General features: G+C 35.3%; 1 protein-coding gene across 12 annotated transcripts; it reads right to left on the minus strand.

The window, feature by feature from the left end:
- Window positions 1-5,489: 5,489 nt before the first annotated feature.
- LOC129252887 (microtubule-associated protein tau) lies at window positions 5,490-104,079 on the minus strand. Of its 12 annotated transcripts, XR_008583679.1 has the most exons (10): window positions 103,658-103,855; window positions 102,826-103,603; window positions 37,321-37,364; window positions 28,473-28,659; window positions 24,672-24,874; window positions 23,647-23,832; window positions 18,989-19,027; window positions 18,359-18,514; window positions 6,700-6,840; window positions 5,490-5,981 (listed from the first exon to the last, which is right to left on the minus strand). XR_008583679.1 is itself a non-coding variant. In XM_054891027.1 (9 exons), exons 2-9 carry the CDS (start codon window positions 103,139-103,141, stop codon window positions 5,916-5,918), a joined length of 1,197 nt encoding a protein of 398 aa, XP_054747002.1. In that variant the 5' UTR covers window positions 103,142-103,603; window positions 103,998-104,079; the 3' UTR covers window positions 5,490-5,915. The 12 variants fall into 12 exon arrangements, 11 of the variants coding, with proteins under 11 accessions (XP_054747002.1, XP_054747005.1, XP_054747007.1 ...); XM_054891027.1 differs by lacking the exons at window positions 6,700-6,840; window positions 103,658-103,855 and adding an exon at window positions 103,998-104,079; XM_054891030.1 differs by lacking the exons at window positions 6,700-6,840; window positions 103,658-103,855 and adding an exon at window positions 104,016-104,066.
- Window positions 104,080-106,104: the final 2,025 nt, after the last annotated feature.

A 106,104-nucleotide genomic window follows, 5' to 3' on the forward strand; every position in this document is an offset into this window, starting at 1 on the left:
TATTTATGCTAAATATAAAATAAATGGAATCTCTTCAATATTATAAAAACTTACTACCTTAGCGAGTTGCAGCAAATTGTTTACCAATACTTTTCAAGATGGCCGATTATTCATTTGCCTTGGCTTGCAAATACAAAATGTTGCTGGTGTAGTAATGCATAATTTTTTTATTTACTAACGGTGTACATGTATTTGTGGTGGCATACAAATACTTCTACGGTTTGGTACTCCCGATGAAAAGCTGTGTGTAAAATTCTCATTGTGGCTAAAATCGCTACAAAACTAAAAACAAAAGTAATTCGCTTCTAAAAATCAGCGTTTTCATAAAAAAGTACTTAAATACATTATTATAATGTAATAACGTGCAAGTTGCCTAACTGTTTCTTTTTTTAGACAATTCATCTTTATGGGTTGCGATATTAGCTAAAGTTTTTGATATGAGTGTAAATGAAGTGATCTATTCCCTCCGCATTTATTTTTGTTTTTGATTTTCACTAGCATTGTAAATGCATACAAATTTCTAAATTCAGTTATCATACACATTTTTGCAATTTAATGCTTGACTTAAATAATTATTTCACGATAATTGAAATTTTGTTTAAAAAAACAATTAAACGTTTCACAAAGTAAGTAATGGAAATTTGAAAAACTAAAATTAAGTACTGATTAAGATTTCTATAATAATTTTTTGGCCCATTATTATATATATATTTTTTTTTGGTAGTTTATTTTCCTCCAATTTACAATCTTAATTATGATTACCTTAATTTTTCTACACTCTATGTATATTCATTCCCTTTTTGATACCCAATAATTGAGTTAAAGTTCTAAATACAAGAAATGGTGAAGTTACGAATGGAAAACTGTCTGCTTGGCAAAATACAATATTATCGAAGCTTGAGAACTTAAAATGATAATACAAAAGAAAAATAACACATGGGCTGAAAAGTCCCGAACTTAACACATGGACGGCACTTTATTGCACTCACCTCCTGTTTAGTTCTAACCTTAAAAAGACAGCTATTAAAATTTCAATTTCATTCTATTCGTTAGTTCGTGCGTTATTGTGCTAAGAGTGACGCTACTTTTGTAATTTTCAAAACAATGGATCAAAAAGAATTTCGATTTTTTAATTTTACACTGCTCCTTGAAAAAATATCGTTGACCGTCACTGTTGACCGAAAACAAGAGCGTGCTGATGAGTCTGAGCAGTGTTGTGCCTGTATAATTGAACTTCCAATTGCTTCCACATCCACCACATTCGCCAGATTTGGCGCCTACTACTGGCTGTTCGCAGACCGAAAAAAATGCCGGTAAGCAATTTTGCTCGAATGAGGAGGTTATCGCTGAAACTGAGGCCTATTTTGAGGAAAAGGATAAATTCTTCTACAAAAGGAGTATTGAAATATTAGAGCGGCGCTGGAATGATTGCGTTATTCTTGATGGAAATTTCGTTATGAATAAAGCTAATTCTTAACAAAAAATAAAACATGGAATTATGATTATTTGCCAACCTTTTCTGAACAGATATCGATAGTTCTCTTGGAAACACTCGCTACAAATATAGTAAGACATCTTAGGTACCTAATGCTTGAAAGAGAAAAATCTCACCTGTTGCTAGATAATTGAATGAGAATGCATGAAATTTAATTTGCTTGAGAATAAAGGGATGCCTACATGTTGGGCAGAATTAACTGATTTAAGATTAGTTTCCCTCCTAGCCATCTCATACGCTATTCAATTTCCAAGAAAGCCTCATGCGGAATGCGGGTCAACGTTTTCAAATTTCGGTCGTATTTACTAGTGGTGTTCGATAACACAAAAATTTCTAATAGTTGTTCCTGATTCTTGCAGGTAAGCGTCCGTTAACGCTAACAAATTATCCTTTTGATGAGATGAAGATCCTTTTATGCTGGAATTATAACCAGCAAAATTATCCATCATAACCGAAAACATATGATCTACAAGCATCTGATTGAACTTTTTGTAAATAAAGAAATTCATTTTTTGTGAAATCAGGTATTCTGTGCACTTTTGGCCTTGCGCCGGTTTGGAATTTGCGGTTAAATTCAAAATTTATCAACAAAACACGTATCCGCACGTGTATAGTATTCATAGTGTTTTTTTCTTTTTTTGAACAAAACAAAAAAAATTGCTGATATGTCTTCCTCTATTGGTTTTTGCAAATGATGGCAATTTTACCATTCGTGAACTTTTTTGCTTTCCCTTCTCTTTTTGCTTAGGCTGCTAATAATTTGGATTGATGGCTGGTAATCGCTAATTTTGATACCGACACAGATCTAATTTTTTTTATAACGCGTAAAAAGTGTTATTAGTCGATTTCTGTTGGAAATATTACTATCCGTGCTCTATACTCAGTCTCACGAAGATAATTTTTTCCAAACATTTCAAACTCGCACCATCCCTCTCTACAGGCAATTAAATCATATAAATTAATTTTCAGCCTATACAAAAGAATTAAAAAAATTGCCAATTTTAAATTTAAATTTTGGTGCAAGCTTAAAAATGCTAAACAATTTTCTGAACGTTTTATAATTTTTTTTTCTGCATGGTTCTTTATAACAAATGCACGATATTCTTTTTATGTAGACTAAATACAAATTTATCTAAAATTTCTGATTAAAACCCATGGCATTGGGATGAACAATTTGTGAAATTTTTCTAATTGTTGTATATTTTTTGTATATGATTTTTGTTAGACAAACCTTTACAAGAAAATAATGACCATCCAAAAAAAGAAAGAAAAATAGTCATAACTGGTAAAAACATTGATGTGCTTGCGTTTATTCACGGCGGTGTATGTAGCTATGGTAATGTAATACTCTTTTGGTAAAAAGCTCAACACTCTTTCCATAAGTCGCTTTTCAAACTCGCCTCATCTCTAAAACCTTTTGTATAACGATCTGCATCAATATCAGCTGTTTTTAAGCAAATCTACTCGAAGCTTTGGTAAACTTTTTCGATAATTTCGTCACTCGCAGAGTTGGATCATCCTCAGTACTTCCTGCTCTAAACTACATACTTAGTATAAATTCAAAATAGCGAGTTTTGCAGCATGCCCCGAAAAATCACTTGTTAACAAAATTATTGCTACACGCAAGTGAAAAATTCACAAAGCTGGAAAAATATTAATTTTGACAATAATTGAAGCGTTTTTCGCTTATAATATAATTAATTTTATTTTTATAATACAATACATTTTTTTTATAACGGAACTCTAAGTTTGAATTTTGCAGGTCTCGCTTCCATTAGACAAATTGTAAGTCCATCACTATCTTTTTAAAAAGACTTTCGGATTTTCGTTAAAAAAATTTATTCGATAAGGGTGTTGATGACTTCGATAACATTTGAGACGAGGCAAGAGTCTATAAATAAGACATCGAAGCGAACCAATAATGCTAGGAACCACACTTCTCAGATGGACTAAAACACCAGAAAGTCGATCTAAATGAAAGCGTTTTTAACGACTTTCTTTGCACTTAAAATACCTTCTATGAGCTTAAACTGGAAGTAAAGAGTATAATGTGTACTAAAGTATGTGAGCGAGGATCCTCGACCCAAAATACCGGAATCACGCTTTCTTCATCTCCCCAGTATTTTATTGTACGCGCCTAATTGTCTAATCGCCGTTTCACAAGTTTTGTATTCTACTGACTAACCTTCGCGAGACTTTTTCTTGTTCTTATGACTCAAGTTACGACTTCGGCATTTTCAGATTATTGAAAAGATAAAGGGGATTTCGAGGAAAGAGCTGAAAGTGATTTCGAAAGGTAAAAAAGTTTATATCAAAAAGTAATGTAACTGTTGAATGTTGATCATATCTAGATCTTGGAATTCATGCACAGATTGCAGTAGAATATTAGCAATATTATAAAATTATTGAACAACATTTTGAGTTTTGGCAATAGTAACATGAAAACACTTCTTGAAATATAAAAAGATGCCTGAGTCACTGTCCCGCTTAATTTCCGATTGCAACATAGTCGCAGAAAATATTTTCATACCATCAGCATATTGAAGAAAATAGCTTTTAATCAAGCCTGCTATATAGTCCATTGCGTCATAGTGGATACTATTCCACTCCTCGCACTATTTTAGCTTTTTGTTAAATGCAATCTCGTTGCAAATTGTGAATTCCTTCAAAATCACCTCATCACAAAAAATAAAGCTTTTTAAATTCTCCACTGATGTGTAACATAGGCGAAGCCACTCTGTTTCATTAGCTTGCACCTTACCATGGGCAGCCAAACATGCGGTCTTGTGGGCTGTAATTCATAATATATTGCCAAATGCAATCTTCTTGATAACTTATGATTAAAGCAGCCTTACCTAGTAAGTACTTCCACAATCTATATTTGAAATGCATCGAACTTGGATTGTAAAAAATTCTACCTTTTGTACGCATTGCCCCAAGAAAAAAGTCTGATTTGAGCGGCGTGTCAGGATGCATTCCATGTACTACTGGTACTGGACATACCGATATAACCCTTGAGTGACTTGTTGCTCATAAACACGCCATATTGAAAACGAAATGTTTTATCCACAAATTTTACTTTTCCTCAAAATTTCCATAGCCAGCAACCCAGTTTCTTGTTAAGCGAGCCAGTTTGTCAAGAGGGAACGAGAAAGCTGTAGTCATCAACAATAAAGGGAGGCATATAATGGTTGACGGATGCACGGTAAAATTTGTCGAAAGCGTCTGCTGCCTCGAGTAAATGCTTCCCTATCATTGGTAGAATGTTCTGTCTGAACATCATCAGCAAGCTCGCACTGTATAGATTAACGAATGAGGAACCCATCCTCTGGCAAATTAAACGCAGAAGATGATGATGGACAGGGTTATGCACTTAGAAATTCACCAGATAGCATCACGAGAATGGCAATGGCCTGCAACCCGCAAGGATGTAGAGGTCGCGGACGGTCAAAGAACACTTGGAGAAAGTCGATATTGCGCGAGGTAGCAGATGCCGACATCATATGAGACGGCGCAAAGACAGCAGTCCAGAACCGTGAACGACGGAACGAGGTTCTATGCTGCCGAGCGGAGTGAACAAGGAAAATAAAATTCAATAGAATATTTCTTTATAAAAAAAAATTCAATAAAAATTGAAACTCAAAACTTTGCCACGTGTCGCGCTGCTTTTGTTGTACGCAAAGGTGTACATAACAGACAATTCTGAAAAGGAGATGTGTTTTAAGTGAAGACAAGTTGCTAACACGAAGCCGAGAAAATGGATACAAGTGTTTATTTTTGTTATAATATGGAGTCCTCTGTGTTGAGTTAAGTCAGTTTTTTTAACTATACTTATATATGTACATCTAAGTATGTATGTAAATGTATTTACGTTATAGAAAACTAAGCATATTTTGCACAATTCAAACAACCTATCGAAATCAAAAAGAAAAGTAACTTGTGATGTAAGAAGTATTTTTTTTTATAATTTATTTTAGAAGTGAAAAACGTGAAATTTGTGAAAAATGATTTATTATTTGCAAATTGTTTGCTACATTTCAAATGCACACCGAATTAATACGATAAAGTAATTTTACATATTTTGTGGGTTGTGACAATACAGTTTCAACAATTACAGTGTTGTTCATATGTATGTAAATTTATATTTGTATGTATGTATGTTTGCAAATTTTGAATTATTTTGTTCCATAAACTTTTCCTTCAATAAATATTCAATCGTATGAGAGTGATGCTAATAATAATAATAATAATAATGTTTTTATGAAATATTTTGTTTCTTTTTATTTTTGTAATTTTTGTTTTTTCTAATTTTCTTTTGTAAATATGTATGCATGTAATGTTTATTTTATTTTGCTGATTTTGTTTTGTCTTTTGTTTCTGCTTGTTTTTTTTTGTTTTTGGTTTTTCATGCTTAATTTATTTAACTCTGCTGATTTAAATTTTCATCGGCACCAGTTGTTGAAGTCGTCATGGATGGTTGTGGACTCTGCGTTTAAGAAGAAATGATTCAAATAAAAAAAGTATCAAATCATAAGTGATCACCTCAAATTTAGTCATCTAAACTTACTATGAACAAGTTTCTATTCACAAACAAAACAAACAAAAAAAAAAAAAACAACACGATAAGTAATCAAGGAGGAATGTCAAATGTGATGTAAAATATATTATTTGGAAATGAATAGAAGCAGAGGAATATGGAATGCTGTATGAGGACTTATATTACAATAATTTGCCATATCATTATAAATGAAAAACAAAAAAACAAAAAAAAATTAATCACTGGCGTTTAGAGTACCCATTCAAACGATTTATATGTATGCATAGGTATGATACTATGTACAGATGTAAATATGTAAAATGTATGTAAGTATGTATATTTGTATTTATGCATGTCGCATGTACATATAGCAAATGAGGGTCCATGGATCGCAGGTACAAAATGTTTGAATGCAGTTATTTTAGATGGAAATGTATAATATTTATGATTTTTTTTGGGAGTTTCAAGTATTATATGAGTAAAACAGCTTGCAACCGCCTTGCAATGCATCCACAAAGTGGCTCTTCTACGCTACGCGCTAGTAGTACAATACGTCAATTGCGTCAATACAATGTTAGTCAATTGCGGAATAAAGGAAAAATATTGTTTTTTAGTTCGCGAAATATTAAAATAATAGAACCCAATGTAATTTGTTGCTCGAACTTACGGTACACGATGGTTGTTGGTTGAGTGAACGTTTTCTAGCGGATACGTACATACTCGAATATATGTAGGTATGTGGTTTCTCATGACAGTTAGGGACTATCAGTTCAGTATTGCCTACTCAGTAAAACGTATATAAATATTCCTATAAATATAAATAGTTAACTTATCTTTTAGTTATATATATTAATTTTTTGTTAAATAAATTTGTAGTTTAACATCTTAAACTACCTAAGGGCATGAGGACGTAATATTTTAACCATATGCTAGACCAATGATACCAGTTTTAAGCAAACTTAATAAAAACAAAAAAACAAAACAACAAATATTAATAAATAAGTTTTGTATATTGAAATAATCATAAAAATAGAATATTACAAATATTTACATATAAGAAAATACGCTTAGGTCTGCATACAAATTCTATAGAAAGTTCTTCGAACTTATTTATTTATTTATTTATATCAATAGTACAAAGTAAGATAGAATACAGAACAATTCCATGTGAAGTCAGCCAAGTACAACGTGGTGTAAAATTAATCATCCAATATTGTTTTTGAATCACTTTTTTACTAAATAAAAATATGATTTTGAGTGATGGAAACCTTTATTTTCATCTTTACGCGCTCCATTGCTTGTCTGTTTGTATACTGTAGTTGTCTGTCTAGATAAGCGAAAATTATAAATATTCCGATAGGGTGATTAATTTTGTGCCACCTTGTATTTTGTATATTGTGGTAAATTTGTATGAAAATTGGTTCATTTGTAGGCTTGAGCATAATAAGAAGTAAACTAAAGAAATGTTGCAAAAATTTTATCATGTCGAGATTTATTCAATATAGAAAATTTTTCAAAATGAAATATCTTCGTTCTTATCATTTTTGTAATTTCTTTTTTTAATTTTTTAGGATAAGATATACTTTTTTAAAAAAGTGTTTTTGGACCAAATCTAAAATTTTTTGTGAACATTTTTGTGGAAAAAAAATTTTTTTTGGGCATTTTTTAAAACTACTTCCCTCTCAGATTTGTTCCTTATTTTTGTCATTAATAGCTAAGAGTTTCATAGACCGCGTTCACACAGGGCAACATATGTTCAAGCAATTCGAAACTTAAACAAAAAGGGGAGACGAAGGAAGAAAAGCGGTACTGACTCTCTCAAGCTCGAGCAACTCACTTTGTGTTTTCATTCGTCTCAATGTTTTTGTTCGCTATAGACTAAAAATTAAAACAATTATAAGCAATGGAGAAAAAGGAAGCCTAAAGAGCTACAGCTCTCGAATTTGGTAGGTATCCTTACAATTGAGGACTTGGGATTGATTCAAGTTCTTTCAGCAGAAGCTGTATGGAGGACGAGGTGGAATCATCTCAGCTACCCTAGTCTCGTCGGGCAAAGATTTTGACAGTTTTTCGCTACACCTGCGGATATTACGGGTTTAAATATCACACATCTGGTGAAAATGATCAGTAGCTTGAAGCGGCTAAAACGAACGTAAATAATCACTGTTGGTCATCATTCTCTAATTCCAAAGCCTTTTCTTCCTTCTATTCCTTCTCTTGTATGGTGTCACGAATTTTGAATATTTGTCCAAGTGGGCCCCTCGCAAGAGCAGCCATTTATCCTAACCTAACCTAATGGAGTTGCCCTGAAACTGTTGCCATGCCCATTTTGACCAACAGACCCACCATTGGCGTCTTCAGCTTCGATTCACTGTGAGAAGTGCATTGTTTGCACTCATACGTGGTATCTGATCAGTTGTAAAGATTTCATGGACACATGAAGTAATGCAATAATCGTTTGAATTGCAAATGAACGTCTGTCCTTTGTGAGTATGAAGCGGTTGCATATGTTGCCACTAGTAAGCAAACATCCTACTTGCGGATAACTTTTGAATCACCTATTACAAAGGTTTACATTATTTTATGAGACTGGTTTCGAATGTATTATTCTGCGCTAAACTCGTTTCTGGGGATTAAAAGTATCCATAATTCGTTCACAAGGTTTTGAGAAAAATAGGGGTAAAAACACATACAAATAGGAAACCCCGTATTTTTGGACGTTTTTACAACTATTATTTTTTAAACTTGATACACTAGAGACTTCAACCAATACTCAAATTAAAGCTTGAATCTTACGCTATAATAAACAAGTAAACAAGTTCCGAAAAATATAGTAGGGCCCCTGAATTTACGATCAAATTGTAAATTATTATGAGCTAAGCTAATTTTTCAGGGTTTTTGGGGCCATTCATTACAAATCCGATGTCATTTTTTCAAAATTCCAAATGGCGGTAATCAGCGACTACAAATATCTCAGATACTTCAGTTGGATGGCCTTACCTCAACCTTTAGATTTTGAGTAATTTTTGGCTATAGGAAGAAACCGGGCGCCGTAATCAAATGGGTTTGTGCGCGACTACCATTCGGTTGAGCACGGGTTTCAAACCTAATCAAAGTATGAAAAAATATATGATAGGAAAGGTGCGGAGGCGACATAAAACTGTAGATCCCTCCATTTGTGGACAACAATCTCCAGACGCACAACCCAAATGGGAGGAGGAGCTCGGCCAAACAAGAAAGGATCTAGACGCCAATAGCTCCTAAAATAGTAAACATAAAGTTAAAATCTGAGCCTGCACTTAAGGTTAAATAACCGACAGTCAATAAATATCAATGATAGTTGCAGGTTAGTACTTAAAACTTTTCAATACACCATAAAAGCAGAAAAATTTTGTTTCAATATAAATTTTTTTTTTTTAATTTGCTCGCTCGTTTTAAGTATCTCATGAAGAAAACAAAACGGATATATAATTTTATTCGCCTTTGAATGAATCTATTTTCGAAAGCATGAGTCATCAAAAGATATATCCTTTTTTAGTTACACCTTCTTAGTGATGCATGATACAAATAAAAATGGCTGCCATTTCTAGGACTTTCGATCTGGACGCCAACTTTTGAGTATCTTAGGTTATGAAATTGGCTACAGAATGTAAATTTAAATTCGTTCTAGTCGGTAGCAAAACGCCCTGTATATGTACATACATATATACTATAATATATATAATAGCCGTTAGCTCCAAGTGGAGCGTAGGTGTACATATATATAAGAAACCATTTTAACTATAAGTAGCTAGCAATTAAGGCACTAACACACATACATATACTATATTTACATACATGTTTATTAAACTTAATACGATTAAAAACGTTCATGCTAAAATTTTTTAATTAAAGACCAAAACTAAAGAAGTAAAAAATAATAAATAATTAGGTAACGCGTTTAACTGGTCATTGGTCTAAAAATGGCCGTACCTAGAGATTTCTACACAATACCCGGTTTCTTAAACCGTTAATAAAATTGTGTTTAAATTCTCGAGTGCTTAGATTACACTTCTTACTGATCAGAACTCTTAAATATTTAATACCTACAAATTACATTCTACATAACTTATCTATATAATTTAATATTAAGGAGAGTTAATTGCCTTTCATTATGGCACTATTCTCCCACCAGCTTTATTTTTTGTAATTTTTGTAAATTTTTTGCATCTTGTTTTTGTTTTGCTTAATTACGGCGATAATCTTGCCACTGTAACAAGTGTTCGTAGAAACATTTATAAATATTATTAATATATGCATCTGATGAAATTCGCTAGGCTACAAATTAAATCTGTAACTTTGATTATGCACCCTTAAAAAATATGTGTGTATTGGTATACATGAGCACTAGGTGTGTAGAAATAAGTGCATCTCTTCAAATTGTAGGATTGTATATAGCATTTCAAGTGTACGTATGTAAGTACATAGTTTTCTACAGTTCGTAGTCAAACAAACAAATAAAATATTGTCAATGTTATATGTATGAATGTGTACGAGTATGTAATAAATTCTTATTTGGCATAAAATAGCTCTCTTTTTCCTTCTTTGTACAATATCATTTTGCGTTTGTGTTCACCGTTTTCGTTTTGTGTGTTATGTACTAGAAACTATATATGTAAGCTTGCTTAGAAACGACCTAAGTCAAGGCTGTGTGCTTGAGATTTGTGTTCTTATGGTTTATGAGTCGTAATTAACACGTTGAGTGCTGTCATATACATGATGCTTGCATAACCCAGTTGTTATTGTTGTAAGTAGTGGTGAACTTTCAAGTCTAATATGATTTTTGAAGCTAAACAAATTCTCCAAAATCGTACATATCGGGAAAAAGTATTCATTAGTAATAATGTTAAACTTTTTCTTGGAGTGCATATACAAGTTTTCCACTATAAATTTCTAAAATATGTACATAAAAAATTTCTTTTGAATTGAGTTAAACGAGGGTTGGCTTTTGTGATGAGCTGTAATTCCATATTTTTATAGGAAGTTTTGCTATTATTAGCATAAACTCACATATAGCGTTATCACATCCACGCATTATTTGTTTTTTTTTTTTCAGTGTGTTCAAAAATTCATCTATCCCAAAAGATGGAGTTAATACATGAACATTTTCGTTAACGATTTTTAACGTGAATTATGGAGACAGGAGTGCATTGATCAACTTATTTCGATATTTGGCGTTGAAGCACCACTCCTAGTCACTCTGCTGCAAAGAGTTCCAACATGGCCGTCCATCCTTACAGGATGAATTTCGTGAAGGCCGCACACAAACAGTCGTGCCAGAAACAATCAATGCTGTGCGTCAATTGATAACGCAAAATCGTCAAGTGACATACGAGTATAGCGATATAGAGGCATCCTTTGGCCTTAGTGGGACTATTAGAAACAAAACAGCAGACGATATAATGGATCTTCTAAGACGAGCTTAATCCAATAAAAGATGTTCGCCGAAAATCTGGCCATGTCGCATGTATACCACTAGCGAAACTTAAAACAGTAACTTCTGTGTGTCATACAACCATTGGCAAACAGAAGTTTTCAGAGAATTGAGGAAAACCAACCGCCGAAGATGAATCATTCTTCACCAATGCAATGCACGTATCGGCTCACATAAGAGAGTTTTTGACCGCTCAAAATATCGAATGGGTCATCTGGATTTGGCACCTAATAATTTTCTTTTTGTTCCCGAACATCAAAAAAATGCGAGGTCAACGTTTTTCAGCGTCTGAGGAATCTGTTGAAGCATTTAAGCAACTCGGTTTGGAGCAATTTGAAATACAATAAAGCCATTTTCATTATTATTTTACTGTGTTTTTATTATTGGGCGCAATACGTACGTGTGGCATACATGCCAACCCTCAGTGGTATACGCGCCAACTTAATATAAAAGTAGCCTGCATAGCCGACACTCAATGTGTTTATTTGGCTTCAAATGTTTTCTTGATTTAATAGGTGGATAGCTGACACTCAAAGTGTTAATTTTTTTAATAACAGAACAGCCGGCGTGAAATGTGTTAATTTTATTTGAAATGGTTTTTGATGTAATTACAAAGTGTTAATTTTATTTAAAAAAAAGTTTTTCTTGTGACTTAATATATTAACAGGATAGCCAGCACTCAACATGTTAATTGTGTTTCAAAAGTTTTTGATTTAATAATAAGGTTCTATGTATGATTTTTTATAATCCCTAATATTTACTTATTTTTGGTTGTTATTGTTGTAGTTAAGCTACTGAGCTAAGCGTTCTTGTGAATTAGTTTTTTAAGGTACAAAATCGAAATTTGCTGATTGCACAAAATTAAGTGCCGTTTTTAGTTATTCGCTTTTTTCCTTTGGCGTGTTTGATTGCTTAAATTTTGTCAATTTTTTTGTTTGCTTTTAGTATTTTGCTTTTTCGCATTTTTAGTTTTACTTAATTTGTTATGAATATATGTAAATATATGTATATATATTTTTTTTGTTGCTGTTGTTGTTCATTTGGCAAAGCACATTTATAGTAAATTCATTTAAATAGCGATTGAAATATTTCATTACACACACAGTCTGAATTACAAAGGCCAAATTCTAGGTGGATGGTGGCTATAAGGCGCCCCTGCGGGAACTATAAATAAAAGTAAAGAGAGAAAAAAGAATAGAAGAACGGGATGTTGTTGGTTGCTGCTATGTATAGTTAACGAATTGGCATTTCATTGAAATTGAATTAAATTGAATTTAAATGGCCTGAATTAGGCTGAATTTTGAATTTTTGAATATTTATTTGTTGAAACTAAATAAAATAATATATAAATTATAGACACATACAATTGAGGATTGAAAATAATAAATTATATTATGAGAAATGTTATGTAATGTACAAAAGTTATTATTTCGTTCACAGGATATCATAAAAAGTAATTTTTGAAATTAACCAAAAAAAAAAAAAAACAGAAAAGTTGTCATATGTTATATGCTCGCATAAGCAATTCTAAATATTTTGAAACTCTTTAAAAGATTTCTTATTATTTACCAACTTCATAACGAATGAGGCAGAGAAAGAGATGAAGTGTGCAAATCTATTTATTTTATTTTAAAATATAAAAATATATTATTTTCAGTATACTGCGGTTCTTTTCGAATTGGTTAAAAGCAATTGTGGGGCTGAACTTTTCAAGGATCCACACCTAACAGAAGTACGTGTAGGTACATTTAGTTAGTCGTTGAATGCTTGACTTTCCTTTCGATGGGCTATTGTACTGACTAAACAGAATATCTCGGGTTCTCAGAGCAAATACATATAAGCACAGTATTGTGGTTGTCTCCTTTCAACTCTTGAGCAGGTGGTACCGAAGAACTATCAGAGGGGACGTTAAAATTTGAGTAAAGACGATGAGTGCGAGCAATATATGTATGTACTTTAAAACTGTATGCAAATAATTTAATACCAAATTGCAGAGACGTAGTAGAGTTGAAGCTGACCGAAGTCAAGAGTAAAGCTAATTAATGCTAAAAATGCATTAAAGAAAACGAAAGATGGAATACAAGCCTGCGCCTCCCTAATTCGCTGCGATGTCAAATGTTCTAATATATAACAAAATAATAAATAAATTAACAAAAGGAAAAGGAAGAGTAAGCGAAAGCAATGGAAACTGCCAAGCACAAGAACGCAACAAACGCAAAGAAAATGTATTTGCAAGTATTTTTATAATTCGTGATTTCACAATTTAACACTCGGCACTTTAATTTTATTAGTGTGTTTAATTTAAAATCACAAATCTTAAAATCACAATATTACCAAGCCTGAATATTTACACACAGATAACTTTCCTTCCTTTTGTTTGTTTATTTCAAGTAATCACATAATAGATTGTCAAAATCGCAATAAATTAAGTTTTTACCGGTTCCAGTTTTCGGAACTGTTTTTCATCGCTGACTCGCGCTAAATCGGCATTTTTTATTCAGTCACTATTCATAACAAATAATTATTAATTATTTTAAGCGAATTAGTAAATTTTGATATTTTCATAGTGAAATTTTTTCTCGAGCTGCTCTTCGAGATCAAAACTAAATAAATGATTTCACAAAAACTTTTTGTTGAAACCATTTGAAAATCAGTTGGAGGTGAAATTCTTGGATGCTTTCCAAACTATTTCTTCATTAAAAAATATTCAATTCAGAGCTCAATGCAAAATATTCTCCCCTTGGTCAAATCATTTCCTACAAATTACAAGAGAGATTCTCTTCTCTATCTATTGCCACCAGAATGAAGTCCCAGATATAGAATTTCCATCTAAGATTCAGCTGTTTTGTAACGGAAATTGTGTTCGTTTTTTTAAATCAGCCAACCAAAGATGGTAAAATGGTAGATGGTGAGAAAAAACTAACCTAACTGACTAACTAAATAGATTAAGTTTGTAATTAAGAACTTTAAACCTTCTACAAAGTTACCTTAACTACTAATTCATGTTATATTTTGAGGCCAAAAACTCGATATGCGGTCTGAGTAAGTTTCGGTAACTTTGTAATCTGGTGTGAGCCTCTCCAACTTAATAACTGTTTTTCTAAACAAAAAAAAATCCATTGCTTTTTTGCTTGTATACTGCAAGACGTAAGAAACCATTTGCAAAAATTAGAAATCTTCCGAACATCCCCTTATGCAATCAAATTAGACTAGGCTTTGCTACAAAAATACTCAGAATTTCCAGGAGTTAACGTTAAATAATTCTTTTATGGAAATTGACCCAGGTAAGCGGGCCAAAAAAATAGTAAAAGGTCTTAACTGGAAAGATCTGCCCCATACGGCTTATTCAAGACACTTAGCTGCCAAATTAGCTCTTTCCAGCAACTGACTGATTTCATAAAATATTTTCTGCCATTTCGAATAGTAAATAAGTATTTTTTTTATAAAAAAGCTTCCAACTATATACATATGTATATAATTTTTTGGGTGTTTGGCCGAGCTCCTCCTCTTATTTGTGGTGTGCGTCTTGATATTTTTATGAGGGGCTTCTTCATGGCAGAAATACACTCAGAGGCTTGCCATTGCCTGCCGAGGGGCGACCACTATTCTATATTCATTTTGGTCTTTCACCGAGATTCGAACCTGCGTTATCTCTGAATTCCGAATGGTAGTCACGCACCAACCCATTCGTCTACGGTGGGCGGCAAAACTTCCACCTAGAGGATCTTAAATGAAGTCAAAATTTTAGTTAATTCAATCTTATATTTTATTTTGTTTTTAATTTTCATGGAAAAAACAGCCCAAGAAGTAGTTAAGAAAGAGATTCATAATTATTTTTTTTTTTTTGCTTCAGTTAAATTTATATAGCATTTCTTATGATCTATTGCTGAATTATTCTTAGGTAACAGCTTAATTAAATTTTTGATAGAAACTTTCCATTTCAGTTTTGAGCCTTTTGATTTGGGAAAGCATTAAAGTGTGAACAAGAAAATTCTTCTTAGACATCCTGTGAACGAAGACTCAAACTAAAATTTAAGAACACAAGCAGAAATTATAACTTAAAGAGAGGAAAACAGGAAACAATTATATAAAAAATTAACCAATTCAGTATTGAGCAGTTTCGGATAGGTTTTTGGTCTGATATGGGGAACATTGTTTTTTTTTCACATTTCTTTTACAGTGCTATGCTAAGCTGATGTAAACATTAATTAAGTAGATTAGTAGGTTGTTGCTTCAGAAGAGTTATGAAAAAATTTAGTAAATGTATATTTTACGGTTCCAGTAAGTGTACCGATGCAAATTTATCGAGTACTCAGAATGATTAGCGGTGTTTAGCTACTTGAATATTTTTGAGAATAACTGTTTCTTTTTATATTTGTATGTATGTATTTGGATAATCGGAAATTTGTGCATGTACAGTACCGCGTGATTGTGCTTCCCTTAATTAATTTCTTATTTGCCTAATATTTCTAGTGAATCGACTCAACTAACCACCAATCAATAAATTTTGCATAATTTCAATAGAAATGTTCTAAAGTGAATGCATTTACTTATATATGTATATATATGTATGTAGTTTGTGTGTGCTATGTCAGCATGCGATCATAACGATTTAAGATGAGTGTCTTAAGTGTTTGTGCAAACTTATTAATAAATAAATGTTTTACTTTTATTTCTTGAGTATGCTAGACAGATTAGTTCTTAACCAAAGATATTAAGAAATACTTGTAAAACTGTTAGTTATTCCAATTGCTTAAGAGTAGGCAAATTATGCATTATGTTTGATGCGAATTTGATTTTTAAAAATATTCGAACTGATCAATGAAGTCGCAGAAACAGCGAAAGCCAAGCACTAGTGCGATACAGGGTGCACGAATAACGGTTAAACGAATGTGATACTCAAAGCAAAAAATAATGCATACGACTAGGACGCAGACAGACGCAAAAGGATTTAAAGAGCCATTAGATTTAGAAATAATAATGCGTAACTAATTTTTACCACAAGAAAATAGTTTAGTATAATAAAATATATTATAGTACCGTAAAGAGTATAGTAAAAGCTTTCCTTGCGGAAGCTCCTAAAAGATGTCTTCTCTGATAAGCTTGAGAAGGGTGCCGGGAGCGAGGATAGCGAGAGTGCTACCGAATTTTCTGTTTGATAGCTCTTCAGACCTGTTAGCACACACCAGTGTAGTCTATTGAACATTACGGCGCGGGGGACTCTTTTAATGAGTCTTCCACTTATTGGAAGAACTTGTGGGAATGCATGGCAATATACGCTTTCAATTTAAGCAACCCGGGCAAATGAGTGACGAGTACTCGCACACCTATTCGATGCTCATTACTCGAAAACTTTCGAGCATGAGCTCGGGTATATGAAAAATTTTTAAATAACTCGGCCAATACTTTTGATTATTTTGACTTTTTTGCCAACACATTTTTTAAGTTTCATAAATTAGTCATACACAGTGCTAACGTTATGGAAATATTGATTATAAGTGATAAATAAAATTGACTATTTTGACAGTTTATCTACTCAAATTGTTCAAAAGCTCAAAAATTTCGAAGCAGCATGTGTGCAGTTGGGCAATGGACTGGTACGACTACTCGCACTATTCGATACCGGTGTATCTGGAACTCTAGAACATTCACATTTTGAAGTTTAACAATTGATCAATTTATCAGTTCAAAAACGAAGTGTGTCCCCTTTTCATAAAAGTGAGCTGAAACTTGAAGCATGCTTTTCTCATAATAACAGTCTTAAGTCTGTAACTACAATTACTCAAAAGCTTTTGAAATAATTCTTATCGATCTTAAAATATATGATAATCTGGTGATATATAGAAAGATTTTTTCAGCAAAACTTTAATGAAACACCTTTTTTAATGAAAATCAAACTTTCAACTTTGACCGGGGGCCTTTTTGTCAATTTATACATTGCCTTTAATTTTAGTAGAAATTAGTAACAAGATGATCCTTCAATTGAAATAAATCCAATTTATTTTTGCATTTCAAACGAACTAGATTTGCAAATTGTTGGTCACGTCGAAACGTATTTTCCTGAAACAGGTCACTTTGAAGGCTCATAACTTCTACTTGTTTCACATCATGTACTTTTAGTTAGTGTACAACTTATGTACATTTAGTTCTTTATTTTCATAAAAATATTTACTGTTTCATAAAAAAAAATCTTGCAGAAATCCTCTTTATGCGATACAAAAAGTCTTTGCCTACCGGGAAAAAACAAGCATTACCTATCTTCCAACCAGCAAATTTGTATAAGTAATACGAAGTAATTAAAAAACAAGTAATATTGACAAAATAATACAGAAGACATACAATTAAACAAAGTGACTGATTTACACAGTTTAAAATTGTCAGATATCGATATGTGAATAAAATAAAATCTACTTCGCATAGACCAAGGATTAATGTAGTTGGCTTAACAAGGCAAATACGACTTGCCAATTACTGCCCCACCACCTTGCATCAGCCATAACCGTAGGAAATCATTGGAATCATGAGCGACCGCATATGAAAGCTTTTACTGTATTATTTGAAAAAAAAAAAAATTCAAAGAGTTTTCACTTCCTTACAAATTTATTAAAGTTTTGAATGCCTTTTGCGCCCTACCTTTGTCTTAGTTTTTTTCTTTAAACTGTTAAAAAAATCCACAAAACCAAAATTTCTAAAAATCAATTTCTTAATAATTTTTAATCAAATAATATTTAATTAAGAACTAAAATAGGTGAAATTTAAATGCTTCAAAATTGTCTTTACTACATCTTCAATTCCAAGAAAATTCCTAAAACATATTGTACTATTATTACTATGTTAATCACATGGTGTTTACCTGTGTCGGTGGTGTCAGTGCAACTGTATGTTCAACATTTTTCAGATAGTCCTTATCATCAAAAATTTTCCTCTCCCCACCACCGGGCTTGTGCTTAATGTTATCCAAAGAGCCCACTTTGCTTTGTGCCTTAAGTTCTACCTTTTGAGTTTGTATCTGAAAAGTAGTAGCACCCGAATTTTGAAAAGAAAACCACGTCATTTGCAAAGTAATTAAAAACAGCACACACACAAGAATGGGAAGAAAAGAAGACATTTAAAAACGAGTCACGAATTATACAAATTGTTTTGTATTTTTAAAAAACTCCATAAACAGCCAAATTGTGCAAAGAAAGTGCGAGTTTTCAACAATTTTACTAGTTATGTAGCTAAATATTACAAATCTAAGCGAAGAAAGAAATATATGGCAGAGGAGTAGAAAAAATTTAAGAAAGTATAAATTTTTTTCCTTTTCATTTTCTATGCACTACTCGTCTACTGAGTTTGTTCATTTGCTGCGAGTTGTTTGTTTGTGGTGCCTTTAGCCTTATATTCACATATGAAATTTTAGACCAAAAAAAAATGTAAATAAGCTATGGATAGTACACAAACAATACAGTTCTTTTACATAAACAGTTTACAAGCTACTTACATCCTTGGCGGGTGCGTTTTCCTTCAAGATTTGCGATTTCTTACATTAATGTTACATTAATTAATTTTTTTGTTGCGTTTAACGCATTTATATTATAGTAGTTTTTGTTTTGATTTTAGTTTGCCAGTATCAATCAATCAAAGTTTGTTTAGTTTCGGAACATAAAATGCAGAAAAAGAGAAGAAACAAATAAAGTACAATAAATGAAGTACTAAGTAATAAAAAAAACGAACACCAAATACTGCTCCGTTACATAAAAATAAATATGGTAAGTATATACAAGTACGTATGATTAAATACAAGTAAATGCGCGTGACATTTTACTAAACGAGTATAGACAAGGTGGCGCAAAATTATTCATCCAATTTTATTTTTGAATAACTTTTTTACTAAATAAAAAAAATGGGTTTGAGTTATGAAAATCTATATTTTGATCTTTACGCGCTCCATTGCATGTCTGTTTTGCACACTGCAGACCAAACAGTTCACAAGTGTAAAATGTGATTGACCTACGACGATATTTTAAAAATTTATGAATCTTTGGATAGGGTGATTAACTTTGCACCACCTTCTATAAACAACATAAGTAGATATCCTATATGGTATTGCAGAAACTCCTAATGCATTTTTATATAAGTATGTGTACATATGTACCTAAGTCCTAATATTCCAAAGTTTGTAAAATATCTCATTAATGCTAACATTACAAATTTTTGTATCCTATGTTAAACATATAGTGTTATACGTTTTATTTATATACTATACTATATATAAATAGATACATATACTAAATAGAAGATGAGTTCAAAATTCAAAAGTCAATTCATGTTTTACGGACCCGTATCGGAGCTTATGAAATACACTTCTTTTTACGTTTTATTTTGGTGAAATTATATTATATGATTTTCAAAAAATAATACTAATTTTTAGAGTTTACAGTTACTTCAATAATAATAATATCCGGTGAATGCAAATTTTAACCGCGTCTGAGAAAAGGTGTAAAATCCCGCGAAACAAACCATATTTTCATATAAAAACTTTATTTGAAGCAATTTCCTAGACGCATTTACGGCAAAATTTTTACCAATCTTCTACTGATTTAGAACTAATGAACATATGCGCAATTACATACGAGTATAATGGAATCATAACCCCTAATTCGATATACCTACTATAGTTATAAAAAAATAAATACTTAGCACCTCATTTTGTTCGTAGGAGTAGTTTCATGGTAGTGGTAAATAAAAATCAACTTTATTTTGAATTTGATAAAAATTAAGTCAATATAAGTTCACTGCATACTCAGAATCTTTGCAGCGTTAGGCATGGCTGAGAATAGCTCTGCCTTTAGAATAAAAATGTAAAAAAATTATTTTTTTTAGAAGTCAAATTCCACAATTAAATCAGCGTACGAACTTACACCTGCTTTATGTCTTTGCCTAATTTGAATATTTATATAATTATACTTGTATGTATAGGTATGCATTTCTCCAATTAGCTGCGATCCAAGGACACCTCCATTTACTATTAATTCTATATTTTCATAGCATAGTACGAAATCTGTTATAAATATATACGCCTACATAATCCACATTTTCGTGTTTGTTAATTGATATGAGTCTGGTTTCCGATGTATTTTTGCGCGCTGAGAACTGAGTGCCAATCATGGCAGTTTTCAGAATATCCTACTTTTCTGAAAAACCTGTCGTGCAAGAGATTTCCACCTATACTCGAACAATTTCAGATTCAAGTTTTAGTTTGAATATAGATTGAAGTCTCCGCAAATACCCATTTTTGTGGTTTTTGGCCAGCATTTGCTACTAGCATAATAGCAACAGCTTTAAAAAGTATGGTGTTGCCTTACTGCGACAGCCATAATATTCTAAGTACGTTTTTCGTTTAGCTATGCTGTGTCTTCAAATGTTTGCTCGTATGATTATAATGTGGCTTGAGCTGTTGAAGAACGACAACAGAGCACAGCAAAGCTCTAAAAAAATACATGCAATTCTTGAATCTCTACAAATCTATGGTGTTTACTACCTGCTCGATCTAACACTGCTCTTCCAACACAAAAGCAAAGCAATAACGGTTGCGGCAGCAAATGCGAAAGCAATTCGACAGCAATTGCCACAACAACACTCAAACATTTTCTAAACGGCTGTCGCTATGATGCCGTGATTTTTTTGTGGTATTACTTTACTTTTGCTATGGCAGCTTTAATTTTCGCAGCCGAATATACATATATATATACATATGTGCATGTGTAGTTGGCGCTTACACCCTTTATTTGATGAGAGGCCGAGCTCCTCCTGCTTTTTTGGTGCGCGTCTTGATGTTTTTCCACAAATGGAGGGACATACAGTTTTAAAGTCGACTCCGAACGGCAAATGGTTTTTTATTAAGAGCTTTTTAATGGCAGAAATATACTGAAAGAAGTGACTCGCCTGTAAACTTCTAAATGGGAATTATATTCAGCGTACAAAAATACATCTCATATCAGAAAACAAAAACCATGTAGACCTGTGCTATTTGAGTTCCAAGTTGCGCAAGAAAGTCAGATTTGTTACTGCAAAAAAAGTATCTGCGTATTTGAAATACAATTTTTTTGTAAACAGTATCATATAATGTGGAGTCTAGACATTTTATAGGGCTCCGAAGTGATCTCGTAGACTCTCAAAACTTTCATTTCTATGCTATTACTAAGTTCGCAAGGAAGTATTTGTAAGAAAGAACAACACATAACTGGGGAAAGGCTGAATATTATCAAGAGTCGACTATTTAAATTTCTGCGTCACAATATATGATACAATCGAAAATATTTATTTTACAAGCGATAAATAAGGTATTTTCTGAAGATTACAACTAACCGCAAATTTTTTTAGCCAACGAATTTATTATGTACATACTAGGTGTATTCAAAAAATATTGCGAATTTTGTGTTTTTTTCAAAAATTATTTATTTATTCATTAATATCTATTTTGTCCTCTTCAAAGTAATCGCCATGTGATATTATGCACTTGTGCCAACGTTTTTCCCAATCTTCGAAGCACTTCAAAAAAATATTTTTTTTTATCTTGTTCAGCTCCTCCTTCGATGCCGTCTTTATCTCATCAATCGTAGTGTAGCGTCGTCCTTTCATCGGGCTCTTCAGTTTCGGGAACAAGAAGAAGTCACAGGGGGTCAGATCTGGAGAATACGGTGGTTGGGGCATCATTAGTGTGTTGTTTTTGGCCAAAATCTCGCGCACAAGCAACGATGTGTGAGCAGGTGCGTTATCGTGATGCAAGAGCCTATTTTTGTTCTTCCACAAATCCGGGCGTTTCTGGCGGATTGCTTCTCGCAAATTGCGCATAACTTGCAGGTAATATTCCTTATTGACTGTTTTACCCTATGGCAAGAACTCATAATGCACAACGCCCCTGCAATCGGAGAAAACGGTAAGCAAAACTTTTACATTCGACCGAACTTGGAGCGCTTTTTCCGGTCTTGGTTCGTGCGGCAGCTTCCATTGAGATGATTGAACTTTGGTTTCCACGTCATAACCATAAGCAGTTTTGGTACGAATTTCGCGTCGACCCGTCTCATGCTCAAATCATTGAAAACAATCGAATGGCACGAGCCAATCGATATGTCTAGGTCCTCAGCAACTTCTCTAACGGTAATCTGACGATTTGCCAATACCATTTTCTTCACTTCATCAATTTTTTCGACTGTTGTTGAAGTGCTTGGGCGTCCGGCACGCTTTTCGTCATTCACATCTTCTCGACCTTGTGGGAACATTTTGTGGCACCGATAAACGTTGCTTTGGTCCAAAATAGCTTCTCCGTATGGCACAGTCAACATTCGGTATGCATCTGCGCACTTAATTTCGTTTTTCACACAAATTTTGATACAGGTTCTTTGATCCATCTTTTTGAATAGATAAAAATCGGACACGAGCCGAAACACGTGCAAGCAAAGCAGCTGTCAACAATTAACTGAACATTCAAAATCGCCAAACTCGTCGGTATGAGTGAGAGACATGAGTACCAACATATCGCCACAAAAAAATCGAAATTCGAATATACATACGTACCCTGCGAAAATTCAAAATTCGCAATACTTTTTGAACACACCTCATACGCATGCATGCACATCTCATATGTTTGGCTTTGTTTTAGGTCTAAACATTTCTGATATAGTTATACGTGTATATATGCAGTTTAAAGTTCCCTTATAAGTACTTTTCTTCCAATTACACAAACGCAACACTAAGTCAACATATAAGTGTATATATATTTACATTAAACAAATATTTCAAGTTAATAATGCATTCTCAAAATTTGCTAAAAGTACGTACGTATATATGCTAAGAACGCAGCTAAATCTGAATTAATTATAATATTAAAAAATGCATTCAGACTCCAGCGCAAAGCCGATTCATATGGGCATGCAAATTTCAAAGCAATGCTTGAGTAAAGAAACTGCTTGACTAATTGCTTCAATGCAAGTATATATGTAATAGCATTCCATTTCAATAAACAAAGTTTGTTTTTATAATATATATAAAAATGTAACTCGAACATGCTTCCGAATCATTTAACAAATACTGTACTTATGCATTCGACTGACTGAACTGGCATACAAAGTTTTCTGTAACTTTCTGCGGACACCTTACCTTAATATCACCACCGCCCGGAGTGTGTTTGACATTATCCTTTGAACCGACTTTCGGCTTAGCCTTATCTTTAAAGTCCGTTTTAATTGTTTCAATCTTCTTATCACCACCACCCGGCTTATGATTGGCATTCTCCAAGGAGCCAATTTTCGACTTGGCGTTCCATTGTAACTTTGTCGAAATTATCTGTGTTGCCCATAATATTACAAATTTAATTAAATATGATTTTCATATGTAAGTATACTTATATAATACGTAAATATGTAGTAGTATTGAGTATGAATCATATTGACACATCTATTATTTAATACGCACTGATGTTTATGAAACTAAAGAGGGGAAGTTGGAGTATGACAGCTCGTAAATGTGGCAATTGTTAGAATGCCTAACCACATATAACTTCCTTAACATAATTTTGCACCGAAATTTAATTTTTAATAGGTCCAAATTTTCAAATTAATTTTTGTATTCATTTCCGTATTTTTTTTCAAGTTTTTCTTATATGGAGCGGAGCTTAATGTGAAACACAAATCGACCGTTACAGTATTGTCTACGTATGTTTAATGGTGTCTGAAATCATAACATAGTAATCAGAAAACTATTCAACTGTGAAATTGCTCCACCACTACATATAAGTAAGTAGTGTATGCACATAAGATACATGATAAAAAAGAGTGAACTACAATTCGCATGAAGCAACAAACTTCAACATATTAAAAGAAAAATGTCTGCATAAGATGCATACAAACATATGCATATGTATGTATGCTGACACTATGCTCCAAGCTACTTGATTTACATTTGATAAAGCAATACCAACATTATTCAACTACTTTAAATACGCCTAAGTGCTTTATTAAACTCAAACTAAATGCATGTAATACGAATATTCGTTGTCAAGTTTCGTTTAATTCATCCAACTCAATTTCACTTATTTGAATGAGTTCAGCACTCTTTGATGGCATGCTTCAAGTTAAATGTAATTTTTTTTTCTATTTATTTAAATTCAAATCTACTGATCTTACCTTCTTTTCGCCACCACGTGGCGTATACTTGTCATTTTTTGCCTCAATTCTGGGTGCTGCTTTTATTTCGATTTTCTTGCTCTCAATTTTGACATTACCGCCACCCGGCTTGTAACTAGCATTATCCAGCGACCCAATTTTGGAGCGCACGGCCTTAAGATTGGGTGAAGGAGCGTGACCGACTTGAATTTTGTTCATTGGTACTGTGAAAGAGAAAGTTATACAAGTATAGTGTATTTATTTAATTATTTTTACATTTTTGGTATTGAATATGTAAATATTGGTAGATTATTGAAATTGAAAAAAAAAAAAAAATTTAATTGAAAAAAAATTTGTTTTTGTTTTTTATATCAATAGTGTGAGCAGAAACAAATTTTCTTTTCGCTAATTTTCAAACAAAAATTATTAAAACAAACTTTCTGTTTTGTTAAATATCAGATAAATTTGTCAACAAAAAAATAAAAAAAAGGTTTCATTTCTCTAATTGTAATCTTAACTAATAGTTATTTAAAACAGTCCCAGGCATTTTGAACTGCAGAAAAGAAAGTTAACAGGTGCGATCGACTTGAAGAGGGACAATTTGAGTGAAAATGTTGTAGTGTTTAATTTTCAAGGCATCATTTGCGCAATAAAAGCCATTTGAAAGCAAACACAGGTAAGCTTTTGAGAAGCTTCAGCAGTAAGACTTCTCTTTGCGAATGTGCAGCTCTCGCAAAACGAAGACTCGTACACCTACTTGGTACGAATCTAAATCCATTAGCGATATGGAATAAAAAGCCTAGCTTGCAATCTAACACAAAAGACCACATTAGGGGTCGCAGTGCTCTATGGCGAAATAATAATAATGCATCAATGGAGAGAGACCCTAATTCATATCCTGCGTTAAATAACTATAACACAGGGCCTTACTGACAAATATTTACTATTTCATTTTTCCTCATTTCACTGTGATTAATTATACCCTTCAATAAAATAAAATTGTCAAAAGTCAACGCGATCTTTTCGCCACTTGAAACTTGCACTTTACAATACCAAAATTCTGTGGGCTATAAAATTGTATTGTGAAATTTTTTATCGAAAATTTACACATTCAAAATTAGTCCTAGAGCAATGGTTATTTAACGCAGTGTGTATTGCAGGAGAAGAAAAAACTGCATAAAAATTTAAACACAACTGGGATAATTTTAGTCAGTTTTTTTTTCTCATACTAGGTATACTAAGAGCTTTAATCTCAAGATCCCTAAAAAAATCTGGAAAGAAAGTAATTGTCATGGAAAAAATGCATTGCTTTATTCTTGAATAAAGTTGAAAAATATTGCAAACTTACTTCCAAAACAAGTTTTAAGTTGTCCAAACAGTGTGTTTATTGAAAAAAAAAATTCAAATCATATTTTCCACGAAGCTCGTTTTCATATAAGCGTTATGTTCACTAGCAAATCTGTCACATCTAAATATGTATGGTATTTATATAAGTATGTTTACGACGATATAGACATAGCGCTGCGAATATAGATCCAGCTGCTACGATGGCTGAGTCATGTCGTCCGATACAAACGCTCCGGCTCTAAAAGTATTCGATATGGTACCAGCTGGTGGTAGCAGAGGATGAGGAAGGCCTCCTCTATGTTGGAAAGATCAGGTGGAGGAGGACTTGTCTTGACTTGTTGTGTCCAACTGGCGCCGGTTAGCACGAGAAAGAAACGACTGGCGCGCTTTGTAAAACTCAGCCAAAATCGCCCCAATTAGGAAGAGAAGAAGATATAAAGGATGGTTAAATTTCAAGGGCCGATGTAGAATGTGAATCACACCTAAACGTCAAGTTTTTTCTGCATTTAATTTGACATTTTTCAACTTCAGGTTAATTCAATTTGAATCATGGAAAGATACATGATCCAGCAACGCGTTAAAGTTATTCAGGCTTATTATGAAAACGAAATGCATATCGCGTACTTCGTGCTTTTTTCGGTCAATTTAATCGTCCAAATGTGCGTACAATCGGAAAAATTGTGGAAAAAATTGAGCAAACCGGGTCTGTAAGAGATGTGAATACACCAGTGCATGCTCGTACAGCTCGTACTGCAGAAAATATTGCTGCTGTTCGCGATAGTGTGGTTGAAGAGCCGCCTACCTCAACTCGTCGTCGGGCCCAACAATTGCACCTTTCACGCTCGTCGTTAATGAACATTATGCAAAAAAACTTGCTAACCCTCTTAACCATTTCAAGCCTCTTAACCATTTCAAGCGTCGTCAATAGTCAGAATGGTGGCAGGAAATGGCAGCAGTGAATGACCAATTTTCGAAGAAACTCATCTTCAGTGATGAAGCACATTTTCACCTCAGTGGATTCGTCAATAAGCAGAATTGCCGCATTTGGGCGAATGATAATCCAAGAGTGATCGCCGAAACGGTTTATGGGCCGGCGGCATCATTGGGTTGTATTTTTTCCAAAATGAGGGCGGTCAGGCAGTTACTGTGAATAGTGTTCGCTATCGTGAGATGATAACGAACTTTTTATGGGCCGAATTGGAAGATATGGATGTGGACGATATGTGGCTTCAACAGGACGGTGCCACTTGTCACACAACTAACGAAACAATGGCTCTTTTGCGCGAAAAATTTGATGGCCGAATAATCTCACGTCGCGGCGATGTCAATTGGCCGCCAAGATCATGTGATTTGACACCGTTGGACTTCTTTCTTTGGGGTTATTTGAAAGAAAAGGTGTACGTCGATAAGCCAGCAACAATTCAAGAACGTCACTTATGCCTCAGCGTCATACGTAATTGAGTCATACCAATATTATCATAATGAAGAGAAATAACAATAATTTCCTAAAAAAATTCTATTTAACTCAAAATTAACACCGGCCCTTAAAACTTAACCACCCTCTATAAGTAATTAGCTAGGTGTTTAAGGGTTAGCCGAGCTCCTCTTCTTTGTAATGTGACCTACAGTTTTATGCTGCCTGCGAACAGCAGATGGTTTTTAAGAGGAGCTGTTTCATGGCAGAAATACAGTCGGAGGCTTCCCATTACCTACAAACGGGCGACCCCTATAATTTGGTGCTTCATGCTTGGAATTTCAAACTCGGGCATAACCGAATAGTAGACACCATCAACCCATTCGGCTACGGTGACCGCCTTATGCCACATCTGTGGGTCAGAAAACCCTTACATGATCATCGAGAAGCTAATGTAACCTCAAAGAGTGACGGTTCGATGCGGACTTTAGAGCCCATTTCTATCATTAGCCCACTTTAGATTGAAAATGTTGCTGGAAACGCCATTTCGATCAACGTTGAGCACTACAGAAGAATAATTAACTATTTAGTTATGGCCGGAAATTGAAGACATGAGCTTTGGCGATTTTTGGTTCCAGCAGGATATCGCGTCATACCACACAACTCATGCTACAATAGATCTTTTGCGTGCCAAGTTCGACAATCGTGTTATCAGCCGTCCCAGCGACGTCTCAATGTTGCGATTTGACGCCGTTTCGTTTTTCTGCAAACGATGCAGATCTATAAGACGAATATTGAACAAGTCATAAGTGAGATAGAGCCAGAAACCGACTCCAAGGTAAACTGGGTTAACAGCCACATGAATGACATCGCCTTCAATAAATAGTGGGAGTAATTGCTCTTTCGAATAAACCAGTTATAAATGATGATAATTTTTTTAAGTAAACCATTATATAGACCACCCTGTATGTCCTCATTTAGTATTCACCCGTATTTTGTTAGGTAAAACATCAGTTCTTTGATTTTGAAATGTGAGTTGATATTTATATAATTTCTCTCACCTTTTTTTACTGGCTCCGGTTCGGGAGTCTTCAACAGCAAGCGATTTCTGGATGTGGAACGTGATTTGGACGATTTGTTCGATGGTGTTGCACTGGGTGGACGAGATGCGCCTCCTTTGTCTCCCTTCGAAGTAGTTGATGTTGGTGTCTTGGCCGGTGAGCTGGGCGATCCGGGTCCGTTGCGCTCCTGAAATTGAATACACAAATTTGGTTGTTCAGAAATACGTTGGTATTTATCTACATATGTATGTATGCATGTATATATGTATATGCGATACGCCCAGTGCTGCGCGACAAATCCTGTTTACAATTAAAAAATTAGTGTCAGCTGTAATCACCAAATGCATTTTTTCACGCATTTCAAATTTAGCACAATTTTCTATATTATTTTTAAATATTTATTTGACTTTTTTTAATTTAATAAATTATGTGCGCTTCTTGTTCGATTGGTACTCTTTTTCGCCTTATTTCGTTACACTGCTTTTGTACACTTCGATATTTCGACTAATTTGAGCATTATGACTTCAAAGGACGAATGTGATTTTGCAGGAATTCTTTCACATTGTTTTATCGATTCAACTCGACGCAAAGTGTACCACTTTTGGTATTTTTAGTGTAAAGCTAGTTGAATAAAATACCATGCAAAGCAACAAAAAAGAAAAGAAAAAACTACAATACAAGCAAAAACAGAATAAATTCAATGAAATGCGCGAAAACATAAATAATATTCCCACACCCCTGGCACTTCAAGGCTGATTTTCGCGTCTGCGATGGGGCTTTCCAATTGGCATAGATAGTTCGGTCGACGTTAACACTCCTCAGCACATTTACGCCGTTTCGTTTCATTTCGCTCACATCAATAAACATTTGCTCTAAATTATACTTTATGAGTTTAGCTGATTTACTTGATTAGTTCTTTCGTTTTATTCATGCTCATACTTCTTTAATTTATTTTTGTCTCTTTACGAGCCGAAGTAAGTCTTTGCCATTAGTTGTGCTTTTATTTATTTTGACGAAAAGTTTCTTGACTCCGAATTCATGGTGAAGCCACACACTCATATCCTTACCATGTCAGTGGCAAGGTTCAAAAGTTTTGAGCCGCCTACCGTCTTACCATCAAATGTCTATCTACACACCACTTCGTATCACAAAAAGCAGCTGTTGGAATTTACACACCTGTTTAAGCGGCAGCGCTTTATCTATGTGTTGATAAGGCTTGAGTAATATTGTTAGCACAATATTGCACAATAAAATATGTATGTTTATCTTTTTTAGCAAATATGTAAATATGTTTATAAACTACTGCACGGCAGTAATACAATTTTTTAGTATGGCAATTTAGTTCTATCGCTGAGATCGCTCGTTCAGGACTGAGCTGTAAAAACTGGCTTCAGTAGAATTTTCAGCTACTGATTCTCAGACCAAAGCAGCAAGTCAGCTGCGTCAATGAGGGCAGGTCATCAAAGTGTATGCTTTACTTTCTACATACGCACCATATGTAGCCGCACAAACTTTTGCTATGTGTTGTATGTGGGCGGGTTCACTACTGAAGCGTGGCGCCATATCGGAGTTGCGCAACATCTTTCAAGAATCGTTCGAACTCATCACAACTATGCGCACAATGATCTTCAAACAGTTCAATTTCAAAGCGGATATAAGTAAAAACGTATGTATATGCGTGGGTCGTTTGGTTGTTAAGTCGCATATGGTAGTAGTAGATATCAGTCGCTTTTCATCAATTCAAACTTTTGTTTTAATTTTTTTTATTTTTCATTTTCACATTTTCGATGTTATTCCGCTTACCTTTTATGGTATTATTTAAAAAGGCAAAGAAATTAATTGAAAATCGTTAGTGTTTCCTGAGTTACGTTGCCCAGTAAGCACATGAAAGGTAAGAGGCTGTTTTCCACCACTTTATGATTTAGGTTTTAATAGATGACTACCCCGAGTGACTTAAGAATTTACAAGAAACTTTCTGATGGAATGCTGTCGCGGGTTACCCCATGTAGTTTTATTGTAGATTAAATACATCGAATTCAATTTCTTCATGCAGTTGTTGAACACAACTACAACTGTACGATCAAAACCTCCACCCATATACTTTAGTTGAACAATCACCATATTTGACTCTTTTAAGTCCGCACTAAAGACGCACTAATTAGTTCTGCAAATCAAAGATGGATTAGCGTTAACACCTGTCCAAGAGTATTATAAAATTGAGTATACTTCAAATTAGGACCTTAGTAGGGCCTCTAAAAGGACATTGTCTCAAAGGAAACCATGCAAGGAGATTAGGCGTTTACTCGCATGATTTCTGCCGTAGCTGCAGAAATGAGGAAGAGTTGGAAACAATTCAACACCTTTTTTGCACATGCCCACCAGCTCTAGTCAGAAGCAGGAATCGATATTTAAGATCCTACTTCTTAACGAATATAGATAGGTATCAACAACATTTTATGCTTTATAAAAAGCTCAGGATGGTGATATGGAAAGGAAAATGTAGCCCAGCCTCCGCGGCTCCCAACGGACCCATTTCGTGGTTTAAGTGGCATCGTTGTCTCTATGTGCGATGCGGCTGGCAAACCTAACCTAACCTAACTCCGCACCCCTTCTGAGTATTCAATGATGTAAAATCATCTTTTCGGCGACAGAGTTTCGAGCCCATGGAAAAGATGCGACGTTGGCCATGCGAAAATTTAAGATCATTTCAAAAACAGAGTTTAACAATTTTTTCAAGAGTTGGAGAATATTGTGGCAAATTTATTATTGACTGCTAATTAAACACCTTAATTATTGAAACTTATTATGAAAATGGTTGAACTTTAGGGGATTGATTATTTTGGTGGAAATAATCGTTTGAATGAGTCTCGACAATTCAAAGATTGATGAAAAATTGCAAGAAACTGATTCTGTCGAGGATAGAAAATGTAAAGTGAATAAACATAAATAAGTGAACAACGATTCCAAAGCTGAAACACAACATTCGAATCGAGATTGCTCAATCCGAGTCTTTGAAAACTTTAATTATCGTATGGCAGCCTGTAGCCATGCTTAAGGCAGACATTTAAATGATGTAATTTTTCATGAGGTTTGTTCAAAAAATAAGATGAATTTTTAAATTTCGCGGGCTACGTACATTCGACTTTCGATTATTATTGTATTATTTTTTTTATGTTGGTACTCGTCTTGAAGATATGTTCACAGTTTTAGCAATATATCATGTTTAGTTTATTTGTGAGGGACATTCTGCTTTTTAACGCATCTTTTGAAAGACCCTTTATTACCAAGCAGTTTTATTTATTTATATAGAACTGTGGTCAGAGCTGATTGGCTGAAATAGCGAATAACAAAATCGAGTTAAAGAAAATAACCGAAAAGAATCGATTCAGTATAATAATAATAACAATACACCCAAAGATTGCCCTTCTCCTACGCAACCCACACGAAAGGCACAGATCGCATGACACACAGATTATGTTTGTTTAGCGCTAGTCAAAGAAAGCCAGAAATTAAGTTAAGTGTCTAGACGTAAAACTGTTCAGCTACAGAAAAAAATCTTCAGCTGAATAAAATGTAATATTAGAGGCAGGATACAATAATTTTTACAAATTAGTCTTACTTCTCCTTCTATTCCACCATGCTAGCTATCGAACAGAAATCGTGATTCGTATTTTTTGTGGTACCAATTTATATAAAAAAAAAACAACTTTTTGGCGTTGGAAAAAATAAAACAAAGCAAAGCCACATGTATCAGTTGAAAAATTTTAATATGAAACAATAAAAATATTAAATTATATAATATTTTAAATTTTCTTTGTAACAAGGCTTAAAAACAGATCACTCTCTCAATCACCATCGGAAGTAACTCTTATTGTTTTTTAAGGTTCACCAGGGGAGTGACGTTAAACCTGCCTAGAGTCAGTGCATCAGTGCACCACAGCTAGTTAAATAGAAATTTTTTCTACTATAGTAAAACTAACTTAGCCGCGAAAAACTTACCGATATCTGATCAATTAGTGACATATGAGCTATATCTCAGAGACTACCGACCTCGAATATCTTATATAGGGTTTTTCAGTAAGAGCGTTTCAACTTTTGAACTTTTTTGAATAAAACACAAACGGTTTGACTTTTTTAACTATTTTTTTTTTATTATCGAGTTTGAACATATACATTTAAGTATGAAATTCGATTTCTTTTGCATGACCACCGCGTGCACGTTTTACGAAGTCCAATCGTTGAACCCAATTTTCGACCACTCTTTTGCATAAATCGGCCGAAATTCCAGCAATTTCGCGTTCAATATTGGCTCTGAGCTCACAAATCGTCGCCGGCTTGTTACTGTAGACCAATGACTTCACATAACCCCAAAGAAAATAGTATAGAGGCGTCAAATCACAAGAGCGCGGCGGCCGCTCGACCGGTCCATTTCTGGAAATAATGCGCTCATCGAACTTACTCTTCAACAAATCAATTGTAGCGTGTGCTGTGTGGCTTGTGGCCCCGTCCTGTTGAAACCACATGTCGTCTAAGTCCATACCATTCAATTGCGGCTAAAAATAATCGTTTATTATGTCGCGGTATCGATTTCCATTCACAGTAACGTGGCGATCGTTCTCGTCAACGAAAAAATATGGGCCAATTACGCCGCCGGCATGTAAACCGCACCAAACAGTGATTTTTTCGGGATGCAACGGTGCCTCATGAATCACGTGTGGATTGCTTTCTGCCCAGTAACGCATATTTTCCTTGTTGACAAAGCCATTGAGCCAAAAGTGAGCTTCCTCACTGAAGATGATTTTTTGGAAAAAATCTGGATTAAAGTAGCAGCAACAGAACGATTATTTTCATAAAAAATTTGCACGATTTGCAATCGTTGCTCAAGTGTGTAGCGTTCCATGATGAAATGTATACTAATGAAGTTCACAAATGATAAGCGAAAAATAAAAAATATTGAAGCGCACCTATTGAATAACCCTATAGTTTGGTTGTTGGGTATATTAAACTTGTTTGCTTCTTTGCTATACCTATTTGGTTTTTAGTAATAATTTGTAAAATGTTGAATTGTTATAGGAATGCTACAAAACAAGACATACTGCACTCTTAGAAGTATGTTTTAAATGAAAATTAAAAATTATGCGATGGATAAACATAATTTCTCTTATATCATCTTTCTTATATCTCTGGTTAAAAAATGTGAACTTTTGATAAAAATTTCTTGATTTTTTTTAATTTGCACAAAGTTGGAAAATTGGATCTACATATATGCATTCTGCAACAGAATTAACTACATAAAAACTTATTAAAATTAAATAACAAACAAGTAAACTATCAAAACTTGTTCTCTCAAAGACAAGTCGGAAGAAAAAACAATGCTAGAAATCTGAATCTTTAAGGAAAGGTGCTGACTACAATACAACAAATCAAAACCATTTAATTATAATTTAAACTTATACAGAAAGCAGAAAATCCAAATGCAAAAGTGAAAGACTAATAAAAGTTGGAAAAACTTTATGACCGACTCTTGCGAGACTCTGTTGGATACATCGAGATGTATGATGGAATCTATATCAAAACAGACTCCAGAAAATTACCAGGTCTGCTTTACTACATAAATAGAAAGTTGGTACTGTGGATGGGTCTATATTATGCATACATAAAAATAGAAAAAAATTAGGAGAAGATTCTAATTTCCTAATTTCTATTTATTTATTGTTCAAGAATAGTGGTTATATTCCATGCTCTCTGAGATGTTGTTAACCGCTGAAGAGAACAGTGACGAACTAATCAACGTCAGGGTCCCACCCGAATGTGCTCAAAAGGGTGTTCTTTCTCCGCTGTTGTGGTGCTTGGTCGCAGACTCTCTACTAGCAGAGATGCAGGAACTCGGTTTTCATGCCCAAGCATATACGGACGATGTCTGTGCGCTAACATGGGATAAATTCCTAAAAAGGCTGTGCACGAAAGTCTTTCCGATAAAGTCAAATATCTAGGAGTAATCTTGGATAAGAAGCTGACTTGGAAAACACACGTTTCACTGAAGGTGAATCGCGCATTACGGATTTTTCAGCAATGCCGCAGAGCCTTTGGTGAAACCTGGGGTCTGAAACCTGTTGTGGTCCTTTGGATATACATAGCACTTATCAGACCAATCATCACTTACGCCCCTGTGGTCTGGTGGCGACGGACCATGGTTAAGTCCACATTTCGGGAACTATACAGGCTGCAAAGGAGTGTATGTTTATGCATTACGGGTGTCATGAGTACAACCTTCGGCGATGCTCTAAATGCTATGCTTGATTTGCTCCCCTTGGATCTTAAGATACAACAGGAAGCAATAAAAGCAATGTGTACACTCCATAAATATGGTTTCTGAAGACGGAACTTCGGAACACGAAGAAGTCTTTAAGATCCTATCTGAGCAGTTTTTGGTATCTAAAGACGACCTAATACCAGTAGTTTTATTTGGAAGGAAATTTGATGTCAGCAATCCAGAATGCATTCAGGAAGGTTTGGCGGTTATTTTATTTACCGATGGGTCCAAGAATGAAATAGGGTCAGAAGCCGGATGGTATCTACTTAAACGATAGTAATAAGTATCACTTTGCTATGGGTGAAATGGCAACTGTTTTCCAAAGGGAAATTTTTGCCATCCTGAAAGTAGCCGAATGGATAATTGGGAGGAGATGGAACGGGAAACAGATTTGAGTCTTTAGTGACAGTAAGGCTACACTGAACACCCTGGAGAATGATTGTTCATGAATGTAACAAGAAGCTTAATTCTGTCGCAAGACAGAACAGGCTTGTATTTATACATATGGGTTTCAGGACACTCCAGTGTTCAACCGTGGATCAGCGGTTTCCCCATTGGGGCCTAATCCAATAATTGGAATCAGTTCCGCAGGAATCATGAATTAGATTAGCGATTATGTATGCAATTTACATAAAGAGCGATGATCCGATCTATAACGCTGCAGAACTGCAAAGTGTTTTATAACAAGTCCGAACAGAAAACTGTCAAACTTTTTACTTAAACTTGGAAGGAAAGACGTTCGGTTGATGGTCGGTATTATTAAAAGACACAACCCATGGGGTCAGCATATGACCACCATTGGAATTTACATTCAATTTATTTACACGACGGAAACTATGTCGGCCGAAGTTTACAAAAATGAGTACCTTAATTGCCACTACCTTATACCATCCTATAAAAAGCACAATATTTCAGGAATATTTTCGCCTCGATTTGGCTACTGTGCATTACATCCTTTTCATTTTGGCGTTTTTGAAAAAGAAATACGTCAGTTATGTAGCAAAATACGAGAACCCGCCAAACGCTCCAGAATTGAATCCAATATATTAGACCGATATTGGGCTATTGGGAAACAAAATCAAGGGATAGGCAAGATGCTGGTAATCTTAAAGAGTTCAAAAAAGAACAGTCTCAAAGCAAGCGGTACGATCACAAAATGGCGTGTGCAAAACTTTGTGAGAGTGATAAAACGAGATTTTGGCAGAATCCAACTAGGATTTATAAAACTGGGTACTTTATTAGCAAAACAAAGTGTGAAATTTTTCATTGAAAACATAACAGGTTCTTTAGAGTACATTGAAAAATACTGAATTATGACTCAAAGGAATAAGGCCATTTACAATTTCTTTCACATTTTTTCCAGAATGTCTACAAAAAAGAATATGGACCTCTACATGCAACAGTACAGCCCTCGTAATATTAAAACAAGGATTAATAAAAAATATACATATATACATAATACAAAAATTTTAGAAGTAAAATAAAGATTTCCATCACTCAAAATATTTCTTTTTACTTAGTACAATAAAAAATTTATTCAAAAACAAATTTGTGATGCATTAATTTTGCATCACCTTATATAATTCCTTCATATCTTGTCTGTAGGTATTCTGACTCCTAGGCCCATATATTCAATATGGAAGGCCCCTTTTTATGATACCTTTGAACAAACGAGCGCTTCCTGATTCAACAACATTCTGGAATGGAATGGAATTGTGGGTGGCCGGAAAATTTATTCCAAGCACTCGGGCGATATTGCCCTTTGCACCTAAGATCAAGTGATGCATAGGTTATAAAGGATGGGGAGGGATAGGAATTTATTACTCTTCAGCAAACTTTCCAGCTTTATCAGGAATCTTAGCAGTTTGTCAAGGAAAAAGAAAGTCGTCAATTCTCAATACATCTGATACTTTGTTAGGCCCTTTTAGGAAACACTTTGTTGTTTTGCAGATGTTGGTACTACACCAATGGTTCTCATGAAAGCCTTGATATAACCTACTGCTACCGCTATATTTGGCTATATTTGGCTTCGATCCAATTTAACACTCTAAGGAACCACGGAATTTTAGTTGCCTCAAACCTCAAAGTATCTCGGCATCCACATGAGTTTAAGTTCATTCCATCAAAGTTTAGCCTCAACTTACATATCTTCAGTTTTGGAGCCGTCGGTGTGTGAAGTTCTTACCGAATTTAACAAGCGATTATCTAAATCTCTAAAATATTATATTAGCTTGCAAAAAAACTAACGACATATTTTCTTCCAAAGAAATTCTAAGTATCAGTTTATCAACAGCAGTGGGTCTTGCTCTGACAACCTTGAAAACCTAAGAAACTCCAATTTTAAATGTGTTTAAATATCGTCGTTATTGTACTTATTTAATTGCACATTGGGTTAAACTCAAATTAATAATTTTTTAACTAACCAAACATATTTCTTGATAATTACGTTAACAGAATTTGGTCGTACTAGCTGATATTTCTATAAAAATACCAATACGACAACGGAAGCGTGTTTGTGCTCATAAATTCACTCACCTTCTCCTGAGTTGACTCATCAACGCCACTGTCATTGTCACCTTCTGCAATGAAATGGAAGCGTTATTATTTATTGAATTAATAGAGTGAGAAAACGAAATAAAAATTAGTTTCAATACTTGCAAAATTCCATCACAAAGAAAATTTCATATCCAATAAATAATTCTACAATAATATATAAACATAAACGTGCAAAAGAACATAGCCAAATACGGTTATTAAACTATGTCTTATTCTTACTGGGAACACCACTTTTCTGCTTCTTCTCATTCCCTTCGCCACTGCGCAATATTTCATGTATGTCCGACAATGCTTTCACGCCATTCGCATTCACCTCAGCTATAGACGGGAGCGTCTCGCCCATACCAAATGCGTCTTTGAACGAATCCGTTTTATCTACCGTCAGCGCTGGTCCCATAGGATCTTCGTTTACACCCAATGTTTTGCGCGGTGTTATCGCTTGACCCATTACCACATCGTCGTCATCTTCGTTGTAATTCGAACCAGCTGAAGGTGGACGTGGTGGTAACTGTTGTTGTACTTGTTGTGGGGGCGATTGTTGACGTTGTTGCTGATGCGGCTGCTGTTGGTGTTGCAACTGCTGCGGCTGCGGCTGCTGCTGCGGCTGTAGAAGTTGTTGCTGTTGTTGGTAAGGTGGACGTTGCGGTGGTTGTGCGCCCACTTGCGGAGCGCCAGGTGGACGTACAAATGGCGGGCGCGCAGGAGCATTACCAGGATAGGGATTTTGTGGACGATTACCTGGCATTTGTTGACCCGGTGTTGTGGCAGACCATGGATATGCACCAGGTGGACGCGGTTGGCCTTGCCCTGGTGGGCTCATTGGACCACCATTTCCGACAAACGGACGCATTTGCACATTTTGTAATGGTGGCGGCGGAGGACGCTGCCCGCCACCTGGACCACCTGGACCCATCAGTAGATTTCCTCTGCTGTCTGTGTTACGCAAAGGTGGGGGCATTGGTCTTGGCGGAGGACCGCCGGGCACTCCGCCCATATTCATAGGAGCGCGTGGTGGCCCGGCCATCGGACGAGGCGGCGGCATGCCTGCACTGGGAAATGGAGGGCGGGGTCCAGTGACGGTTGGTCGCATCTGCTTAGTCATGATTATAATTGATTTTAGTTGGAGACAAGAAAAATTACATATTAACAAACCTACATATCATTAGCCTACTGTACTTATATTGTATATGTTTATATGAAAAAAGTTACGATTATGTTCCCAACCAACGAAAACCAAATGTGTCTTGCTATGAAATCGTGTAAGACACCTGGTTTATTCCAGCCCAGATAACGCGGTATGTCGCTGTATAGAAATTTTTGGGTTTATTTGTAAATATTTATGCGCAAGTAAAAATATGAAAAAATGTATAGCTTTCTATGTATTTACTCTACTTGCTGAATTTGTTTATATTTTAATGGTATCGTATTTCGTGATTTTGTTCAGTGACATTCCGGAAAAGAGTAGCAGATTTGACCTAAATAATGAAATTCAGTTGTAATCAGAGCTGAACGAAAGGCTACAAATCGCTTATTGATTCAACAAATTCTGACTTTTATATTCCCGCATAGCTACATACATACATATGTATGTAAAAGTAAACGAATATTGTCGTTATTTGTTGAATATGAAATGTATTGCCCAAAATACAAATTAGAATATATTTGCAATACCGCAAGTCCTAGTGTTTGATGACAAAAGTGATTGTAAGTAGCATTTCTCTAAACCCTATGCCAACGCAAATCAACGTCTGCTAAAACAAGATTTTTACTTGTACAATAATAAATGTCTTCAATATTTCTTCAGCTGCTTGTAACATAGTAGGGTACTTTATTGCCTAATTTGAATAACAGATTTCTATATCAATAGCAACTCTCGGTGCAAAGTATCCATTTTGGCTTTCTTATGATTTATGTGCATAAATCTAGTAATTTATGAATTTTAAATGAGATTCATATAAATATATGCATATACAGTCTGTCTAAAAGTACGTTCACATATGCATTAATTACCAATAAATCCACCAAATTAATCTACCCGTTCACATATGGCAGTTTACGTGCAAAATTGACAATCAACTGTCAAGACTGCTTTGAAAGGGTTTCCTTTATAGAAATTGATTTGGTGGAATATTTTGGAGTTTTTGGTTTGTTTTATTATTATTAGCGATATGAAGAAAGGACAAGGAGAAGGAATAGCTAATTTATTTGCGGAATTGGCTGCTAATAATAAACAGTTGGAGGAAATCCGTACACGACGTTTACTTAGGTTTATAATCTCAGATTTTGGGAGAGAAATTTTGTATGGGAAATCTCGCTTTTTAACGGATTAGGCACGAATAGGATAGCACGAAAAAGTAGATCATCTACTTATATGTGAACGTATTATAATATAAGCGTGGCCAGCAAAATTCAAACCTAGACTTTCGTTACAAAAAACATGTAAGTGCTGCTAAATGTAATGCATATTTTTTCGCAAAACACGTTATGCATTTTGCAAAAAACTGAGAAAACGTGCGAAACTCATTTTGAGAACTAAAATTCCGGAGCACATTGAAAAAACCGCTGCTCTCATTAGTCTTCTCTTCTTGATTGGCGGGATAACCGCTTTCGCGATTTTGGCCGAGTTTAACAAAGCGCGCTGACAAGGTAAAGTACCTAGGACTTATCCTTGACAGAGGTCTTACGTGGAAGCCAAACATTGAGGAGAGAATTAGGAAGGCAACAGTCGCCTTGTATGGTTGCAGGGGCGCTATCGGAAAACGATGGGGTCTCTCGCCTAAAGTCACTTTTTGGCTTTATAGCATGATTATAAAACCAATCTTGCTATACGGAGTCCTTGTCTTGTGGAACTCGGTAGAAAGGATGGTATCAGTTAAGAAGCTGGAGAGGGTACAAAGGTCTGCCCTCATTGGAATCAGTGGCGTTGCACGCGCCGTAATCAGACTAAGGTGTTCGGGCCATAAGCTAGACTTAAGTTACGGGCACTCTAGCATTCTTAAAAATATTGAGTTCATCCCCATGATACTGGATCACTGTACACCCATGCTAGGTCCGGGTGGACCGTTTTTTACTCATATCCCCTCAAGGGAGGAGTGGGCGGTGTGCAACATTTGGTGGCTAGGCATGACAAACATGTTCAGGAGAGTTTTCTGTAAGGAGCTTCCCATCAAACTTAGATTCAGGCTACCGGACCACAGTAGTGTTTTCCAAGTGGAGGTATCCGCAATTAAGGAAGCAATGGATTGGTTGCTTACCTCGGTAATTACCGTTAAGGAAGTAAATATTTACTCCGATAGCCAAGCGGCAATTAGGGCCTTGGGCTCGTTGTTTGTGCGTTCGAGATTGGTGGGGAATGTCTGGCTTCTCTCTCGATTGCATCCGAGTACTTCGACATCAGGCTCATTTGGGTTCCCGGTCACAGCGGCATAGAGGGTCGATGAGCTGGCTAGACAGGGAACTTTGGAGACGGTTTCGTCGCGAAATGAGAGGATTGGGGTTCCCTTAAGAACCTGTGGTCTGCTCCTGGAAAGATGGGTCTCGAGTTAACTCAGCGAGCGCTGGGCTAGTGCGCAAACGTGCAAGGCCGAGAGATCCTTCTAAACACAGGTAGATCGGGGACGCTCAAGGGAACTCCTAAGGCTAACAAAGCCCCAGCTCTTAAATTTGGTGGGTATCCTTACCGGGCATTGTCCGTTAGGTGTCCATGCGATTTGTGATTGCCTCAAGTCCGTTCTGCAGAAGCTGTCTTGATTACGAGGTGGAATCATCTCAACACCTTCTTCGCAGCTGTCCTGCTCTCGTCTGGCAAAGATTTAGACACCTGGGCTCTCATTTTCTCGCTACGCCGGCGGATATAGCGTGTCTAAATATCACCAATTTCGTGAAGTTCATCAGTAGCTTGTTGCGGCTAATTACGAACGCAAATCGGAAACCGTCGGCGCCGTCGTAAAATGCATGGCCATCATCGTCGCTAATCCCAAGGCTCCTTTTTCCTTCCCTTCTCCCTTCTCCTCTCCCCTGTATGGTATCACAACGGACGAATTTTAAATATTCGTCCGAGTGTGCCCTAAGCTAGGGCATCCATTTAACCTAACTTAACCGGTCGTTTCTTTCTCGTGCTAACCGGCGCCAGTTGGACACACCAAATGAAGCTAAGTCCTTCTCCAAAATAGGGGAGTACTGCTTCGAATACTCTTGCTCTCATTATAACACATTGAAAAAAGACTTTCATGGGCTAAGACAAATTCAAAACTGAATTGGACAAACGTAATATTCACTGATAAATCTTCCTTTCGGGCGAATAGTTGCATACGTCAGTCCTGGTGTAACACTTATAATCGACAACTTCAACGAACTTTTAATCATGCAGTTAAAGTTTATGTTTGGTTGTTCAGTTGTGATGAAGTAAATCTACCAAAAGGCCGATAGCTGCGAAGACGTTTTAAACAACTAGCCAAGGTCGGATTTTACAAGAAGACAGCAAACCCAAGTATAGAAGCTGAAGGTGTGTAGAGTGGAAACAGCCAAATGCAATTGAAATGTCATGGCAAATTCGGCTGATTTGGAGCCGATTATAGCTAATAATCATGGTTAAACTTTTTTTTTTAATATTTTGCTTTTAATAAATATTATCAATTGAATTCGTCAAATAGTTTCTAAGTTATGGCGGTCACGCTTCTATTATACCGACTGTAATTATTCGATTTCGACAGTTATTGTAGCGAATCATCTCGCCTGCGCTGTTTAGTTACCATTCTATTTGCCTGGCACATATCGGCAACTCTCAAACGACTTATGGAATGGTAAGTTTAAAGCGTGCACTGTGTGCATATAGTATTAACACAATAATAATGTACATGCCCATATTTACTAAAAATATTTTCTACTAAACCTTTCATTAATTTTCCATCTTCAGGGATTTTGATAAATACCATCGACTTAACTATCGACGCCACTTTCCAATACATATTTGTTAGGGGGGATGGATATCAACTCTCAAGAAAGCTCCAGATCAGGTGGCTGAGGTTTTTAAAAAAACTCTTATATGTGTGGGAGCTAGTGAATAGCGAAAAAGATGTGTTCACTTGTACAGCTCGACCCAAAAAGAACGAGACCAAAAATTATTTCCTCTATTAGCTTAACAGTACAAAGCGAAAGAATGAGAAGTTAAAAGCAAATGAAAAGTCACACATGGTTGCATTTATAAAATATTAAGAATGATTAAAAGTATATGAACAAATTAAAGGATAATTATTAAGAATGTAATAAACTTAATCTAGTTGTGGTGTCCCCACATATGTATATCCAAAGTGGATGAATCCTAAGCGAAGAAGTAGTAGCAGGGTTGGTGACTCTATTTAGCGATAGCGAAAAATTGCTTTGACCACACTCCAATACTTAGCCAGGACCCAAAGTAAAAGAGACAGTTCAGAAAGTCCTCTATATAGTCACCTGTAAAATGGTAAAACAGTTTTCTATAATTACAAATCAATAAAAAAATAAATTAAACTCTTGCAAAAAAAAAGAGTGAAGTCCAAGGTGAAGTCCAAAATAAACATGATTGAGCTAAAATAGAAATGACAGGGGCTTTATTCTGACAACTTCGAGTTTATTTATTCAAAATAGTCCCCCCTGGTCTTGATACACTGTTTTGCGCGATCTAAAAGCTTTTCGAAAGAGTGTTTCAGGTCATTGACCGGAATCTGGAATGACCTTCAGGATGTCAGTACAACCCTTTGGGATGGCCTCTACGGACGCAAAACGTTTTCCTTCCATGGCCAAATGCAATTTTCTGAATAGAATTTTCCGGTAGAAGTCACAGGGAGCCATATCAGGCGAATGCGGTGAGTGATTGATGGTTAAAATGCGATTTCTAGTCAAAAAATCAGTCACAAGAGTAGATCGATGAGATCGTGCATTATCATGCAATAAGCGCTAGCTTCCTCCTTCGCGGTATTGAGGGCGAATTCGACGAATGCAATGCAACAAACTCTTCAAAACGCCAATATAGAAAATTACATTGGCGGTTTGGCCCATTGGCACGAACTCCTTGTGGACAATTCCCTTGGAATTGTAAAACCAAATGAGCATCGACTTGATTTTTGACTTCTCCGAACGCGATTTCTTGGGTGGTGGCTCGTCGGGGGGCCTTCCATCGGCTCTTTAACGCTTAGTTTCAGGTTAATGTTGGAAACACCAGGTTTCATCACCAGTTACAATGTTGTAAAGGAAGTTCTCGTTTTTTCTCGCCTTTTTGATGAGGTCTTTCGAATGTTAAATTCTGTGCAATTTTTGCTGCTCAGTTAACTTGTGCAGAATGAAACGTGCTCAGACCTTTCGTAAGCCCAAGTGATCAGTTAAAATGCTATAAATCGATATTTTGGAGATATTCAACCCCGTTTCCATGAATTTTAACGATGGTTTCGGTTCATTTTTGATAAATTTATGAACAATTTCGATTGAGTTTTCGGTGATTACTGATTTTGAGCGGCCTGTATGTTCATTGTCATTTATGTCCTCACAACCATCTCCGAAACGTGTAAAAACTCATGAACTCTGTCACGAGATACTCAATTATTACCATACACTTTTTCATTAATTCAAATGCTTCGGTAAACCCTTTATTGATTTTAAAACAAAATTTGATATTAGCTCCTTGTTCGAAACTCATTTTTGTACCGATGACACAAATATATTGACACTTTAGACGCCATAACTTCGCTTCCACTGAACCGAATGTCACCAAAGCTTTCACTGGAAGTCAGCTAGGGATGTAACTTCCAACGCACTAACTCATTAAAAAGATGGTGGCACCAAAACCATTTGTATGACGCCAGTCCTGTTTATTTGGACTTCACCTTGTATTGCCAATACTGAGGTTTTTTTATTTGTTTATTTGTTTAGTACATGTTTATAACTTCCCTCGGAATTTTTATTCATGATTTTCCTTCTATCTAGAGAAAAGTCTGGGGGATCCGGGGGAATTTCTATTCAGAACCAGGCTGTGTAAATATACCTATTTGACTCCAAATATTAACAGCCAGTCAAAATTAAATTTTACTAAAATGTGCGTTTGTACTATATTAAGAACGGACTGCACGGACTGGCATAAGCCTAATACTGAATTTGATGAAAGAATTGCAGGTGCTACTGCGAAACATCAAGACCACTTTGTTAGGATTTGCGTAATTACCAGGATAGCGGTCCCAAGCACTCCCCAGTCGTTGGAAAGCCTTTTCACAATTACGCAAACTTCTACAACGATTACCTTAATACCTGACCTAAATATAATTAGGCACATTCGTGAGGAGTTAACACGTCGGGTCTAGAAATCAAGCTATAAAAAACTGTCGGTGTTAAGAGTCTTGCAGACTGAATGGAAGAAAATGTTGCTTAAATTTTGCCAACAATTTTTAGAATCAGTGCCAAGGCGGCTCGATTATTTGTTTGGTGTGCAAAACAGTTAAACGAATACAAATTTCGGAGGACTTATACAGTACAAAAAATTGCCAATAAATTGCGTACCAGATGCTTTCCATTTCAATTCAAAAAATTTTTTTTTAAATACTCATAACTTAGTCAAAAATGAACCGATTTTAATAATTTTGGGTTCAAAATGATTGCCATTACTTACACGAGCGATTTCATGTAGAAACAGTTGCAAAAAAGAGGTTGAAAATTTTTTATTTTGCAAAAAACAAAAAGTGCGAAACAGGTTTTTTACTCAAAAATTCATTACTCAAAAACAACTCATTTTAGCTACTAGGCATTCAGCTCAATTAAAGTTTGAAATGTCCTTTTGATTTGGAAAAAGTTATAAAAAAAAATACACTTTTTGAAATATTGAATTTCGAAAAAATTTCAATTTTTTTTCTTTTTTGCTAAATAAAAAATTTTCAACTACTTTTTTGCAATTGTTTCTACATGAAATCGCTCGTGTAAGTAATCACGATCATTTTGAATCCAGAATTATTAAAATCGGTTCATTTTTGACTAAGTTATGGGCATTTAAAAAATTTTGTTTCTTATATAATTAAAAAAAATCGAGTTTGAGCCGAAAAACAAAATTGCCGATAACTTTTGAAAAAAATTTTTTTCAGGCGAAAAAAAATACGTTACATCGAAATCGTAGAACATGACCCGAATAGCCCGGTTGAATTGAAATGGAAAACATCACCACGCATTTTGCGCAATAGCAATTGGAAAATCCCTGTGCTATTTGTCCGATTATCCAATTGAGCCACTGTACGTATCTGCTATGCAATTAAATTCAAATATGGCACTGTTGTTCAAATATAAAAATATTAAAAATTCTGTATAAAATGTATGTTCCAATAAAATTTAAATTCATGCGCTATTGAAGCGTACCCCTGTCATAGTCAGCTAAAAACGCATTTTCTGAGTTTTTACTTTAAACTTTAACTCTTTTTACAGTGAGAACGTGATTTTAATAACTATATATTCTCTTTGCGGTGCCTTGCGTTTCCAATTCTAAATGTAAATTGAAATTAAGAGTCATGTTTCCTTATATTGCCGAGTAAATTTTCTTTTTCATATAGATACTTAGCTATTTTCTCTCTCTCTCTCTCTCGTTTTAGCTATATTAGAAACTAGTTTTAACACATCCATGATTGGCAAATTTTTAAACACTGATTTTAAGTCAGAATTTGGTTTTAACTAAATATATTTTTTCACGTTGGACTGCGACTAAGGCCATTGAGTTTTATATGTGAAAGAACAAATATAAATCAAATGGCAAATATTGCTTACAAACTTACAAGAAATCGAAATTAATCACTATGCTCGAGCGAAAAAATAATAATCGGCAGCTAAGTATTATTCTTGAGTTAAAAAGTAAAAATCGAACAATAATCATTTCTCTTGATCAAGCGCCTTAAAATCGAGATGAAATCTTTATTCATGAGCAGAAATACAATAATAAAAAAATAATCAATGCTTTTAATTAAATTATTTATTAAATATGCTTAAAAACGTGTAAATCAGATAGTAATAATTTAGTGTTGATAAGTACAAGTAGGTTACAGTCTCTGATAAAAACATTCTCAAGTAACCACACAATTGTTTGTATTCAAAAACTCTGAAAATTTATATGCACTTACTTTATATAAATCTATTTGATTGGTTACAGGGCATACTTATCAAAATACCAAAAAAAGGATCGTCAACTGATTCCAATAACGGGAGGGGAATCATGCTACTTAGCTCGACATTGAAAGTCTTCTGCAAAATTTTGCTTAACCGCATACCAGATAAGGTTGAAAAAACACTCCGGAAGGAACAAACTGGTTTTCGTGCCGCGCATTCATGTATTGTTAATATTGTTCCCCTTAGAATCATTATTGAAGAAATGAATGAAATGCAACAACCGTTCTACACGACATTTGTAGATTTTCAAAAAGGCACTCGACTATGTTAAGCACGAAATCATATTCAATCACTAGATCGAAAAGGCATACCCGAGAAACTTTGTAATCTGATAAAGGCACAGTATTCCCACTACAAATGTAAAGTAATGCATGAAGCAATGCTCTCAGAACCAATCGAAGTAGTTAAGGGCGTCAGACAAGGATGCAGTGTTTGATTGTAATTGACGAAGGCTTACACAATGCAATTGACAAAAATCCCCGAAGAGGTATTGTATGGAATCCCCTTAACGTTGAGCATCTAATTTTCTCAAGTAAATAAACTCATCTGCAGTCAAAACTGAATGATTTGCGCAAACACTCTTTAAGATACGGTCTCAAAATAAATACAAAGAAAGCAAAATCGATTAATATAAATGCTACCGAGCCTAATAATATTACCATTGATGGCCAACAGATTGAAGAAGTTGAAGAGTTCACGTACCTTGGTAGCCGAATTACTACTGATGGCGCTTTCACTGATATTACAGCACGATTAAACAAAGCAAAAGCGACCTTTGCAATCCTCAAAAAAGTGTGGTACTCCAAGCAGATTACGGAGAAAACGAAAATATGCATTTTTAATTCTCATATCAACCCGGCCTTATTATATTATATGGTTGCGAATCCTGGTCAACATCAGTGGAGATTGTATTTAAACTACAAACCTTTGTAAATCGATGCCTCCGCACAATAATACGCCAGAAAATTGGATAGCGAACGCTGAATTGCACAGAAGGTGCAATCAAGTTACAATCGACGTCGAAATCCGTAAGAGGAAATGGGCATGGATTGGACGCACCCTCAGAAAACCAGCCCAAGAAATACCAACGATGGCCTTAGAATGGAATCCACAAGGGTATAGACACAGAGGAAGGCCAAGAGGATCCTGGCGACGCTGTCTGCATGACGAAGTAACTCGCAGCGATCTCACCTGGACTTAATTGAGGCAAAATGCAAGCGCTAGAAATATGTGGAAATCATTAACTTTGGCACTATGCGCCACATAATCGGGGCTTAAGCAAATAATAATAATAATAATACTTTATACATTCCATATAAATTTTTCTTTGGATGACTTTTACTAGCTGGTGCTCGACACCAATAGGGAGTTATCTTGCAATTACTAAAATCGCTACTTCAGGATAAGCATTCCAAGTCTATTGAGGGCATAAAAATAAATATACTGAAGGTGTTGCTGATACACACAAATTTATACGATTTTTAAATATTCATCAATTAAGATACTTAAAGTATTTACATACGAGTATTTGAGAAGAGTAGTCGAAATTTATTAATTAAGGTTTTTTCTCAATATATGGAGGTCACTTGACTTTTGTAATATTTCTTCACTGTAACGTGTTATTTTTAGCCCTTCAATGGGCAGGTCATAGATTTTGAGTTTGCTGGGTGGAAACTTATGTCGCTAATAGGATATAATAAAGAGTGTCTCCAGATGATCTGCCAAATTAATTTAATAAACAAATAAATAGTTTTATTCTTTACAAAGTACGAATAACTAACATATATTGGTACAAATATTGAGGCTATAAGAAATCAGAAAACTAATTGACCGCCGTAGCCAATTGGTGCGTGACTACCATCCGGAAGACTTAGTTTCGAATCTCCGTAAAACAACAAAATGAATAAAAAAAGTTTTTTTCTAATAGCGGTTGCCCGTCGGCAGACAACGGCAAACCTCCGAGTGTAGTTCTGCCACGAAAAAGCTCCTCATAAAAAATATCTGCCGCACGCCACAAATAAAATGCGATCCAAACTCACAATAAAGGATGTAAACGCCATTACATATATGTATATATGTATAATATAATGGATGCATAATTTAAATAATTTTATTTAAAAATTTGAACATGCAATGGAAACTAAAAACGCTAAGCCCCTTAGGAAATACTGAAGCTTATCCGCTCCAGTAGAGTCCGAGCAATTAACATACCACAGGTGCCATAAAATCAAGACATTGCATAGCAAATCGAACAAATCTACATTGAACTCTTTCGAAGGTGACACAAAATTACCCACTCTATTAGAAGATGATAACACTTGTGAACTGAAGTATACAAACAGAGCGCTAAAGGTTAAAGTAAAGATTTCCATCAATGCAGGGTTGTTTTTGTATTTAGTAAAAAAGTGATTCAAAAGCAAAATTGAATGATTGAGGAAAAGGATGATAATGATCCTTAAAGTCTCGTTCATAACGTCGTAGAAAGGGTAATTTGGGCTTTAGGAAGAATGAAACTAATGTGATTAACAAGGGAAAATCCTGAGTCCAATACTGGATCAGAAAATTAGTATACCGCGGAAAAACGACCATTAGAAATAGTATATCGTATCGGATTTAGAACATTAGGGGAGATCATGTGAAGTGATTATTTGCTTCTATTACTCCATTCGGATAGATTGTTAAATATAGTTAAATAAATGAGTGAAATGAAATTAAATGTTCAAGGTTTTGGTGCTATATCAAATGACCGCAAATTGTGCTAGAAAAAGACTCTATAATTTATTTTAGTTAAATTTACTTTTAATTTAAATTTAAATTAAAAGTTTGGAGTGTAGTTCTAGTGAAATGTAGTTCTGAGGCCTCCGACTAAGCGAAATTCCCTGATCTCAATTTTCAATGATTAGTACACTATATTTATGAAAAGTTTTAAATATCAGATCAGTTTGAGACACCCAGTACATATAAACATACATATCTAAGGTCTGTCAAAAATGGCGGCTAGATGTTAGTATTGAATATTTTCTGGACGGTACCTGTTTTTATGTCATCTTTGATATCTGTCAAGTTGACAGTTATACAATTTTACACAATAGAACAACGTATTAAAATTATTGAAACTTATTATGAAAATGGTTGAACTTTAGGAACAACATATCTCAAAATTTGGTGTTTTTTATGGAAATAATCATGAGAATGAGTCTCGAAAATTCAAAGGTTGATTAAAAATTTCAAGAAACAGGTTCTATCGAGAATAGGAATATGACTATTAAAAATATTGCTGCTACAGCGGAAAGCCTGCTGAACAAAGTTCAACTTCAATATCTCGACGTTCTCTACAAATGGGCATTCATGAATTGACTATTAGGCGGACCTGTAGACGTGCTCAAGAGCCGCATTTCGTATAAAAATAGTAAAACCTGAAAGAATCAAAATTAGTACATATTCAATTTTAAAACGACATCTGGACGCATCTTTTGAAAGACCCTTTATATATCATAGATGCTTGAACAATTGCTTTGTAAGATGTGATTTTACATACTACTGCTATACTTACCGCCTCTGCATCACCCATTCTTGTTCACAATCAATTAAATTAAGAGTTAATTTTTATATTTGATTTATTTCGTTACTTAAATTCACTGCTGCGTTTTAATTATTTACTACTTTATTTCAACGTATCAAATCATTCGTTACTGCTCTCTTATGCGTTTTGTTACTTAGCGTCAGGATTTTATTAATTTGTTTGTACCAAGTGTCTGCGACAACTCTGACACTTTGATATCGAGACTCACTCACTCACTCACTTAAAGTTTTGTTGAACAGGGGAAATACACAAAAACAAAAACAAAAAAATAAGCCATTCAATAGTTAAAAATACAATAAAACAGCTTTATTTCACGTATTTTCCTATAAAAAATAATGTTTCAAAATGAAACCAGGTCAGTCGACGTAATGACTCTATTTGAAATTCTTTCAAATGCTTCTAAGCACACACAAACATATAAATTTCTCATCACAAACAAATAACTCAACCGTCTCAGGGTATTTATAGACCACAAAAGCACTTTTTTGTTTTTATATATACATACCTAAATCAACCTAAGGACCTACTAATAGCAATTATACATACACATGTATGTAAGTATGTAGGTATAGTTAGAAAGAGAAAGTGGTTGTACATATCTTGCATATATTTACTGCCATTTCTGACCACGAGTGCTCACTGAGCAGCCAAGCAATCAAGTCATCGCTGATTTGCGTATTCTAATGCGCCGTTTAACACTTTCAGTATTGTTTGCCATTTGGCTTTTAATCTAGAGGCTTGTATGCAAAACACTTCCCTTTTATATACCCTTTTCACGTTGTTGCAGTTCACGTTGACAATAAAGTTGAAACTATTGAAACTTCAAAAAACTTTGCTATTGCTAATTTGCATGCGATTTTCTATTTGAAGCGATTGAACAAGAATGCGCAATCACAGCCACTACCGTCGCCGTCACCGCCTCTTTTACTGTCACCGAGTTTGATGCGCGCAAAACCCTTTGGATTGGATCTATGAATGTAAACACTTGTATGTGAGCATCTAACTGGCTTGTACGATCGTATGGCTGTAATTGTTTGTGTTGTGGTTTTTTGTAGGGGTATCTAATACAGCCACAAATGGCTGACGGGTACGAAATGCACGAATAATTTCAGTTTGCGGTAAAGTTTTCGACGCCATTGTTGCGGCAATCGACATTTGATTGCTATCGATGGCGCTGTGCTGGTGGTGTACAGTGGTGCTGTAGTTGGTCGAATATGAACAAAAATTAAGATACAAGAAATGAAATTGGAAGGCTGCAAGGAAGAAAAGGCGGCGCATTTTTCATAGATATGAATGACTATGGCGGCCGCTGAATGGGTTGGTGCGTGACTACCATTCGGAATTCACAGAGAGAACGTAGGTTCGAGTCTCGGTGAAAATTAAAAAAAAAAAACATTTTTCTAAAAGCAGTCGCCCCGCGGCAACCAATGGCAGACCTACAAGTGTATTTCTGCCATATATGAATGAAACTGACCTTATCTAGGAAATGTGAGGTTGTTACATACATACATACCACATATATTTGAAGGAGCTACACACTATACACTTGCGGCAATGATAATTAAATAAATACAGCCGAAGGCCTTGTAGCTAAGTGAATAAAATGATTAAGTTTTTATTTTATTTTATTTTTTTGAACGCATTTCCGACAGGGTTAGGAATTTTTGCATTACCACCATCTGTTTTCGGTAAACACTTCGTGAAACCGAATATTTAACTACCCCCCTTGAGTGAAATAAGGTCTTAGCAAAAAAAAATATATTAAAAATGTTTAGTGACAGTGCAATTTTTCACTGAAAAGAGAGATAGTAAAACGTTTATTGCACTAATTATTTAGCGCACTCTCCCCAACCCCGATCACTGAGATATGAGTGAATATTAAAAGTTTTTTCGCTGTTTGCAAATATATATGTACATTCCAAGTTGGCCATGCATGTATATATATTAGATTTCTTGCATGGAACATAGGGTCCCAAGTATACAAATTACAGCAATAACTTATAACTTTGCTTTCAGAAGCTGACAATTTTAATGAGTTGACAATTATTTTTTCTTTTCTTATAAGTCAAAAACTCAAACTCAAGATTTGAGAAACTACTTCTGATGAAAATATATATATATACAGTAGGTTCTGTTTTTATGCGGCTTTTTTTTATGCGGTTTTGAAATAGTGCGGTTTTTTTTTTAATTACAAAATGCATGTCGACCTATCGGGAATTGTACATATAAACAAGATTCTAAACCAGCTAAGCAAAAACTCATCACAGATTACATCAGAAATGCTAACCCTACAAGTTTGGAAGATATATAAAGATATAATTTTCAAAAATACAATATTTTGTTTATGCGATTTTATTTAATTATTTCAGATTCATGCGGTCTATGGAACGTATCTATAGTAATAATATGGGACTAGTGCCCTTTTTTATGCGATTTTATTACATTATTTCAGATTTATGCGGTTTTAGCATTTGAAACGTATCTATAGTTTTACTATAGAACTAGTAGCTTTTTTTATGCTGTTTTTTTTATGCTGCTTCTTGCGGAACGTATCTACCGCATAAAAACAGAACCTACTGTATACATATATAATGAGAAATTATGTGCTTCTCAGTTTAATTAAAAAAAATATTTAAAATAGCTAGCATTTTTTGGGTGACCAAGTATTCAAATTCCTATTCCATAAACTTTTTGACCTAAGCATATAAGGTAGTAACTTCACTGCTGATTTTTACTTTTAATTTTTTTTTTTTTTTGGAATGTATTGAAAGTTAAAGAAACATTGTTTTTTTTTGTTGCCTATGTGATTTTGTTTATTTACATTCTGATTAAAATTTTGACATTTTTGCCACTAAATGCATCACCTTGTTTGGATTTACCTAGAAATTCAAGTACAACTCAATTTCCTTCAGTAAAACCTCAGTACTAAATTTTTCTGATTGCTTGGATTGCTAGAAAAGTAAACCATCTAATTTGTGAGTATCAAATGATTGACTATTCGCATGCTATAAAATAAGTAAATTAACTATTTTGAAGTAAGTAGACAATCAGTTTATCTAGTTTCTTGAGCGAATTGTTCCAACAAAAGTCCTAAGACCCATCTGAATATTTCTAAGAACTATAGGACTATTCTAGAGCTATGGAATAATCTGCTACAACCAATTAAATGAGGTATAATGGACTAATGGTTAACTTGTCAATGGAATGTTGTGATTCCAGCTAAAAGTGTTGTCCAAAACAAGCCATAGACATTACCAGCTTCTAATGGAAAACCATTGCACATATTTGCAGTATTTAGCAAGGATGTCGCTAATTATCGTTAAATGTCGTATGTCGTGAAGTCTAAATGGCAAAAATATATTTAAAGTTTTTGCAAGGTATCGTATACAAGTATGTCATGCTATGAATTTTCAGACAATTAAAAATAGTTAGTTGTGATTTTAAGGCGCCTAAACATTTATTTAGCCGTTACAACCTCTACGGCATAATACAATAAGAGACTTACGGTACCTTGTGAACAACCTAATGGGCTTTGGGATACGTAGAGATCTACTCCCTAAACTTTTTTTCACTCTTATATTTATCATGCATAATCTTATGCAATTGAAAAGTTCTCTCCAACAAAAAAATGATTTATTTGGAAATGATAAGTAAAATAAAGTCTACATAAATATATTATTTGTTCCCATAAATACAAAACTCAATCAAGTACAACTACTTAAAAAGAGCAATTCCATATCAAATAATCCAAGCATTTTGGACATTGCTTGAGTGAAAATATTTTGAAAACAAAAATTATAAATTTAAGATTTATTCAATTAAAAAAAAAACGGTTTTTTTAAATGAAACATAATTTATATATATATATTGTATATTTATATATATATATTTTTTTTTTGATAAAACATTCTTTTTCTTGTTTGGAATCATTGGAAAGTAAATTTTTTTATATATCTTTTTTCTTATTTTTTATTAATTGCTGAGACAATACTTAGATATGTGTGCAACCTTCATAAGGGGGTTTATGTAACTTTTTGAGTTACACCTGTGTTCAAAATAATAGTGGCGTTATGAATTACCAAATTTTAAGTATTTCTTTTTTTTGTACTTTATATTTTTTTGTTATATAATGGGCTATAATTCATTACATTTTAATATAATAAAGAAGTTTAAGTTTAGAAGTTGCTCAAAAATTCGGCTTTAGGCTTGAAACAATTTTTTGTGTACGGTGTTGAGAATTTTCTTATGGAAATTTATTAATTTTATTTGAATAAATTCAAACACGCAAGTTAAATGTAACAAAATTTACATCCATACAAGGAATTAATCTTAAAAAGGTACTACAATTTAATTATTTTTACTTTAAAGTTTCTGATTTATATAGTTTTAGTGTCCAAAAACGTTGTTCATTCCTTCTTAACTAACGCTTCAATTATAAATTAAAAATTTGTATTCAAAATCAATAAGCAAAATATTCAATTTTTTAGTGCGAAAAAATATCCACCCTGATCGCAAAATGATACACTGTGAAATAGCAATGCCTGATTTGGGAATTCCAGTAATATTTCGTGTAACAGCGCGCTAGTAGAACAAATTATTGAAAAAACTAATTTCGAACACAATTAAAATTTTCGGCAGGAGGCATACCAAATAGTTGCAGTTAATAGGAAATAGAAATTCATTTCTGGCAGCACTCTCATCAAATTTTAAGTAATCAAATTTCTTCAATAATCAAGCAATATTAAATGCTTGTACTATAAAAGCCACTAATACAAAACGTCCATATAGTATATAAATATTATATTCATTATTATTTATTTTTATAGATATTTTTATGTAGTTTCCAAAGCAGGTGTAAAATTGTAACAGTGTCCAGCTTAAATTGTAATTTTATTGATTTTTCATGCATCCACAGCAGGGCATTAACACTTGACGCCAGCCAGGATAATGCACTTTAACCCAGTGAAGGGTCAGTCTGCACTCATAACTAAGTATTTTTAACAAACATCTTCAACTATTTCGCACAACACGCGATTTACACAAAAAATATATGTATCACGAAAAACCTTGTTTAAACTGTGAAGTTGTAAGCTTTGCATTGAATATTAAACGTTTTAAAATTTATAGAAAAAAAATTCTATTTCACCAAAACATTCACAAAATACACGAAACTGCATCAAACAAAACAGGACTTGTGAATGGACGGTTTACTTTATTTGCCAGAGAGTATCAATTTCGATAGGCAAACAATCAACTGTTAAACGCGAACGCTCAGACACGACTATTCGTGCGATTGGCAAAGGAATGGAATTTCTTAGAAATTTGTTTTGATTTTTTCGTTTGCTTTTCGAGCGGTTCGATGTAAGTTGGAAAAAAGGAAACAAACATAAATGACCTCCTTCCACGTTCCAACGTCAATAGCTCGTATTAAATACATATATATAATACGACATACAACAACAAAGCAAAGTAGACGGAATACTAAATAGTAGTCGTAGTCGTAAAATAAAAATGTCCTTGCGCAGTTTGTTGGTTGTCAGTGGCAAATGCGAACGACTAACCGCCCGCCCGCACAGCTAAGCAAATCAAACGACACAATTGAATATGAAGGCATGGCGTATCTATTGACAAACACACATACATACTTATTTACCCCTTTAGATAATCCGCGTGCTTATGCACCCGCATGCGCCCCTACTACCTCAAATATTTATAGCGAGTGGTATTAGGTGGCCAAACCATAACAAAGCGAACACTTGCACATCGTGCTTCTTTAAGAAAACCCGAGTCGCGAAATATGAAAATAAGGGCATGGCGGCAGGTGGTACCGGCAAATTGTGTACCTCTTGTTTTTTTTTGGAGTGAGACTTCAGCGGATAGACTTTTGTTGGTGAAGTCATTAAATACAGTCGGAAAAGTTTCAACAGTAAAGCATCAAATAAAAATCTATTAAAAAGTAGAAATAATTAAAAGTGGAATGAAAATTGCTACAGCCAATGAAGTGGAGTAAAATATATGATTGGAAAGATGGAAAAATACGAATACAATATAGAGCGTTTTCAGCTTTTCTTATTGCGAATTGATAAAATCAAGTTATTCTGAAAGCCTGGACTTAATTAATTGCTGAATTTTTAATTTTAAGCATTTTTTCAAGAAAAATAAATTAAGAAGCAAAGTAGAAGAACGGAAAAAAGTAAATATCTTAGACGTTAATTCTGAATTTATGACCTCCTTAACTTAAAAAACGTAAAATACTGAAATTTTGAATATCTGAAATTTGTATGTTTTTCCATTTTATTTCTTTTTTAAGTCTATGATTACAAAAATCTTACAGGCCAGGTGCTACAGAAAGTTCTTAATATTACCTTCTTAACGACTATTTACAAAACTTGTTTCTTATAAATAATAGGAAGTGACCCTAGCTACAAAAAGAAATCTTGGCATGACAAGTCAAGATTTCATTTTCTATAGGTTTTATTAATTTCATTAAATACTTAAGTGCACCAAAGCGCACCATAATAGCCATTTTTGATAAAAAATGAATTGCACATTAAGAATTATCATACACGAAACTCCACAGAAAGACCTGTTTATGATAAAAGTATTTACATTTAAATTAAATATGGTTTTTTTTAAATACTCCTCCGAGACCAGCAATTTCAAGCTGATGCTTTCCATTTCAATTCAACCGGGCTATTCGGGTCATGTTCTTCGATTTCGATGTAACTTAAATATGTTGCTCTCTGGTCAAAATAATGAGACACGTATTTTTTTGTTCGCCCGAAAAAAATTTTTTTCAAGAGTTATCGGCAATTTTGTTTTTCGGCTCAAACTCGATTTTTTTTAATTATATAAGAAAAATTTTTTTTTAAATGCCCATAACTTAGTCAAAAATGAACCGATTTTAATAATTCTGGGTTCAAAATGATCGTCATTACTTACAGGAGCGACTTAATGTAGAAAAAATTGCAAAAAAGTAGTTGAAAATTTTTTATTTAGCAAAAAAGAAAAAAAATTTAAATTTTTTCGAAATTCAATATTTCAAAAAGTGTATTTTTTTTTTTGTTATAACTTTTTCCAAATCAAGAGGACACCTCAAACTTCAATTAAGCTGAATGCCCAGTAGCTAAAATGAGTTGTTTTTGAGTAATGAATTTTTGAGTAGAAAACCTGTTTCGCACTTTTTGTTTTTTGCAAAATAAAAAATTTTCAACTACTTTTTTGCAACTGTTTCTACATGAAATCGCTCGTGTAAGTAATGACGATCATTTTGAACCCAAAATTATTAAAATCGGTTCATTTTTGACTAAGTTATGAGCAGTTCCTTTTGATTTGGAAAAAGTTATAAAAAAAAAAAATACACTTTTTGAAATATTGAATTTCGAAAAAATTTCATTTTTTTTCTTTTTTGCTAAATAAAAAATTGTTAACTACTTTTTTGCAATTTTTTCTACATTAAGTCGCTCCTGTAAGTAATGACGATCATTTTGAACCCAGAATTATTAAAATCGGTTCATTTTTGACTAAGTTATGGGCATTTAAAAAAAAATTTTTCTTATATAATTAAAAAAAATCGAGTTTGAGCCGAAAAACAAAATTGCCGATAACTCTTGAAAAAAATTTTTTTCGGGCGAACAAAAAAATACGTGTCTCATTATTTTGACCAGAGAGCAACATATTTAAGTTACATCGAAATCGAAGAACATGACCCGAATAGCCCGGTTGAATTGAAATGGAAAGCATCAGCTACAACCCATACTTCCAGAAAACCTTGGTGTTATTAATTCCGTATTATGATGGCGGGCAATCGAAATTACGTGAAATACTATTAGGTACGGAAAAAGTTCTCGGTGTTTTTTAAATTGACGCCTATATGTTAGTAGTAAACAATTCTTAGATGGTACCTTCTTTAATGTCATCGTTGACATTTGTGAAATAGAGAGATTTACTATTTTAAATGATAGAACAACGCTATAAAATTATTGAAACTTATGACGAAAATGGTCCATCTTTAAGAGCAACATATTACAAAATTCGTGATTCGTTGACAATTCGAAATCTGGATTATCTGTTGAGAATACAAGGTAAAGTCCAAAATAAACAAGACTGGCGTCATAAAAATGTTTTTGATGTCGCCATCTTTTTAATGAGTTAGTGATTTCCAGTGAAAGCTTGGTGACATTCGGTTCAGTGGAAGCGAAGTTATTGAGTCTAAAGTGTCAATATGTTTGTGTCATCGGTACAAAAATGAGTTTCAAACAAAGAGCTAATATCAAATGTTGTTTTAAAATCGATAAAGGGTTTACCGAAACATTTGAATTGATGTAAAAAGTTTATGCCGAGGATTGTCTATCGCGTTCTACAGTTCATGAGTGGTTTACACGTTTCAGAGATGGTTGTGATGAGTCATCACCGAAAGCTCCATCGAAATTGTTCGTAAATTTAGCAAAAATGAGTCGAAATGATAGTTGAAATTCATGGAATCGAAGTTGAATATCTCCAAAATATCGATTTATCGTATTTTAACTGATCACTTAGGCTTACGTTTCATTCCGCACAAGTTAGCTGAGGACCAAAAATTGCTCAGAATTCAACATTCGAAAGACCTCATTAACTCTTTCCCTCACGCTCTTTACTGCGACATAAAATTTTTTTTTTTTGTTGTTAATTGGTGAATATGGAATACAAGTAACACACGAATGCAAAAAAAAAATATTTACCGTTAGGTTTTTGAGAAACATGGTGGTCACCACCAGTAACCACCATGACAGAAGGGTACAAAAATTTATTAAAACTAATGCACTCAATTACTTAACTTTTTTATTTATTTTAAAAAAAAAGACAATACAAAATTTGGTAATAAATTTACAAATAATTATTTCTTGTGTAAATCTGAAAAACATGTCTTTCCTTTTCGGAGGCAAAGTGGGACGTGGCATGTTCTGCATTGCCATACTGTGCGGACAGGGACGCTTTTGGTACTGCAAAAGGCGCAAATTCTAGGTGTGCCTCTAAGCGGTTGGTGTCGATTACTCTCATGGCGGATTTCAGCAGGCACGCTAGGCTTATACCGTTTTATAGCAACTGGTACAGGAGATCTTGGGCTTGAACGATTGCTGATCGCGGAACTTCCTCGAGCTCGCTTGCTTACGTAGCAAGCTGCTAATAGCCCCTGATAAATTGAGCGGCGAAAGTCCTTCAATGTCAACGTATCCAAATGAGGTCTGTTAATCTGAAGCTCTTTATAAGCTATATAGCTATTGATAACGCAGCAATCCAAGAAATGAAAAAAAAAATTCGGTGCCACCACTTTTGGGATTTTCCGTCGATGGAGTAACACGCTTTTAATTGACCGAATTTATCAACGAAGTTCATATTGCTGTTGTATTTCTTTACAGCCAGAGGGCAATCGATCCTAACTGCACTTCCATCACGTTCCCTGCGAGTAACTTGTTCCACATCTTTGAATTTTATCATGCTTTCATCGATCGCGACACATTCGGATGGTTTATAATTATTTCTGAAGTTGCAGCAAAGAATTTCAAGCAAAGGACGGACTTTATATAACTTATCATAGTCTGGATGCGTTCTAGCAGGCATGAGATTATTGTCATTCAGATGCAAGCATCCAAGAAGCCAGCTGAAGCGATTTAGGGGCATACAAGAGGAAATGTAGGAGTCACGTAAATCAGGATCAGAAGACCAGTAATCTTTGCAACTCGGTAGCTTTTTTATACCTATCACCATATTTATGGCCAAGAAAGTTTGTATTTCAGAAGGACTGGTGGGAGAAAAAGGTTTACCTTCTTGTGTTGCATATAGGTTAGTTTGAAAGCTAATGACCAAGTCCTCTGTCCAAAACATGTGAAACAATCGGAGTGGTGTTAAATCTTCCAAGCTGATTATATGATCAGCTAAGCCCACACTCTCAACAAACTCGCCATGTATATCCATAGAGAAGGTCCTTTTCCATTTAGGAGGCTGCAAGGTCGTAGAGCTAACAATATTATTCTGACTTACAAAGTTTGATAATGGTATGTCATCCTCGTCGTCGAATAGCTCTTCATGGATATTCTATACATCTGCCCCATAGACATCCAATATCGATTTTGACACTGGCCACTCAGGCGTGTCTTGATTTTCATCCTCATCGGAACTGGCTTCACTTTCAGGTCCTGAAGGTAAATCTTCTTACAAATGATCGTTGCATTATTGAAATAATTGCCTAAAATATTGTAAATACCAAAGAAAGTCCCACTCATAGTGACCGTATAAAAAAGCAAATTCTAGGAATACTTGCGTCACGGTGGTTATTGTTGCTAACCACCACTGATTATAAAAAATATTCGTAAAATAATAGAAATTTAAGCGAGAAAGCAACCACTGTGTATCAAACACACCACAAGAACTAAATTTGCACAAAATTCAAACCATAAATTGCGTTATTGAATTTATTATGATTTTTTACTTCTAGCTTTCACAAATACGCGCGGCCACGGATTTTTACTTTAAATTTTTTCAACACGTGGTGGGTGTATTTCTAGCTATTAGCGCCCTCTTCACTTAAAACGAAGCAATAATCAATATTCGTGCAAAATTAAAAACATAAATGTCGCCAACCGTCGTAAAAAAAGTAAAAAAGAGGTGGTTAGCAACGCTAACCACCGAGACGGAAAGAGTTAAAGAGGTGAGAAAATACGAGAACTTCCTTTGTAACTGGTGGTGAAACGTGGTGTTTCCAACATTAACCTGAAACTAAGCGTCAAAGTGCCATTGGGAAGGCCGCCAGACGAGCCACCACCCAAAAAATCGCGTTTGGAGAAGTCAAAAATCCAGTCGATGCTCATTTGGTTTTACAATCCCAAGGGAATTGTTCACAAGGAGTTCTTGCCAATGGGCCAAACCGTGAATGCAATTTTCTATTTTGGCGCTTGTTGCATCGCAATGGTCGAATTCGCCCTCAATACCGCGAAGGAGGGTATCATTGCGACTTATTTTTTGTCACAGGAGGAAGCTAGCGCTTATTGCATGATAATGCACCATCTCATCGATCCACTCTTGTAACTGATTTTTTGACTAGAAATCGTATTTTTACCATTAATCACTCACCGTATTCGCCTGATATGGCTCCGTGTGACTTCTACCGCAAAATTCTATTCGAAAAATTGTATTTGGCCATGAAAGGAAAACATTTTGCGTCCGTAGAGGCCATCCAAAAGGCTTGTACTGACATTCTGAAGGACATTCCAAATTCCGGTCAATGACCTGAAACACTCTTTCGAAAAGCTTTTAGATCGCGCAAAACAGGTTATCGAGGCCAGAGAGAACTATTATGAATACATAAACTCGGAGTTATCAGAACAAAGCTCCTGTCGTTTCTATTTTAGCTCAGTCTGGTTTATTTTGGACTTCATCTTGTATTGTTGTTGTAGCCCAAAGTGTTGCTGAACAACCTACAGCCAACAACGTCGATATCTCGACGTTCTCAACAATTATGCATTCATCAATCGACTGTTTGATGTGTTTTATCTGTAGATGTGCTCATGGTGGACATTTTGATGATGTCTTTTTCACATATAATTGCTAAGAGCCGTATTTTAATCTTTTATATATTTTATTTTAAAACAACATCTAGCCGCGTTTTTAAAAGACTATTTATTTAATTCCTGGATAATGGAATAAGTGCTCACGTGTCAGTCTGACTCTATTATTTCCATGATAATTTCAAAATTTTTCGACGACTGATCTATCCAAACGAAATCGGTGGAATCACCGCTTTTCTATTGTACTCATTACTGTATTTGATTACGAGAGTCGTTTGAAAAGTCCGTAGAAAAAGAAAAACTACTTAATTGTTTGCGGCAAACCTTTTTTATTTTTCCACATAGTCTCATTTTAAGCTCTAACACTTCATCCAACACTGTCATAGTTTGTTGATGCCTTACGAATAATAGAATTTATCCAAATATAAAAAATAGCTATTTGTTTCTCGTTTGAATACAATCATTCTTCCGGAGGCCATTTCTTCAAATTGAGGGTCAAATTCTAGTCCGAAGGATGCGATGGAGCCAAGTTATGAGAATAGGGGAACGAGTTGGAACCCTATTTTTATTAATTTTGCGACCACAACTACTGAGGCCGCAGTTGGTGTATTTGCGTGATAGAAAAAGAAAATCATTCGACTTCATCGATTCAAACGAATGTCAAACCAAAGCAATAGACCGATCTCGATTAAAATTGGCGAGTGTTCTTCAAAGAGATGCTATTAACTAAACATAACCTCCCACCAATAATGGCATATCCCTGACTTTGCACGGACTTTTCAAACTACCTTCTTATAAACAGCATAGCAATTTGGCAGACTGCTCCGACTTGTCAACTTGGTTGTAGTGGTACTAAAGAGTGTAATGACGTTTCACATAACTGGCTTCATTGAACACAATATAGTCAACGAATTTTTTCTAGGCGTAATGTCATCTTTTAATTACTGTGTAGTGCGACCTGATGCTCATCGTGAGACAACACTTAATATACACACATCTAACGGGTCAAATTTTTACTCTTACTTCATATTTATTATTATATTGTTATAATCCCGTCTGCTTTGTATTAAGATTCGGTTAAAAAGCAAAAATTACAGTTCCTCTAACATTTGAGCTAGTTTTTTACATAAGCCCACGAAAAAGGTAGATCACATAATTTTATTTTACTATGGCGTTAAGTTCTTAGATGCCAAATTACACAAATAGTAAATATGATAGAATGGTCACAGTATAATGGTGCCGTTTCGTCTATTGAGACAAGGCACGCAACTGAGCGTAGAGTGCAGAGTGTGTGTATTTATAACGGGAACATTATATTGGCATCACATACTATGAAGCTGATCCGATAGACGAAGGACGGACAGCTATCAACTTTAAAAGGTACAGCAAGTCAGGAACAAATGTCACAAATTTTGTGATTTTTGCCAATTGATACCAAGAAGAGGAAAAAGTAGCAAATCACCAGTACCTTGACAATTGAAAGTTTTGGCGTCAAGTGGCCTGCAAAGCATCAATGCATCTACAAGGAATGGCTGTTTGGTGCGATTTATAGCAGGTGGTATCATTGCGACTTATTTTTTGTCGAAATGAGGAAGGAGGCACCGTTACCTTCAATGGGCCTCGGTATAGAACGATGTTACCTGACTTTCTGTTAGAGCTTTACAACAACGATATATTCCAACAAAATGATGTAACGCTCGAAATTCTGAAGGAACGTACCTCATCTGCGTCCATAAATTGGCTGCTGCGATCTTGTTACTCGATTGTTTTCTCTGAAGTTACATCAAGTCTATAGTCTATGGTAACATGGATGCCACTTTGGACGAAATCGAGGTCAATATTCGAAACACTATCACCGGAAAAAAACATATATTAGAACGAGTCACTAACAATTTAAGCAACTGCGTGAAGCCTTGCCAGCAAAGTCGAGTCCACCATTTGAATAATAGATGTTTCATAAATAAAGGCACGAATTGCTCGTAAAAATTCGATATGTCCGAGCTCAAATGTGCTAACAAAATTGGGAGCTCTAATTCAAATTTATTTTCCAAACCTTACCTGTCAACCCTATAAATTAGAAGCAGCTCAAAAGGGTATTCTTCTAGTTGATTGGTCCAAAAAGATACCAAACAAGTGGTGCCTATGAGGTCTATAAGATCGTATACGCAGAGAGTTATATGCCTATGCAATATTTTATTGATTACTTTTTTTTTGGCTCTCTCAATATATGTAAAGCGTGACTCACGGATTTGCTTGTGTTTTACTACACTCTGGGTAAGCTATTATTATTTTGATAGTAGCTGAGCATATATATGTATGTATATATATAATGCACTCATTAAACAAACTTTTACGTGTTAACCTACAAAATTAACATGCATTTGTTTGAGGTTTTACTGTAGCCATGACTTTAGCTGTTTGTGATAATAACCCTCAATTACAATAACTAAGCTCAATTGGCCAGACAGAAAACTTAAGCCAAAGACTTTTCTTTTTAATTCTAACATTTCATTTATTTAATAACAAAACATTGCTTAGTATCCACAAACCTACAAGAACATGCACGTAGAAAACAACGGATATCGATAATCTTGAAATTAAACAGCTGCTGGGGCCAACAAGTTTTCGAAAAAGCATATGAAGAAATGGAGTTCCATCTGCCCAGCGCTTTAATGAAAAATAAGTTTTGCAAGTCCCCGTTAACAACAGTGAAGGGTACACCGATGTCTGGGTAGGAGATCTCAGAAGTCAATTCAGTCGACCTCTTCCTGGCACACTCACCAGCAATTTAATCTCCCTTTAGCTTCATATGTCCTGGAACTCAGATGCACATCCGAGAGATTTGATCAGGAGTTGGCCATTTTGGATCTGCACCATGGCGTCGTCAGCGCCTTGATCGCAGCTTGACTATGGGAGAAAATGCTAATATCTCCCACGCTCCCTAAACATTATCCATGCCTGCAGGTTCGCAAAAACGTTTACCTGAAAAACACTAGTTAAACTTCGCCAGTTTAACGGAAATAGATAAATTGGCTGATTTAGGGGAAATCCCAACTCCGTCTCCCGATTACATCTGGGAATCGTCAGTGAGGACAGAGGTACCACCATCGGTATAGATGCCCCCTCGTTCCAATTCTGCCTACCCGGAAAGATTGCCCTGGCACGAGCCCCAAACTCCAATTTGCGGCTAGAGATATCTGTACGAAGTTCAGAGAAAAGCGGTGTTAGCCTGACTACGCCACCATATCTCTTGAGAGATTGCCTCCTGATTGCACTTTGAGCAGCGATGGAAATAACGTGTAAGACGATCGGAAGTAAGTGCAAAACGACATTAAGGGCAGCACTGGGCCAAGTTATATATACTCCGTGGATGTCAATACAAACAGTCCTTTGCACCCTCTAATAAACTTGTAGTATTATCACAAAAAATCCAACTTAAATGTAAAATTTGATTAACGGCACTGTTTTAAAATAAAAAATTTATTCGGAAAGGGCTTGAATAATGTGTGTAACATAAAATTAATAGTGACTCCAACCCAGTTTGGCATCGAAACAACGACCTTTGTTCCAAAAAGACTTTACGTAGCTCTTCTACCGTCTGAAACTCACAACTTATAGAATATACTCGACAAGAAAGGTTTCCCCACATATTTTCGATCGGGTCTAAGTTCGGGGATCGAGATGGTCACTCTAATACTTCAATTTGTTTTTCCTAAAGCCAACTACGGGTAGCGCATACCGCATATATGACAGCCTTGCCTTACTAAAATACGACGTTTTTGAGTGGCAAGTTCTTCATAAAGTTAGTCAAGACTTTGTACAACAAGTTTATGTAATTTTCTGAGCTCATAGGTCCGGACATTTTGTACAAGGGTGTTTTGTTGCAGTAATTGGAACCAGCCGAAATTATCAAAATCCCCCTTCGCTTGGAGGAAAAACTCAGTTCAAATTATGCCAATAGTAAATAAAACCATCTGGACTGCCGAGTTAATTTTTTTTTCTGAAAATGTCACGTTTCTCTTTCCACGTCAATCCACAAGATATGAAGTTCTGTAAATTGTAGTCTGCCACGTTTCTATAACTAGTCGATTGCTTCCAGCTAGAATTTATTGCACGCGATTCTCGCACACAATGAAATTGGTAAAAGCAACTTAATAATTCATAATAACATTATTCAAAAAAGCAAATTTCAGATAACGTAGCTATAGAATCAAGTCAATAATTTGCAATAAATTCTCCAACTACTTATCCAACGGCTGATCGCTGAAAATTTTTTAATTGCTTAAGCGAACCAAATATATTCTCTTCAAATTTGCGTGATCTATCACTGCAAATGAAAACGATAGATGATGAATAATTCAAAATGACAAAGGCTAACCGACTCTTCCCTTGAAAATCTAGTTTTAAGGTCCAACTTTTCATTTCAATAAGATATTGTAAGAATTCCTTTTTAGTTATTATTATATGAATGATGCTGAAATTAAAAGTAATTGAAAATAATTAAATTTATAAGGAAATCTACTTGCTACTTGATTCGGCCAATTATCAGAAAAATATACGACAATGGCCATAATACTTCGATCACTTGATATGGAATCGCTCCCTTTACTTTAAAGAAATAATTTATACAGACTACAACCTGTAAATACTTATTTCATAAAGATCCTTCTTCAGATTTTGATTTATTTCATTGTTCTACTGAAAAAAATTCGTAAACTTTACTTTTTTTCCGCCGCTACATTTCTACCCTTAAAAGTCGATTGAAAGTTGCTCATACCACCCGTATTACAAAATTTGAGGAAAACAAATGCAATTATTCCATCGGTATTTTCTTATGAATTTGTCACGTTAAACTATCGTCAGTAAACCGACTTTACAGACAACCTCTTTTTTAATGTAAAATGTCACCTTGACAACTAGGATAAACTTTAAATTGTTTGACCGACACTTAAAGAGATTATGCCGAACTTCATTTGTTGAAAAATATCCAGGCGCGCTCCACAAGTACGGGAAGAGCTCGGCCAAACACGAAATGCAGAGTAGAAGTCTCAATTGTATCGGGAGATTTCCTATTTTTATTCTAGGTAACTGCAGTATACAAACAGCGGAAGGTAATGGCAAACCACCGAGTGTATTTCTGCCATGAAAAAGCTCCTCATAAAAGATATCTGCCGTTCGGAGTCGGCTTGAAACTTTAGGCCCCTCCTTTTGTGGAACAACATCAAGACGCACGCCACAAATAGAAGACGGAGTGCGGCCAAACACCCAAAAAGGGTGTTCGCGTCATTTATTACACATTCTGTCATTCGAAGCAACACAGATATGCTAACGATTAATCCAGCCATCAAAGCACCTTTTAAACGCGTTTGAAGAGATCTTCTTCAACTCCTTCAGCGAATTCTCCTTAATGCCCTCTATCGACTCAAAGCGGCGTACGCGGAGTGACAATTTAAGTTTTGGGAAAAGGAAAAAGTAACAGTGGGCTAAATCCGGTGAATACGGGATTGTTCGATTGTTCGATATTTGTCGAGTTTTTGGAAAAAAGGGTTCACAATATGAGACTTGTGAGGCGGTGCGTTATCGTGGGGCAAGATCCACAAATTGGCCATTTCCTACGCACATTCTCTCTCAAACGTCGGATAACTTCCAAATAATATTCTTTATTTACCGTAGAAATGATAATCAAAGAAAACGAGTAGAATGACTTTCACTTTTGACCGACTTTGACGTGTTTCGGCTTTGGGTTTCGGCTTATGTGGATAGCGCAATTCAGCCGCCTGTTGACAGGTTTGCATGTCAAACTCATATACCCACGTCTCATCACCTGTTATGATGCCCTGGATAAATGTTCAGTTCGAATTCACTTGCTCAAGCATGTCTTCAGCCACCTTCTTCCGATGAGTTTTTTTAAAGAAATTCAGCTCTATTGGAACGAGTCGAGCAGCTACGCGTCTCATGCCCAATTGGTGCTGTAAAATGTTGTGAATTGATTCGTGAGACACGCTAAGGTCACGAGGTACCTCTCTCAAACTTAAATGATAGTTTGATGGTTTTCCAGCACCATTTCCTTGACTTTGTCGTCGTTTTCATCCCTTGAAGACAATGATGGGCGACCAGATCGGGGCAAATCTTTCACGACTCCTCGACCGTCTGCAAAAGCCTTATACCACTCGTAGACCCGTGCTTTTGATAGAGCACACTCGCCTGCTTTCTGCAACATTTTCAATGATTTGGGACACAAAATCCCGTTCAAAACACAAAATTTAAGACAAATTCTTTGTTCGATATTTTTATCCATAGTGAAAATCGCACAGCACACCTGCGGTTTACTCTGCGACACTATAGACGACAGTTGTATCAACATTCCAGCAAAAAAAATTTAGACATATGAATGTGTACCGCGTGCTTTTTAAATGAACAATTCCCGATATTTTTTGACAGAATGTTGTGCCCAGGGTACATAAAGTGAAGTAAGTGGAAATCCTTAAAGTATTTTTCCCAAAAATGGCTTAAGTAATCTGTATCTGCTGAGACAGTTTTGTGAGTGCTTGAATCAGAATAACTTCAGCAAGTGTTGAAAATAGGCACTAGAGAAATGAGAAACTACACCATATTTCGGAGTTTTTCTTGGATAAAGCCAAAACGTGAATAAAATTGTTTATGATGTGGTAATTGTGCTTGTGCTAACATTCAATTATGCGCAATTTTGGTTTCATCGATTCCGTTCCAGTAATTTTGATGTCAAAGCTGCCTCACGCTCTTCAAAGCCAATGTCGAAAATTTGGATGAAATAAAGAAAAATGGAGAGGGCATCCACCATGTAAGCACTTTTTCAATCAACCAGGAATACCAATAACCAAGGTGGGATACACAAAGAAGGATACACAAGAATGTATACGTGAAGCGGGTGGAAACTGGTAATGATAGTGCGAGAGCGGTCATGGTCAAATCACGGTGCATCGGCACGAGTGGCAGTCATATTACGATTGACAGTTAGACAGGATTTGCTATGAGACTGATACCATAAGCCTATACTAGATGGGCTCGCCACGTTATTCTTAATTCGAATCAGCACTATCGACGATTGAACCGTCCAAAGGAAGCAGTCTCCTAGAAGAATCCATCTTCGGCTAATAGCTGAAATATTATAGTCCATTAGTTCAACAACAGATTACACGCATTAATAGTGCTTACCAGAATGCCCATGAACTTATTTCGAAAGCTCTTATGCATCCACCATATGGTTCAGACCTGGCCTGCCAAGTGCCTGTTTCTATCTATAACGAGCGAAGTTGTTGAAACCGAGTGTCATAAATGTTTGTAAATTGGACGAGGGATTCTATGAAAAAGGTATACTTTCAAAATGGTAGTAAGTTATCGAAGTAAATCGGATTATCCTAACTATGCTAAATAAAGCCTTAGATCTCATGTAAAAGTAATGGATTTCCTTAACCACACCTTATATATTACAAAATATTGGAAACAAGTGGAAACAGAGCGATTTTGTAAAGAAAGCTGTATACTCATATACAGTGCGATTATTAGTTTCAAATAAAAACTTAATAGAAAAATATTTTAAAAACCATATTACCTGCATCTAGTCTTGAAGCTTTGCAAGTATTGAAACTGATTTTTGAAGAGAATGAAAATTACCTGAAAATAAAATAAAGTTCATAATGAGTTGTGTTATATTAAAAAAAATTAATAAATATATATAAAGGTATATACATACACATATTTGCATAAAAACATTTAATATACAATAGATATATTTATTATACATAATCTTTTTTTTTTTTTGAAATTGTAATACGTATGTGGTCGTAAGCTTAATTTAGTTTAGACTTTATATTAGCGATCACAGGAAGTACACCACATACACACATATACATCTATGCAAAAAAAGCTTTGATTGCACTTGCTTACATTCATACATATGTACATACATACTCTACTCAAATTCGCATATCATTCCGACAGAGCGCCACTCGACTAAAGCTCCACAAGTACTAAACAAGAAAAAGTTGACATACAATCGAAAGCTCATCATTACTGTTACACTGTTAACTGTTAATTGGACTTCTTGTGTAGTCTCTCATCGAATGCCTCTCTTTGTTTATTAAACTCACACTAACCAGCCCGTACCGTCATGAAAACCACCTAAATTACGAACATCGGTAAATGTCAACAATGAGCGGCCACTGGCCACAGCAAGTGATTGGATTAGTTTTGTTATTTATAGTTTTTTTTTTTCTTTAACATTTTTATGCCATGGCACTTTATACGCTTCTTTTGTACACCTTTGCTGCTTCTACTTTCAGAAAATAACAATACTTAGGCACATTCAGAATTCGTTTTCTTTCTTCAAAACTGTAATTAAGCTATTCTCACAATATTTTTTTTTACTATTTTACAATCTTTTGCTATTTCCTTCAGTCTTTTTTTAAAGTTAATTTTTTGTTTTTTTTTTGTTTATTTGTTTGCTTTTTCCTTTTTGTTTTCCCTCATTCACTTTCATTGGTTAGCGTCTCCCCCAAAATCATAATGGGTGATTAGCTTAGGGAGACTTTGGGAGAATTGAGGTTTCAGGGACAGATACCTGAACAGCTTTGTATGACTAATCGTTCGGTCCACCCGCCTGGGGTAGGGCAAGGAGTGGCAATGGATAATAAATAATAAAGACAAAACCTAAAGTAGTCACAACACACACAGGGGTGGATATGTGGGCATACTAAATGTTAAAGAGGTGGGTTGGTTGACAATCACAATACAATTTCATCATCGCCATAACGCGCCGAATGCGCTGGCGCAATGCGCAGTTAAATTCACACACTCTCTATGGCCCGATGTATAAATAGATGAACATAATGGTCGCGAAAAGTACAAATATGCATATTTATATGTAACAAAAAATATGTGAACACAAACATTGAAAAGTGTAAATATTTATATATGATTTATAGTACTTATATATGTAAGCCTACCTAGCAAACCATAATTATCAAAAAGAAAATCTAATGATTGCTTTTTCACAAATATGAATATGCAAACAAAGGTTTCAAAATCCATGATTCATCATAAAAGTACTTAAGGAAGGTTTAAAAGTTATTTTTCTTGCTTTTCTTGATTTTCTAGGTTATAATTGCTTGATTTTCTAGGTTATAAACAAACCTACACACATTTCAGTACAGAGGATTGTCTAATTATTCATCCTAAAGCATACACTCGTACATAAATATTTATTCGTTTTCAGTTCAAACTGAATCGTTTTTTATTCATTATCTGCTTTTTTTCAATAAAAAAAACACCGTTTTGAAATATATTTTCATTTGAATGGTACCCTCAGCTGGCTCTGCAATAGCACATCTTATCAACTCAATTTTCCCAAATACTTCTTTACGTTTTTACGATCTGGGGTCGACTCATCCCATCAGCGAACGTACCACTCGTCACTGAAAAATGCATATTTCGTACTATGACATACATATGTGAACGAGTGCTGAACGCACTAAATAGTTTCATCGAGCTGTCACCGACAGCCGTCCGCAAACGATCGAATTTAACCATAGATATAAGTAAATTGTAAAAGTATATAAGGAAATGTGGTTTTTGTAATAAATATATTATAGGTAAATTCAAACCCACTCAAAAAAATATCTTGATGGACTAAACGGCCAACAAAGACTGCAACTTGCAGCCCTACGCGACACCTTAGGGAGATAAGTAACTGCAAATTTGCATTTTAGTTTTAAATATTCAGTGGATAATTTTTCATTTATATGTACAATATGTAAGTTATTTTGGATGTTATTTTATTTACTTTTGTAGTCTTTAGTATTTAAGTATTTATGAATAAAAAATAAATAATTGGCGCGTACACTTCTGTTAGGTGCTTGGCCGAGCTCCTCCTCCTATTTGTGGTGTGCATCTTGATGTTGTTCCACAAATGGAGTTTCAAGCCGACTCCGAACGGCAGATATTTTTATGAGGAGATTTTTCATGGCAGAAATACACTCGGAGGTTTGCCATTGCCTGCCGAGGGGCGACCGCTATTAGAAAAATGTTTTTATTAATTTTGCTTTCACCGAGATTCGAACCAACGTTCTCTCTGTGAATTCCGAATGGTAATCACGCACCAACCCATTCGGCTACGGCGGCCGTGTATTTATGACAATACATTTTTATGTGATAAATGCAACAAATGGCACTAAGGAAATATGTGATAAAAATAAATAAAAATTTATTTGCATGAGTAATATCTTTTTAATTCACGTTAAGTATGGTACAAAAGCTTTCTGTTTGACTTAAAAAATATTTTAAAATTTTAAAAAATTCTTAAAATGCAAAATTTGTTTTCTTTTTTGTATGTAAAAGAAGCCTAAAAAATTAAATATCGTTTTTCTTTTTGTTATTGTAAAAAAATCCTGAAAATACCCTAAATCGAGCTCTAGACCACCGGGACCCCTTCCGAAAATATTCGACAGGAATGCGAACAATTATCACCAGCAATCTTGCGGAAAATCATGAAAAATGCTGTAAAATGGGCACAAATGAATATCAACCTTGACGGCAGTCACTTGACAGATATCATCTTTTCCACTTAATAATTACTCGAAATATTTTTTTTATTTAGTTAAGTTATTAAAGTTATTCAAAACCAAAATTGGATAATTCATATAAGTATACAGGCATAAATGAAAAAAATATCAACAAAAAAAAAACAAATACATTTTTATTCTAAACTTTGGAAGGAAATGACGCAAAGGAAGGATATAAAAAAAGGACGAATACTTAAATTTATTGAGAAAATTGGGCTCAAAGAAATATTCAGAATCCATGAAGGCCGCACAATGAATCTTTTTGCTAAATACCCTTATAATAATAATAACTGGAATGACAAAAAATGTAGAACTTTGCTGAAATATATTAGCATTTTTAAAAAACTATATCTTAAAATTATCACAGAAGCATAGGAAAGCTCAGAACTTATAATAATTGTATCGTATTTTTGTTGTTAAGTTTGTTCATTATTTGGTTCACTGGGTAGGTAAACCTAAGTATGTATATTTGGTATGCGGCAGAGAAATTTTGTAAAAATGCATTTTTGTTTACAGCACCTCGCTAACGCCACAAACAGTTACATTCCCCATATGACTTGAGGTGCTAACTGTGGAAAAACGAATACGGAATCCATTCACCATTTAATTATCTATCCACTTATTAAGGAGTACACTTTGCACCTTTCAAATAGATGATTAGCACTTTACTTTGCGCGCTACTACAACAATAATCTAAATGGACAACAAAGGAAAAATACCTATATGCATACATGTATATGTATGTGTGTTTAAATGCTCATTACACTTGAATATGTACTCGCATTTGTAGTATATTAAATGTTACCCACACATATTCATATGAAAATCAAGCAAACGGAAACCATTCGATATAAGTAGAATAATCGAAAAAACATAATAATTTCAAGATTTTATTTGTTTACTTATGCTCCGACCTACCTCAACATCAGAGAGTCGCATACATTTCGTTTAACAGCTTGAATACTACAGATTGTTTGAGTTTCTGCCAGACATATTTGCGTTAAGAAATCAGTTTAATATTTACATTTTTCTTGCAAGGCTGTTCACCAATAAACCACCGGACTTTAAGGTCACAAATTTAGATCTTTTGCGATGTTAAATAAGTAGATATGATAGATTTAGAATCTACGGTTCATATTATGATCTAATTTTTAATTGTGCTCATAATTTTGAAAGTAGTCTAAGTCATACATATTTTGGGGAAGGAAGTCAATGGTTTACATGGTTTGGTAAATTATAAAATACTTTCCTATTCTAATATTTGTATGTTTTTTCGGCTTTTTATTGTTTTGAATAATGAAAATTTATTATGAGTGTTAAGTTTTGTCCTAATCTTCCACACAAATTAATAAAAAAAATTAAAACAAATAAATACAAAGTGAATATATACGCGATTCAAGGGAATTTTTTTAAATTTTCCTTTTTTTACTTATTAAATAATACCGGCAAGAGAGTCATATGTATGTATGTATAAGCAAACAGTTTAAACACGTTTAGAAACTTTCTAGTCTAAGTTAGAAACTTTCTAGTTTAAGTGTATTAGAAAAACTCTTTATGTTGCAAACTTTTAATCTCTTTTTGGACTAACAGCTCAAGTTTACTCGGACATTGCGGCCATATCATTATTCACCTATTGTTTTTTGTCTTATTTTTTTATAGCTGCTGCGTAGTCTGGACAATGAAAACAAAAACAATGTCACCTTTGTCTGATATCCATATTTAAATAAAATCATTACTTGATGTCATATTTTTCAAAACTGATTAATTATTGCATCAATCAAGTAAAAAATGTTTTATGATGCTGAAATAATACAAATACGAATAGGTTTCACAAGGTGAGTAATTCGAAAACGAATTTATCGCCCGTTTGCAGCAAATTGATCATAGCTCAAAAGCAATTCCGCTAGCCATTTATGCAGTTATAACAGAGTAAAAAGCATTATGACCATCGTGGCTGCTGGTATTTTGAAGTGATATTCGTACATAACGGCAATAGATCCATGGTTCGATGTAAACTAAGGTTATAAAATATCCAAGAGTTTCTTTCGAGCAACAGTCAATGTGTGAGTAGTTTGGAATCGGCATTACCGTCTATCTATAGGACAAAATTAAAAAGCTCACGGCAAATTGGAGCGGAAGCCTGTCTTAAACACCTTTCTAGAATTTATTTGCCAGTCTACTCAAATTTTAATTTTTTTTATGATTAACAATACATTAAATTAAGTAATTCAATACATGAATTACCTCACTTTCAAACGTATTTAGTTTCCCCATTTTTTGAAAATTATAAAATTAGATTTAACAGCAGAACTTTTACAATTATTTTAGAAAAATATTTTGAAAGTGAAGAAATTAAAACAAAAAACAGAAGAGTATATCCTCTCATTTTATTATATTTTTCCTCTACGTCCTCATCACAATTTATAGATGTGTTATAATTTTTCGAATTCTGGGCTCTAACTGAAAGTTGAAAGTACTTTTAAAATTTTGACGGGATGAAGAGAAACCAAAAGCCTTGATTTTGTAGAACTGTTCTAAAGTATCGTACACATCCATTACCTCCTGTGGTAAAAAAAGGTTTTTTTTCGCACTGCGTAATATGGAACATATTTGTACAACAACATATGTATATAAATGTATGAAAAAAAAATAGTTTTTAACAATAACCATTCTTTTTTTCAATGCCTATAAAGACGTGGGATTCTTTCTTGCATCGAAAAAGACCCTCTATAATATATTAAAATTTAAATTTGCATTTATTTAAAAATTAAAAAAATTTGCGATATGTTTACCACAAATCTGTATTTTTTAAGCATTTTTTTAAGTATTGTAAAGGGAGAACAGGAGACCAAGTTCAGAGTTAATTTAACTAGAGTATTTCTAGAGCTCAATGAAACTGAAAAGAAAAACTTATGCAAATATTGAGTGCTTTTATTTATTTCGCATGTGTAAGTTGAGTACGTAAGTTGCGCTTACATAACTTAAGTTAATTTTACGTCTAGAATAATTAGATTCCTGCATTTTAGACTCCTTAATGTCGGCTTTACGTAAATTGAGTGCTATAGGAGAATCAAGCTTGCCACATCTTCGATTTTATAATTCCTATTAATAAATATACATATGTGTGTACATATTTGGAAAGAATTTATTTCATGTTGTTTAAAGAAGTTGCGAACTGTTAAAGAGATATACAAGAAAATGCATAAACCAATCATTGATATGCTAAGTCATTGATCACAATCTCTGAAGAGAATCGTTGGATCGAAGTCTATGCCGTCTATGTTGTCCAATGCCGGAAAGGAGCCGTACCAGTTCCCATTGTGTTTCAGCCTGCAGATGGCCTTCAAGGCCTATCCTTGGATGAAAGCATCAAGTGGTGGTAGACCAACCAGAACATCTAATGTCACCTTGGGAACAGCCTCTATTAATCCCGGATGACATCAGCAGATTCTCCTCCGCCCGCACCGTAACGATTCTTTGGGCTAGCATTGAACAAATTCAATTCAATAGCACCCGGTCTACGCCATGCCTACTGGCAGAACTGCACATACTGTCGGAAGTGGCATTATCAAACGCCTCTCTACACATGTCCAAAAAGATCCCCAAGCATAGTCCCTCATGTCGATGGCCTGCTTTACCCTAGCAACAATATTTACAGTGCCGACTCGCAGGATTTTCCACATTGATAGGCATGCTGAAATAGCAAGAGTGGGTGAACCTTCAGCGACTTCTGGCGCATATGAAACTCCACCAGCCGTTCGAGACATTTCAGCGTGAAAAAGGTCATGCTGATGGGTATAAAGCTTTTAAAGCTGGTGTAGTCATCTCTCCCAACTTTAGGGATGAAGACGATGCACAGAAGATTTTCTTCGAGACTGCAGTCACGGACTCTATGCCTCCCTTCAGCATGACAGGATAAATGCCATCTGGTCCGGAGCACTTGTAGCCGGCAAAAGATTCGATGGCAAATCGAATGGTGGCTTCATTCACCACAGATCTGGCAACGTATCAGTGACGCCGAGAAAGTGTAGCAGCTCTGACAACAGCCTCTTTCGTTAAGGGCTGTTGCCGGTCAATTCCTATATGATTACCTGGAAAGTGAGAGTCCATCAGCAAGCTGAGTGTCTCACTTTGCTTCTCCATGAAGGAGCCATCAGTGACCCCAGCTTTGCGGTTGTATCCCTTTACTTAGTAGTTTATCCACTTCTCGATTGTCGAACGTTTTCACATATACATATATAATTTTTCCCAAGCCAACATAACAGCTCTGAGCAGATTAAGATTTTTGGGATTAAATTTTTGCTGTGCATATAGGCGAATACATTTTTTCACAATTGAAATTTATATAAACCGAATTTTATTTAGTTATTCATCTCTATAGTTCTTTTCTTTCTTCCTACTTTTATTCAGAGTAAATTATTGAGTGTTAGAGAACTCAAACGTAAGTTCCCGAATGCATTTTCACCAAAAGACTTACGATATGTAAGCCAAACAGTATGGTAAAACCAATCACATCGGGTATTTGAACCAGGAAAAATCAACAGTCAGTCATACAAATTGTTTGCAACGCCATCTGTTCAGTTAGTGTAACCTCTTACAGTATTTTAGTCATAGCAGTGCGAAAGACTCACCCGCTTACTGGCATTGAATTCAATGAGCGAAGGACGAACTGCTATAACTGGATGGCCATGCTTCATGCTCCATGCTTATTACATGCAAATGGATAATAAATGTCATGTATGACAAGAGAACATTTTCCAAATATATAATATTAAACTGTTGGAATATTTATGTTGTAAAAATAAAAAAATATAAAATTTTTTTTTTTGGAAAATGTTAACAATAATCCAAAATTTAAAAACTCTATACATACAAGTACACGTAGAAGGTGTCGTAAAAAAGAAAAGTAATTAATTAGCGAGTGCAATGTGTCGCAAAATTAATCACCTTAACGGAAGATTTATAATTTTTAAAAATGGCGTGAACTAGACGGCTTCAGTATACATACAAACAGACAACCAATGGGGTGCGTAAAGATCGAAATAAAGATTTTCGTTACTCAAAATCATTTTTTTTATTTAGTACAGTATAAGTTATCAAAACCGAAATTGGATGATTAATTTTGTGCCCCCTTGTATTATACCTGTTAGCACTCCGGCTGTAAATAGAAATAACTACAATTGCTAAACCTCATAGCATTGCTGGAGAGTAGTTTAATTGAGTGACATTTAAAGTATGCAGCTGGTCAACTGGAAATTTTAACCCCTGTACCAACATTAGTTTTAGCAACTATTACCATAAAATCCGAGTTCCGTCGCGCTAGCACAAGTCCAGGTATTAAATTGCAAGTAAGCACTATTAACCATGTAGCTCTCATTTTCGTGTGGTTAATAACTTATTTACTAGCAAACACTCCAAAAAATAATACATACATACATACATGTACAACCGTGTATACATATCATATAATTCCCTTATTAGCTGTTACAGTAATTACAGGCAACAACAATTTATTGGCCATTGAGGTCATCCAACCAAAATACGTGGACATCATTTGCGGCAGGAATGAAAAAATAAGAAATACTTTAGGGTTATTTTCATGCAACGTATTTGGGAATTATCGATTGCTGTTCGACTGACAGCTTTGCGATGGCGCTCTTGTAGCAACGCACGCAACGGAATGTTAGTCAATCTGTATGGTGAAAACCTATACATTCCTTGATTCATTTGTGAATATATTTGTGTATATACACATAAATATACAAACACCACCACCAAAAGTGGAGGCTCAAATAAAACTGGTGTACAAATTGTAAAGCGAAGTGACCAAAACCGAAGCGAATGAATCTAACGTTAACAATCGGAGAACACGAAAATGGGCATGAATAAATTATGAACATCAACATTGTCATCATCATCATCGTCATGAGAATAATGTTATTGTTGATGAACGTGATGATAATGTTAAATGCTCGCTTTTTCTGCGATGTTTTTTAAGCATCTTCGTAGAGCCAACAGTAATAACAGAATTACAGTTACACGTTATTTTATGTATAAAAAAACGCAGTGCTTGCATTTTGTAGGCGTTTTGTTTTTGTTGTTTGGAGGAAAAACGAAAGTGAGTCTATTTTCCTTTATGTAGTGTGCGATTTTGTGAGTTTTTGTTTGCTACTCACCGAGTTGTGAAGTTTTCTTGTAGATGAAAACTTGAAACAGTTACAAATTGAATAGTGGGACTTTTTTCCATTTTATCTTTACCTTATTTAACAAGGCACCAAGTCTGCTTATGGAAGTTGCTTGCATGTAAGTGCATATGCTTTGGTAATTTGTATGTCATGCTTTTAATTATGACATGCATACTTATGTATGTACATGCTCGTAGTTGCATATGTATATCAAAAACATATTCGCGTGCTGACGAATGTATGAAAAGTGTATCTTGGCATGCATTTGTATAGGTACATATATGTAATAGGACTATGAATAAGTTCGTGCGGTTTTTTCGAAATTTGAAACTTTATTGACGTAAAATGGTTACAAATTTAATATTCAAAGTATTGTCCATCGCTTACTACTACTTTTTCCCATCTTTCTGGCAATTCACGGATTCCCTTTGTGAAAAATTCGGTCGGTTTTGCCGCAATCCACGAATCGATCCATTTTTTGACTTCATCGTAATTACGGAAGTGCTGGTCAGCCAAGCCATGTTGCATCGATCGGAAGAGATAGTAATCGGATGGCGCAAGGTCTGGACTATACGGCGGGTGGGGTAGGACATCCCATTTGAGCGTTTCTAAGTATGTTTTGACCACTTGTGCAACATGTGGCCGAGCATTGTCATGTTGCAAAATAACTTTGTCGTGTCTATCGGCGTATTGCGGCCGTTTTTCTCGCAGTGCTCGGCTCAAACGCATCAATTGTCGTCGGTAGACATCCCCCGTAATCGTTTCATTCGGTTTCAGTAGCTCATAATACACAACACCCAGCTGGTCCCACCAGATACACAGCATAACCTTCAGGCCATGAATATTCTGCGCCGACGTCGATGTTGAAGCATGGCCAGGGTATCCATACGTTGCCCGACGTTTTGGATTGTCGTAATGGACCCACTTTTCATCGCCAGTCACAATTCGATGCAAAAAACCCTTTCTTTTGTGCCGTTGAAGCAGTTGTTCGCATGCCATAAAACGGCGTTCAACGTCTCTTGGCTTCAATTCATACGGCACCCAATGGCCTACCTTTCGGATCATTCCCATGGCTTTTAAACGTTTGGAAATGGTTGATTGATCAACTCCCAAAGTTTTTGCAACCTCTTCTTGCGTTTGAGCCGGATCTTGATCGAGCAATTCCTCCAATTCGGTATCCATGAACTTTGGCGGCGCACCCTCGCGTTCTTCGTCTTCCAAGCCAAAATCACCACTTTTAAAGCGTGCAAACCACTTCTGGCACGTTCGCTCAGCTAGAGCATGCTCACCATAAACTTCCACCAAGATACGATGACTTTCGGCTGCTTTTTTCTTCATATTAAAGAATTCCCCGCAAAAACACATTATTTGGCACGAAATTCGACATTTTCAAGTGTGGTAAAAATATTGTTGTTTACGCTTCAAATAAAAAACTTATACTGACGTTTGTGCCTTACGACAGTAGCTCTCCAATGAATGTTTGGAAATGTGGATCGATGGAATAATAATCAAGTTACGCCATCTGTTGTAAAACCTTATTCATAGTCCTATTATTTATATATGCATGGATTTGTTTAACTACAAAAGCCTACTTAAATAAAATAAGGAATAACTAGCTAAGGGATTTTTTTTTTGTTTTCAAGGAGAAAGTTTCTCGTGAGTTAATATTTCGTCCAAGATACTACCTTTTTAGCACTGGCACGATACCAATATTTATATGAACTTTTCGCACCTTCGCTGCTCGAAGATTTGCTTTTCACTCATAGTATCAGTCTAATCACAGAATCAATCTTAGTACGATTTACGTATGTAGATTCTACGATAAAGGCATCACTGAGTTCGAATGGTATTGTCTCAGATTCAAAATTCTTATATAATATTTAATATTTAATTTTTTCTTCCTTGGTAATTAAAGCTTGACCATTGGTGGTTAAACTGGCATACATCTATGAAATACTGAATGGATTTGCTTAGGCATAACCTAAGGGCCACTCATGCTAGAGAGTTCAGCCTGAAGAAGTGAGACTAAAAACATGGGATGATGACTAAACATCTTGCCACCAAACCATTATAGCAGGTGACCATCGGATTTGTTTTCCGTCGGGGGTAAAATACTGTACTGTAGTGTTGCACCTCACTGATATTTGCCCATCTCTGTGAGAAACTGTGGGCGTACTGTGCTACTGGGGGCTATAGTACAGCGGACCTTCTTTCCCCCACACTCGTAGAATACATTTATGGACCAAAAACAGATGAAAAACAAGGAAAAAAGGAAGGAATCTCAACTAGTAGAGCTCCATCTCCAGGATCGCCAGTTACTAACTCCTAAACAGAGAGCAGCAAGACGGACGGAGGGCGAATATAAGGGCAAATAAAACCCAATAAAACAGGACATATACTGAAATTTATTGAAGAAGTTGGGCTCAGAGATAAATCAGAGAGATCAGATAGATCTTTCAGCTCGTAGTGCTAAATCCCTTCATAATAATAATAATAAAGTTTGTTGCTTGTTGTGTTCAAAAAGAGAAGGTATACAGATTTAAAAAAAAAATGTTGCGGATGAGCCTGCCAAGAACCGCAAATTTTGTTTACAAAGCGCCATCCATTTCCTAGGGCCAAAAGCATCTCTTGATGCTTTACGCTACATTTATTTATTTTTAGTATGTCTAGAATTACATGGATTTATTGGAATAAAAAAACTCAAAAGCCAAAGATATTGAAATTTGATTCATTTGATGTATCGAAGCAGGAAAGGCATAAATCGTTCTATCCCACTACAGAAAAAAGAAATCATTACTCCGCAGGTTTTTTTCTGGAATGTGAAAAAAGTGAGCTTTTAAAGAAGAGGGCAATTAGTTACACCACTGATGATATCAAAGATAAAGCAAAGTGAATAAATACTCCTTCTAAGCCATTAACCAACTCCAAGAGATTTGAAAGAAACAGCTGATTTACTGATGTAACAGAGGATGTGACAATGGTTTATTTACAAGAGGAGTTCGCAAAAACCGATATTGTACAGTTTGAAGCAAATAAATAAACGTAATTATATAATATATCTAAGGACTTTCCATTCCACCTGTAGCTGTTGTGAGCTTTAATCCTTTTTCCCAAGTTTAGTTTCATTGCTATTTATTATTTGATGTTGGCGGACAAAGTTTTAATAAGAGCATCTACATGCACGCAAAAATTAAATTTTATATATACTTTATTGATCAAACTGTACTAGCACACATGGCTTGAAAAATGACAACAGCAAAGGGGCAATGCGACCCAAACTCACATTTAATTAATTTATGCGTACGAAAGTTGAATGCTTAAAAATTGAATTAATACATTTCTACTAAATATACAACTTGCTTACACATCCATATACGAGTACATATATGCACATATGAACATAGAACATAGAATAGAAAATATATTTCGCAGGTTAAATATTTGGAGAATCAAAGCGCCGTTATTTAATAGGCATTTTGGGACGTTTCTTAAGAAACGATATTTGATAAATTTAAGTAAATGCATTTCCACATCTTTGCACCATATTTTTCTGTTGATCTAATAGTAAACGAAATTCATGAAAATCTTAAAAGATGAAGACACAAAAAAACTTTCCAATATCTCTATCGATGCTTACAAATTGGAAAGTGTAGAAAATTTCAACTACCAGTTTGTGTTAGTAAGCAACAGCAACAATATTAGTGTCACCATTCATGAGAGACTGATGGCAGCCAAGCGCTAATATAAAATTGTTTAAATCAAAATTTATTTCTAAAAAATATAAGTTTACCATATATCATTCGATGGTAAGGCAAGCACTTACATACGGTGCTGAAACTTGGTTTTGGACATTTTTTTAAAACTCAACATTTACATTGGACAAAATAATTGATTACAATCCAATCATTGCAAAATGCAAAGGCAAACCTAAGTTGGCATGGCTAAAAAACATCGCCAAAGACCTGAAGAAGTTTAAATTAAAAAACTGGAAGGTGGTGGCTCTTAACTGATATAAATGGAAGAGGATCGTTGAGGAAGCTAAAGCTCACCCCGAAGTGTAATTCTCGTAGATGATGATGATGATTATCGCTCGTGAAAATTTAAACTACTGATCCCAGTTACCCTTTTCAAGTATGTTGAAGCCATTCGAAAGCGATACAGGAAAGCCCATGGAAAATATAAGTAATACAACTTTTTTTTTTGGCCAATTGAATTATACTGGAGGGTCGTGAATACTTTGATGGTGAAAACTGAATTTTAATGATTCAATAAAAATTTGTATTTCGCACTGAGAAATTCTGGAAAGCAATTCGACTCTCGTGTTGCTTTAAGTAGCTCTAGAGTTTTATGAGTTTTCAATTAGTTCCAGAGGTCATGGCCAAACAGTTCTTATTTCGCGCGTTATTGTATTAATTTCTGCGCAAGTTGTGTAACCAATCGGCTCCTAATCTAAAAACAACATGACCGTCCATATTTGTTTTACTTTGCGCTTTTGCTATTGTTTGCAATATGGTTGGTTTTAGGTCACTGTGGAGCCCAATCCAACATTTCAATCCCATTTTGTTGTTTCCACTATAGACATCTTCGGCTTGGATGTTCTTCCAAACATCTTCGCAGCTGACTGTAATTCGCAGCTTTTTTGTATTCGCCAAATAGGAGGATTTACCCGTGAATATTACGTTTGTCTCATTCCTTTCTAAATTTGAAAGAGCAGCGTACTCCAATGTACTCCGGAATTTTAGGTCTTCTGCTCGTAAAAGTCCTCGAACATTGTCTTTGGATACATTAACACCACTTTTCCTTAAAACTGATTCAGCTTCACACAACGATAAGTACGGCTTTGTTACAAACAAATCAATGATCTTTTGATCTTACTTTGGAAAGATTTTTTTGTTTTGTTTTTTGCTTCATCCGGAGACGACGCCAACGTTTTTAACTTGGGATTACCGTTTCACCCATTTATTTATGCATATAATATTTTCCTGCAAATACGCGTGACATTTTTGAGCATGTAGAGTGAACATTGCTTCAATTTGTCTTTCATACGATCAACTCATTTTGTAAAAATAATGCACGCCTTCTAAGTTAACAAAATTAACAAAATACATAACGTGTATTGGGGAAACAATACGTCTATTTAGCAGTAATTCAATTTTTTTTATAACAGAACTCTAAGTTTGAGTTTTGCCGGTCACACATCTATTAGAAAAACTGTACTCTTGGTTATATTTATGAAATATCTTACGGGAAATCGGCTAATTTTAGTACCCAGGGAATATAATCGATGTGAAACCAAAAGAAAGTATTGAACACATAATAGCATGAGCAGCAAAGGATGGATCAGTTCAACGGCTTTGAAAAGATTCTTTTCAAACAAAAAAACTATTAGGGAAGTATACAATTTTCTTTTAAATTATATGTGAATACAGCACCACTTTATATCACATCGCTGATAAGTCACTAACTGACTTATCCGTTTTTGCAGTTTTCTCGCCATTTTAATTAAGATTGCACTGAATAGAACACAAAACTTATTTATGTGTAGTATATCGGGCCACCTCTAAACATTGCTGTACACATTGCAATTATTATCAGCAGAAAAGCACTTTATCTAATTAAGAGTATATTTTAGGGATCTAGATCCCGAGATCTCGGGATCCCCAATTTTTTAGGCCCCAAAAAGCAATATGCGTAGCCGCTGGGTCTTTATTCGCTGCGCTATGCCTATGTCGTCGTAAAGCTTCTACAGCGCATCGTTCCATCGCCTGCGATATTCGCCATTGCCAACGACCAAATATCTTCCGCAGAATCTTTCTCTCAAATACTCCAAGCGTCGCTTCATCGGATGTTGTCATCGTCCACGCTTCTGCGTTATATGGTAGGCCGCGCATGATGAGGGCCTTGTAGTGTGTTAGTTTTGTTCGTCGAGAGAGGACTTTACTACTCCGTTGCCTACTTAGTCCAAAGTAGCACTTGTTGGCAAGAGAGATTCCTCGTTGGATTTCCAGGCTGACATTGTTATCCGTGTTAATGCTGGTTCATAAATGAATGAAGTTTTTTACAACCTTGAAATCATAACTGACAACAGTGACGTGGAGGCCGATACGTGAGTGCGCCGACTGTTAGTTTGATGATAGGAAATACTCTGTTTTGCCTTCGTTGACTACCAGACTCACTCGCTTTGCCTCCTTATCCAGTTTGGAAAAGGCAGAATTAACAGCACGGTTGTTAAGACCGATGATGTCAATATCATCGGCATAGGTATGCCAACAATTGTACGCTCTTATAAAAAATGTGCCTGAGCGATTAAGTTCAGCGGCTCTTAAGCATCAGGTTAAAGAGTCACACGACAGCGAGTCACCCCGTCTGAAACCTCGTTTGGCATCAAACGGCTCGGAGAGGTTCTTCCCAATTCTGATGGCGCTGCTGGTATTGAGCAACGTCATCTTGCACAGCCGTGTTAGTTTTGCGGGGATACCAAATTCAGACATATAGGTTACTTTTTTGCGTATTGTCGAATGCGATGGTGGACTTTCCAGGCCTAAAGCCACACTGATAAGGTCCAATCAGTTGGATGATGATGGGATTCAGCCTTTCACACAATACTCTCGCCTTATAGGCGATATTTAGAAGACTAGTCCCGCGGTAATTGGCACAGATTAAAGGATCACTCTTCTTATGGATTTGGCGGAACGCACTTAAATTCCAATCGGCAGGTATGCTTCCATCCGACCATATTTTGCATAGAAGCTGCTGCATGCTCCTTACCAGTTCCTCGCCGCCATGTTTGAATAGCTCAGCCGGTAGTCCGTCGGCGCCCGCGGCTTTGTTGTTTTTAGCGTTATCGCTATTCTCACCTCGCCATGGTCGGGTAGCGGACGACAATTCCGTCGTCAACGATTGGGGTATCGGGATCTTCACATTCTCTGTGACATGCGCAGATATCACTATTTAACAGGTTCCAGAAGTGTTCAGTCACCAGATCACCGTCTTTGTTCTTACAGGAAAACGCCCCGGTCTTAAAACCTTCTGAAATTCGCCTAGCTTTCTGGTAGAATTTTCGGGTGTTGTTCCTATTGACCAGCATCTCAAGCTCCTCGCACTCTCGTTTTTTTCTTTCTGATAATACGTCCCTCTTCCTTTCTTAGCTTTCGGTAGCGATCCCACATGGGTTTTTTCGAGTTCAGTGGTCTTAATATAGATATTGAATATCTAAATCCCGACACTAGCCCCGAAAATCCGAAAAAATAGGTTACCTCCTCAGCATGCATATGAACCTATTTGCACATTTTCACCGGGTAGGCGTGCAATGCGCTTTTGCGTTGGCATGTTTGTTGTTACTAGCAGCTCATTCACTCTTAATTGAGTGCATTCACACTTTGTTCTACTATTTGGCCCACATTACGCGACTGCCAAGACACAAGTGCATGTACCTTATACGAGTATGTATGTAAGTTTGTACCAAGTCATCAACACGTTCTGGTATTCATTAGTCGTTGAATCACTTGAAGGGCACTCACAGTGACCGGCGCGAAAATTTCCTAAAGATAGCCACGCTCCACTTCTACCAAAGCCGCTAATGACGGTGGATTGTAAGTGAAAAGTGGCTATAGCCATGTACATCTGTCTGTGCGTGCGTATGAGTGCTCGAATGTATGGCAGTTAGCACCATGCATAGAATATATTAGTTGTTGTTGGGCGTGGTATTTAGTACTATCGCGTATTAAATCGTTTTCTTTGTGGAATCTTTCACGTTTCGAAGCCACAAATGTATCCTTTTAAAGAGTGTGAAGCAAGCGTTTTTTGCTGGCAGTTGTTTTGCAGCGGTTAAGCTGTTGCATGAAAATTAATTGTGCTGAAGAAGCGTCGGAAATGCTTTGAGTTCTATAAACATTGGCGTACATATGCACATACATACATAGCACACATATGTCCATAGACACGAGCGTATACCATATGCACCTAAGTAAATATGCAAGTAATATATATGTACATGCACATACATTCATACATATATAAATGGTCGCATAAAGTCTGTAAGTTGCACTTGAATGTTTGCATGCAAATTAGCCAAGCAACAGGTAATTGATGCCAATCTCACTCTATAAAACTCATTGTGCAAAAGGGTGCTCTATCGCAGATTCCATGTCGTAATTCAAGGCGAATCAGCGGATCGAATGAAAACTCTTTCAATTAGATGCGGCTACTTGTACATATGCATGCATGTACTTGGAGTCTGACATATTTAAAGAAAAATTCTAAAAAATTAAATTAGTGCCAGCTAAGAGTCTCAAGCTGCGCCTATGGTAGAGTGGCTTTCTGGCATTTCATGCAGTTCCCATGATTACTAGAGTATATCAGAATAACTGTATTTTTTGAAGCAATTACAAGAAATCAAGAGCATGTGGTGACATAAGTCTCAATTTAATTTAATTATTCTACGCAACATTAGCATCTGTAATTGATTCAATGCTAAGACTACAAACATATTGCCTAAAGCAAATATTTGAATTTACCTAAAAGGAAAGTTGGGCGAATAAATGGTTGTAGAATTTTCGGTACGATTAAATATCCATTTCAGTTTTAATGTTTCGGAACTAAGTTTTTGGTCATTACTATAAAAAGATTCAGCCACTCCCTTGGATAACCTTTGTATGTATGTAAAATAATAGGAACGGTAAGACATTAAAATCTTAAATGTATGTATACACACTTATATGCGCATATATATGTGCATATGTATGGATTTAAGGGTGCAATCATAGAATTATAGCTGACTTACGCAAACGTACAAAATTGAACAGTTCCAGATATACTAATTGAGGCTAGCCTCACCAAATATCGATTTTGTAAACACAAATGCATTTACAAACATTCGCATCTACTTATAAGCAGTCATGTCATATGTATGTGTGAATCGGTAAAACGGACTTAAACCATGTGTTACTTCTCTCTTTTGGGTGGGATACCTTGAACTAAATAGCAATCACTTTAATCAAATGTTTCATTTATTCAACCTAAAAACTACTATCAGCTGTATTAATATACCAAATATGGTATTAATATACCAAATATGTAAATTAGCATACGAAATTGTACAATCCGAAAGTTCTTCTAGTCCTAAGTAATCACTGTTAATTCGTATCCCTACGATTTCTTCTCTTATGCACCCGTTACAAATTAGGACGTAGATAGATAGGTAGAAGCGGCAGTCGGTATCTAAACCAACTCACTTAGACCGTTGCAGATCCATTGTGATATCACAGTATCAGTTTATCTGCTACTCCTCATTTAACCAATTTCTTTTAAGTGCAAACCAATTGATCCGGCTGACACTTATATCCCTATCAGTATCACGCAAGAACGATGAGCTAAAGTATCTAAACCTAGTGGTATGCCACTTGGGACACTAACAGAGAAGATGTCTGAGGCAAGTTCAATCTTTGAAACAACTAACATAGAGACTTTTTCCTTGACCGATTAAATAGCGCATTTCCTACAATTTCAGCATAAAGTACGTTACAGTGACAAGGAAAACGTTTTGGTATCCCCCCACGGCTAATACGACTGTGTAAGATGACGTTACGCGCTACCACAAGCGCCGGAAGTAATCTCTCCGAGCCGTTCGATACCAAGCGAAGTTTCAGACAAGGCTATTCTCTATTTTCAACCTCTTGTTGGAAAAAATCTTTCCCGCTACCGCGCTGAACCGCACTGGTACTATCTTTCATAGGGGTACCATGCTACTAGCATATGACATTGACATTATCGGCGAAACCAACCGCGCTGTATGCTCGGTATACTCCAGTTTAAAGAGAGAGGCGAGCACGGTAGGTCTTGCGGTGAATGAGGGTAAAACAAAGTACCTGCTGTCAAGTGTTGACAACCAACAATTCGAAGTTGTGAAGAACTTTGTCTACCTTTGGACCAGTATTAATAACAAAAATGACGTCAGCCTGGAGATCAAACGGAGAATAGCTCTTGCCAACAGGAGTTACTTTGGGCTCAGTAGGCAACTAAGAAGTAGAGCTCTCTCTCGAAGGAGTAAACTGCCACTCTACAAAATGTTCATCATTCCCGTCCTAATACATTGCGCAAAAACATGGAAGATATCAACAGCGGATGAAAAAGTTTTGGGAGCCTTCGAGAGAAAAATTCTACGTAAGATCTTTGGCCCCCTTCTCGCGTGGAACAGCGAGTTATATGAACTATATATGGCCATGGGCATAGTTAAGCGTGTAAAAATACAGCGGCTACGCTATTTTGGCCATGGCATGGTAGTGGCGCCACATAAAAAAACATTCGAAAAACGAGTCGAAACGCTTGCTTTTGGCTTTTTACAGTAGACACCCCTAAAGAACCGTAAACAGTTTTTCCGACAATGTGTATTGTCAACCAACTCGCGTCTATCTGGAATTCTAGTACTAAATAACTTATTGCAATATGGTACAACAGGATTGGTGGGATCCAGACCGAGTGTTGTGACGGAGTGTGCAACACTTAAATAGCACCATGATTTGTTGCAACTAAATCTAGGGAAGGTAAGAAGAAAAGAGTGTTCAAAGCATCAGAGGGTCAGGTTCTAAGAGAGCCTGATACAAGCGTCATAAGTGGAACCTCCTGAAGGAAGATTGGTGTAATAAGGAAGATAGGTGTAAAAACGTTCCTTTATAGACAGTGCGTATTCTTCGGAGAAAGACCCCACCTGCTGCATCCTATGGCTTTTTTACATGAAAATAGAGCTACAATAGCTTTTCTTACTCTGTCCTAAACATTCATGTTACAATTTAGTTTCTTGTCGATAATCACCCCTAAGTATTTGGCGCTATTATTCTACTTCTAGTATTATACGATTCAATGTCAAGAAGATACCACTATTTTTTCATGAGTATACTATTCATACTACAAAAAACCATATAACGTAGAGTTTCACACTTTGTACAAAATTTTTCACATCACATAATAAAGAAAGGGTCTTTCAAAAGACGTGTCTAGATATTGTTTTAAAGCATGTAAATATTTAGATTTTTTCAGGTTTCACTATCAAAAAAGGCTCTTGATAATTATAAGTGAAAAATTACATCGTTTAAATATCCACTATCAGCAAATCTACAGGTAAAATCCGCCAAACAGTCGATTCATGGATGCCTAATTGTTGAGAACGTAGAGATATCGTTATGGAAGGTTGTTGAGCAACACTTTGCGCTGAAGCAGTAATATTCTCAACAGAACGTCCAGATTTTGGTCTATCTAGCGGTGTACTACCGCTCTACTTGACAAATGCGAGCAACAGGTACCGTCTAGGAATTATTGCGTACACTTCAGTTAGGAGTTTGGTCGAGCTCCTCCACCAATTTGTGGTATGCGTCTTGATGTATGGAGGGGTCTACAGTTTTAAGCCGACTCCGAATGACAACAGGTTTTTTACGAGAAGATTTTTCATGGTCAAAATATACTCGGAGGTTTTCCGTTGATTGCTGAAGAGCGACCGCTTGTTTGGGTATGGCGGCCGTACGAACAAAAAGCATAGTTATTTTACGAATCTCCAAAACTCAAATTTCTGGATTATACTATAACATTGTATACTTAATTGAGTATCAACCTTCCTCTCCAATCCAAGAAACCAACAGCTTTATGTCGAATTTGAACAACCAATGATTTCATAACAGATTTTTTCACGGCTTAAAGAGTAAAAAAAATTTTTTTTTAATGTTCCAAGCTACCATGGTTACGAAGAATTTATGAAAAACAAATAGTTAATAGAAATAGAAAAAAAAAATATTTAAAACAGCAGCCAGCCTTGGAAATTCAACACAAACATATATCATAAATCACATTCTTTTATGTTTATAATTCGTTTTAATTACCATATAACACTATTCAAAAAAACACATACATATGTAATACAAAAACGCAAAATATAGGCACATATTTACAAATGCTTGGAAATAAACATATTTAAAAAAATAAAAATATTGAATCATCAACCTTTGATTATCTAAGCCAACCAGCAAACCGGTATCACAAAGATAACCACTATACTATGTAATATGTATTACATATTCGTATTGTAGCTATGTAACTAAATGAGAAATCTGAATAAGTTAAAGCTAAATGAAATTTGCTGAAAATACAAATGAAAGTAATTACAAATTTATATCATACTTCCGATTTCGCAATATGTACCCTCCAATACTCAGAGTAGCAATTGTCTTTTAGTAAATAGAATTTTCATAGGGGAAGAAACAAAAATGTATTGTCACAGAACACACGAATGGCGATTGTTCCCCTGCATGCAAAGGGTCTTCCAAAAGACGCGCCTAGATTTTGTTTTAAAATAAAACGGGTAAACTTTTATATCGTTCAGGTTTCACTATTTGTATTTAACAGTTATGATTGAAACATTACATAATTTAATTCCACCATGAGAAAGGCTACAGGTTAAATTTGCCAAAAATCTATTCATGAATGCCTAGTTCTTGAGAACGTCGAGATATCGATGTTGTTGGCTGTAGGTTGTTCAGCAACAGTTTGCGCTACAGTCTGTTCCCTACAGAACGTTTAGGTTTTGGTCTGCCCGTCCTTTTTCTAACTTCGACAGAATCAGTTTTTTGAAATTTTTTCATCATCCCTTGAATGACCGACTCATTCGGACATTTATTTTTACCCAAAAATTCCCTAATTAGCGATGTGCTAAAGATCGATCACTTTCATAATAAGTTTCAATAATTTTAGTGCGTTCTTCTTTCGTGTAAAATTAAGCATCTGTCTTCTAGACAAATGTCAAAGATGACATAAAAAAGGTACCGTCTAGGCCAGGGGTGGGCAAAAGCCGGCCCGCGGGCCGGATCCGGCCCTCTTGCTAATTTTATCCGGCCCGTTGAAAAATTCCGCACATAAATTTTTTTAAACTCTTTTATGAGATTTTGTTGACATCAGCATTATTAGTGTGCGTACTGTATATATAATAGTCTTAATAAAATGGGCGGTCGGCTAACTACACTAGTGTGGACGATGTCGTGAGCTTGAAACAATCCTCGTGTGTTTCACACGGGTCGCTCGCGACGATCGCTCCATCCAAAACATCCGCTTGTGCAAAACATATGCGGTATAGTCCTCCGGCCCGGGAGACATTTTGAAAATTTCATTTTGGCCCGCGCTTTAAAGTATTTGCCCACCCCTGGTCTAGGCATTATTCACTACTGACTTCTATGAGTCAGTTTTGAAAAACCCTTTATTTTATTATCTATCATTCTTTTTGGAAAAAATAATGAAATGGTTGAGGCATAAGAAAAAAGCTTACTTAACTACTTAAAAATGACTTTTTTGGAATATTATTATGATAAGCCGTATTTATGGTTCACTTTGGTTATTACTCTGAATATGTCTTGTCTACTTACATATATACGTTTGGAAGTACATAATACGAGTATACCCATAGGTAAGCAGGGAGACGTTTTTGTCATGATATCGCTCCTAGTTTGAGTATAGGATAGAAAAAAAGGCTCTCCAATAATTTTTGTCAACCACACCATGTCTGATTTCGTTGGAAGGAAGCGCTGGAAGAGCTCTCATAAAAGATTGTGCACATCGAAGTTTATACGCGCCGGTTTCCTTGCTATTTATATTGAAAAGCCATTTTGGCAAAATTATCGTCTTCTCTATGGAATCCAGTCTATTTTCAGTTCAGTTCTATTTTCATCTTTCAGTTTCGTAATTAGTCGGCATTTCACGGTCGCAAAAAACCACGGCATATATATAATCCTAAGGCAGTTGCAATTTTATAGCCTATTGAATTTTAGTACAATAAAGTGTAAGTTTGAAGTCGCTCAAAAATCGCATTGACTTTTTTTGATTATTTTTTCTGGTACGAACATGTGATTTGTTTTTTATCATTTTAACTTACTATATCTCGCTGAAATTTTATTATTTAACAAAGCTTATCTTTGTTGTTTTGTATGTCCCATCAAGTTCCTAAAAACCTGCAACACCTTGCCGATTTTGTTCTCACTTGAACACAATGAGAACAAAAGGGTTTAGGTTATTACTCCAGAGATTTTGCTAGAAAACAGCCAGAAACAAACCCTGTTTTTTCGGATATAAAGAAAAATTAACCTAAACAAAAGTGTGTTAGCTCCGATTGTGCTAAATGAAAAAATTTTGGAGGTGAAGCCGAAGGTGAAGCTAGTAATAACAAAAATCATTAACAATTTTACAACACTTTACCTAATATATCAAAAACCAGTTTTCTTGATGAATGCCACATTATACGCTTCTTAAGATTTTACATATACAGCGGGCGCCTAGGTTAATGAAGAAATTATTCCATAAATTTTGGTCCATTTGCAAACTTTTCAAATATATTTATTTTACTTAAACAAATTATATGCATATGGTCGCATGGGTATGTAAATATTCATCTTACTGAACATTTTGGTGTATTTGTGCATATAAACTAATATACTTTAATTTCATCACGCACTGGACATATAAATTTTGCACAAATTGCACCAGTAGACCCCTCGAAAAATCACTATTCTCGGCGCTTAATTCTTGATGACTTCATTCAATTGTACATATGTATGTATGGTAGGTACATGCCGCACATACATTCACATATACTTGTACATATGTATATATGTATATAAATCTACGAATATAAAATCATCAACAAGCGTTGTTCAAATTGATTGTAGTCCACATTGCACCAATCATAAAACACAACGGCAATAAAATTAGAATTGGTTATTTAAAGCACGATGAGCAGAAAAGCATAGCTGGAAGCAAAGTTTGTAGAAAAATAAGCATTGTCTGATACAGCGCAATGTCAAGCAAAAGGTGTTAACTTGAGACTATAGCAACTAATTAAGTGATATCACCCAGCAATAAATCGGGTAAATCAGTTGGTCCCACATAACGATAATAAAACACAAAGGAGAAAAATTGCTAATTGTAAAGCTGTGAAATTGAAAATTGCAAATTGCAAACTGTTACGCTACTTGTTGTTGTACCTATATAATAGCAAAAAATTGCCTAGAAAATGATGAAATGAAGCAACTAAAGGTTTAGCTGACTTTAATATACAAATTAACCTAGACTTTTGCACAAAAATGTAGTACAACGCACATCATTCGATCTTTATCTGAATACGTTGATCTACATTTGAATTTGAGTATAACTATGTATGTAGATAGCTGCGTATGCATGTGGGTGTGTATGCATTCAGCACTGCTGTTTTAAGTATTGCTAAGCATTAATTAACGCATCGCAGTAGCAACATTAAAATTCATAAATTATTCCATCCATAACCTCAATATACGCTGGCCACAGACAATTGAACAGACAATTACAATTAATATGAACTAAAGCATGAGTAAATAAAGTTTCAGTTATCCCACCATAAAAAACTTGTCTAAAAGGATAAAATGTCTATTAACTAATTTCGGGTTTATCTAATAACATAGAGACAAACAAACAGGAAACAATGACAATGAAGCAATGAATGTAGTACTTTGGAAAAATGAAAAAATATATATTGGGTATGGGAATAAGATTCCGCCCTCGTAAAAGAGGTGTCGCTGCTGATACTATTTTTGTGTTCGCTCTAGTAATATACCTGTGATTTGAAGGCATATATGTGAGATCTTGATCGCAGTGGTTGACATTGGTTTGAAGCATAAAGATCTTTTTGCATCTGCCGTTCCGAAAACACAACATTTGCGGGAAGTCATGCTTCATTATTACCTTTCAAGGAAAAGTGCAGCTGAAACGAGTCGTATATTGATTAATATTTACGCTAATTACGCTCCATCAAATACAACTTGCAAAGAATGGTTTCGACGCTTCCAAAGGAGCAAATTCGACGTGAGTTATAAAGCTCGCGAAAGGGCACCGAAGTGATCGAAGATACTTAACTGCAGCAATTATTGGATGAAGACGTATGTCGAACCCTTGATTATATGTATAAAGAGTTGGATGTGGACAGATCAACCGTCAGTAAACGTTTGCACGCGATGGGAATGGTCCAGAAAGTAGGTAACTGAGTGCCTCAGCAGTTGAAGGAGAGAGATATCGAGAGATGTTTGGTGACATGTGAAATGCTTCTTAAACGGCAGAAAAGGTTTTCTGCATCGCATCGTCACTGGCGATGGAAAATGGATCTATTATGATAACACTAAGGGTCGAAAATGTTAGAGCGGTTGGAGTCTGCCAGGTGAACCAGGTCCATCGGCAGCGAAAAAAAATATTCATGTTTCAAAAGTCATCGATTATGAACTCCTTAAACCATCTGAATCTATCACTGGCGACCGTTACCGACTACAGCTAATGCGTTTGAATTGAGCTCTCAAAGAAAACCGGGCGGAATGGGACGGCAGACATGCTGTATGACAACGCCAGACCACACCTTGCTAAATCGGTCCAGAACTATTTAGAGGTGCAGAATTGGGAACTCTGCCTCATCCGCCGTATTCCCCAGACATTGCACCTTCGGATTAGCAACTGTTCCGATCAATGCAGTCAGCCGTTATTGGAGAGCGGTTCACTTTTTACGAGAGCATCGCAAACTGGCTCAATGAATGGATCAAGTCAAAAAATTCGAACTTTTTGTCAGAGGAAACCGTATGCTGCCTGAAAGATGGAGTAAAGTTGTAGCTTCCAATGGCACATATTTCACATAATATCAAGTATTATTTAATTGTTCGTAACTTTGGCTAAGAAAGGAGGGAAACTTATTCCCATAATCGGTTTACAACAAAGAATGCTATGATGTAACAAATTAAAAAATAGCCACGTTTCGAAGAGAGCTTGACTTCAACTTATGCTTATCAAATAAACAAGAATTCCCAGCTGGAGGTGTGAGCTGCTCAAGATGTATAGTCCGGTTCACTTTATTAGAGGCTACAATTTTTATGGAATAAAATGTTTATTAAAGCTTTTCTAATAGCGGAGTCGGCTTGAAACTGCTGGTCCCTGGAACAACATCAAGACGCACACCACAAATAGGAGGAGGAGCTCGGCCAAATACCCAGAAAGGGTGTACGCGCCAATTATATATATATATATATAAAATATATATAATTGGACAATTCACGTGAAGACTCTACTTTATTCGAAAAAAACTTGCATTAAAATATTATTCCATCTAACGGTATTTCGCAGCAGTAAATGTTTAATAAAATACAAAATTATTTTATGATAGATAAAAATTTACTGATCTTAAAACAAACCCCGTTAAAGACACATAAGTTGTTTTGCCATAAGTTGTATATGTAACGAGTATATATAAGAAAATTCATTACCTTAATATTATACTTTTCTCATTACAAAATTTATGATGCAACGTTGTTTCTAAATGAGCTCGTAGCGGCTCCAAGGGAAATTTTCAAATAACGTTATCCCTAAAGCGGGTACCAATTTAACGTCAATTAAGTTAGATGAACTAGAAAATCCTTTGACCAAAAAATAGTTGAAAATCCGAGCTCAGTGGAATTAAAATTTACACTTAAGAAAAATATCATTACCACTCTGGGGTTAATTTGGCGTGACATTCCCACAAGAAGCATTCACATAAATACATACATTTCTAACAGCACACAAAACATATGTAAATTGCAATGAAATATGTTGCTGAAGTGGAAAAAATAACGCACCGAATCCGCAGCCATCAACAGATCAGCACACAAGCAAAGAAACATATAAAATAATTAAAAAAATATACGCATTAGTATTATTTGCTTATCATATGTGCATAGTAAGTATGTATGAATACACACACACACACATATATGTATGCATTTGGTTTGTTAGCTATTGTCGCAAATCGCAGATGTTAGATACGGCAATTGTCACACATTGAGGTCTTTCAACTCGCACTTGCATAGTTACATGCCGATTTGTAATTGTTCTAACACTGTACATACATATAAATGTACCAATTCATTTTGCAAGTACTTCATGTTAAATAACAGAAAAATATGCAAAAAATTGCGTTGAGTCCCTCCACACCCCGACAATGCGCATTTCAGGCTTGTACCTTAGATATGTAAGCGATACGACAGAGAAAATGGAGTTGTAACAGAGTCGCGAACTCTAAGCCAAAAAGTACACATGAATGTGCATACTAGTAAGTATCTTTGTATGCATGTACATATGTACATATATGTGAAACATGAATGTATAAAAGTGTACACGAGGGTGTGCGGAAATCTTTGGCAGTTGACATGTTTTCTTTCACTTGCCTTGTAGTCTTCTTACTAGCTACACACAGTCTTACCTACAAATATATAGTACCTATGTAGATGGATGTATACGACATATGTAGATATAAATATGCTTACAAGTAGATATGTGTACTTATGAAAATTATCTTGCACATTGGTATATGAGAGTAAACCTTCACTTTAAACTTTTTTCTGACAATCACAATGCAATTCTCATGTTACAACACAACCAAATATGACGACGACGACTTGTTCGGCAGTTAAGCACTTAACGCTGTCGTTTCCATTTTAGAAGGACACTTAGACGGTCACCAACGTTCTCAAAGAGTGACGTCGCCGATTCGGCAAACACTGTGAAGCGGCTGCGGCAAACTTTATTTCCAACAGACATTGGGACTAACCGGCTACCACTTTGAATATAACCAGGCATAAGTACATGTAAACACATTTCTACAGTACGGTGCAAAAATGAGTGAATGCTGTTGAGTATCAGGTAATTTGTTAAGAGCTTAAGAACTTAAAATGATAACAGAAAACAGATATATTGTTGGAATGATTTTTTTCCATTATAATCTGGTAAATAATTTCGTGTAATTTTTTTTTTTTTTGAATATATGTAGTATCCTGCATTTGTCCGCCTAGACTACGATTTGCATGGTCCATTCGATCAGTCCAATTTTTGAGTACTTTTTCTAAAAAAATCTGGCCGTATGACGTCAAAAATGGCTTGAGTATTGAAATTAATCGATTATTGAGCGCGCTGTGTTGCAAGTTGCATTGTCTTGTTGTCAGATGATGATTAATTTTTGAAACTTTGCGAAGACATTTTCACAATTTGGAAGCGTTGTTCTGGCGTTACATGATTCATGATGACTTGCCAAACCTTAATGAATAGAAATGTCAACACAGTTTGCCATTCTCAGCTGTCAAACCTTATTTATCGATATCGATAGTTGTCCTGCAGCTTATGAAACAGCATATATAAAGATCATCTAATTAAAGTAAATGTTTCTCTTTTTCGATTATCTCCTCATTCCACTCTCCCTGAGAGAACCCCTGTACCAAGTCACTTCTATAAGGTGGCAGCAGAAGAGCAAAAATAGCAATGGCATATTGATGTTCCTTGGCCTCTCCTGCACTGACTCAATTTCGTACCAAGACAAAAACCATGCTTGTAACAGTATTATATTTCCTATCGCTGTTGTGTTTAGGAACTCTTTTCTAGTTTCTATTAGTTATTGTTTGAACACGTGCTAGGTGTTACCATATGCCATATGATTTAGTTAAAGTGAAAGCTATTTAACGTGCGAAGAAAGACGAATTAGCCGAGAAATTGCAAAGCTACTGCAGAGAGGATAAAGACATGTAATCATGATTATTAGTAATTTAAATTCGTTCAGTTCAAATTTCCACCTAAAAGATGGGTAAGCCAAGAAATATTACGTCAGCTGAAACGTGAGATCTTGGGCGACTATGCATTACTGAAAAACCAAAAACACATTAAAGAAGTTACTGCTCCTGTAGCAACTCCCGTTCGTGGATGAGCAGTTCCAGACATTGGATTTAAAAGTCATAAGGTTGAAAGTTTTTATGAACAAGAAAAAGCCAAAGCTATTAGTGAAACATCTCAGAGAACGGCATGAATTAAAAAAGAATGATGTTGGAAAATTCTGTACTATTTTTACGCAAGCCAAGATTTGATTATTGTTTTTTAGCTAATTTGCTGCGATGAAACCACAATAAACCAACTGCAATCCAATAAGCTATTACGGTATTCGACAAAGGATGGAGATACTTCCACACGTACAATCTACAGCGAAGCACGTTGGCACTTCATTAATGGTTTGCGGTTAAAATATCCCAAACGGATTCGACTCAGGTGTTAAAAGCGATAGTATAACTTGTAAAGAAGATTATTTGCGTATTATTGTTGATAGTCTATCCCTTGCAATCGGAAAAATTAGCCAGCAGGTATCGCTGCGGGGTCATATTCCAATATGATATTGACCCCAAGCACACGGCCAAAAGGAATGGAGCATCAACCAATAATTTTAAAACATAATATGTTTAGCATGGAGTCCGATGTAAGTCCAACTGAAAGTTGTTGGTGTTTCCTAGAAAGTGCACATTTACACAGGGAAACATTTGGAAGGGAAATATTTTGTTCGTGGGAGAAGACGCGGACGCGGAAGAGAGAAGGAATTTTGTCTCCCGTACTGGCGACCCGCTTTGCGCTTCTTATTCGTATTTCCAATTTCCAATTTTTGAAGGTTGCTTCATTCGTTTTCTTCTTTTCTTCTTTCAATCAAACGGAAGAAATCAACGATGATAAACATCAGAACGCTGCCTAAGAAATGCAGGATTGTTTTTGCTAGTAGAGTTGGTATAATTTGAAATACGTATGGGGCATATTTGTGTCGAATTCTAATTTTTCCCCCATTTCTTAATTAATTTAGTTAATTTTAAGTTAATTATTTATATATGAAGTATTTTTAATTTAATTTTTTTTTATTCAAGTACAAAAATTTATATAAAGGGTGGTTAAATTTCAAGGGCCGATGTTGAATGTGAACCACACCTAAACGTCAACGACACCGACTTTTTTCTTTGGGGATATTTGAAAGAAAAGGTTTACGTCGATAAGCCAGCAACAGTTCAAGAGCTAAAGGATAGTTCGGCACATTAACGGCATAGAACCTCAATTATGCCTCAGCGTCATCGAAAATTTGGACCATCGGATGGAGGTGTGCTGCTGAGGCCGCGACGGCCAATTGGCCAATATTTTGTTTTATTCGTAATTGAGCTACACCAATATTATCATAATGAAGAGAAATGATAATAATTTCCTAAAAAAATTGTATTTTATTCAAAATCAACACCGGTCCTTTAAACTTAACCACCCTTTATATACGTAACCAAATGAAAATTGAAATAAACTGAAATTAAACTGTTGACGAACGTTCTCCGCTTTACATGTTAGCGGGTTGTAGAATATATACAAACCATAAGATGCTAAAGTAGTAAACGTCAAAATGTTGCCGAAAACAATTTTGCTCTTGTGACCGCGAATGCAACTTGAAAAGAGAATTTCCAGTGCTTCCCATCCAGGTTTTTCTGTGTGTAAATCGGCACAAAACTACGCCGAACATCCTCATTGGAAAAATCCACTTTGGAAGAGAGTGCAAGCGGATTGGCAAAATATTTCGCTCTATGTATTGTATAGAAATATGTTCAGTTTTCTACGACTTTCTAAAAATATTGATTTTGATTTCGCTTCTTAATACCAAGGAATTAAAATTTAATAAAATAAAACCTTTCTTTAATTAATGAAGAAAAAAATATAATTTGCCATTTTTCATTTTCACATGGCATGTACTCAAATTTGCACAATACTGTATATGTATGTATACATGGGAACATACATATAGTACATATGTATATGATTTACGTATGCACTTGTGACTCTTCTCACATCACTTTTTCAATAGCAAAGTGTCATACGTGGTTAATACCTAATTTTCTGGTTGCATGTATGAGCCTCATTCATACATTTTTTTTATGTTTTTCTTTATTTTTTGCTTGCACTGTCTGGTATTTATGGCACTCCAACGCATTTGGCACTGAAAAAAGAGAGTTGGCCAGAGTGGTGTAGACAAAATGGCACAGACATCCCAATTCAATTATTAATTCTTGGAATTCATGAACCGTTAAAATGTTTGTGGCTGAGGGAATTCGTGAGTGTCTGCATGTAAGATACGTTTAAGTATCATAAAGGGTAGATAGTATGTAGGTGAAACATTAGTAATGTAAAAATGTTAATTTTTATAAGAGCATAAAATGTATTCTTAAATAAATGTGCGCTTATGGGGGAGAATATTTACCGGTGATATACAACAAAGGTGGTACAGGGGTGGGAAATTCACATAAAAGAACACACTAGGCAAATATCGCAATACAGTTCACCGTTGGACCCAATTTCTGACGGGATCTGTCCAAAAACTGGTCTCGTAAATCAGGCATATTTTGTAGAAGGTTGAAACTCACTTTGAATAAGACTCTTCAAACAATTACGCTCTGTTTCCTACCTGGCTGCTCTAACAGATATTCATTATGGCAAATCTGAGCAGAAACTTGCCAAAAAGAAGATCAACTTTTTGTTCTCCTTACAACTGCAGCTGAGTTCATTATTACACAAATACAAGCATAAATGGTGCTTAAATCCTTTATTTGGTGTTTGGCCAAACTGTTTCTGTAGTTTTTGGTGTGCGCCATGATGTTTTTCCACAAATGGAAGGGCAGTTTTACGCTAAACTTTTCTTGGTGTTTCATTCCCTAGCCAAGGAAAATTATAAGTGGAATATTCATTTCGTTCATAAGAAATCTAATAAAAACCTCAACATTTGACATATATTTTTAATCTATAAGTATAGTACGTAGAGTGATGACAACGTAAAATATTATATGTATTTGCTGAAGTATACGGAAGAAAAGTGGACACTAAGATGTATGAAACTTATGGATAAGTTTTTGTGGCATCGACACAATTCAGCGAATTTTAATCTCAAGCTACAACTAGATTAAAATATACGAATGGAACCTAATGTCACAGTAAGTAGGTAGGTATAGTGGTTGTCAGTTGACATACCTAGGGATGCTTTAGGCCCATTGTGATGCCACCAGGGCTGTTCCCTCTCCTCACTCTACATGGCCCTCATTGAACCAACCTGTGGCTTTAATATTATATATTTAACAAGGCTTGTTATTTTTATATTGACTACTTCTGCCAAGTTATTCAGAGAACTGTTTCCTAAAATATTCAACCTTATTCTAAGCAGAGCCATGCACCCGCATAGAAAGTGTTCTATATTATCTTCTTCTTCAATGTCGTTACAGCTTCTGCAATAGTCGTTATAGCGTGCTCCCAACCTACTGGCATGCCTGCCAATCAGACAATGCCCTGTTAGGAATGCCACAGTTAGTGAAAGAGTTAAATCAATATCCGTGATCGTGATCCGAAACTGAAAAATGTTTTCCAACGAATTGAAATCCCTTTCATTTGTACTATAGAAAAGCAGAGAATATATATCCTTTTTTCGAATTACTAACATGAGTATAGTATTTTGGGCCCAACCTCATTTACGTTAATTGGCGACTCTACTCATAGCACCAACAATAAGCCTATTTGCCAAGTGACGGTATTTTTATATTGCAACTAGATTTAGGAGAACTTGGAGATTTGTGCAATGCACTGAATAGATATGTTTCATCACATTTGAAAAATTTGTTTTCAAGATGTGTGGCACGTACTTTAAAGGGGGCGGTGCTATGACCATTTTCCGAAAATTTTAAACAATCATACTTCTTTCTTTGAGCAATTTATATGCACCGGTTACTGAAATGTTCCCCTTTTTCATTTCAGTTTTTATGAAAGGGGTTAGTGGCTATCAACCAATGTTGTCCATATCTTGTATTGTATGCAATTTTCAAAATCCTACATAATAGGAGCAAATCTAGCAATTCATCAGGTTTGGCAAATGTGTAAACTAAACTTGTTCCAATTATAAAAATATTCCCGCACTAATTATAAAAATATTATTATACTATTTTTGAACTTACGAGGAAACCCCTTACAACACAGGAAATTATTGTCTGATTTGACACATTTTCAAACCAACGTACCTAGTTTTAGGACTTAGTTGAGGCAAATCTATTTTCACTCTAGTTATCGGATGCAGACAGACTCCTTAGATTATTCTGCATATTTTGGTACAAAGAAATCTGTTATTAGTATTATTTTTCGTCTATATTTCTTCTCGCTAACTCTTATTACTTCAAATATTGTGAGAATTTCACTCAAATGACAGCAAATGCACTTTACAAGCAAAACGCTAAAATGCAATAAATATTTATTGTATGGCATATAAAAATATGTTATGGTATAAAAAACCCGTATCAAAAACATGAGAGGAAGACCATGAAAGGCTACACAATCAACTGCGTTATTGTCTAATCGCAAAATAGTGTTCAATTGACTAATGAAAAATATTTGCCGTCCTATTTGTGTATGTGACTTATGCAGAAATCGATTTTATCCCTGCTTATTCAATAACCACTGCTTGCCTTAAGTATTTCTTCTTTTTTTGTTCCTTTCCATTTCTTCGTTGTGTGAAAGTATTTACATTTGCTTACCTTTCTGTTCTGGCTGCGCCTGCTTAACATCCACTGCCGCTGCTACTGATGGCACGGCCACCGGCTGCTGTTGCTGTAGCTGTAGCTGCTGTTGTTCCTTCTGTTGTTGGTATATTTGCTCCTGTTGATGCTGTTGCTCCTTCAATAACAGCGAGTGTGAGTCATTCACTGTTGTTGCGCCAGCAGTCTGTGCCGGTATTCCTGCGAAAGTATTTGTTGTTGTGGGTGCTGCTGCGACCTCAGCTGCTGCTGTTGTGCCATTGCTGACAACCGCAGCTTCCAGTGTCACAGAGCTTTTCTCCAAAAACTCCGCCATATTGTTATGCCGCTCTATACGCTCAGCGCACTATATCCGCCTGATGACTGAATGAGAAATTAAGTGTGTGCGTGTGTGTGTGTGTTGTCGAATGACTGTATCGGTATACGTTTGTCCTAATTCTGTAGCGCGCGCCTTTGAAGACTAGGTGGGGTGGATTGCGATTATGAACCGAAGGAATGCGTTGCACTCAGGACAGTAAGGACAAAACAGTATCTTATGCGGTTGCTTTTGCTGTAGTATGTATTTGTTGTTTTTCGCCTCGCCCTTATCTTCTCCAACCTCCTGTGCCTCGCTTGCTCTCACTTTGCCTTCACCGACTTTGTGTGTATCTTTTGCTTGTTGTTGGAAATTTTTCAATTCACAATTCTTTAACAAATGTACACACTTTTCAATATTTTCGCTTTGTTTTAAATGCACTTTTCTTATGTAACTTTTTCTACTCTCACATATATTTAGGACCTGTAAAAAACATTATTAATTACTCTTTTATTGCACGCTTTACCACCTTCGTACCGGAAATTAAATTAACGGTGAGGGTCACTCGCGGCTTGTATGCGTTTTGGTATACCAACTATTGCTGTCGTTCTGGAATAGTCTCTTTTCACTGCACAATTTGCAACAAAGCGACTATTTTTCCTCACAAATAGTATTATATTTGTATGTACCTACATACATATGTATGTTTCTAAATTTTATTCACTTTGCTTGGCACTGCGCAAAGCAATTTCAATAGTAAAATATATAAAATTGAAAATTCACTTAAATCACAATATTTATTTGCATATGAAAAAGACTACAAAATATTTAATATGCACAAGCACAATACACACATATGTAAAAAAAATAGTCACACCTTTGCATTGAATCGCACCGTGAGCAGTTGTTACACCGAGGATGAATCTATTTGGTCTGTTATCTCGTCTCGAACTGATTGCGCGCTGCAAAGAAGAATTTGTAATTAACGTTCGAATGCGTATTGCTCGTACAGCAAGCCCAAAGTCGCAGAGAGTTATCTAACAGCACATCAATGAACTGAGAGAGAGCTCAGTTGATTAACGGAGGGCACTTTGCAGTGAGCTTTTAGTACAAATGTAGTCAATTATGTTATGTCAGTACCGTTATTGGAATAGTGGGTGCAAGCTGTGGGTGGGAGTTTGCAGTGACATCTGTGGTGAAACGCTTTGAAGCCAGTGCTGCCAGTTGGCCATTTTCAGGTTCGTTTTAAACGCTTGCAATTACGTCAGTTCTTCTTAACTGGTTTGAAAAGCAAAAACCCAATTCATTTTAGGCGACTCTCTTTTTCCTTATTAATTTGCAGTAAAAAATGGAATAACTTAAACAAAATTATAATGTCGTGGTAATAATGCAATGATTTTTGAGGGAGAAAACGGCGATGGCCGTTGTCGTTAAAAAAATTCTGCTAATATGGATAGATACATCCAGGAATCCGTCGAAAGAAATGCTAATACTATGGCTATGAAAAATTACCATTTAATAAAAAAACTTCTTGTAATTAATTATAAATAAAGTATTAAGCAATAAATTTTGAGGTATTGTAATATATTTATGGTCCGCATGATTTTAAATGAATGACGTACATTGATCGTCAAAACTAGTTGTTGATGGGCGTAGCCCAAAGTATCTAAAAAATCCGAAAAACATTGTACTTAAAAAGATTAAACTGGCTCAAAAGCTACTTAAAATACATATTCCAGCAGTATTTCTAAGATACACAAGAATAATGTGTTCCAGGCAGAACTTTTAGCGATCAGAGAAGCGTGCAAATCACTAAAATTCTACAAGGAAGTTGGTGCAAGAGTAGCTATCTTTTCAGACAGTCAAGCAACTATCAAGGCGTTAGACTCGAACTCCATTTCATCCAAACTAGTCTTACAGTGTAGAGAGGAACTACATTGAATTACTTAGCCATTGACTTGAAATTACTCCGATCATGTTCCGGTCATAGGAACCAACGGGGTAATGAGATAGCGGATGAGCTAGCAGAGGCGGGGGCAGACCCCACCCCACTCAACACAATAAACGCATCCATTGCTTCACACTATCATGCATTAGCCGAAAGAAGGTAGAAGCAGTTAACTACATGTATTACAACAAAAACACATGGCCGGCGTACAAAATCCAAAGGGCGAATCACCTGTTACGAGTAGGATGTTCTCGACCAAACATTTCACGCATCACTGCAAGGCTATGTTCAGAAACGCATTATAATGGGCAGTACTTGCAGCGCTGGCAGCACTGTCAAAGTGACAATTCATGCAACTGATAGATTTGTTGAAAAATTGCAAATAGATTTGTTGCATTTATGAACGCGCTGTGCAGTAAAATGGAATTATTACTAAGTTTGGTCATGGACGATGTATGTGAGGAAAACACCGATAGTCTTTTATTAAATTTAAGAAAAAAAAAACCGTGTAAAGCTTAAAAGAAGGACATATCTTGTCAAAAGTTTAATATCAAAACGGAAAATACCCAGAAATAAGTCTTTTTTTGAAGCCATGATGTTGATTCTCTACCGGATGTACTGTTTCTTTTTTTTTATTCGCTTATATGTGATGAGTAAATTAGAAAATTTTCGCTGGGCGATGTTTCTATCTATTTTTAAATCTTTATTGAATTTTTTTACTTCATCTACGACCTTAGCCCAGAGCACGCTCTTTTTCCTCCTTCCCGACGTGAACTCGTTCTCCATGATCAGTCGGACTCTGAGCAGTAATTTTATCTCCGATGTACTAAAGTAATCACTAAAACCAAGAAAAGTATAATAAAATAAAGTTTAAATATCGTATTTTCCATCAATTTTGGTATTAAAAGCTAAAATAAATAATTAAATACCACTTTTCATCAGACATTGTACTAGCGTATTTATTGGCAGTGTGAAAATTTTTGCTGCAAATAATGCACGACTTTTGATACAAAAATGACGTTTAAGAACGCGTTGC

Source organism: Anastrepha obliqua, chromosome 1 (genome assembly GCF_027943255.1).
Source record: "Anastrepha obliqua isolate idAnaObli1 chromosome 1, idAnaObli1_1.0, whole genome shotgun sequence".
NCBI lineage: Eukaryota > Metazoa > Arthropoda > Insecta > Diptera > Tephritidae > Anastrepha > Anastrepha obliqua.

Coding starts and splice junctions, on each gene's coding strand:
- LOC129252887 (XM_054891027.1), bottom strand. CDS start 103,141: ATGGCGGAGTTTTTGGAGAAAAGCTCTGTGACACTGGAAGCTGCGGTT. Junction 24,875..28,472: donor ACCGGAGCCAGTAAAAAAAG/GTGAGAGAAATT, acceptor TCTCTTTCACAG/TACCAATGAACAAAATTCAA. Junction 23,833..24,671: donor CACGTGGTGGCGAAAAGAAG/GTAAGATCAGTA, acceptor TGGGCAACACAG/ATAATTTCGACAAAGTTACA.